The 144,179-nt window shown below is 44.8% G+C and overlaps 2 protein-coding genes and 1 long non-coding RNA gene across 5 annotated transcripts; all 3 read right to left on the bottom strand.

Annotated features, from left to right (window-relative positions):
- Window positions 1-26,242: 26,242 nt before the first annotated feature.
- On the bottom strand, window positions 26,243-50,390 carry LOC118640719. Its single transcript, XR_004961441.1, has 3 exons — window positions 50,285-50,390; window positions 27,914-28,200; window positions 26,243-26,470 (listed from the first exon to the last, which is right to left on the bottom strand). It is a non-coding gene; the product is annotated as an uncharacterized LOC118640719 (long non-coding RNA).
- Window positions 50,391-66,855: 16,465 nt separating this feature from the next.
- Window positions 66,856-75,084, bottom strand: SLC30A10 (solute carrier family 30 member 10). Of its 2 annotated transcripts, none has more exons than XM_036277559.1 (4): window positions 74,478-75,084; window positions 73,753-73,830; window positions 69,952-70,191; window positions 66,856-67,377 (listed from the first exon to the last, which is right to left on the bottom strand). In XM_036277559.1, the coding sequence occupies exons 1-4, from the start codon at window positions 75,082-75,084 to the stop codon at window positions 66,878-66,880; spliced, it is 1,425 nt and encodes a 474-aa protein (XP_036133452.1). In that variant the 3' UTR covers window positions 66,856-66,877. The 2 variants fall into 2 exon arrangements, with proteins under 2 accessions (XP_036133452.1, XP_036133453.1); XM_036277560.1 differs by having other exon boundaries at window positions 73,753-73,849; window positions 74,626-75,084.
- A 19,001-nt stretch (window positions 75,085-94,085) lies between these two features.
- EPRS1 (glutamyl-prolyl-tRNA synthetase 1) lies at window positions 94,086-142,274 on the bottom strand. 2 transcript variants are annotated; one of them, XM_036277503.1, is made up of 33 exons: window positions 142,129-142,274; window positions 140,161-140,245; window positions 138,812-138,911; window positions 137,815-137,971; window positions 136,302-136,441; window positions 134,981-135,075; window positions 130,734-130,860; window positions 129,836-130,028; window positions 127,983-128,154; window positions 126,324-126,557; window positions 125,583-125,667; window positions 125,093-125,152; window positions 124,788-124,808; window positions 119,314-119,424; window positions 117,113-117,249; window positions 115,199-115,406; window positions 114,470-114,582; window positions 112,632-112,749; window positions 111,275-111,634; window positions 109,076-109,309; window positions 107,830-108,092; window positions 107,016-107,067; window positions 106,044-106,253; window positions 105,585-105,657; window positions 103,916-103,995; window positions 103,593-103,694; window positions 102,808-102,963; window positions 102,206-102,403; window positions 101,613-101,786; window positions 100,887-101,047; window positions 98,804-98,882; window positions 94,528-94,592; window positions 94,086-94,429 (listed from the first exon to the last, which is right to left on the bottom strand). In XM_036277503.1, exons 1-33 carry the CDS (start codon window positions 142,172-142,174, stop codon window positions 94,279-94,281), a joined length of 4,560 nt encoding a protein of 1,519 aa, XP_036133396.1. In that variant the 5' UTR covers window positions 142,175-142,274; the 3' UTR covers window positions 94,086-94,278. The 2 variants fall into 2 exon arrangements, with proteins under 2 accessions (XP_036133396.1, XP_036133398.1); XM_036277505.1 differs by lacking the exon at window positions 124,788-124,808.
- Between the last annotated feature and the right edge of the window lie 1,905 nt (window positions 142,275-144,179).

Below are 144,179 nucleotides of genomic sequence, written 5' to 3'. Positions count from 1 at the left end.
TGAGAGAGAACATCGATTGGCTGCCCCCTGCATGCCCCACACTGAGAATTTGGCCGGCAACCTGGGCATGTGCCCTGACCGGGAATCAAACCGGCGACCTCTTGGTGCAGGGGTCAACGTTCAACCATTGAGCCACACCAGCTGGACTACAACAAAGTTCAAATCAGCAGTGACCAGTCCAATGACATTTAATTCCTATCTAGTACAAAATTGTTTCTCTTAAAAAAACCACAGTTCAGAAGCACATTTTCCCCAATCCTGAGATATAAGAGAATCTCCTTACTTGTGTGGTTGTTTTGCCCTGGTAAGAAGGATGCTGCGTGGTGTAGGATAATGTCCTCGAAAACGTCCTTACAATAAATATAGTAAGTTTGACACACTTCTGCCTATATTCTCTCTCAGTGTGGGCCGGAGACCTAACGTTATGGTGAAATTTAGTAACAGCGTCAACGCAAGAGGTCAAAACACATTCGAAAACACAACTTTCTGCTGGTGCGGCTGAACCCAAAGGCACAGTGAGGTGTGGGAAGCCTGCTTCTCCCTCGCAGGAAATCTTCAATCAAAACGGTGTCTCACCACTGGCTCCGGAAGACTAGAGAGAAAAGAATTCAGGTTTGTAACTTCTGGGGAGACCCATTCTGCGATCGTGATTCAGAAAACACCCATTTTCTTCAGCAGTCAACCAGGTAGGGCTAATGTCCTCCAAGAAACCAAGGAGTCACAGCCCTACCCCAACGTGGATGGACCCAACACCGAACGAGCGAACAAACACCCTGGCTGCGTCCCAGGAGTGGAGTAACTCGACCCGGAGACGAAGCCCACGCACCTGCCCCTCGGATGCACTCGAGTGCACACAAAGGCAGAATGGACACTAGTCCTCTCTCAAACCATCGGTGCAGGAAATTTAGACCTTGGGGAGAACCGCTGGAAACCAAAGGGGCAGTCAGATCGGTTCCCGGGGACTAGTGTGGGGGTGTCTGAGGAACAGCCTCTTGGGGCCCCGCAGAGGGAATCCGGTTACATCACAGGCGGGTGAAACCACATCAAAGCGGAGACATTGGCAGCCTGAATCCCACTAAGGTCTGAAACAAAACCCTACCTATGTCGCCAGGCCTGGGGCTGCGACCCAATCGACCGAATTCCTCCGTGGAGCCTGGTTCACGATCCAGGTGCCCGTCTCCCCCGACCCACTCGGCACGGGGCAGTACGTGTCTTTCTGGACGTTTTCATTTTCTGGAAAGCTACACGCCATGACGGAAAGGCATAAATGAAAGAGGTACTTTTATGGAGGGAAAAGGCCTAATTTTTTTAGTTTTTGGTTCTGCCACCTGCAAGGCTCGTGCCGGGGCAGGAGCTGTGGACGCTGCAATGCCAGAAGGGAGAGGCGAGAAGTGAGCGCCCTGGACACGCAGGACCGTGGCCGTCGGCCAGGCATCTCCCGGGTTATCTCAGACAGTGATTTCTGAAAAAGATTCACCCAGAACAGAGGCTCCCGTCTTAGACGGAGCTTGTGGGGAGACTGCTAAATTCCATTCCATCATCTCGCCTGGGAAGGGTCTAGAAATAAATATCAAGTCAAGATGAATTTATAACACACGGAAGTCCTACTGCGTATCTGCCCACTCTCCCTCCTACTTCATCACTCGCCCTTCACACTTTTGTCACCTCCGACTTAGGTCGGTCCTCCTTTCTGACACCTGTTAAAACCCCAATTCCGGCCCTGGCCGGTTTGGCTCAGTGGTTAGAGCGTCGGCCTGCGGTCCAGAGAGGCCCGGGTTCGGTTCCCGCTAAGGGCATGTACCTCGGTTGCAGTTTGTCCCCGGGGCCCTGGTTGGGTCGTGCAGGTGGCAGCCACTCGATGTGTCCCTTTCACGTCGGTGTTTCTCTCTCTCTCTCTGTTCCTCTCTCTCCCTCCCACTCTATCTGAACAAAAAGTGGAAAAATATCCTCAGGTGAGGATTAAAAAAATAAATAAAAATAAAACCCCAGTTCCGTGCCCAGCGCACCCCATAGGTTTGTAAAGCTCCTTCCTAAAGCCCCACCGTGATTGCAAGCCACCAGCCGGGTACCTTTGTGTCCTAGTCGCTGTGACTGCGCACTGACAGTCACACATCGCAAAATGAGGCTTTGAGTGGACCAGGGACCGCGTACAAGCTGAAAAGTCTCTATCCCCTGTTCCGTGAGCTCATGGCCACCTGCAGCTGTCCGAGCCCTCAAAGCGTCAGAGCTGACGCAACGTCATGGCCATGGAAACGTCAACCCCGGAGACGCTGCTCAGGTGTCTGCGGTGATGCTGGTGTCAACAAGCCTAGGCTGCCAGGCATGTCAGCGCATGGCACGTGAAATGAGGTGCTGTCTACAGTACTTGGTAATGGACAAATGACTCTGTTACTGGTGGTGCACTTACTATGCTACGCATTTTATTGTTATTGTAGAGTCACTCTTTCTACTTAGAAAAAATAGTTTGCTGTAACAGTCTGCTGTTACTCCAGCCTCACCCATTTCTCACATCTCTTTGTTGTTACTCCTCACCTGAGGATGTTTTTCCCGTTGATTTTTAGGGAGAGTGGAAGGCAGGGAGGGAGGTGGAGAGAGAGAGAGAGAGACATTGGCTGCCTCCCGCACACAACCTGACTGGGGCCAGGGGTCAAACCTGCAACCCAGGTATGTGCCCTTGAGCAGGAATCAAACCCACGACCCTTCAGTCTGCAGCTGGAGCTCTAACCACTGAGCACACTAGCCAAACACTGTACGGCATCTCCTGACCCCATCATCTCCCCGTGTGCTGGACTGAATGGCAGGCTGTTTGTAAGTCACACGTCTGCAGGCCTGCAGTGCAGGAGCACCAGGCTGTGCCGTGTAGCCTCGGGTGGAGTAGGTCAGGCCGTCCGGACTCCTGTGCCTGCTGTCATGTCCACAGGCTGATGCGGCCACCTAACCATGCATGTGTCAGAACATGTACTCGTCACTAAGGATGCGTGACTGTATTTGTTTGTGTGTTTTTTTCCTATTTCTAAGAAGTGATTTTCCGTAATACAGTGATACCTCGGTTCTCGACCGCCTCGGTTCTCGACCGCCTCGGTTCTCGACCGCCTCGGTTCTCCAACGCCTCGGTTCTCGACCGCCTCGGTTCTCGACCAAATCGGTATTCGACCAGGAGATTCGAGAAACTTTTGTCTTGGAATCCAAACAAATATTTGATACCTCGGTTCTCGAACTCCTCGGTTCTCGAGAAACTTTGTCATGGAATCCGAACAAATAATTTGATACCTCGGTTCTCGACCGCCTCGGTTCTCGACCAAATCGGTATTCGACCAGGAGATTCGAGAAACTTTTGTCTTGGAATCCGAACAAATAATTTGATACCTCGGTTCTCGAACGCCTCGGTTCTCGACCGCCTCGGTTCTCCACCGCCTCGGTTCTCGAACGCCTCGGTTCTCGAACGCCTCGGTTCTCGACCAAATCGGTTCTCGACCGCCTCGGTTCTCGACCAAATCGGTATTCGACCAGGAGATTCGAGAAACTTTTGTCTTGGAATCCGAACAAATAATTTGATACCTCGGTTCTCGACCGCCTCGGTTCTCGAACACCTCGGTTCTCGACCAAATCGGTTCTCGAACGCCTCGGTTCTCGAACACCTCGGTTCTCGACCGCCTCGGTTCTCGACCAAATCGGTATTCGACCAGGAGATTCGAGAAACTTTGTCTTGGAATCCGAACAAATAATTTGATACCTCGGTTCTCGAACGCCTCGGTTCTCGACCGCCTCGGTTCTCGACCAAATCGGTATTCGACCAGGCGATTCGAGAAACTTTTGTCTTGGAATCCGAACAAATATTTGGAACTCGAACTTCCGAGATGAGCCGAGTTGAGCCGAATGGCGTTCATTCGGCCCAGCGCGCCTTGCTCGCGTCATCAGTGTGAGTGCAGAGAGAGAGTCACGCTTTGTGGAGAGAGTCACGCTTTACACTGAATTTAACCCTTAGACATACTGTACACTTTATTTCTTGTTGAGACTTATGTTTTTCTACATATTATATACAAATTAGGCCAGTAAATAGGCATTTTCTGGGGCTTGGAACGAATTAATCCAGTTTCCATTATTTCCTATTGGGTTTCATTGCTTCGGTTCTCGAACAATTCGGTTCTCGACCATCCTCCTGGAACGAATTATGTTCGAGAACCGAGGTATCATGTTTCATTATATTTCAGGATTCACTCAGCACTGATTTAGCCAAACAACACAGTAGAAACCCAGTGAACAGCGGATGGTTGATTATATTTTCTAGATACACTGCAGACTCAGCTGGAATGGGACCTCAGACCTCTAAGGTTGGCCGGGGTGGGGTATGCCCAGAAAAATCCTCGCTCTGTCTGAAGCAGCAACAGGTTTACCGTGCTTTTTTGTCATTTTCCAGGGCCTCCGCTACAGATTTTCCTCGTCTCATTCTCAGAGACTCCAAATCACACATTTAAATGAGAAGAACAGCTGCTCGAAGAAAGGGCACGAGAAACCGCAATAAAGGACTTCCCGGCCGGTTTTCATCAACCCCTAAAAATCGGGAGCCATGGGCCAAGCTCAGCGCAAAGGGCACGTGCATGGCAGAATGGGGACAGTTTGAAGTCAGCGACGCCCACGCAGAGAGAGGAGGCTTTTCGAGGCAACGCCTGTGCCCCAGCGAGCCTGAGAGCAAAGCCCACACTGCCACTGGCTAGGGGACAGAGGACTTCGCCGCACAGGGTGACTGACCTGCAGAAGAGCGCAGCTGAGCGAGGAACCAGGCTCGAGTAGCAGCCCGAGCCAGCGCCAGCCTGGGGCACGGTCTCCAGCAGGCGCAGCTGGCCCTGAGCGCCCTTTCCTGCACCTGTCTCCCTCCTCCCAGCCACCCTCCAGGTGGGCCTCCGTGCAGGCTGCTCCGCCCAGGACGCGTCCCTCCACGGCTGCTTTTCTTAATCAGCACTCACCGCCTCTAACTTGCATTCCAAAGGCACCTGGTTTAAAGAGCAACCTGATGGCTTTTCCCGAAGCGGCCAGAGGCGACCTCTGAACACCGTTCGCTGTTCCCTTGACCCAGGAAACCCCACAAAGTCACGCCAATCAAGTCTCCACGTTCACTTTAAGGACACACCCAAAACTGCCCAGGCCGTCAAGGGTGTGCATGTTCCAAAAGCCACCAAGTATCCCGAGGACGGCACTTGACAGAAGCAACGTGTCCATTCTGTCTTACAACGGTGCCGTTGGTAGGTGTGCCCAGGCCAGACAGTGCGGCTGGACACAGGGTCGGTGGCCCGAAAAGAGGGATGAATTTTGCTGCACGTGCTTAAACATGCACAGAGCAATGCTGAATAGGAGGGTTCACAGGTAGGTCCTCTGGCCCCTGAGCCCATCCAGGCAAATAAAGCTCCAAGATGCGGTGGAGAATTTGCAGAGCTCGTGGGCGGATGAACCCACACACGCGTTCCCCCTGCCACGTGGAGAGGATCCTATTGAAAAACAGCAGATAGCCTGGCCAGTGTGGTTCAGTGGTTGAGCATCGACCCCTGCACCAAGAGGTCACTGATTCGATTCCCGGTCAGGGCACATGCCCAGGTTGTGGGCCCGATCCCCAGTGAGGGGCATGCAGGAGGCGGCCAGTCGATGTTCTCTCTCATCAATGTTTCTCTCTCCCTCTCCCTCTCTCTCTAAAATCAATAAAGGAAAAGAAAATTTTGTTAAAGAGCTCATTCCTCGCCACCCTTGTTCGTTCGACGGCAGAGGTGGCAGAGTCAGAAGGTGCTTTCGGGGTTGTCCTCGTGAGCTGCGTATGCCCTCGGCCGGCTGCCTCGCACCCGGGTTTCTTGCTCAGTGTCCGGCTCTGCAGAGCTAAGCAACCTCGGGTTTGCCATCCGACCAGACACAGAGATGACACCTCCCGTCTTCACCGCTGCCACGGTTGGTAAGGTCCAACCCCTACGAAACCCCCGCTCCATCTCGCCTGCAGCGGCTCCCTTCCCCCACTGAGCCGTGACACCCCGAAGTCTCTAGTCCAGTATTTCTGAGACATGAGTAATATGTGAACTCCTAAAAATAAACCTTCCAGTGTCCTGGTGTCGACACATAATTTTTATTTCGACCTAAACGCATACAAATCCTGATCAGATATGTACGAATATTGATCTATAACTGTACACTAACATACACTTTTAAATTTGAAATAGAAATCAAAGGTGTGACCCCTCATTAAAATCAGGCGCATTCATTTCACGATGTCATTTTACGGAGGAAATCAAGTCGGGAACGCGCTTTCGGTGCACATTCCTCCGTGGTCCTTCATCCTGAGCCCCCTTGACCCGGCCTTCTGGGCTGGCCTCTGGCCTCCACTGCGGCAGACCCGGACTTTCGTGACCGGCTGAAACTAGAGGCTCCCGGGTACACAGGAGGCCGTCCACCTGGCCAGTCCCGGGTCTCTCCCTCCCGCTGCTCCCTGGGGACCCTGGCCTGTCCCTGCTGAGCTGGGCGCCCCCTTCTGGCCTCTGAGTCCATCTTCCCCAGAAATCAAGGCTTCCCGCCTCCTACCCACAAGAGCCTCTGGCCGAGAAGGCTCCTCCACTGGCGATGGCAGCAGCCCACTCTCTCGCCCACAGGGTGGGAAACCCCATCGCAGGGTAAATGGTGCCCTCCCTGCTTCTGCAGAATGGCCGGGAATACCCGCGGCCGCCACGCAGCTCCAGCGCTGGCGGGTCCGCACCCACGGGGCCACCTGCACAGGCCTGGAAACCGCAGCTCCGGCCCCGGGTCCCCTCCGGCCTGCAGAGCCCTGAGCGCCCAAGGGCGTGTCATCCCCGAGGACTTCGGGACTCTGAAGAGGGGTCCGGCCCGAGAACTCACAGAACTGCAGCAGACACACTGCGTCTGTGACCTGCTACTTCTGCAGACTGGCGTCTTTGTGGCTCTCTCATCGATGTTTCTCTCTCTCTCTCTCTCCCTCTCACTCTAAAAACACCAACAAAGGAAAAAAATAAAGAGCGCATCTGCTTCGGTCAATTAACGGGGGTGGACTCACAATGAGCTCTGAACAGAAGTCAGAATGTCAGGAGGGCAGCACCAGACCTTGGGGGCTACAGGGCCAGCCACCCCACTCCTATCCCCTAACCTCCTCCCTCTCAGACACAGGAAGGTGCTGCTGGCGTGGGGTCCTGGGGCTCAGGCCACACAGGCTCGGCTGTGTCCTGGAAAACCTGCCACCCGCCCAGGACTGTCCAGGCACCTCCTCTAGGACGTGTCCTCACTGTGGGCAGCTCTGGGACTTGAACACAAACGAAGAAACAGGGAGGAACACAACCGCAGGGACAGCTGCCCTTCCTGGGCCTCCTCGGGGCCAAAGGCAGCCCTCACCTTCGACCAGCCGTCTCCTGCTCAACCCTGACAGCACCTGTTTGTTCCCCGTAGGGCGCTGGCATTAGGAAGTGCGGTGCCTCACCTGCTCTCCCGTCAGGTAAGTGAAGAGCTCAGGTCGGGACCACGATGCCTCCACCCCCTTCGCTCAGCTCAGCGGAGACGGCCTCGCTTCACCCTGCTCTGGCCCTTCCGAAGGTCACTGCAGGTCCGACCTCTCTACCATTCCCAGTTACGTGAAAAACAAGCCTTAGCTTTTCTCTGTTTCTTTAAAGATGTCTTTTTAATATTTACCACCAGCGGCTGTCTGAACCCCAGCGGGTGCCCAGTGAGGTACACCTTCCCGGTCCTTGGACATCACGCTAATATTTGCTGAGTTTGGTAAATAACCACGTGGCCGTCATACAGCCACGTTCACGGATAGTACTTGGAACCAAAACCTTATCTGCTCTGCAAACCCACGTCAGCAGGGACCCTAATACACAGGCCTACTGCAGACCCAATACGCTGCACAAATGGATAAATAAAGGGACAGGGAAGAAGAGAGGGAGAGAGACCCCGCCATTCCTTGGACGCCAGGTGTAGCTACCTTGAAAAGAGGGACACACACTTGGAAACAAATAATTAGCACACACGGTGAGTAGGACAATCGGAGAGGTAAGCGAACCAGGGGGTGAGAACCAGAATCAGGAAATCCGGAAGGCTTCCCGGAGGAGTGACGGTTGGCATTTCAGAGAGAGCGGCATTGGGCGTGGAGAAGAACCCAGAGAGGAACCCAGGGCAGGTGCTTTTCCGTGCTGTTGTATTAATTCCCACAGCAAGCCCGGGTGACGGGCCATAGCAGGCCCATTTTACACGAGAGAAACTAGACTCAGAGGGTTCATCGACTTGCCAGAGATCACAGCTTGTAAATCTTAAGCCCAGAAGTCCCCTGCTTTACTCTGGATGGTCAAGCTGGCCAGCCGGTCACTGAGTGCATGACACCTCTCTATTGTTCTTGCCGGTTGCCAGGTTTTGCAGAGGACTGGATGATTTGGCCACTTGGCGGACAAAGAGGTGTTTGTTTTCGGGCTGGTCTTCTTTTCATTCTGTGGACTCTACTGCCCTCCTCTGGTCACGTTGAGTTACGGCCACCTGGGCTTTCTTCCTACATCCCAGTGAACACTGATCTAGTCAGGAGCAGTCAGAGGAAGCATGGGTACATCCAGTTGTATTTATTTATTTTTGTTGTTGTTAATCCTCACCCGAGGATATTTTTCCATTGACTTTTTTAGAGACAGTGGAAGGGAGGGAGGAAAGGAGGGAGGGAGGGAGGGAAGGAGAGAGAGACACAGAGAGAGAGACATCGATTGGTTGCCTCCTGCAGTATCCCTACCAGCGCTTTGGAAACCTGCAACCCAGGCACATGCCCCTGATCAGAATCGAACCCATGACCCTTCCATTCACAGGCTGACGCTCTAACCACTGAGCAGACTGCCCAGGGCTCAAATTTATTTATATACAAAGAGATAGTGTATGTATGTTTAGGAAGCCCAGCTCAAGGGGAGTAGAATGTCAACGCAGATCATGCAAACTAAGGACAGAGGCACGGACAAAGGGTTGCCTGAGGCAAATCTTAAATCCAGGACCCCTTTGACTTGCCCATCTGGCTACAGTGTTGCTGGTAGGAATCATTCCTCTCCATCACAGCCTGTCCCTAGAAACAGGACATCTGCATGAACCCCACAGGCATGTGACAACCAGACCTCAGCTTTGGTCTCCAACAAGTATTTGAGAAATGACCTCAAACAGCCGCCACCTCTCACGTTGCCTTTCATTCTTCAGAATCCTTGCGAACTTCGCATGAGTGCGAGTGTGAAACGGACATCGCCCCACCCCAGCCGAGGAGAATGACATCCAGCTACAGAGAGCATTCGTTGTTCAAGACAAAAGACCCTTGACTGCCAAGGGGAATGGCCAACACCCCTGGCTCTCGGTGGAAGTGGTAGGAAACTGAAGCATTTCCGTTAGAGGCGAGGAATACATTTCAGAAGGGAGTGTGAGTGGCAATGTCGTATGTTGCCAAGAAAATCGAACTGACTCTCTGGAGAACTGCACTCTAGTTCCTGCTCTGCCATCAGTGAGCAGTGTGACCTTGGAAGGGTCATGCGACCTCCCTCTATCCCTTCATCTGCACAGAGAGTGTCCCACTAAACAATCTTTAACTGTCCATTTAACCCTAAATGTTTCTAAGGCTGAGGGCCTGCGATGCTGCCCTCTGGAGGCTGTCAAAGGGAGAGGCCGAGGTGGGGGAGGAGGAGTATTTTAAACTGTTTCATTGGTTTGGACACAGATGTACTTGCGACCAGGGGAATGACTCAAATGACCTTTACACGTGGCTTTTTCTTCCAAACTCTGGGGAATTGGGGATGCTTCTCAGAATAGGCTGTTTGCCTAATGAATAGAATCCTAGCATCTCGAGATTGTAAACCTGGATGGATTGTGGTTGGAACTCGGCCTCCAGCATTCCTGCTCCTTAACTACTTTTCACAGGCAATTCAAGCAGACTTTGGAGACCTGGTCATTAGAGAGGTTGTTCCCACTCAGAGCTAAAATCCACCTCACTGTGCTGATCACCACTGGTCCTAGTTTTTTCCTTGGGAGTCATAGAGAACAAAGGTAATTCCTCTTCTTATTTTTTTTTATTATTATTATTGTTTTTATCCTCACCTGAGGACATTTTTTCCATTTTTTGTTCAGATAGAGAGGGAGGGAGAGAGAGAGAGAGAAACATCGATGTGAAAGGGGCACATCGAGTGGCTGCCACCTGCATGACCCAACCAGGGCCGGGGACAAACTGCAACCGAGGTACATGCCCTTAGCGGGACCAAACCCGGGTCTCTCTGGACCGCAGGCCGACGCTCTAACCGCTGAGCCAAACCGGCCAGGGCTCCTCTTCTTCTTTATAACTATCCATGTATTTGAAGATATTTATCAGCCTGGCCGGTGTGGCTCAGTGGTTGAGCGTCGACCCCTGCACCAAGAGGTCGCCGGTTTGATTCCCGGTCAGGACACATGCCCAGGTTGTGGACCCGATCCCCAGTGGGGGTCATGCAGGAGGCAGCCAGTCGATGTTCTTGCTCATCGATGTTCCTAACCCTCTGTCCTTCTCCCTTTCTCTCTCTCGAACATCAATAAAGAAAAATTTTTTAAATAATAATAAATATAGGTATTTATCAGTTGCCTGTGGGTTTTCTCTTCTCGCATGCACAGTGCCTTCAACTAATCCCTGTTCCGCTCGGTTTGAGGTTCTTTCCCCATCTGGGGGGGGGGTCTGAATACGGGGTGGGGAGTTATTGAAGCTATTTAGCAAACAAACCACCACAGAAAGATTAAAAGTATTTTTTATATGCAAGGTCCCCCAAAAAATAACCTCCCAAACGACATTTTTCAGAAGTTGCTGAAGAAAAGGCCTCCACCAAAATGAGGAAGTAAATTAAGAGAAAAATAAGAGCTGGCATCCAGAAAACAGAGGGTCTATGACAAGGGGAAGTTCCCCCCAAAATGTTCTTGTAAGATCACATGATGACAGCTCAGAAGACAACCAGTTTACCTTGGAGCAGGTCCCTCTACAAGGCCCCTCAACAAGGTGAATCCGATAGAACACCTTGTGTATCCAGCATTCCGAAGGATTTGGACAAGTGGAGAAAACAGTTGGGGTTAAACTGACAATGTGTCCATAGAAAACCTAAGCAAACCAAAAATAATCAAACAATTTTATTTATTAAGTCTAGGAAAAGCAAAACATCGTGCAAGAAAGAAAAGGGAGCTTGATTGGACACCATTAGAGGACCAGTTACGCTTTCACATTTATTTTGTAACCCATGTATTGAGGAATTGGAATTTCAGATCAGTGGGAAACAAACAAAAAAAATGTTGTTAATCACTGTGTTCATTTGTGCTCTGTCAAATCTTCCTTCCCTGCTCGATAGTAAACCCTTTAACACCTGGGGCAGGTCCCATAACTTTCCAGTTCTTTGCAGTATTAAAACTCAGTCCCATCCTGTTAATAAGTCTGAGCTTATAGCTGATTCAAAATGTTCCCTCTCCCTCGGGGCAAATCAGACCTATGGCTTGAGGGACTTGGATTGGGCAGGAAGAGATGTTTTCGCCACACCATCTCCATTCTCTTCTTCCAGATTCTTTGGCAATGGGAACAGGGCAGGGAGTTGGGGTGGGGGATAGTATTGCCAGAGGACAAACATCTCCTTACTCAACTGGAGTCATTGGAATTCTTTCTTGGCCAACTTTGACTGGCCAGTGCATCTTGGCCAACCATGGCTGGCCAGTAAGACTTGGCCAACCTTGACTGGCCAGTACGTCTAGGCTTGTAGAGTGGGAGCCCAAAGCTGACCCTTTCATGAGTATGTTGACTGCAGGATGCCATGGGCACCCCTTACTAAATGGTTCACTGATGGGAACCAGTGGAAAATGCTACCCTAGCTCTGTTTTCTGCCCTCTCAACTCCCATCACTAATGGCCCATCCAAAGCCTTACTGATGGAGTCTCCTCATGCTGTGGACGGCCATTTGACATAGAGTATCAGCAACAGGGCTTAAGGCCAGCCACCTCCTGCAGGGTTCGCTCAGTCCAGCCTCTCGGGGCTGGTGCAGGCCACAGTTCTGTTTCTGCCTTTTTTCTGAGCCCCATGGTCCTCCTCCAATTCCCTCTCCTTTCTCGGGTTCTAGGGGAGATCAGCAAGTCTGATGCCTGGGGTATATGAGATAACAGTCTCCCTGCCTGGCAGCAGGCACACCCAAGCTTCACGAATGATAGTCTGAGAAATCCCTTCATTTGACGTAAGGGAAGGAAAAGCAACCCCCGTGCTCACCCTGGGGAGGATGGCAAGCCCCTCTTACCATGAACAATGCCAGCACTCCCCACCAGGCTAGCGACTCTAAAAATCTCTGGACTTCTTGCATAAACTACCACCATTACCCTTCCTACCTTTGCAACCTGGATTGATGTGGAGACAGGTGGTGGCCGGGATGGTCTAGCACCACCTAGTGGGCCCTGGAGGGAGGTGTCTGGCTCCCTCTGCCTCTTCTTCAAAACTAGGAGAGTTTGAGCCTCTTACTGTCCCCTGGGGTTGTAGTCACAATTCTGGGACAACATGTAATGACACCTGTTCCTCTATCCATCTCCCCGACTAAACTGTGCATTCACTATATAGAAAAGACATCCTTGGCATTTCCCCCCTTTAATTTATTGTCCAAAATTGTCAGTAGTAACCATTCTGCAAGCCATCTTTAGGTTAGGATATTTGAATTAAATTATGTTAAGGAAAAAGGATGATGTTTTGATTTAATTTTCCAACCTCTTTGCCTCTTTTTCTTTCTTTTTTTTTTTTTTCAATTTTTTGCATTAATCAGAAAGAAATGAGAAAGTGCTTTTATCATATTGGCGATCTTCATGCTATTCTCATGAAGCAACTTTTAGCATTTTATTACACAACTTCCTCTGGCCAAAGAATTAGGCTTCAGTAAACCTATTATATGATATCATCCCTCCCGAGTGCAATGTTTATTCCGTACGGAGCGACGACTCTGTGCCAGCCGTTGTACTAAGTGCTAGATCTGTTTTTCAACTATGGTCATGACCCATTGATGGGTTATAAAATTAACTTAGTGGCTCATGACCAGGATTTTTTAAAATATGAAATAGAATAGATATAAATGTCTAACCACTATGCTGTACGCCTGATATAAAATAATATTGAATGTCAACTATAACTGGAAAAAAAAATGCTTTACTAGAATAATCAAATAAAAATAAAAAAAAATGTATAAAGAAATAGAATAGAACAGAAAATATCAGAGTGTGTTACACAGAGTAAGGGTATTGTTTCATGAAATTCTTGTTAAAGTTATGGGTGTTTCTGCCTGTGTGTACATCTAGGGACACCAATTAGTAATGGGAAAAAATCTATTTCCCACCGCAGGTTATTGTAGAAAAAAATGAGAAACACTTTTGATTCATTGCCTCATCTAATCCTCATAATAGGGTGAATGCAGTTACTGTCCTCAGTTTGAAGATAAAAAACTAAGGCTAACTAGAGTTGAGCAACATACTCAGGTTCCAATAGCTAATCAATCATAGATTTGGGATTCCAATCTAGACCTATTGACTCCAGTCCATGCTCTTCACCACCCGCTCTCTCTCTTTCACTGGATTAACAAACAAATCAAGAGACTATGTTCAAAGCTGTGCCCACATCTTTCGATCCATGGCCTAACACGAAGGAAAGACACACATGTCCTAGACCAAGCCCCTGCTTGTGTAGCTCACCTCTGCTTTGCACCCTATCCAAACCATTCCAACGACTCACGTTTCGGATACAGGCTGGTCCCTCACACGCATTGAAAGCGACCATGCGGAAGCGACAGCGAACACAATGAATCGGTCGGCAGCAATACTAGTCCCCATCCCTGCAGGCGGCCGCTGATGTGGAGTCTCTGTCGAAGGTGTTTGGGGCTTCTCCATCAATCTTCACCTCATCCTCCCACGCACACTGATGCTCTCAAACCCCACGCACCCCCAACTCCCTCCTCCCCCGTCTGGGAAGGCAGCTGAGCAGCTGGGTGGCGAGCCACGTGGTCCTTCTCGTGGGCAGGCGCCTGGCGTGGTCAAGCTGTGCTCTCCCACTAACTCATCCACACACAGCGGGGGGATGCCGCATCCCACAGCCTGGACGGAATGTTCTTGAATTGTGCGCACCCGTAGAAACAGCATGGGGTTCACGCGTGTTCCTCTCCCCGTCCACTTCCTTCCCTGCCTGTCCCCCCGTTTGCTCTGTCTGACTTCTGAGGACACCAGGGAGAGATCAGACATGGAAAAGCCCTCAAGCCGCCCTTACATCTCGCTCAGAATTCTTCTCACCAGCATTGGACACCTCAGCAGGAACAAACATTTTAAAGAAACATCATTTAGCCCCGCCAGTGTGGCTCAGTGGTTGAGCATTGACCCCTGCACCAAGAGGTCATCGGTTCAATTCCCGGTCAGGGCACATGCCCAGGTTGTGGGCCTGGTCCCCAGTGGGGGGCGTGCAGGAGGCGGCCAATCGATGTTCTCTCTCCCTTCTTCCTCTCTCTTAAAACAATTAATAAAAAGGAAGAAAAAAAAAGTGATTTCTTTTTCCTGATACCATTATCTTAACTTTACTACTTTTTTTCCCTTGTTTATTTATTTATTTATTTACTTATTTACTCATTTATTTATTTATTTATTTTTGTGGAGGGAAATGGGGGACACACTGCAAGGAAACTTCAGAGAATTGTTCAAAATTATCCAAAGCCTCCACTGGCAAACGACGGGTTTTGTGTAGACACATCTGCAGCCCCGTGCTCTGTGGCAGGTTGAACGGCGTGTTGGCTTTTCGAGTGGCTTTGCAGATCGGACCCAGGCAGATCAAAACGATTCTGTAAGTGCGGGACTCCCTTCCCACTGCAACGGTAGTTCAGCCGTTTTGCAAGGATTTGAAAAAACAAAAAAACTCCCTGTGCATCCAGGGCTCGGATCAAGGTAGCCAGCCAGAGGCCCTCGCTCCTGCAACACTAACACCCTGTGACAATCCAGATACAGACAGACACGACGCATGGCACTCGGGTCTGTGCATGTGAGTGGGTAGAGTGTGTCTCTTTAAATTGAAGTGTGTTCAATAAGCCCCATTCCACCAATCCTTCCCATGGAGGAGTACTGGGAGGGGGGGGGAAGTGAGCCCCTTTATGTAAACTGAGGACTTATTTATTCACAGCCAGAGACAATGTAGCCAAGGAGCCTCACCAATGTCACGCCTGCCAGCCGGGACACCAGAATCCACCACCTCCCTGTCCCTGAAGAGCTCCAGAAACACGATGAATGAGCTCAGCATAAAAAAAAAAAAAAATGTGTTTTAACTCCTAAAATCATTCCAAGTTCTCACGGGCTCACCCCTGAGAAAAGTGAATCCGGTCCTTGTGCAAGAATACCCCCAACACCAGTGTGAGGAGATGCGATTCTTTCTGGACCTCAGAACTTTCTGTCGCAAAACCCAAGTGGCCTGTCATTCGGTCATTTTGACAGACACACATGAGATTATTTGGCCAAGTATCCGTCAATCAAATCTGAGGGTCAAGTGGATCCGTAAGTTCAAATAATAATCACGAGCCGGTTGGGAGAAAAGACACAGCCTTCTGGTAGAGCCAGAAGGATGGCAGGTTTCTCAGGTATGAGACAGAGACTAACGCTTGAGACACGAGACTAAGGGGACAGCTCAGGCAGCCAGACAGCCCAGAGCAGCCCACCTCCGGAAGGCAGTGGTTTCGGGCAGCTTTCCGGAGTCCGTGGGCCATGCATTTTCAGGGAGTTGCTATTCCCCAAAGGACCCTGTGTGCTCTGACCTCACCCCCGAGCTTCCTGGGCTACTTCAGTTGTTAAAAATACCCCCAAACTGTCCTAATCTCAGAAAAGACAGTGCAGTTGTAGCCAAAGCAAATCCGGCGCAGAGTCCGGGCCAACAATGCAACTAACTGGAAACCTTCAGCCCCCACGGTCTTCCTGAACTCCCTCCGGGACATGGGAATAACGCCCAGGGGCTCTGTGGGGACCATCCGACCTCTTTGTAGTGACATTATCTCAAACAAAGGGGGAAAACAACATGTGGATCCATCCAGGGTTCGTGCCCTGAAGTCTGCCTTCTTTTTTCTACCCTTGGACCACATGTGGGTGAAAACAAGTACACAGACTGTCTTAGAGACAGAATTCAAGTTCCAGCCTTACCCGTCACCTGTCATGACCACATGGCCATTGAATCTGCCAGGGGTCCATGTGACCCTCCCCTGACCTCGGCGACCTTGAAAGAGCACAGCGTTCCCACTGATCTGATAGTCGCTGTTGGAATAATTACTCCAAATAATCACTACAAATAAACTTTCTCTATCATAGTAGCTATTCCATTTCTGGCTTTAGTGTTATTCACCTTCTTCCAAATAAACATCATTTCCCAATGCCTGGAAAGTCCCAATCTTGTTCCAAATTTACATATTACTTTTCCATTATCTCAGGGCAGCAATAATAATAACAGTTATAACATCTTCTTTCTCCTAGAAGAATCCTGGCCACTTTTTGTACTTTTCTGGTTTGGAATTCTCTTATGGGTTTTTTTTTTCTTTCTTTCTTTCGTTCTTTTTCTTTCTTCTTCCTCCTCCTCTTTAGTGGAAAATGTTACTTCTAGCTGCTGGATTTAATTTACTTTAATTTAATTACGGCATTTTCCACACATGCCCACAGGCTCTTGGTAATAGTTGCATTTTTAATAAATCTAATATATAATAATGACTTTGTTTTTAATTTTCCACTGAGGGTTGGATCCTGAGTTGAACACAGAGCTCCAGACGGGGACGTCTGGTTCCCTCCACGTGCTTGGGTTTCAGGCAGCTGAGGGGCTGCTGGTTGGAAAATGGCTGAGCCTTTGCCTTCTATCCCCACACGCCCGAGTCTAATGCTCTCCGCCGTGTCCCATAGGCTGTGAAGTGACCGGTTGTTCCTGTCAAGACCATCAAGCTGTAGTGTGGGCACACCCCAGGCTGCACTGAGGAAGAATGAGGGTGTGTGGATGGTCCCTGGCCAGGACTGTGATACAAAGTGATTGTGTGGACAGTAACTCTGTGACGGTGGCCTTTACTGGGACCTGTTGCTGTCCACCTATAGCCACAAACCACTGGGCAAACCCGGAGTTGTAATTAAATATAGATCAGCCAAAAGATAAATCCTATGACCATTAATCTGTGGTCGCTTTCCAAAGACCATCCTATAACCATTACCAACGTTCATTGACTGACATCTTTAGCACTGTGTCCATGTTCGGTTAATCCGACTCAATGGCGAATTAACAAAGTGTGGGGTCCTCTTTTCCTTGTCTTTCTCCCTAACCCGAGGGCTCAGAACCACAACACACGCTCGGTAACATCTAAGGCTCCTTGCCTCGGGTGCTTACTGTGTGTCTGATACCATTCTACACATATGCCCTGTACTACTTGGTAGTCCTTTCTCATGCTGTTGTCCCCATCCTACAGATGAGGGAGAGGAGACCTACAGAGCTTGGACGAGTTCAAGTTCACCCCGCAGTGAACGGCAGAAGTGACCGGATGCGGAGCCCACGCTGGTGGTGAGCGCGGTACCTGCCGCCAAGCTGCAGCAACGCACTTGGAAAGTGCTCTGCTTTCTTAATAAACCGAGCATCCCCTTGAGGGTCCAGGGTAGCACATCGTGGCTCTCCTTGCCAGTAACTGAGCCCTGCCCCCAAGGAAGTGTCTACGGATTCCCAGCACCCATGGGAGAGAGGGCAAGCAGGACAAGCCAGAGGTTTGAAATGGAGCTAAAGTCCCGGTCATGGTCCTTCTCACTTGATCCCGGGCAGTGGGGGTGCTTGAGAAGCGTGGCCTAGGGGAACAGCTCCGCCATGGTGCCCTGGTGACCTTCCATGTGTCCACATAGGCCAGGCAGGCAAAGGCTTGAAACAGCCCATCTGAGCGTCTCAGGATCTTCCCCCAACAGGAGAGCTTGGGAGGCCTGGGAGGAGCTGCTACAAAGTCATTGTCCACTCCCCTCGCAGTCTGCCCTTTGAGGACATCATCAGACAGTTTTCTCATTGCCGCCCAGGTTCTGACAAGGGGTGGGGCTTTGGGGGCTGCCCCGGTTTGGGATGGGCTCCTCGGCTATGGGGACTCCCATAACATGTATCGCAGCGGTCCAGCCCCTTTGTGAGTGGTGCCCTTTCTGGCGCATTGGCTAAGGATGCCAGGGAGCTGAGCGCCTCTGGCTACTCTTCCTTTTGCTGTGTAAGTAATCAGTGGTCTGAATCTCTCTCTACCAGCCTAGTTAGTCAGGCCCTGGCCTTACATTGCGTCTTATGTGCATCTGACAAATTGTTCCATCAACACAGTTACCCACTCAATGAAATGAAAATCAGCCAAAGAGAATATTTAAATAAAACTGCCTCTACATATACACAATGGAGTACTATGCAGCTGTAAGAAAGAAAGATCTCTTATCCTTTGAGACGACATGGAGGGACCTGGAAAGTATTATCCTAAGTGAAACAAGCCAAACGGAGAAAGACAAGTATCATATGATCTCACTTATTTGTGGAATATAATGAACATAACAGTCTGAGGAATGGGGTAGTCCCAGAGACGTGGAAGTGAGGTACAGACTCACAATCCCCAGAAGAGGGGGTTGGGGGGTAGAGATAAACCACAGAACTTATATGCAGGTATGCATGAACAATGGACATGGACAACAAAGCAGGGGACTAAGTGGGAAGGGGGGGAGGGGGGTAACAGTGAGGGGAAAAGGAGAAACATCTGTAACAAAAATAAATTGATTAATTAAAAAATAAAATAAAAAATAAACTGCCTCATTTCAACTGACAATGGAAACTGATACCAAAATCTAGTATCTCACACACACACACACACACACACACACACACACACCCCTGTTAAAAAGCATTCCTAAGAGAAAGAAAAGTTACACTAAGTAAAAGGAGTTGCTTCTATCTGCCCTTTGTTAAGCAAGCTGGTGGTAATTTGGGAAAATAAATGCAAACACATTCAGTTTCGCAAAATTTAATATTTATTTTCTGTAAACAAACTCAGTGGAATTCTCTGCGGGCACATACTTCCACAGCGGATTTTAACATTGAGCATTAATTCTGAATTGTGGAATCCGTGTGTGAATCCAAACGCTAAGAGGTGTCTGAGGACGGATCCCACTTACTCACGAGGTCTCACGTGGGCCGTAACGAGAGAAAGAACACGGGGAACTCCCTGTTACATGGCAGGACTCAGGAGGGGACTGCTCCGTGTACAAACACGGAGACCGCCAATTCTTCCACAGTGACGTTCAAAGGATGTGCGAAAAGTGCCTAACACCGAAAGCACCGTGAACTTTTAAACTATACTATTTGAAACGACGTTAACGATTCAAAAGGCACTTCAGGAAAAAGTAAACGGGTAATTCAAAGTGATCTAATTACCATAGATTTTATTATAAAAAGTGGATGAGACCATCCCCATCCTAAAGACGCAGACGAACTTTTGGAGAGGAAGATTTTTATTCATCTCACTAGGAAACAAAGCAGCATTTTGTATCAAAGCCTCAGAGTTACCTCTGGCAAAACCCGTCCTTATACAGGCTGGGCAGAAGTCGGTCTACAGTTGTGAATACGCAAAACAGCGTTTATTCTTATATTACCATTTATTAATTACTAGATTGTTTTCCACACAAACAACTGTGAACCTACTCTTTCCCTACCCTCTCCATCAGATTGGCAGGGCCAGATCATGATTATATGACAAAAAAATGACAAATAACCACATTTCCACTTATTAATTTTTCAAGTGTCTTCCCATTTCACTAAATGGATCCACTGTTCCAAAGCCCAGGTATAATTAGCTTCCTGGACATCACATACAAAGGAAAGTTAAGTCACCCCTCCTGCCAAAAGTGTGTCTGCCACACCTAATCTCCCTGGTATACTCACACACACAGTTACTACAAAGTCATCAACCTTTCCAGTTGGACTCCTTCACTTTGTTTTATTAAGAATGATGTCATGCAGGACTCCTTAGTTTACTTTTTTTTTTCTTTTTTTTTCCATTTCTCTCCCCAAAGAGGCATCTAATCATAAAGATAGTCTTCAGACTATAGTCATTTGAAATCCATCCAGTAGGTTTCACATACCATAAGTGAAGCTTTTTTACCCCAAAGCCTCATAGAAAATTAGAAAGGAGAAAGCACACCAAAGGAAATATGTTAAAAAAATTAACCCAACTTTTGGGTGATGGGCGCACCATGCGGTGTGCAGATGATGTTCTGTTGAGTTGTACCCTTTAAACCCGGAGGGTTTTGTTAACCGATGTCACTCCAATAAAACAATAAAATAAAGCAAACCAAAGCAAAATAAGCGAGGGGCAGCAATGATGAAACTCTCATCTAAAAGCTGGCTCTAGGTCAAGGAATCTATCTTAGTGTCCCCTCTGCGGAGGGGGGACCCATTTGCTGTGTTCCTAGGCGCACATCAACAAGACCCCTCATTGTCACCACGGCCTCAGTCCCTGTCTCCTCCCTGGACCCTGAGCCACTTGAGGACAAGATCAGACTTCACTTCAAAAGTCCACCAAAAACTGCTAAGCACAAGTTTCATATGATCTCACTTATTTGTGGAATATAATGAACATAGCAGTCTGAGGAAGGGGGTAGTCCCAGAGACGCGGAAGTGGGGTACAGACTGACAATCCCCTAAATGGGGGGGTGGTGGGGAAGAGATAGACCACAGAACTTATATGCATGTATGCATGAACAGTGGACATGGACAACAAACTGGGGAAAGGGCAAGGAGGGAGGGGGAGGAGGGAATCAGTGGGGGGAAAAGGAGAAACATCTGTAACAAAAATTAATTAAAAAAAAAAAAAACTGCTAAGCACCTTCCGTATTCAAGAGCCTGGGATAAAATAGATGAGTAAGACATGCGTCCTGCCCTCGAAGGGCTTCCCATCTCATTTCAGCTGATGGAGAATGAGGAGGGGAGAAATGAACAGGTAACTCAATACCCAAGAGTCCAAGTGATAAGAGCATATCCAAGGTCATATGAGGACATAAGAGAATAGCCAAGCCCATCCGCCATGGCTCAATGGTTGAGCGTCGACCCACACACCAAGAGATCACCAATTTGATCCGTGGTCAGGGCACATGCCCAGGTTGTGGACCCGATCCGCAGTGGGGGGCATGCAGGAGGTGGCCAATGGATGTTCTCTCTCATCAACGTTTCTCTCGCTCGCTCGCTCTCTCCCTCTTTCTTCCTCTCTCCCTAAAATCAATAGAGAAAATAATTATTTTTTTAAAAAGGAGGATCACCAAGCAGGTGGGGGGAGTCTTCTTGCAGAAAGTGACAACTGTGTCTTGAAAGATGACAGGAAATTCGCATGTGATGGGTAGAGGGGAAGGGATGACAGAGGGGGCTTCAGGCAGCAGGCAGGGGCCCGAGTCTAATACCATGTTATGCGCCCAGACTGCCCGTCACTTGAGTCAAGTTCGAGGCTAAAATTAATGGGAAACAGGCCAAAGAGCTTCACCTTACATAAGCTGAAGTTCATGGGGAGTCACTGAAAGGCCAGGGGGTGATGTGGGGAGGTTTGTCTCTGCTCAGATAGAAAGGAGCAAGAATTGGGCAGGACGCTTGAAGAGATGCTACAGACGAAAACAGACCTGTGGAAAGTCCTGGAAAGTCATGCTTTTCTAGATATAGCATCAAATTCCCATTCTTTGTCCCAGTTCATTTAGCTCCATGAATTCTAAAATCTGCAAAACCGACCTCATTGGTCAGGCCTAACTGTGGCTCATGTGGCATTATCCCTACCACGTGCTGTATAATGTGAGCCTCCTGAAGGAGGCTAACCAGGAAGGAGGACCCTTTCTTGAGTTTAGATCTTGGCAGATCCTTTCTGTTGCTTCCTTTATGTAGTGGGGGAAAAAATTAATTACTTGCTAACTACAGCATCTCCCCTTTAAAACATAATGAAGAGTTAATCCAGGAAGTTCAATCTGGCCTACATTTATTTCATCACATTCTACTGTAATTGATTTAGGGAATAATTCTACTCAGTGGTGGAAATGAACAAACGTCCACAGGCCCAAACATTCAAACCTCATCAGCCAACAGGCAATTGGTTTGCAGTATGCAAATGTCTTCCCAGCCATCCCCACGGAAATCACGGTCCCTTCTCCGACTCGCATTAGCCCGTGGCAGCTCTAAACTGAAAATCAGAAGTTTCCCTTTACGGAAGGTCAGCCCTGGAAAATCGCTCCCTGCCCCACCAAACACACTCCCTTTTGGGATTTCCCAAGTTGAAGCTGATTTCCTGAACTTACCAAGTGCTTACTCTCATTACCGGTGTGCGTCCTCTAACGGAGGGAATTCTCCTTCCAAAGGCGGGACTATTCCCAACAAGATCCCACAGCTTCCCGGTGAGAAGCCCGCCAGGAAGCCTGCTGAGCATTTCAGTACCCTGGTGTGTGCCAGCTGTGGGGACCTCCACCCGCAGCACCCCTCCCTCAGCCAGATGTGTTTATTTCCGAGTGCGTCACAGGGACCAGCAGAGTGGCCTGCTGACTTCCTTCAAGCAAGAGGTCGCAGCCAGTTTTAAATAACTGTTGTCTATTCCTTCTCCCATTTATTGTAAGACATCGCCACAATTATCCCTTTCTGCTCACCCACCCAAGTCAAACAGATGAGGGGGGCAGGGGGGGCAGGCATGGTGGGAAGGACGCCTAACCAAAGCAATGTCTCTACCATGAGCAAATCAGTATCATGAGGACAACTATGACTGTCATCTCACTAGACCGGTGTGCAAAACACCATGCTTAGAACGTGAACGGAAACCTCGGAGAGTCACGATGATGTACCCAAGGTCACGTAACTAGAAAATAGCAGATTCTGGACAGTCTCGGGGCTGCAGGACTGGCACCCAGTGCCCTCCCCGGGATGCTACCTTCCTGAAGAAGAAGTGAGCACTGCCCGCTGAGATCTGACTTGGTACCAAGCTTGCATTACGAGATACGGCCCTCGGTAATCAGTGCTCGTAAAGTTATATAAACCCCAAATTTACTTTTAAAATCTCAGCCATTATACCTTCTGATACTCCTTTGTTACTGGCTAAAGAAAGCTTTTCTAAACTGAAATGTAACCCTTGTATAGCTTCTCCACAAAGCAGCCAGAGGCCTCTTTTTTTAAAAAAAAAAACTAAATTTTCCATCGTGTATGTTATAAGAACATCACTGTGGTCCTACATACCCGCAGCGCAATTATCAAAATCAAGAAACTTAACATTGACACGATACTATCGTCCAGGCCACAGTCCATACCCACGTCTCACTGATGGGCCCGTGGTGTCCTTGAAATGCTCTTTGCTGGTTCCCAGTGCAAGACTCAGTCCTAGATTCATATTGAAAATGCAATGACACTGCCCTGGCCGGTTTGGCTCAGAGGTCAGTGTCGGCCCGCGGACCAGAGAGACCCGGGTTCGGTTCCCGCTAAGGGCACGTACCTCAGTTGCAGTTTGTCCCTGGCTCTGGTTGAGGTCATGAGGGTGGCAGCCAGTCAATGTGTTTTTCTCTCTCTTCCCCCTTCTCTCCCTCCCGCTCTATTTGAAGATAAGTGCAAAAATGTCCTCAGGTGAGGATAAATAAATAAATGAAAATGCAATAACAACATGTTGTGTCTCTTTAGTCCCTCTGAATCTGAAACAGTCCTTAGCCCTTTTTTTGCATGTGTTTCTCAGCGATGCTATTTATGAGAAAGGTAAGCCAGTTTTTTCGGAGAAAGCCCCTCGATCGGGATATATCTGATATTTCTCCGTTATTTGATGCAGGTTATGCATTTGGGGGGCAGGAAAACCACAGACATGACGTGGTGTCCTTAGTGAATTCTTTCCAGAAGCCCATGTTACTGGTTTTTCCATTTTTGGTGATATTAATGTTGACCCCTTAGGGATGTCTGCCAAGTTTCTTCACCATAAATAAAGTTACTGTTTTCCCTTCCTATGGCCTTTGTAAGTCAATCCTTTGAGACGATCATGCCTTTCCTCATCAAACTTTAATCACTAGTTGTAACATTTGCTGCTGATTATTCATTCATTCACTTAGATCAATACAAATCATAAATATTAATTGAATTGACTGGTTTATAATCAAATTGTGATGCTCAAATTGGCCCAGATTTGGCTAAAGGGAGCCTCTTCAAGCTAGCTACTATTTTTTTTTTTTAATAATAAACTACTTTTGGAACGGTTTGAGTTGTACAGAAAAGCTGCAGTAGTGCATACAGCTCACAGCTACTCCTCACGGCTGCGTCACCATGCTACGTACCAGCAGTTTTAGGTTACTATGAACTGAACTCCAGACTTTATGAGGGATTTTTCCTCTAAGTCCCTTCCTGGATCCAGTTCCAGACACCCCATTGCAGTTGGTTGACATGTCATCTCTGTCCACTCTACTCTGTTCGTTTCTTCCATCTTTCCTTGTTTTTCATGACCTCAATAATTTTGAGGACTACTGGTCAGGCAGTCTTTAGAATGTATCCCCCTATGAGGTTATGGGATGTTTTAGTGATGATTAGACACGAGCTATGGGGGTTAGGGAAGACTACCACAGAGGTGAAACTTTGTATCATCACATATCATAACAGGGACATATCATAACAGGGAGTAGTATATGCCAGCAACATGATTTACCACTCGGGGTGTTAACTTTGATCGTTTGGGTTAAGGTAGTGATTTCTAGGTTTCTCCAATGCAAAATCACTATTTTCCCCTTTCTGCGTTCTAGTCATTGGAAATGAGTCACTATAGTCCAGCCCTCTAATTGTTGGGCACGAGGAGGGGGTGAGTGTGGGAAGATTAAGCACCACCTCCTGGAGGGTGGAATATCTGCATATACTATCTGGAATTCTTCTGTAAGAATAGTTTGTCTCTTCTCCATGTCTTTATTGTGTCATCTAGTTACTTATATCATGTATATTTATCCGATACTTTGTATCATGATTCAGTTTTACATTTATATGTGTGTATTTGCATTTGTCCCAGCTGTGACCACCAGGTGCTTTTTCAGCTTAGTGACGGAGTCCCTTGGACATGCTTCCATACACTTGTTTCTTGAGAACTTCCTAATTTCCTGCCTCTGCAAGAGTCTCCAGGCTCACCTTGTGTTCTCCTTGCTCTGTCCCTAGAATACGCTTATTATTTCTGATGTCTCCAAGGACCCCTGGTTCCCATTATTGGAGACAAGTATTTAGAAAACCAGATTGGGTGTGTGGTGAGCTCCTGGCGTGTCACTGCTTCTAGGCTAAGAGGCTCCCTTTCGTTTTTTATTTTTTAATGTGTTTTTATTGATTTTTTAGAGAAAAAGGAAGCGAGAGAGAGATAGAAACATCGATGTGAGAAAGAAACATAGATCAGCTGCCTCCTGCACGCCCCCTACTGGGGATCGCGTCTGAAGCCCAGGCATGTGCCTTGACCAGGAATCGAACTGGGACCTCTCAGTCCATGGGAGGACGCTCAACCCACTGAGCCACACTGGCTGGGCCTAGAGGCTTCCTTGTAAAACATAAGGAGACACAGGGCCAGTGGCGGGAGGTGAGATTTGACCAGTCGTCCAGTTTTTGTTCTACGGATCTCAGTAATGGGCAAAGCTCTGCTTTACATTCTGGCTCCTCTTGGGAAACAGAATAAACCCTGCAGACTAGTTAGTGAGAAGGGGAAATGGAGGCCGGTGACCCAGAGGATGTGAGAATTTGGGAGAATGTCAGACGGGGAAGGTGGCCATGCAAGGGCTGACCATTCGTCCCCGTTTGCTGAGGACAGACCTGATGGATGTCTGCTGTCCCTGAGTAATCATTCAACGCGCCCCTTTCACACTCAGAAGTATCTCCATCTGGACAATCAACGACCTTGAAGATCAAGACTGCGGTGGCTAAGCCACGGGTGAGGACTGCAGGGTGTTTTACTCTGTCAGGCAATGTAACCACTCCTCTGCCTCTCTTAGAAATCTCCACGGAGATTTAAACCACTTGGCAAGATTCCTTGGATTTCCAACGTGTTTCTGTTCAACTTTTCTCTGGCACCCGGCTGGGCTGCAGCCTCCAAGGAGGTGAAGAGTGTCCATCTGAACAGCCTACTGTCCCTCCGTCAGTTGACCCCAGGGGTTTGGCCAGGCTTACAAGCCCCAACGGCTCCCACCTAAGGCCTCTGCGGTGCTTTGATGCCAGACATGGAAAGGGGGAAAATACCTTTAACAATCTTCTCTCGCTTCCGCAATCCTCCTCCAGCCTGCCTCATGCCTTGGATTCACGCCTGTCCCTTCCGCCGCTGTCCGTCCTTCCAGCCTTCAGGAACCCATCGTGAAGAACGCGGGAATGAGTGTGAGCCCGACTCTGTTTTCTACCTTTCAGATCTTGAAACGTTGAACTGATGTTTGGTTTGGTTTTGTTTTTATCCTCACCCGAGGACATTTTTGCATTTATCTTCAGACAGAGCGGGAGGGAGAGAGGGAAGGAGAGAGAGAGAGAAACATCGATGTGAGAGAGACACATCGACCGGTCACCACCCACACGACCCCAACCGGGGCTGGGGACAAACTGCAACTGAGGTACGTGCCCTTAGCAGGCACCAAACCCAGGACTCTCTGGTCCCCAGGCCGACACTCCTAACCACTGAGCCAAACCAGCCAGGGCTTGAACTGATGTTTATACAGCAAAAAAAAAAAGTTTTTCCCTATTAGATAAAAATGCAGAGAAAATCGTACAGTGTCGTTTAAAAACTCCAGTGGTCCACCCAACAATTTAAAATTCCAGGATTTCCTAGCAACCGCCATGCAGTGAAAATACACAGTGCTAAATTTGGAACCGAGAGGAACACTCACTTTTAACTAGGTTGTATAAAGCAGTACTTGCTCCGGGAACTACGGTCCTCGAAAATTTAATCAACTGCCAAAGAACCATTACGGTGTGTGCAAGTTTAAGAGTTAAATGGTTTGAAATACTTGGACCAGAAGGGTCTCCTGGTTTCTTTCAAACTGGGTTGCCCCAGAAAGTTACCGAAGTGCAGGCAAGCCAGGTGACATTTTTATATTTCCAGGAGGCCCTCGTGCCAAGATTCAGCCCACAGAGGATGATCAAATCTTCATGAAAACTCCCCGAAGTAGAAACGGGGAGCAGGAAATAAGACGTTCTCACGTCACCAGTGTGTTTAGCACCGGGGCTCAAGTTGTAAGAGCTGCTCAGGTCTTAGTTCTGACCGAGTGTGTTATAAGCCGCAGCTCCCAGCGCCTGCCTGTCTCCTGCAGGAAGGGGGGGGGGGGGGGTCTGCCCAGAGGTCAGGAGGCAGGTGTGAAGATGCCTCCTGGGGTGGCCCCCTCAGCCTGGCGTCCTGGGGGACTGACAACGAGGCCCGAGACAAACCTGGGCCTGGCCTGAGGTTTCACAAGGGGCCCTCCTCTCCCACCTGCTTCCTCCGCCTCGGGGTCAAGCCCCGCCCTGGACTGGCCTTGCTATATTGGTCTGGTCCAGACACACCTGAGATGTTTCGAGCCTCCTGCTTCTGCTTCTGCAATCCACAGCAGGGAGTCCCAAGAGAGTTCCCTCCGCTCTCTGTTTGTTACTGATGCTGGTCACATGGTTGGGGCTTGGCCGAGATGAGGAACCAGTTGGGAGGCGAACCCTGGGTGCACAGCAGGATGCTTGTGCTGTTCTGACCCCTGAGTAACTTCTCATGTGGGTTGAGATGCGCTGCTGAGCCTCATGGGGATTCCTGTCTGCTCATCTCTAATGAGAGTTTGGAGTCGGGAAGTACAGTGTAATGGGAAGTACACGGAAACAGGGTCACAATGTCTGATTTTAGATGTTGACCCACATCATTGAACCTCCCTGTGACCCCATCTCCCTGCCTGTCAATGGAGGTGATGATACCTGTGCTGCAGGGCTGTTTGGAAGGTCGGAGGAGACAATGCGAGAGGCTTTAACCATGTGGAAGGGATGCTGAGCACCCAGCTGTAACCCGGTTGTTGCTGCACCCGGGGTCATCTACGCTCTCCCCGGTTCTCAAGTCCTGACTCCAAGGACTCTCACGATGAGAGAATAGTTACTATCCATAATCCTTCCGTGATTCTTCCATGGACTCCTTCCCCATTCTTCCTTGAAATGGGGGTCTTAGACGCCATGAACCGAAAGCCAGCACCAGCAGCCCCTTCTCCCTGCTTTAAAAAAAAAAAAAAGCTGATGGTTCCGATGTGCCCAGGGGGCAGGGAGACCGTTTAAGTCCTGAACTGTTCACCAGGGGTCAGACGTTCAAAGGCGACTTTTCTCCTGCTCCCGGCAGCATGACTTACAGTCGCCAGGATCTGGAGCAACCCAAGCGCCAGGCAATAGACAAGTGGCTAAAAAAGAAAGAAATCTTACCACCTGTGACAGCACAGACAGACCCAAAGGGTTTTATGCCAATTTTGCCAAGTGGAATAATTCAGACAGAGAAAGACGAATAACACAGGATTTCTCTTATATGTGGAGTCCAATGAACAAACTAGCAACAGACTCAAAGACACAGAGAACAGACCAGACTGACGGTTGCCAGAGGGGAGGTGGGTTGAGGGCACTGAGAGGTACCAGCTGGTGGCTGCAGAATAGTCGCGGGGACGTAAGTACAGCACAGGGACTATAGTCAGTGACACGGCCATAGCTATGTGCCATGCCAGGTGGGGACTTGAAATCTTGAGGGAACGCTTTGTAAAGCATGTGATGGTCTAGCCACTGTGCTGTGCACCAGAAACTAACACAAAATGATACTGAATGTCAAATGCAATCGAAACAAAATGTTTATTTCAAGAAGAGTGCCACAGAGCAAATACACACTCAGCTCTGCGGGTACTGGAAATGGAATCTGGATTTGGGGGGGGGGGTATTCTGCCTGTCATCCTTGAAAGCACTAAAATGTTTCAGATGCTTTCCATACTTGTCGAAGTAAAAGTCCCCAGACAGGGACCCTGCTTTTAAACTTTTGGGGGTGATAGATATGGTCACCTACTGATGGTTTCTCAGCTGTGGGCATTTGTCAAAACCTATCAAATTGTGCCCTTTGAACATGCGCTGGTTATTCTATGCCAACTCTCTCTCAGTAAAGGCGTGTTTGCAAAAGCACAGACAGTGTTCAACACCGTCCAGCTGCTGACAGGGGCGTGCTGGGCACGGGGCGGCAAATCTGCATCGATCAATTCTGTTCTCATGCTCATGTGCTTCTAACTTTATGATTTAATAAATTTCATTGCAAACTTTGTCATTTAAAATTGAGATTTTTTTTCTTCAATGTACATGTTTACTTTAACATGTTACTTGCCAGTTGCACAGACTTCTGAGAGGGAAGGAGACAGAGGGAAAGCCATTTTTGCTAACAGGGAGGCAGTCGAGGGGAGCTCTGTACCACCAGGTCCCATTCGGGGAGAGCCCAGCCCGACGGGGGGCTGCGGGGGGAGGCTCCGGACATCCACAGGCAGCCTGAAGAGCTGCTCCGAGGATGCTGACGGAGAAGCAGGGCTGGGAGCCCAGAGGCCTTGCTCCTACACAGATCCTCCCACTAACCATGAATTCGATTCCTCGGTGGGCCTGGGGTGGAGCCCGGGAATCTAATGGTGGCTCTTAAAGAGATGCTGATGTATAGCTGGGATGCTGTAAAAGCTGAGTTCCCAAAGTCTAAACTGTTGATGCTTAGCTTTATCTAGAATAAAAATCGCCCAGTAGATGGTGCTGCCATCTCTAAAACAGAAGCGAGAAACCCTCCGAGAAAGGGGTGACACCTTTGCTCTGCAGTGAGTTGGAAAACCTGGCTGAGGCCGGGCTGCGCGAGCCCCGACTGGTCAAAGCAGCTCTGGGTGTCCTGTTCAGTCGCTGTGAGGTCAGTCTGCGCCGTGAGCAGGGCAGAGGAAGGACAGAAAGCCGTTACTGGAAAAGTTCATTTGATGGGAAACTGAAGGATGAGTTGTAGGACAGTTGTAGGTCAAGAATGAAAAAGATGGAAGGGCCTTGGGCTTCCAGAGTCTACAAATATAAAACTAACAATGATTAGTATGATGAGTAACTGTGACTGTGCATGATGAAGGATCATGCCTCCAGTGTTAATACATGATAACGTATTGTTTGTTTATTGCTGTGATTATTATCCAGCACTGACTCTGTGCCAGGCTCACTTCTCAGCACTTTACGTAACTATTTACAGAAAGTAACTATTTAGTCCTCACAACACAGCTATGAAGGAGGAATCACTGCGCTCCCAGTTCACAGAGGGGCAAACTGAGGTTGAGGGACTTGCCCGGAGTCATCCAGCTGATATAAGTGATGGAGCCAACATGACTTGTCTGGCTCCACCGTCTGCTCTGACCACCTACACTAACCTGCTGTATGTTTTCTAGACTCAGTGGTTAGTAATGGTTATAAATGATAATAATAATAATAATAATAATAATAATAATAATAATACCATGGCACAAAGAGGGCCATCCTGAAAGAGGTGATGGGAAGAGGAAAGAAGAGAATGAGCCTGGTCTTACTCAGGCTGAATTTAAGATGAGGACAGTGAGACCTTTGGTCCACTCCTTCCACATCGGATTCCCTTCCACAACTTTTCTGAGTGGCCTTGGGAAAGTCTAGAATGGGAGGTAGAATCCCGTCCCCCAAAGATCCCTTCTCTTCCTCGTAAGCAAGTCCTTCCTTGTTGTCAGAAAGACAGGTGATGTCGATGCCCCCTCGCCCCTGGCTGCTCCCTGCTCCCCACGTGGTGATGCTCCATCTCTGCGCCCTCCCCCGCTGTTTCCACAGGCCACCCCCCGACTTCTCCTAGAAACAAGGACAACCGGAGATAGAGGTGCATGGTATTTATTTTTCATGCAAAAATACATTTTGCCATTGTTTGCTTGTATTTGCATATCATTGCAAAATATGCAAGTCCCTTTTTCCTGAAGGCCTGGAAATACGTATGAACATATTTAAAAATCATTTATATTCAGCTTTCCATGTAACAGGGATAAATAAATATTATGATTTACTAGGTACTCAGGGAACATAATTCGACTCAGAACTTTGAAATTCTTTGTAATGATTTTTTAATATATTGATTAAATGAATGAAGGATGTAGTTCTTTAAATAGTATAAATTGGGTTTAGAATGAATCTAAAGCAATGTGTATTTTTTTTTCCATGTTGGCAATTTTTGTAGAAAAATACATCTTCCGGAAAAAAAAGAAAGAAAGAAAGAAAACTACATCTTCTGTTTTCTATCCATTTGAAAATGCTAGATGTGAATTCTAACCTATGTAAGAGAGTCCCAAATGCAGGACAAGCGTGTGCTCTCCCTATACGTAAATAATGGAGACATCCGAGATAGATGGATGCTGAGGATTGAGTTCAGAGAAATCCCTCTTCTCCCCAGGACGCTGGTGAAGGAGGAGGAAATCGAGGTAATAGCTCAAGGTACATGATCTGTGGAAGTGGATCCCAGCTCCCCCTTTAATGTGACGAAACCCAACCACTGTGCCTTCTGCCACTTGTCTAGAATGTTCCCCACAAATCAACAATGCTTGCTCGACACAGACATACATATCTCTAACTAGCAAAATATAAACTAATTTCTTTCCCTTATTTCAGGGGAACAGGGATGTATTTGTTTGCTCAAAATGTTCACAATTCAACCAAGAAATGAACCTGGACATGCTATTCTAATTAAAGCTACCAAAGTAGCCAATATTTTTTTATTCTAGCATCAGAAAAAATAAATAAGACCACAGTTGACCCTTGAACAACACGTATTGTTCAAGGGCCAAGGACCTGCACGGGTCCACTGATATGCATATTTTTTCAATATATACTATAAATTTTTCTCTTCCCTATGGTTCTATTAATAACATTTTCTTTTCTCTAGCTTACTTTATTATAAGAATACAGTATGTGCCCTGGCTGGTTTGGCTCAGCAGTTAGAGCATCGGCCCTCGGATCAAAGAGTCATGGGTTCGATTCCGGTCAAGGGCACGTATATCAGTTGCAGTTCAGTCCCCGGTCCTGGTCAGGGTCGTGCGGGAGGCAGCCAATCAATGTGTCTCTCTCACATAGATGTTTCTCCCTCTCTCTCCCCCCCACACACACTCTATCTGAAGATATATGGAAAAATATCCTCGGGTGAGGATTATAAAAAGAAAAAAAAAGCAATACAGTATGTAATACATATACCATACAAAATATGTGTTAATCAGCTGTTTATGTTATTGGTAATAAGGCTTCCAATCAACAGTGGGCTGTTAGTAGTTAAGTTTTGGGGGAGTCAAAGTTATAAAAAGATTTTTCACTTGACAGGGGTTGGTACCCCTAGCTCCTCTTTGTTCAAGGGTCAACTGCATTCTTCTCTTTGTTTCTAGGCAACCTCACAAGCCACCCACCATAAACAGAAGGTGTCTGACATTGCCCCAAATTCCCTTCTGCTGGCCCACAGGGGTGCACGGAGGCCTTCAGGCACTGGCCAGCCCCCTCCAGACATGTGCCTCTAGGAGGGTAAAATCACCCAAGTGAGTGATCTCAAGATACAAGGGCTGGGTGTGCCGACCTCTTTCTATTGTCAACAAATACAACAGAAAGCTGGGTCACTTCAAATGATCCTCTGCCAAGGGGCTCAGCTACAACGTGGGCTTTTGTGTCGGAGGCTGAAAGTACTTGAGCGTCATCAAACAAAAGGAAGAACAAAAATCACCTCCCACTGGCCTGTCCCTTCTACCTGGGCGTCCCTGGTTGACTCCTCCCTCCCTGGAGCATTGCTCTCCGGGAACACCTTCAGCGGAGGAATGCGACAGGGAGATTCGCTCTCCTGGGTAATCCCAATTCAGCAGCTTTTATGGGGCTGTTATCAGGCTGGAGTCTCACACCTCAGGTCAACAAGTCTGTCTGTTATTACCCCCAGTATTTGCTTTGGCAAACCTTGGTTGCAAGGTTAAGTTAGTTACATATAATCAAAATGTAAGTTGCATACATATATGTATCAAGCAAAACTGACTTCATTCTTCACAGCTAAAGTTCATAACTGTTAGAACATCCAAAAGGCAGCACTTAGGGCTCAGATATCTTTATAAGGCCCGCACATGCCACCACCATGGCCAGGACTCAATCCACACGCACTGAGAGATGTCAGACACCTGGGGGGGGTGGGGGGGGAGTCCAGCTGCTGCCATTAAATGTGCAGGGAAGGGAGTCTTATCAGGCTTAACTTGTTCAAGACAAAGTTTCCTTTATGATCCCAGGTTCCCAGGCCAACTTGATCCATTGGCCACCTCGCCGCACATGACTCAAGTTCACCCGACGATGATGTTTTAAAATTCTCAGTATTGCCCTATTTCTCTTTTTCTCTTAATATTTAAAAATTTTAACATATTAATCACTGGGTTCCACCTTCATGGCGAATAACACAAAACCTAATAGTCCCAAACCATGTCATCTAGGTCCGGCCACAGTACCATTCTCTGGGTTAAATGAACTTAAACTGAGCTCATGTTGATTCCTCAGTAAGAAAACCTGACTATCGTCCAGCCGGTGTGGCTCAGTGGTTGAGTGTCGACACTGCACCAAGAGGTCGCCGGTTCGATTCCCGGTCAAGGCACATGCCCAGGTTGTGGGTCCGATCCCCAGTGGGGGGCATGTAGGAGGCGGTCAATCACTGTTCTCTCTCATAGATGTTTCCATCTCTCTCCTCCTCTCTCTCTCTAAAATCAATAAAGAAAGAAAAAAGAAAACCTAACTATCAAGAGGTCCATGATTCATCCCCTAATGCAAATACTACATTTTAAATATTGCTTCATTTTCCCATGGTATTTGTGTTTAAAATGGTGGCCAGTTTCCAAAGATAGGTCACAAGAGTCTGTTTAATTGAACATAAGCCAACAACAACAACAAGTGTATATGCAATTTTTTTGAAAAAGGTGCTGTTATTATGATGCAATCACTTAAATATATCGAGAAAGACAAATATAATGTGTAAATATTGTCTATGCATCCTAAATGTCAATGTTGAATAATAAAAAGTTTAATTATAGGAAAATAAGGCAAATGAGGGATTTTGTAGAAATACTTTTATGTCCTTTTGGATACTTGTAAGAGAGTACAAGATTAATAAGATTTCTTTAGTATGCATGTTAACTCTTTCCCATGGAAGGGTTAGCAAGACAAGCAATATCTATTACAGCTTAGTAACTAGTATAGCCTAACGCTTTTTATAAAGCTAACAAGAAGTTAATTCCTGACATAGGGTCAGATTACTTATTTTCTCTGATTTCTGTGGAAATAGAAAAGAAGACACAGGCATCACTGGGTCCTCAACGCTGCCAATCACAGTGCCCACCATGAGACTAGTTTATTATTTATAGCTAGACTCTTCCACATTGAGTTTGAAGCTCTTATTTATTGATTGATTGATTGATTGATTGATTTAATCCTCACCTGCGGACATTTTTTGACATTTTGTTCAGATAGAGTAGGAGGGAGAGAGAGAGAGAGGGAAACATCGATGTGAAAGGGACACATCGAGTGGCTGCCACCCACACGACCCAACCAGGCCTGGGGACAAACTGCAACTGAGATACGCGCCCTTAGCGGGAACCGAACCCGGGTCTCTCCAGACCGCAGGCCAATGCTCCAACCGCTGAGCCAAACCGGCCAGGGGAGTTTGAAGCTCTTAAATGAATGCATTAGACCCTGACCCTTGAGATTTTAATTCTCAGTAAACACCTGATGAAGATATTTCGGTCATACGAAAATGAAATGATGAGTAAATTAGGTGGAGATCCACTTTCAAGTGTAAAAGCAAAGATCTAAGTGAATTTAAACTCTAGACTGTCCTACCTCACCCTGCTTTCTTGCCCAGCAGTGTTATGCTTTCTGGGTTCCTTATTTGGTGAAAACCAGGAAACTTTGCTCTATGGAAGAAAAACAAACTCCCCCAAAGCACACTGCAGGTTACAGGTTCAACTCAAACAAGCACCCCCCTATGAATCCCAAGGGCGGCTGACCACGGCTACACGATTCTTCCTCGATAGCCCTCCCAGGACCGCAGGCCCCCGTTATCCAGTTTCGGCTTTCTGCGGTTTCACTTACTGGTGGTCAACCTCAGTCAGGAATTATTAAGTGAAAGATGCCAGAAACAACTGATAAGTTTTAAATTGTGCGCCATTCTGATGAAATCTCATGCCACCCTGCTCCATTCCATTGGGGACATGAATCAGCCATTTATCCAAGATCTCACATTGTATCTGTCCCCAGCCCGTTAGTCACTTAACAGCCATCTGAGTTGTCAGACCCAGTCATGGTATCGAAGTGCTTGTGATCGAGGAATCTTATTTTACCTAATAATGTCTCATGAAACTCACTCCATCTTACCATGTAGACACCGCATCATTTCACGTCATCACAAGAAAAACAAGAGGGATGAGTACATACAATATTTTGAGAGAGGAAGAGAGAGACCACAGTCACGTAACCTCTATTACAATATGTTGTTATAATCATTCTATTTCATCACTAGTTACTGTTGTTAATCTCTTGCTGTGCCTAATTCATAAAGTAAACTCTATCCTAGGTATATATATCAAAGAAAAACAGTATATGTTGGGTTTGGTACTATCTATGGTTTCAGGCATCGACTGGGGTCTTGGAACATGTCCCCCACAAATAAGGGGGACCACTGCACTGCATTTCAGAAGGCCCAGATATTAACCTTGGAAGGCTGAGAGGTGATCACATTCCAAGCATGGGCGTGTGAGTCCTGGCGCCCACTGGAAACTCTCATTTTTGCTCACTAGGAAGTTAATGTTAAACTCTATGCCCGCCCTGGCTGGTTTGGCTCAGCGGTTAGAACGTCGGCCCACAGACCAATGAGTCGCAGGTTCAATTCCGGTCAAGGGCACGTACCTCAGTGCAGTTCATCTCCGGCCCTGGTCGGGTAGTGTGGGAGGCAACCAGTCAATGGGGCGCTATCACATCAATGTTTCTCTCTCTCTCTCTCTCTCTCTCTCTCTCTCTCCCCCCTCCCTCCCACTCTATCTAATGATAAGTAGAAAAATATCCTCAGGTGAGGAATAAACCCTATGGCCTTAGGAGATATCTGCTGTAATCTGATTACGTCTCTTTTATTCTACAAAAAAAAACAGCCAACAGTTATGAATAGTCACCACTGAAAACGTTGCACACAAAGCGAAAGATCATCCCAGGTCTCAGATAACACTGCGGCAGTCCCTTAGTTTTATGAGAGCAGTGCAAATGTTATATAACTTGATGATTTTATGGTCCTTTGAACCCGAGGACCTCCTCCTCCCTTCTGACATGAACCCATTAAACCCTTCCAACATCACTGGATTGGTGGCGAGTATTCAGTTCGGTTCCCTTGCACTGTGTACCTCTGATAGACACGGTGAAACTGCTTATTCACTGGTGGTCACCGAGTTCAGCGGGAAGGTGACTGGGTGGCAACCTGGTGGTGTGACGTCTAGGACTCACGGAATGGTAGGCGCCAAAAAGAGACCACTCCTACTATGTGGCTCAGGGCTAGGGTGAGCCAGGCACTCGCCAGGGGGCAGAACTTAAGAGGGGGGGTCAAAGAACTTGCTAATCAAGATAATACACGGATGCGATGTTTTTAAAAACAAAAATTAATGCAAACAAAATCTACGATGAGCCAATTGTCGACATTTGAAATACAGACGGATTTGGACCCCGCCCTTTGACAGTTCGGCCTCAGACTCCTCACGCAAATCCGAGCCCTTCTGTGCCGACTCAGTGGTCCCAGAAATCCCGCACCTCGGGAACCCCTCTTTTTATACCATCGCCTGGGAACAGAATATCAAACCTCAGCAAATTATATTTGATGTTAATCGGTCTAGCTAATGCCGTTCAACAAACAGACTTGGGGAGGCTGGAAAGGAAACAGGAGATTGTGCTGGGTTTGGGGGGACAGCAATGTGAGGCAGGAAGATAAAGCCAGTTTTGGTTTCTTCCTCAAAGACTTATTTAATTGGTTGTATATACCAGCTCCTGGACGTCAGGGGGCGCTGCCAGCCAGAGAGGAAGGCTTAGAATTATTTTCTGTTTTTAACTCCCCAAAATGCACTGGGTTCTGCTGCCCTAAGGCAACAAGAACAGCATTTTTCTCAACAGATACATTCAGTTATTCAGTTTTGCAGCTGCTGGGAATTCATCTCACTCCAGGGATTTGTAAAAACTCATCCAATTCGTGAGAACCCATGAGAACTTGCTTCGGGCGGCAGAGTGTGAAATATGCAAAGCCAGAAAGAAAATTTTTAGTAATAATCACAACTATCACAGCCTGTCAGTTCCCTCCTCCATAGCAATCAGTTGCTAACAATATCATTTTAAAGATCAGTTGCCATATTTTACATGAATCTGAACTCCCTTAAAAGGTTAAAGATACTTATTTTCAGTGGGACATTTAATAGGTTCTTTTCTTAAGGAATGGTGGACAGTGTCTCAGATCACCAATGCAAACGAAAAAAATGAGCAACAAAAAAGAATGTAGTCAAATATCCTTGTACCTTCAGTGGGATCCCTACAAAAATAGTCTCTCTCCTCCTAACAAAAAGTGCTTGTTTATTTTATGTTTGTAACTAAATCCAGTACACGTTTATATGTTAAAATATCAAATAATCTCTTCATTGCCTTTGTGGGGATTTTTCTCTTTTTCAAAGTGTCTAGATGAAAGGACATGGTGTTCATTTATCTACCTTCTCTGTTTTCGTTTTTCCAGGTTCTACAAAAAATATGCAAATATATAAAGAACAGATAAAATATAGATCTTCTACCACTAAAGGCTAACTTTAAGTTTTGATGCTTACATGTTGGGGGGGGAGCTTTTTTCCTGAAAGAGAGAAAAATGGTTAAATCACCACTGGAAAGCTCATAGATTACCCTTAAAGTGAAGTGGGCCAAATCAGGTTGTGCTCAGGGATCTGACAGTGGCAGTAAACGGAGGAAGCCGGAGCCCAGCTGATCAGTTCTAATCTTACAAAACTAAACTTTTAGACACCACGTGATCTGTGCACACACAAGGCTCCGTGTCAGAAAGTCACAGAATAATACAGAGCAAACACAGGTACAACTCCAGAGGGCAAGAGGAATGAGTGATCAGTGTCTTCTGTAGTAAGAGAAATTAACTCACATGTCTATGTTTAATCTTTAGACAAGGAACTAGAGACAAACGTGCGCATGATATATGATACGCTTTTCTCAAAGTAAATTATGTGAAATGCAGAGGGTGTTTCTAATTGATAAAGATAAAAATAAGGTGGTTTTGTTTTGTTTTTTTACTTTATTGATTTGAGAGAGAAAGAAAGGGAGAGGGAGAGAGAGATAGAAACATCGATGAGAGAGAACATTGATTGGCCACCTCCTGCATGCCCCCCACTGGGGATTGGGCTCACAACCTGGGCACGTGCCCTCACCAGGAATTGAACCAGCGAACTCTTGGTGCAGGGTCCACACTCAACCACTGAGCCACACCAGCGAGATGAAAATAAGGTATTTAACAAAATATCAATAAAGGTAATACACTAAGAGGTAAACTTTTAAAAGCATAGGGTGTGGAGCCTCCAGAAAAAAATAATTTCTTAGAAAATGATTGAAGAGGCAGTGAGAGAAAACACTTTTAAAATTTAAGAAGACATTGGACAATTTTTAATGTTGATTATTAAATCACCTGTTCTGCTTTCTTTATTCTAGAAACTTAGCTGGTTTCATATTGCTACATACTAACTGTATCTGTATCAAAGAATTACTAAACTAATTGCTAATCAGTTATTTATCCAAATGTTTTCTTTCTTTGTACACTATGCATTGGCAAATATGAGTGAATGTTTGGGCACATTTGAGCTCTATATAGATACACATGAAACAGGCTAACCCTTTGAGAGTCCACCTTGGAAATCCTAACTGTACTTGGCTAAATCCCTTGACAACACTGTCAAGTAGAAAGCATGACCTTAACTCACATATAGGACTTGATCCAAACTAAGTTTCAAGTCCAGCAGTCCCTCTGTGGGGGATTTAATTAATGAGTAGACTTCAAAACTGTCTTCTAAATTGATCTTTTCCAGGAATTTCTCTCTGCATCTTGAACAGTTACAAGGTTCTAGTTCCATATATAAAACCAAAATCTTCTATTTACTAAAGGCTAGAGTTTGAAAAGTTAGCATTTGATATTAAAGAATCTTTGTTTTTCTGTTTACAATTTGAAAGCATTAGTACTTGTGAGTAGATAATATATGAATATATCATGTTATAAATATATTTTAATAAGTTACAAATAAACCTATGACCATATCAGAAAATGTATTTTCTTACAACACGATCAAGTAACTTTTCAGATTCTTTTCTCATGAAAATCAAAGGGAAAAGTATTCACGAAATACAAACATTGAATTATACTAGAACCTATAGGCTGATGAGTCATTCACAGTTGATAATATTGAGCTGTTTGATCATAATAATTAATCATTTCATTTCAACTAAGCCATTTTCAGAACAAAATCAAGTACAGCTCCATTATCCAACTCAAAAACATTAAATGAGAAAATGCAGAATGTGCTAAAAAGAAATGTTAAAAGTCACCATCCAATTTTTGTTCAGTATATAAATTCAAAACTTCAGGAATAAATAAAACCTAAATAAAGAATTACCCTGAAGAGGAAATAAAGATGTGTTAATACCTGTGTTTTACCAAGACTACTACCTGAATTGACTGTTCCTGAATTAAGGGAGAATTGATTTTAAGGATTAAATACTTTTAGCTTTTAATATCATGCTAAACTACTTCAGATGACATGAGATGGCTAATGGGAAATGATAAATTCCTGAGAGAAACAAGGTATCAAGAAGAAGACATTGCATTTCATATTCGTTTCTAATCCATTTTATACATATAGGAAAAGCACTGAACTCAAATCCATGTCATCTTTATGCTAGTTTGATATCAAGTTATCATGATACAGGATATAAAAATGATATCAAGAAAATCAAAACGTGGGCAAGTTAAATTCTATTTAAACTGTAATGGTCATAAGATTATAAATGTTTTTGATTGTACAAGAGAGTTAAATGACTGAATAAATTCATTGACGGTTTGGAAATCAAGGGAACATTTCATTTTAAAAACATTTCAAGTTTGAAACATTAGCGAATGCCATCTAATTAGCTACACATTGAAAACTGCCTTCTTAAAAAAAAAAAGAAAAGAAACGAAAATTGCCTTCTTAAAACCCTTCGCTTCCAGGCAACCCCAGATAAGCTAAAGGTTTTAAGAAGTATAATGGGATTATTGTCAGCCGGAAATTCAGAAGTAAAAAGCTTATTTACCTAATATAATGCTCCTAGAGCCATTACTACCAAAGCGATCTATTTTCCCTTAGCCGTTGATCAAAATGTGTAGGTAATGTTCTTGGCTACCTTGCAAATCAAAAGTAAATATCTAAATAGCAGTACATTCGTGTCAACTCTCTTACTGTGTAACTAGCAACCATATATAATAAATTTATTTTCTCTAATATAATGAAATGTCTGTCTAATGTATGATATTTGTTCTCTTGGGGTAATTTTTTTAATGGTAACTGCATCTTGACTCTGCTTTAGGGGTGAATTAAACTATGACACAAAATAAAACATTAAATATGTCCAGGAACTAGTTAAAGCTGATTGGAAATTGTCTGTATTCTGAGACATTAGATCTTAATGCCCAGGATTTCGGTCTCTCACATGGAAGCTTTTGTAGTTTTTTGGGGACAAAACTAACAAAGTTATTTCCTTTGCATATAATAATTCTTTATAGCCATATCTCTAGCTGATCATTGACAGAGAAAAAAATCAAATAATGTAGCCTAACCTATAATGTAGCGAAAAGTACACGGCCGTGAACTTTGTGCCCCTGTATGGGTTTGTTTGTTTTTTGGGGGGGTTGGGGGGTGAGGAGAGGCGACGGGTTTGGTTTTCTCTGTGTCTGACACCCATTTTTCATTTTACTTATTACATGTACCTTTCTGTGTGCATTTATAGTATATACTAGCTGCTCAAATGCAACCACAATAATGATCTCCCTGCATTTAACTTGTAGAAAGCTGAAAGTATTTCACTGACATTACCTCCTGAAGCCTTTCTACCCTCTTGAAAAAAAAAAAAAAGATAATAAGAAAGACTCTTTTTACGATGACAGAAGTGTTCTGGTTTCCTTGTTCAAAGCGTAACTCACAAGAGTTGGGGCTTCAGTGGATACTTGAGGCTGAACAGCATTGGATACATTGTATCATCTGGTGGGAGGCGGGTAGCCTCAAGGTCAAGAGTAGGTTCTGGAGCCAGACTACCTGGGTTCAGATCTCGGCTCTGTCACTTACTAGCTGGATACATTTAGTTAAGTTACTTCATTTCTCCACCGCTCTGTTGTCCTTTTCTGTCAAAGGGCAATGAATGATAGTAATAAGTATCTGCCTAATTGAATCATCGTGGGGAAAAATAAGTTTAAATTCTAAACAGCTTAAGACAGGCAGTGGCTGGCATGTGGAAAGTACTTAATACATGCTCACTATTGTTTTTAAATGATGATACGATTTTCATACATCTGGCTTTAATTTCATCAGTGATTTATTGATTTTATGCTCTCAATTTTTCGGATGCTGTGCATCACAGGTCTGTCTTGGTTATCACTCATCTTTAATAGCTCAGCACAGCACAAGGTAACAACTGGGACTCCAGCCTTCATTCCTACTTTTATCTTTCCTCTTTCCTTTGCAACTAATTCACTTGTTTAAGTTTTATTGTGGGAAAACTAGCCAGTTTTTTTTCCCCTTGTGCTTTTGCTTGTTATGTCTCTAGCAACTGAGTTGGCAATGAGACAGCTATTAATGTGTGAAAAGAACAAAGATGCTTGATCCTAACATTGTATTCGTAAATGTGGTTATTGTTAAGGAATGTAAATATTTTTCTGTTCCCTTATTTACATGTTATGAAAAATTCCAGGTCAGGATTTGTGGTTTTCAAGGCATGAGCTACCTGTCAGTAAATGATCAAAATGGGAAAGTATATTCCCCTGTCAATATTATACCCAAATCATGTTTATTTGAAAAGTATGACGTGGAAATGAAAGGTTCATTCATTAATTCATTCAAGAAAGACTTAGTAATGATCTATTATTTGCTAGAATAGACTAGACTTCAGAGCACGTCCAGAGAACTAGTGAAAATATATTAGAGTATCCAGAAGCAGTTTTGTGAAGCTTTGTAAACCTTTTATTTCTCACCAAGGAGCCCATCTAAAAGTCTATGAAAACAATGCTCAGTTTGTACTCAACTCTTACAAAGCTGCCACGGGCTATAATAACAGCTATGGCTCCTTGCTCTCAAAAGCTGGGCTCACACCCCTTGCTAATAAGTCAAGAACAGAAATGAATACATAAGGGAATAGTAAAAAGGTCCCTGGCCAGCCCTGGCCGGTGTTGCACAGTGGTTAGAGCATCAGCCTGCAGACCAGAGTTGCAAGTTCAATTCCAGTCAAGGGCTCGTATGCGAGGCGACCAATCAATGTTTCTCTCTCTCCCTTCCTCCCTCCCAATCTATCTGAAGATAAATGGAAAAATATCGTTGGGTGAGGATTTTAAAAACAACAATAGTAATAATAATAATAACAATAATAATAATACTAATAATAAAAGGTCCCTGGTCAACTTCACCCTGTCTGTATTATCCAGTCAGCCCTGTTTCTAATGTCGTCTGCCATCGCAGTGAAACAGAACAAGTCACTGCAGTCTGCCCATCTTCTCCCTGAAGGACATGCGCATGGAAAAGGGACGGATGTCTTACAGAAATCTGTGATCATACGAGACCGCACCGAGTGTGTCTAAGAATCAAGGTGGGGCCCCTCTCCACCTGGACGAAATGCAGCTGCCCTAGGAAGCATCCGACGGCTGGGGTCCTGCCTCCACGGGGCCGTCCCCCCACTGCTGGAGCTACGAACCCGCTCGGAGAGCCCCCCACACGCCGGGTTCTCGGCCAGAGGAGCGGGTCGTTTGACTCACGGACTAACTCCTCTCTGCAACCAGAAGTCTGGGTCGTGCTCAGGGGACCGAGCAGAGGAACGGAGACCCTTTCTTCCAGAAGAGAAAAAGGGATTCAAAATGTTTTTAAAAACTACACTACTGTTTCATACTTGAGCAAGAGTCAGACTGTAGGAGCAACGGTCTCTGAGGACGGCCGTCGCTGGTTGAAGGAATATTCGGTATAATAGTAAGTAAAGAGGTATCTGGTGTGGCGGTGCAAGGGCCCTATGGATGAGGAGGAAAAGGGGAGCCAACTCTGAGGGGTAACCAGTCATGGCTGCATGTTCTCCATGGGAAAGATCGTGTGTGTGTGTGTGTGTGTGTGTGTGTGTGTGTGTGTGATTTTTTTTTTTAAGGTTTCTTCCATTGAAAGTTCAAGTTAACAGTGATAAGCTCCGGGCAACTGATGGGAATTTCCTAAGATCTGAAGAACTTCGTTTCTTCTTTGCCTTTCCATTTGTCTCTAGCTGTTCCCTCACCAGCTACAAGTGGGTTATGAGCAATCCTGGGAACATCTATTTTTCACAACTGATCAGGGGACCACTGGTGTAAGATCATGTCAATCGTATATAAACTGAGCTTGATGAATGCTGATTTCTGGTTGGGAAAAGGCTTTCCAAGGAGGAAGCCAGCACTTAGATTAGAATCTGCTGGTGCTGCATATTGGATGTCCTGATAACCTCTGGGACTTCAGAAAAATCAAATATACGAGAGATAAGGATAGGAATTTCCAGCAAGACTATAGGAGGAGAACTTTAGCCTCTCGGTAGTCACAGCAAAACACTGAAACCCAATCACAAAATGCATAGATGTTTTTCTCCAAAACAGCTTCCTTTTATGAGATTATGAAACCAGAGTCCAATACAAGTTCAAACATCTAATAAAATATATAAAAGACACATCCTTCGGCTGACTTATCCCAGGCTAAATGTCACCTTGCTATAAAAATGACAAGGAAAGAGAAATTAAGGCACTCTGACTACTTGGAAAGCAAGTAGACAATATGTCTATTTTTAAAATGACGTTGCCTTGATTCTTAAAGATGAGTAGGTTTTAGCTTCTGCATGCCCAGGCTCTACCATTTAATATTTGTTGTTTTGGGGAAATTACCTATCTCTCTGGTATTTCATTTTCTCACCTAGAAGTAGGGGGAAAGGAGATAGGTAATAAGACTATCAATTTCATGTGATCATTGGGAGGCTTCAGGGACTTGGTACTATTTTTATGAAGTGTTGGAACAGTAACACTCAATACATCTTAGATATTATCACGTGCATTCAAAAGGAGCATGCCCACGCCCCATCTAAAACCAATTAAATCAGAATCTTTGAGAGTGATGGAGGCCCGGGCACACAAGCTCCCCACGTGATTCACATGTATAGCCAGCTTTTTGTCTTCAGCTCGGAGGAGGCTTGGGTACAACTTTCTTTGGTCGTCAGGAATCCAGGTTCATCAGACGCCAGCCGCCTCCACCGCTCCACCACCCAAGTTCAGCCCCAACGAGATCAAAGTCGGATGCCTGAGAAGTCGGTGCCCTGTCTGCCTTGGCCCCCAAGATCGGCCCCCTGGGCCTGTCTCCCGAAAAGGTTGGTGATGGGAAGCAACCGGTGATTGGAAGGGTCTGAGGATGACAATGAAACTGACCACTCAGAGCAGACAGGCCCAGGTCGAGGGAGTGCCTTCTGCCGCTGCCCCGATCCTCCAAGCCCTCCAAGACCCGCCACGAGACACCAAGAAGCAAAGAAACATTAAGCACAGTGGAAATAGCACTTTTGATGAGATTGGCAACATTGCCCGACAGGTGTGGCACCGATCTTTATCTGCAGAACCCTCTGGAACCATTAAAGAGATCCTGGGGCCTGCCCAGGCTGCGGGCTGCGATGCTGAAGGCCACCACCCTCATGACCTCAGAGACCACATCGGCAGCAGTGCAGGTAAGAGCTGCAAAGGTAAACGTCTCAAAGATTGTTTGACAACCAAAAAAATATGTATCCAAGGACTGAGGCGAAATGATCTGAGCAGACTGCATTCAAATGTAAGCCTTCGCCCTGGCCAGTCTGGCTCAGCAGTTAGAGCGTCAGCCCACAGGCTAAGGAGTCTCAGGTGCGAATCTGGTCAAGGGCACGTACCTCATTTGAGGTTTGGTCCCCCACCCCAGTCGGGCTCATGCGGGAGGCAACCAGTTGATGTGTCTCTCTCACATCGATGTTTCTCTCTCTCCCTTTCTCCCTCCCACTCTATCTGAAGAAAAATGGAAAAATATCCTCAGGTGAGGATTAAACAAAAACTTAAGCCTTCAATTGGAAGCTTATATATAGACTAGGACATCAGCAATCTCCTCTTAAGTCTAGAATTACTGGAAAGTCTTTTCTTTTTATGTGCTGGGGGGAGGATGCTTTTCTGTGGTTTGAAATTTCCCTATAATGAACATGCACTACCACATTAGTAAACATGTTATTAAATGCATTTTATACATGTATGTGCTGGATGCCAATACAACGTCCTTGCACTCAAGATTGTGCAACACAGATCAGGTGCACAAGGAGAAAACTGTAAAACAAGCAAGTGTTCTGAACGCCAGAATGAGACTGAAATGCGACACCCCAGGAAAAGGTGGCATTGTTTACTTGAATTTTCAATCAGAAGTTAAGGCTTCTCTTGTAGACACGAGGAACAAGATAGAGGATTCTGAAGGTGGAAACGGCACGGTCGGATCTGTTCCTGGTAAAGAGAAGTCTGGAAACTTCGTGCAGGATGAACGCAAAGGAGATACAAACACCGGGAGACCAGAGACACAGCTGACCCTTGAACAACGTGGGGGTTAGGGGCACTGACCCCATTGGAAAACATCTGCGAATACGCGGACCAGCGCAGTTCAAACTCATGCTGTTCAAGGGTCAACTGTCCCACGGTGGAGTGACCTCATGCTGTCCAGTGTTGCTACCTGTTCATTGTCACCCAGCCTATTCCTGGTCTCTCTCTGGCCAATTTTCTTAAATTCTGACACTTTCCATCATTTCCTAATCTCGCGACCATCCTGGTAAATTCCATCATGCGAGTGGGTCGCCCATTGGATAGCCAGGCTTTCACCCCTCGGTTCGGACGACCTTCCACGGCATCCACAGCAGCCCCCCACTCTGCGGGCCGCCCTTTCCACCAGCACCGTTCCACCTCCGCGATCTTAAACGTCAGGTTCCCACTCTTGGACATCCGTCGCTCATGCCCTGTTCACACCGGCCCTGCCCTTTCATGGCCCCTCTGGTCGTCCCTAAGGCGTCTGCACTTCCAAGTAGCTCGTGGCTTTGCCTTCCCATGGAATCACCCCCACTGTTGAGTGACGTGGACAACACCGTATGAGGACTCTCTCAATGTAACAAGTCCCTCACCTCTGTATTACCTTCTCTTCTTTCTGACCCCAAGATGGTTCTCCTCCTAAAACAGTGGATGCTCTTGTTCCTGCTTTATATGCCAGCAAAACTGAGATGAAGTCACTTGTTCAAGGTCACCCCCGTGAGTCCGCTGAGGGCTGGGACTGGGAGCCAGATCTGTCCACACCAGTCCTCAGCCAGAGATACAGAAAATAAAAGAAGCAGTAAAATAAAAGATGCTACTTTGCTGGTTCTGCTAAGATAAGGCAAACAACAGAAGTAAAGCGCCCTTAAGTTCTCATTGTGTGAGAACTTGTGTTATTGCAGTGCCAAGGTGAGTTGGAGGGGTCGCTTAACACATAGTTAAAAATAACGACGAACTTTAAAAATTGAAGGTACCCTACTTCTCCGTCCTGCCCTGTGCTCAGCACCTGACTGAAGTCACCACTTCCATAAAGGTCTCACTCATAGCCCTAAACTGTCCCCTCTGCCTTGAAAATGATGCTAACATTTGTATCACCCACTCAACAAGACATTCCCACTCTAGAACCTACGCACTCAGCAGACCCAGATCAATTGCCAACTGGGAAAGCCAAAATATTTTTAACAAATGAAAGACGTAAGAAGCTAAGTTCCCATTGTGGTCATGGAGGAGCCAAGGCTCAGTGTGATGAAAAGACTTCCCAGTGTCTCCCAAAGACATAGCACCAGGGCTGGGATTCAAACCCTGGGTGGAGGTGGCTGCCTAAGCTCTGTCCACTGTTCCTTTGCCTCTGATTGTCCACTCAGATAAGTTACCTGATCACAGACAACTTTTAAATCGTATGCATGGTGCCATCTACAGAACAGGGACTCGATAAACTTATTTATTTAGAAAAGAGTTGAGAGTGTGAAATCACTAGCTTAGTTCTACAGTAAATTGGCAGAATGGAGGAAAAGGGATCATTTGGACAAAGATTCCACGAAGTTATTTCCACCACTACTCTCTCCCTTGCTTCCTCAATAATCATAGAAGTTCATCTGAACTTTGCATTTATTCAGGGAATAGCTGAAACTGAAGCCTGGTTACTGGACGGAACAGTTAAATCAGGAGTTATGACTAATGCAATTTTCTAAAGTTTTTGCAATTCGTGAATGTTAGACCTTCTCACTACAATGGTTTGCTACACTGAATAATCTTATCTATCCATATAAGCAGACTCAGCAGAAAATTGTCTTAGCTTAGGACATGGCTCAGTCATTAAATCACACAGATCCTCTGGTGAAAGCTATGGATTCTACCTGCAGGAAGTTGACATGTGTACGTATGTGCAAAGCATGGCATATTATTTCAAAGACCCTCTGAAACTCATCCAAGGACACCTTAAGAAGCCCATGAGACTCCAGGTCAGAGTGTCTGCTCTGCTTTTGCTTTATGTGTTTGAAACACACACACACACACACACACACACACACACACCCCAAACTTAAAGCCCCATCAAAATTTTCTTTTGCATCTCATCTAACATTAGTGAGCGCACATAGTAGGTGCTTAAGAGCCTGGCCATCGATGGGAAACATAGTAAACTACTGTTCATATTTTGAATTACTCCTTGTTGTTGCCCCTAAAAATCACCCTGGCTTTCTCCCACATTAATGAGATTTCATTTTGTGTTTATAAAACAAAAAATAAACATGCACACTATCCCTCAGTAGCCATCCAGACTTACACTGGACAGCAGAATCTCCATCTCTGAATCCTGCATCATTTTGGAGTTAAGATTTAAGGAGATGAGAAAAGACACAGGAAAAGGGGGAAATGACCTGTGTCTGATGGGAAGGCAGAGGGAATAATAACACCTCGTATGTTAGGGCGCTTCCCAGTTTTCAAAACTCTCTCACGTGTATATGATCTTACATAACACCCACCTTACCCCGATGAGTCAGGCAGGGCAGCTATTATTCCCCCCACTTTACTGATAAGAAACTCAGGTCCAGAACCACTTCACGAATCGCCCAAGGTCAAGAGGCATAGACTTGAAGGCATAGACTTGAGTGTAGAGCTTTGGATTCAGATTCTGCTTTTCCCTACGTTGCAAAAGACGTCAAGGAGAATAAAGTCTTCCTTTAAAGGCATATCTAGTCACGATGGGAGGAGGAGAACTTATAAAATAACAGCCTTTTCAATCAAGGCGCATGAAATTTCATTTTCAGTTATTCTATCAGGGCATCGGGCTATTTGCAAAACGCTTAGCAAATCAAACCTTTTTCTCAAAATGCAATTGCCCTCACCTTAGTCAGAGCCGTTTAATCATTGGTGAAGAATAAAGCGGCCCTATCTCCACCAAATGCCACGGTAATCACTTGAGTAAATAGTCTGGAGCCATTTGTATTATTCCTCACGGGATAATGGGTTCAAAGTTGTAAAATCTGGAAATCTTTTACCACGAGGACACTGCTGTAGGCATTTCCCGTTTTGAACCTAAGCTGGCGCTATTTCACCTCGCAGGGCAGGGACCTCACTTTAGGATGAAGCGTTCCGGCAAACAAAGGAATTCCTAAGCTGCCCATACGCGATTCCCGGCACTGGAACAGCGCCCCCAGATGAGCTTCCTCCCCACTGCCCGCTGCCTTCTGCGCCGATGGGAATACAACCCTTTTTCTATCAGCTGCAGTGAAGGGCTGCAGTCTTCCTGGCTCTGGTTACCCTGTACTTGGTTCTCTTTGTGGGGAGCCCAGCATCAGTGAAATTCACCACGATGACTCTGTGCTGGCCACTGATGGGGAACAGGGGAGAGAGGCCTTTCCTTGAGGCGCCTGGCAATTGTAAATGGCAAAATGAGAAGCCAGAAACTGGAAGACATTCATGCGTATTTTTCAGACACCTACCACGCACTGACAGCCGTTACTCTTTCTAACCTAACGCACTAATTCTGATGTTTTATGAATTTAAAAAAATAAACAAGATTCACACACTGGAGAGGGAACTAATATGAGGTAAAATTCAGGTTCAGATGTGCATGTTACATTTTCTCCATCCTTTGAATAGAGGTTAGCAATGTGTCCAGAAATACACAATTGATCAATAACCAATCTGGGATCTGAGGTTCGTCTAATTCCAAAGCCCATGTGCTTTCCGAACTTCAGTCACTCAAAATGTATTCATTTAAAGATCTCATTAGGCCCTGGATGGTTTGGCTCAGCGGTTAGAGCGTCGGCCTGCGGTCCTGAGAGACCAGGGTTCGGTTCCCGCTAAGGGCACGTACCTCGGTTGCAGTTTGTCCCCGGCCCTGGTTGGGTTGTGCGGATGGCAGCCACTCGATGTGTCCCTTTCACATTGATGTTTCTCTCTCTGTTCCTCTCTCTCCCTCCCACTCTACCTGAACAAAAAATGGAAAAATGTCCTCGGATGAGGATAAAAAAAATAAAAAAATAAAAAAATAAAGATCTTATTAGTGCCTGGCCGGTGTGGCTCACTGGTTGAGCATCGACCCCTGCACCAAGAGGTCGCTGGTTTGATTCCCGGTCAGGGCACATGCCCAGGTTGTGGGTCCAATCCCCGGGGGGTGGAGGGGTGGACATGTAGGGGGAAGCCAGTTGATGTTCTCTCTCATCGATATTTCTAGCGCTCTCTCTCTCTCTCTCTCTCTCTTTCCTTTCCTCTCTCTCTAAAATCAATAAAGAAAAAATATTTTAAAAGAAAGAAAGAAATCAAGATCTTGTTAGTAGGTGTTCTGGGACTGGAAGCTCGAAGCATTCCTACTGCCCTCTTTGACTGCCCCATTCACAAGCACTACCTGCTCACGGACTGAGGTGAACTGTGGGTCGTACCTCTGGGGCTGCGCATTGTTTCAGCTCTGTCTTGTCTTCTCACGCACTGCGAAGTCACAGTTCCAAGAATCCACAGTCTTCTCCGTTGATTTCCAGACTGCAGGCTGTTCTATCTGAAGTTACGTCGCCGTGTTTGATACTGAGAGCAAAGATATTTGTGAAAGTCAACGAAAACCCTGTGTCAAGAGATTTCATGGCCTTATTAACACCTGGGGCTCAACCCTTTCAGCACAAAGCCTCATTTATCCGGAAACTCCCCTCTGGGCCAGTCCTGGGACATGCAGCCTAGACCCCCAGCAGCAGAGCTGGACGAGAAGACGAACCTGTCCGAGGGCCTGGAGCGGACGGGCTCGTTTATGCAATGAGTTTGGGGAAGAAAGATGTCAGTTGTTTTGAAAGAATTTACATCGGGTCTAGATACAGGGGTGGGAAAAATGAAGAGGGCACCCTTCTAGGGTGGGCGCCCCCTTGTCTGTGAGGAAGACACAGTTACCACCGTGAATGGTCGTGGGCTGGAGTCCGGAAAGTTCATGCACAAGTGAGATGCTGTGGCCTCTGGTGGTCGGCTGTTTTTTTTTAAAATAGCCACCTAGCCCTGGCCAGTTTGGTTCAGCGGTTAGAGCATCGGCCTGCGGTCCGGAGAGACCCGGGTTCGGTTCCCACTAAGGGCACGTGCCTCGGTTGCAGTTTGTCCCCGGCCCTGGTTGGTCGTGCGGGTGGCAGCCACTCGATGTGTCCCTTCACGTCAATGTTTTTCTCTCTCTCCCCCTTCCTCTCTCTCCCTCCCGCTCTATCTGTACAAAAAATGGAAAAAAATATCCTCGGGTGAGGATAAAAAATAAAATAATAAAATAAATAAGTAAATAAATAAATAAATAAATAAATAAATAAATAAATGAAATAGCCACCTAGAAGTTGATTCACAGTTCCGGGGAACATTCAGGAATGGGAGAAGTCTTTGGCGAGTTTGAGCCCGGAGCTGTGAACCGAGTACTTGAGGTGTTTCTTTCTCCCACTCATCGGCCCGCTGTGATTTAATTGAGGACACCTCGGAATTCTCCTCCTGTCGAGCTGGCTCTGTGGACATGGGAGCAGCCTTACGAAAATCTGTTTTTGTCTTTTCTTGCTGAATGGCTCTGGCATGTGCTCCATCCTATTCCACGTCTACCCTCTGGTTTCCTTCCTTTACTGATTCCCCTACACCTAGTGAGTGCAAAACTGCTTCCCCCATGATTGCCTTTCAGCCTTAAATGCTCAGTCTCCTCTACTCTCTTATGGATAACAGCAGCCTGGCGTGCGGACGTATTTCCAAAGCAGGACCCAGCTCTGAGAGATGCTTCTCGGTGATACACAAACGAACACGAAGAGATCAGCAGCTACCGACCTCGGTGCAGGAGCCCGATGATATCACGACCCGAATCCCTACAAGGCTGTTTTTCTGGTGGTGGGGATTGGGGGGGCAGGGAAGGAACATTTCTGTTTGGGGTCACAACATGGCCGCCTCTGCTCTGTGCACCAAGCTGTATTCAAGTGAACAAGACAGGAGGAAGGGAAGTAACTGTTTTTTTTCTCTTTTATTGTCCAAAACATGCCTTCCCAGGATGTGTCCTCCCCACCTCACTTAATTACTTGCCTTCTAGAGAAGGTTCCTATCTCCCCGATTCTGAAAACAACCTGTTCATTCATTTTGAGTGTTGTTTGTTTCCTTAAACAGATAATCGTCGTCCTGCAGGGCACTTTCGTCCCGAGCCAGAGGGGAAGCCTTGGGAGTCATTAGCAGCTGCCCCCCGGCTCTGGCACTCAGTGTCACCCAGGCTTCCTGAGACTCAGGGGTTCACAGCGCCTTGGGATTTGCCATGGAAATGCAGGAAGCTTTGGGTAACCCGTGCGAACCGAGCTCTGTTGAGCAAATATTACCCAAGCCAGCTCCCGAGATCCAGCTCTCCGTCACCTCTGCCCTCCTGGGCATTCATTGCACGGCCCCTGCCCTCGCTCGCTCCTGGGTCCTCTCAGCCACACCAGCGCGCATGCAATCTCAAGGCCAAGGTTAATTTCCCTCATTCGCTTTTTATCTTTCCTAAGAAGTCCTCACAAACAGCTCTAATTCTGCTCTGTCAACTGTTTCTTCTCTCCCTCTCCCCTTCCCCTCTCCCCCTCTCACTCCCTCTCCCTTCCCCTCCCCCTCCCCCTCCCCTCCCCCTCCCTCTCTCTCTCCCTCTCATCACTCCCACATTTCCATATTCTGCCCCCCTGGAGTTGACATGCACTTTGCATGCTCTAGAATTCAAATTCTCCCAGACCTTGAAAAGGCATACAGAAATAAACCTTCTTATGTTAGAATTCAAAAAATAAGAACTTGTACTTAAGGACAGATTAGTATATATCTAATGCAATTAGAGGTTCTCAAAAAGAAAAAAACACCACAGGAAAAAATAGGAGAAGGAGGAGGAGGGAGAGGAGGAGGGTTAGGGTTAGGGTTAGAGGAGGGGGAGGAGGAGGGAAGGGGGAGGAGGGAGAAGAGGAAAGGGAGGGGGAGAGGGGGGAGGGGAGGGGGGGAGGACCATGACGACTCTTCCGGAAGACATGACTTGTCGCCCGAATGAGATCACCATGAGGTGTGGCTCTTCTCTCAAGGAATAGCATGTTCAAAAAACATTAAGAAGTCCAGAGTTTTTGCTCTCCCAGCAGTTCCCAATGCAAGTCCTCTTTTATGACAAGGCAATTATGCATCCTAATGAACAACTGTTAGATAAGAGGGGTAATTAATAGACACCCCCGCATTTCAGCGTCAGGAGCCTGGGCTCCATTGGCGTCATTTGCTCTCATCTACTGAGCTTCACCCTCTGCCTCCCAGCAAATGTTTCCGGTTTCAGAAACCACTTTACTTCGTCCCAGTCACCTTTTCTCCTTCCACGTGAGGTCTTGAGCCCAGCGCGCTGAAGAGAATTCAGTTGCTACTACTGTAAGGAAGGGCGTGTTAGTGGAGACCCATGTGGTCAGGGCGCGTCCTATAGGTGGTCTTTGAAGAGACGGGCTTGGGTATGCTGGCTGGGATACGTCTTTAGAGGAGTGCTGATCTCCAACATAGTCAATCAACATGTTGTAATTACACATATATTGGATGCCCATCCCTGTGCTAGATGTAGTGAATTCCAAGGCAGGGAAAAGGGACAGGCACTGGAGTAGAAGAGACCGAGGTTCTAATCATGCCCCCACCACACCTGAGCTGAGTGAGTCATTTAAACATTCTGAGCTTCCCTCTGGCCAGTGTGTCTCAGTGGTTAGAGCATCGGCCCATGGACCAGTGAGTCACCGGTTCAATTCTAGCCAAGGGCACATACCTCAGTTGTGGTTTGTCCCCAGCCCTAGTCTGTGTTGTGCGGGAGGCAACCAGTCAATGTGTCCCTCCCACATTGATGTCTCTCTCTCTCTCTCTCTGTCCCCTCTTTCTCTCTTTCCCACTCTATCTGAAGATAAACAGAAAAATATCCTCCAGTGAGGATTAAAAAAATAAAAATCTTTAAATGTTCTGAGCTTTATTTTCCTCCTTACTAAAAGAGTGAACAGACTTTGCAGGAGTTTTATGAGTGTTACATGAAATCATATATATATATGTCAAGTACCTGACACACAGAGGTGCTGAGTCAATGTTATGAATAAGATGCAATTCATGTTATCAAGGAACATGCCATTTATTTGAAGAGAAGAGACATATAATCAAATATTAGGTGGTGTTGTAATAGCAATACGTACTACTGGAATTCAGAACTGAGCAAAACATTTGTGAAACAAATATCATTTTAAAATAAGTTTCTGATATTAAGTATCACACACTCATTATAGAAAACTGGGTGCAACAGGTATAAAGACTAAACATTCTATTGAGCACAAAAGAAAAAAACAGAGAAAAAACTCATGGACACAGACAACAGTGCAGTGACTACTTGGTGACCACGGCAGAGGGGGAAGGAGGGTGATGGAGATGGAAGAGGTTATATGGAGGATAAATGGTGATGGAAAAAAATAACAAAATAAAATAAAGGGAAAGAAAAAAGAGTAAACATTCTAATGACATTAATTCCAAATCTGTACACACAAAGTACCCATAAAGTGTTAGAACTTAAAGTCCATGTGATTTTCTAAAGGAAGTAAAATTCAACAGGAGAGTAGATATTTAAGCTGATAGAGCTATACAATGGAATACTATATAGCTATATGATAAAAACAGAGTAGATCTTTTTTTTAATTTTTTATCCTCACCCAAGGACATTTTTCCATTTTTTGTTCAGATAGAGTAGGAGGGAGAGAGAGAGAGAAACATCGACATGAAAGGGACACATCGAGTGGTTGCCATCCACACAACCCAACCAGGGCCGGGGACAAACCGCAACCGAGGTATGTGCCCTTAGTGGGAACCGAACCCGGGTCTCTCTGGGCCACAGGCCGACGCTCTAACTGCTGAGCCAAACCAGCCAGGGCATAGAGTAGATCTTTACGTCCCAACTTGGAAAGAGAGACAGACTATATTGTTAATTTTAAAAAGCAAACTTAGCCCTGGCCAGTTTGGCTCGGCAGTTAGAGCGTCGGCCGGCGGACCAATGAGTCTCAGGTTTGATCTGGTCAAGGGCATGTACCTCGGTTTCAGTTTGTCCCCGGCCCTGGTCAGGATTGTGTGGGAGGCAGGCAATCAATGTGTCTCTTTCACATGGATGTTTCTTTCTCTCTCTCTCTCTCTTTCTCTCTCTCCCCCCCCCCCCCCACTCTATCTGAAGATAAATAGAAAAATATCCTCAGGTGAGGATTAAAAAATAAATAAATAAAAATAAAAAAGCAAATTGAGCCCAGCGGGTGTGGCTCAGTGGTCAAGCGTCGACCCACGCACCAAGAGGTCGCTGGTTCGATTCCCGGTCAGGGCACATCCCAGGTTGTAGGCCAAATCGCCATTGGGGGGCCTGCAGGAAGTCACCAAGATGTTCTCTCTCATCGATGTTTCTCTTTCTCCTTTCCCCTCTCTCTAAAATCAATAAAGAAAAAAAATTTTTTTAAGCATATTGAAAAGCCATGGTTGCCAGACTGGGGGCGGGGGTGAAGGGATTAACTACAAGAACAAGTCGGCAGTTACAGAACAGTCACAGGATGTAAAGCACAACAGTCAACACAGTCAATACTATTGCAGTAACTGCGGAGCCAGGTGGGTTACTGCCTTCTGGGGGGATCACCACGTAAGGTGTATAAACATCCAACCACTGCGCTGTACACCTGAAACTAATAGAACACTGACTGTCAACTGTAATCGGCACTTTTTTAAAATTTAAAACTAAAAAACAAAGCAAGCTGAAGTCCCAAATGCATCATGTGAAAACGTTTTTCTAACTTTCCTCTGAGGTTCGGAATGATCTCAAACACCTTATACATACATGTCTGCACCGCTTGAACACCATTTAGTAATTTAAAGAACGTTCTGAGGAATGGGTGGCCCCACCCGCAAGACGACGGAAGTGAGCAGAGGTGAAGCGGGCTGTCCGCAAGTCCACCTACCCCGCGAGGCCTTCCACCGGCTTCTGGGCTGGAGGAGCAGGTGATGCAGGGCAGCGGGCTGAACCTCCGCTGCTCAGGCGCCTGGGGCAAAGCAGGGAGGAGGCCCCGCCCAGAAGGAGGCCCCGCCCCCGGAGAAGCCCCAGGTGGTGAAGATGCACCTGAGGACCTGACCATCCTGCCCAAGATGGTGGTCAGCCTGGTGGAATCAAGCCCGAGATGATCACCGCTACCTGGGCGAGTTCTCCATCACCTACCGGCTGGGGGAACACAGCTGCCGGCATCGGGACCACCCACTCCGCCTACGACATCCCCCTCAAAGAGCCAACAGAAGGCATAGACGTCCCCCCAAAAAAAAATCTTCTAAGAAAGACAAAAAGAACATATAGCCCTGGCCAGTGTGGCTCCATGGTCAGAGCACTGGCTCTCAGACCAAAGGGTCACAGGTTTGGTGCCCGGTCAATGGCACATGCCCTGGTTACAGGTTCGATTCCTGGCCCCAGTCAGGGCTCATGTGGGACGCAACAAATTGATGTCTCTCTCTGCCCCTCCCTCCCTTCCACTCTCTCTAAAAATCAATGGAAAAAATATTCTCGGGTGAGGATCAACTAAAAAAGAATCCCATTCCACTGCCCAGAATAAAAAATTGTTAAAAAGAACATATAAAGGAAGTCGAGGGAGAAGGAGGAACAGAAGACATCAGAGCCCCTAGGGTAACAAAGGACACTATCTTATCACATGAGCTATAGGGTTCAAAACATCTGTTTCAAATGTCACGTCCTGAGGCGAACGTGCGTGAGGGAACCTAACTCAGGGCTCTGTAAAGAGAAGATAGGCGCTTTGCTCCCCGAAACCCTGTGGACTCTTAGAAACCACAGATATCTGCTGAGACCCTTTGCACTGACCGTTAAACATGACTTGTAACCTGAACAGTGCAGGTTGTTTGAATGTTGTTGTCAAAGGACAAAGAAAATACCCGCTTGATATACTGCGAAGTGAGAGGTGAACCACCACCCTTCATTGTCTTCATTCATTTATTCATGTACTCAACATGCATTGATGATGATTGACAGAGACCTGGACACCTGGACACAAGCCATGTGACCTCCCAGCTATGACACACATGCGTTAACCAGACTCTCTCCAGTTCATATTATTTGACACCAGCAGAATGGTAACAGTGGTGGTGACAGCATCAGTGACATGAGAATATTTCCTGGGCATGATACAAAGGAACAAATAATCTTAAGCATCTGGCAGGTGTTCTAATCATGGCATTTAAAGGTTTTTTCTTTTGTTGTTGTTTTTTACTATTTCCATGATGGAAGGAAATAAAACGAGGCAAAATAGGAGCGTGCATTTGATTTATGTTCTAAAATGAGACAGTCATGGAAGCAGGTATTTACAGAGGGACTCCACAAAATCAGCTGGCTTTTTTTTTTTTTTGGTATCTGCTCCTAGCGGGAACCAACCTGGGACTCTCTGGTCCGCAGGTCAACACTCCAACCGCTAAGACAAACCAGCCAGGGCTCAGCTGGCATTTTAAAACACTGACTCTTTGCCAGGAACATGCATGATCTCATTGAATTGTCACAGCAGCCCAGAAAATAGAGATTGTTCCTCCCGTAGAAAGTGTGGAGGATAGTGACATTCCATGTAACTTGCCCAGAGCCTCACTGCTGCTATGTGACCTTTTAACCAGGATGTAAATGCTCAGAACCTGCTTCATTCAAAGTATATTAAGTATCAAGCTATAAGAAAGAGACAGGCAGGCCCCCTGACATCTGGAAACTGACATCCCTCGGACTTGGGGTTTCTAGGACGGCCTGACACTCAGAGCTAGGCTGGGGTGTTCTCCTGTGGAACACAAGTTCTCAAAACACCAGACCCAGACAAGAGGCCACTCTGTCCTCTGGTCCAAACACAGACCAAAAGAAGAACACCATGCAAACCACAAAAATACCAGCCACCCCCTTGTCCTCGATAAATAACATGGGTGACCCCTTCCTCTTGACCAGTTCAAGCTTGAGCCTTGCTTCATTCACCCCACTTTATAGATGGGGCTTATTTAAGACACCCAGTCCCACAGAGATGAGGGCGGGAGGGGGCCATGAAGTGGGTGGAAGGGCTCAAAAGGTGCACACTGCCAGTGACAAAATAAGTGAGTCACGGGGTGTAATGCACAGCGTGCTGACTAAGGTGAATAATACAGAGTTGCCTATTCGCAAGCTGCTAAGAGAGGAGATCTTAAAAGTTCTCATCACAAGAAAAAAAAAAATCTGTGACTCTAAAGGGTAACAAATGTTAACTGGATGTATTGTGGCCATCCTTTCGCAACATATACAAGTACTGAATCACTAGATTGTTCACCTGAAACTGATGTAACATTATATGTCAATTATACCTCAATAAAAACAAAGTACTCGGTCATGGACTCAATACCCCTAGCTGGCAGCATCCAATCTAGGAAGAGCCCCACCTTCCTGGATTATTCCTCCGACCTGCCTAATTCACCTAACACAAGCCCAGATGCTATAATAGGTTCTTGTGGACACTGTCATGATGAGACGCATGGTTCTCCATGGTCCAAAGTCTCTTCTTTGCATTAAGCATTAAACCCCACTCGTTCAACCAGAGGTGGGTCCCTGGTGGTCTTTGATGGGAGGGACAGTGACAGAAATAGAGGTTCACCCAGATTCAGGTGACACCCTCACTGCCTCTGACCAGGACCCTGGGCCCAGTCATCCTCAAGCAATAATAGTCCCGTTGAAGGTGCCGCCTGAGGGGAGAAGCAAGGTCCTTCTGAACTGAACACTTCAGCATCGGCCCAGTTTTCTTTTCTGAGGAGTTTGGCACCTTGAGACAGCAATGAATCTGGTTGAAATCTTGCTCATTGAAATTGGCATCTCCAGGAATTTCCAACACTCCTCAAGCAGGTAGTGAACCCAGCCGTGTGCACAGTGCTCCCTCGGGCCAGCTCCGTCAGGCCTCACGCCATCTCAGGAAGCAGAGGCCCAGCCACCTCCCTACTCGCTGCCAAGGTGCTTCCTGAGACCAAGCTGCTCACCGCGGTGGAGCAGGGACTGGACACTAGGAAGACACCTGAACCCGAACACAAACTTCCAGCTGCACTGCGTAGTATATGAAAATGTTGACAGTAAACTTGCTCTACAAAGCACTTTTCTTTTGTTGATTTTAGAGAGAGAGGAAGGGAGAGGGACAGAGAGAGAGAACCATTGATGAGAGAGAACATCGACTGGCTGCCTCCTGCATGCCCCCCACTGGGGATCGGGCCCACAACCTGGGCATGTGCCCTCACCGGGAATCGAACTGGTGACCTCTTGGTGCAGGGTCAATGCTCAGCCACTGAGCCACACCAGCCAGACTGTAAAGCACTTTTCTACAACCGAGGTTAGGTCACGTTACGGGCCATGTAGCGTCTCCCCACTTACGAAGCAGTGCAAGTGTTAACACTGGAAAGCAAACATTGTAGAGCCAGCCTCGGGCATCACTCCTCCCAAAAACGCCCTGTGAGTTTTTTCTGAGTGTCTTTGAACATCAGACCCCGGCCTCACGCTCGCGGCACTCCGGCGTGGCCTTCCTTAGGTCCCCAGGGTGCGGAGGCAGATAGGGACACTGGTTATTATCTCCCCCACTGCAGGCCTGTATCAGCACAGGACACTCTGAGCGTGTCCCCCTCCCCGCCCCCCTTCCCTGAGCCAATGTGGGCACAATGTCACCAGCCCTGTGGTTACAAATCCCACACAAATTTATACCTTGCATCTCTGATTCTAGAAAACATTTTGGCTCAGGATTGGCGCTCATGATCGCTGCACAGCCGCATCTGTGGCCACGAGTTGAAGGGAAGAGACGAAGGAGAGTCCACCATCCTTGTCGCCCACAAAAAAGATGAGCGAGATCGTGGCTCTGCTTCCACAAATGATGTGTCATTTTCAGGGTGCACTCCTAAGTCAAAACGCCAGGCCTGGAAGGGTGTCAACCAGCCATCACAGGCAAGGGACATGCTAACATAGAAAAGGGAAGAATCGGGTGGGGAGGGGTGGGGGGAAGAAACCAGAAAGGAAATAACTTGGCGAGTGTCATTCAAAACTCAGAAAAGTGAAAACGTCTTTTTAGCAAAAAAGGAACAGGCTACTGGATGATATTCACTCCCCAGCTTATACAAAACGAGGTTTGTAGTCCTCACAGAAACCATCCCTACACCGTCTGGTGTCCTCACTTCTGCAGGTATCTCTGTGCTCTTCTTATCTGCAGAAGAAGATAAGGCTGGGGGGGGGGGGACTGGGAGGGGGAAGGAGCTCCAGTGACAGGCTGAGTTTGTCCCTCCCTCTGGGGCAGAGGGGTGACAAGAAGTTTGAAGGTGGCCTGGAGGCAGGTGTGAGGTGATAAAGCTGAACCCAAGAGTCAGGGACAGGAATAGAAAAAACATAGCTGTCATCAAGAGTCCTTTGAAGGGAACATTAACTGAGCGTAATGACTACGTCAGTCATAGGATCAGAATAAAGGCAGCAGGGTTTGAGCTGGTTTGGGGGGATCAACATGACCCAATAACCCACATAACCCAGTGGAAAAGCATCACTGAAAGCTGATTTTAGAGCTGGGATTAACTCCCGGTGAATTTGAAGTGTCTGCACACCCCCGAGGACAATGCACACTGGGTCCCTAGCAACAGATGTTGGAGCTCAGGATCCCAGACAGGACGGGAGCTGAGAAGGCAGATGCTGTAAACAGTGAGCAGAACAACACAGAGCTTGGGAAGGAGTCTGAATAGAATTGGTGCCCGGAAATGTTCTATTCCCGGCATTGCCCCAAAGTGCATCCCTACCTCCCTCCTACAAAAGCTTTAGGGCCAACGGTCTAAAGGATGAACCCTAAACTCACAAGCTGGGTTGTCCTTTCCCTCGTCCGCCCTCCACTGCACTGGTCCAAGGCCAGTGTCAACGCCGAGCGTCCTTGACGGTTCACCCTTTCCTCTTCGCTTTCCCGCTTGTCGATCGTACCTCTATTTAATATTATTTTACTTTCAATGGTGTTTCATTGACAAAACGGAATTACGGAGCTGAGAGGAGGCAGGAGAAGCACAGGGAGAATAGAGAGCCCGATTTCAAGTGTAAGATCATAAAACTCACTGACATTTAACTCTGCTTTCATGTGTTTATTCCCCAGGAGTCTCACAGCGAGCTCATCAGGAAGCTAACACGGGCTTTCATCACTAGCCCCATTTGTAGATAAGAAAACTATAGCACAGCGAAGTTGAATGATTTGTCCAAAGCCTGTAACGCGTAATGTCAAGAGTTGAAGAGCATTCATTCATTCGGTCATGTGCTCATTCATCATTCAGTAAACATTTATTGAGCTACTACTACGTGCCAGGTCCTGTGGCATTATCCCAAGCGCTGTGATAGGGGCTGATGAACACCATGGTAGATTAGGCAAAGCCTTACTCTAGTGGAGAAACAGGAAATACGCAAATACATGTAGAATGGAGTGTTACAATGTGACAGTGCTATGGAGGAACATTAGGCAGGGAAGGAGACAGAGAAAGGCAAGGTTTTTTTTTAGATGGAGTAGTCAGAGATTCTGCGCAGCCTTGAGCTCAGTCTTCTGCTCCATACTACACACACCCATTGCTGAAGGAACTGAGGTCATGAAATGTCATATAGCCCCCTCCTTTAGCAGGTGCTGACCGGGGTTTAGAATGTGCATATCTGAGCCCCAGAACCATTCCAGGACGAGATCCTCCTGCTCCCTGACAATCCCAGGCTATGGGGTATCTCTCCTTGAACTCCCACAAAGTTGGCGCCTTACTTAGCTTCACATGTAGACTATCAACTCATTAGAGGCAAGAACATCTTGTACACTTGGCTTATGGTTCCTATTTGCTGACCAATCGCTTGATTGATAAACTAAAAGCTGTGGAAGGAACTAGAAGACGGTTCTCTTTACTCAATATTCATAAAGATGACATTCAGCTCATTGGAGAGATGTCCAAATCGATAGGGTGTCTCTTTCAATAAGCCCAGCCTCTCTACCGTTCCCTAAATCCCGGGATCTCCCCTCCCATCAAACTTTATTGGGTAACCCAGGGCCAGACGGTCCCACTAGGAAACCAGGTCAGTCCAGGTTACGGTAAGTAAAGCCACTGGGTCGAGTGGTGACATTTCTGCCAAGAGGGGCCTTGTGGCTGCAGGTGGTGGAGAGTGGCGGAAGGGGTGTGACAAGAACAGCCAAACAGAGACAGAGAATGAGCCCCCACGTATTAAAACCGACCTGAAGGGTTACTGAGTAATAAATTGACTTGAGCCATCTATTGAATTTCCACAAACGTCTCAGCCATGTGTGTACTTTTCAAAATGTTTATTGACAGCACCATTGAACATCTTTCCCTGTTAAAGTTATGCTTGTGTTCAGATATTACGGGGAGACTTCACGAACAATTAGCACTGAGTTATTTCCACTTTATATCTTAGAGTTTTAATAATTCCCCCCAAATGTGACAATTGCATTTTGGCAAAAATCACCTGTGAGGACAGAAGGAAGACTTTAAGCAACAAAACTCCACAATACTGTAAGGTAACGTCAGACCTCCCGGAAGGGGTCACTGTCCCCTGGAAATCACCGTCCTTGCTGGATTATCCTCATTAGAACCCAAAGCAGGTTCCGAGTCTCCGCCCTGACCTTGTACCAGAAGGAGACAGCTGGTCCATCTAGCCACATTCGAGAAAGTTCCATGTAAACAAAAGGTCCAGAATAAAACACCTGAAAAGAGAAACTCCAGAGAAGGCTACATCGGCATTAGCTAAACTCCGATTCATAAGAACATGTAGATTCCATGAGGCAAGTTCCATGTGAGCAGCGGATCTCCTGATTCCATAATTTCATTCCTACTTCGTTCCTGGGGCTACTCACGTGCAAATATACTCAGAAGCATAACTGGGTGACAATGTGTCAGGTACAGGATGGCCACGGAACGGGCGATCAGTCAGTGATCAGTACTCGGTCTAAATCCGGAACACAAATCAGGCTGTCGTTCCTTCTGTTCTTCACAGGGGTCTTTCTTTCCGCCTTCAATCGCAAAAGTGTGGAGAGACCTTTAAAAGGAGGATCATTTCAAAGCAGAAAATGCATTTTGTCCTCTTGGGGGAGGGAGGGAATGGATATGATTTGGCAAAGTGTTAAGTTGGCAATAAAAGATAAATACTTTTCGTTGACATCTGAATTTGTCGCTGCTTGTCAGGGACCAATAACAAGAAAACACCATTAATTTTAAAATTGGTGGAGAATTAGGCACCTTACCCCTAAGGATCGATTGGTCTGATATCATCCAGTTCCACTTTGCAGCGGGTTCATTATGCTGAGAACATTCACCAGTTGAAGAGAGCATCACAGAACTGCGGGGGCAAATGCTTTTTTCTCATTTCATTCAGCGGTATAAGGTCCGATCTATATCATCGATTTATAAGGGAGTTTTTTACAAACCATATTTTTTTCTTTAAATATCAAAAGTTCTTACCTAGAAAGGACATGATTATAAGTTTTATAAATTATAATGTTGAGCCCTGGTCGGTTTGGCTCAGCAGTTAAAGCATCAAACTGCGGTCCGGAGAGACCCGGGTTCGGTTTCCACTAAGGGCATGTACCTCGGTTGCAGTTTGTCCCCAGCCCTCGTTGGGTCATGCGGGTGACAGCCACTCGATGTGTCCCTTTCACATCAATGTCTCTCTCTCTCTCTCTTCCTCCCACTCTATCTGAACAAAAAATGGAAAAATGTCCTCGGGTGAGGATAAATTAAAAAATGATAATGTTGATCAATAGTTTGATCTTATCTTTTAAAATGTTTTTTAAAAAAAGCGAATGCCGCAGAATTAATTATATCAAAAGGGTTATTGGGCTTTAGTGGGTCTTTCGTCAAGAATGTCCTTCAAGCAGTTCAGAACTAGGGACATTTTACCCCTGCCCCTCCCCTGGGGGTGGGGGGGACGTGTTGCAATACCCGGAGACATTCAAGGTTGTCACAACTTGGGGGTTGCTATTGGCATCTCATGGGTGCTGGCCAGGGATGCTGCTAAGACCCTACAGTGCACGAGACAGCTGCCCACCACAAGGAATTGTCCCGTCTAAAGCGTCAGTAAGGCCGCGATGAGACAGCATGGCAAAGCTCTTATCACCTCCCGGGGCAGCTGCCGTGTCAGCCCACAACCTACTCAGCCAGCGTCACGTCCAAGGCACCCGTTCCTGCTGAAGCTCCTCGTGGACCCCACCAGAGGTCAGTTCACTGGGGGCCAAAAAGTAACCAAATACCGAGACTATTTTGAATGCTTCTGCAAACAATGTTTCCCTGTTTTATTGATATTTTATCAAACAATTAGAGGAATAATACATGTTTTCCATCCACAATGGAGCCTGGTTGCCCTATGGATATTCATAATGGCCAATGATCATGGAAAAAATAAATAAATAACCTCTGTTTTCGAAGACAAATGCAAAGTTAGAACATAAAAATGGATATAGTCCTTCCTGCAGCGGTGCTGAAATACGTGGAAAGGACTCTTTTGGGGAAAAGGGGACAGAGGAGCCATGCTCAGTGCCACCGGGGTCCTCCAGGATGGCACGCAGGCCGACGGGATGTCCCGGTGGTGCCTGGCACCTTTTAACAACTATATTCAGTTCTAAAAAAAAAAAAAAGAGAAAAGACAAAATTTTCTGGAGTTAACCTAAGCATATAGGATCACTACACTGAGTGACAGTATTTTTTTTTAATCTCAGAGAAAAACAGAGTTGTTTATAAATCCACTGTTGATCAGCAGCTATTGCTGCAAAGCAGGGCCAACTCAAGGGGAGAGAGAGGTAACGTGCAGGACAACCGAAGGGCTAGGGACACGCGGGCGACAGTGCCCACAGCAGGCATCTCAGGGCCAGAGATGGCAAGGGAAGCCAAAAACACTGCACCTGCTCAGCTGGTTGGGATGTTAGTAAATGCACGCAGTCAACATGTCTTAAAACGGTACTATTTCCCATGGGCTCTGCTCCGCCACTTGATACGTTCCTACGAGTCCATCCAGATACTTTTCTGAGGTTGGATTTCGTTACATCGGAAGGACGTGCCTGTCCCTTCCCAGAAAAGCACTGTAGATGTCAACCACTATACGTTCCTGTAGCCAGTGGCACACAAATGATAAATGATCATTGTTCCCTTTTAATAAAAGCACAGTAACATGAAAGCAAATCAGACCTCCACATTCAGAAGTAAGAGACAAGTTTCTTCTTTGGCCCCAGAGGGCACTTCAAGCAACCTTTTTCTAGGAGAATTTGGTCCGCACATCACCGTGATGAGTTTCATAAAGAGTGCCCTGTTTTGTGTGAGTAAATGCCATACTTTTAATATTAAAAATAAAATGGTGGTGTATATTCCCCCCCCCCCTCATTTTTTAGCAATAAGCATATATAGCCTAGTCCAATAAATTCACAGGGACAAAACATATAATAGGTGTTTTTCTATTTACCTCGCTCACGGCCAATTTAAACTCAGATAATAGATTTTTCAAGGAATAAAAATCTTCTTATCCCACGGATGACAGTAGTTTACTTATTTTAGCCTTAGAATTTAAGACTAAGACACATTTTTTTAACGGTGTTTGTTCTGGGAAATGTGAACACTTCTTCTGGTACCAACCCAGCAATTCGGATGAAAACTGTGCAGGACCCAATGCTGAGGGTCCAAGAGGGGACCGTTTCCAGTCTACTTGTCAACCCATCAAAGAAGATTCCAGTTCTCTTGTGAGGTACCTGCCATTCTCTCAAACCTGTTTTGAGACTGTTCTGATTAAAGTCTTGCTGCCTGAACTATTTGCTAAATGCTTCTCCACTATAATAGGGATCAGTTATGGTTATGGATCCGAATCAGATTCTAACACATGCATTTGAATTGGGGAACATGGGTCAGAGATATAAACATGTAAGCTCCTCAAAATACATTAAAGTCAGCAACGACAGTCCTTCTCATTCCCCCTTGGACATGTACTTTTCCATTAAGTTACTAGTTGGCAACTGTAATAAATATTTTAAATATGTCTAAATAAATTTGGGGGCAGGAATGAGTACTCAATGTCATATACTCTTGTATCCCAGAAATGCTCATTTTCTCCTGGTAAATGCAATGTAGATTAATGTGATCCTATAAAAAAATTAAAAAAAAAAAAAGACTCAAAGGAAATTTGGACATATAAGTAAGTCATTATTAAGCAATAAATGAAAACAGTCCCAATGGATTGACTCGAAGACAGTATATAAGTGTTATACGTAAGGAAGTAGAAATATGCCTATATTTCCAAGTGAAAAAGAAACATGTTTTGTCTCTTTAAACATTTGAAACACCCAGTTCACAGCAGAAGGCGTTTATCCGATTTCCACTTCACAAAATGAAATGGGCCAAAAGCATTTTCTTCCTACCCTCCCCCCCATGAACTCTACTTCCTCTAGGTGTTTCGAGAGCGTTCTCTACCTTAATAGGTATCCATTTGACATTTATTCAAAAATAAGTCAAAGAAAAAACTGCTGCAGTGACAAGACTATTTTTCCTGTTATAATCTTCCGTGGAATGAGGGAAAAAATAGCCGTGATGGTTCTTCAATGTCTGCACTGTACTTGGCAATGAGCTCACCTGAGAGTCAGCTAGCAGTTCTGATCAGTGTACAACAAAAACTAGCTCCCGTCCCGTGTCCACAGTCACTGAGTCCCAGCCTCCAATGTCCCTGATGTATATACACAAGTGCAGTTTGCTTCCGAAAACAGCTGAGCAAACTGGAGCTTGAAGAGCAGCAAGAGACGCCCAGGATCATGCACCAGGTTATCTTATCAGTCCCATAAAAATTAACAGACGCGGTCGATTACCATCCCAAAGAGCCACCCCCTCGCTGACCACAGAGAGTGTACGCCATGGGTTTGGTCAGTGCCCCCAGCCCACGAAGCTCTTTCCACAAGCCAAGCTGGTGGGTCCAAAGTGCCTCGTCCGTATAGTCTGCTGATGCGGGTACCGGATTAGAAATGTGTACTGTTGACATAACACTGGTCCTCCTGAGTTCTGGTAAAAGCTTGTCCACGGTCACTCACACAGCCATCCGAGGATACTTCAATAGCCACTTCCGAGACTTCTGGTCTACCGAGGCCCTCGCTGCGGTCTACGTCGAGAGGGGGACCGCCGTTGTGCTCAGCGCAGCCGTTGACGTGGGCCAGGGGCAGTGCCCGGGGAGGACAGCACAGGTACCTGGCACAGCCCTTGGAGATGCAAGGGGAGCTGCAGAGTGACAGCATGTCTTTCTGCTCCAGGGAATCCTGCGAGTCCACGCTCTCGAACTGCATGGTCACATTGTGGATTCCCGCCTTGTGGAAGATTTCTCGAATTTTTCTACTGGCGTCCTGATATCCCCTGTCCTTCGGATACTTGATGTGCAGGGTGGCAATGATCTTCCCAGTTATCAGTTCCCAGACATGCACTTCATGAACACTGCTGATGTCCGGCACGGCAGAAAGCTTACTCACTAGAACAGGGAACAGCAAGCGACAGCCCGGTGAGAGCGAGGATTAAACCACAGAACTACTTTGGGGTCGGGGGGTATGGTCCCTTTAAGCATTCTCACCAAAATGATGTATTGACTAAGAATAGCAGGAAGAAAAATAGCCTCACCTATAGGAGTGCATGTCCCCATCATCTCTCTCCTCTCTGAATTCCTCTACCAAACATGGTCAGCTCATAAAAGGCAATTCAAGAAGCCCTGGCCGGTCTGGCTCAGCAATTAGAGCATTTGCCTGCAGTCCCGAGTGACCCGGGTTCAGTTCCCGCTGAGGGCATGTGCCTTGGTTGCAGTTTGTCCCCAGCCCTGGTTGGGTCGTGTGGGTGGCAGCCACTCGATGTGTCCCTTTCACGTTGTTGTTTCTCTCTCTCTCTCCCTCTCTCTCCCTCCCACTCCCTCCCACTCTATCTGAACAAAAAAAATTGAAAAAATGTCCTCCAATGAGGATAAAAAAAAAGGCAATTCAAGAAAATAAGTTTAACAACAACAAATGCCCAGGGTAGCTGAGTTTACAAAGGAATGGGGGGCCAGTGGGAAAATAAAATGGGAAAAGGGAAGGATATGGACCTACAGCCTCTCCCAGCAATTCTTATATCATGGATTAAATCTAGGGGAAATACCCAAATATTTGTGTACACGAATGGTTTGAAATGCTCTTTGTATAAATGAAAAAATGGAGACAGGAGGACACAGTTCAAACAATTATATAATAGAATATGATATACCCATGAAAAGTTAAGTTGCATAATTAAAGATATGAAAAAAAAGAAGATAGCTAAACTGTATGTGTGGCATGATCTTTTTTTTTTTTCCCCTTTTTTAAAAAAATAAGACATCAGTGTATATACACCAAAACATTTTTAGGCAGGTAAAGGCTTGTTTTATTGAATGATTGATGCAAAAATATTAAGAGTGGTCATTTCTGGGTGGTCATGTTAGAAGAGACTTCTCTTTTCTTATTTAGGCTCTTCTATCGTTTCCATACTATGTTAAATTAGTATGTAGAGAGATGGTCTTGAACAGCCCTTGTGGCCAGAGACCCTGTCGCCAGCTAGGGTCTGAATCCCTGGTTAGTCACTTCCTACCTGTGTGACTTTGGTCAATGTACCTATCCCCTCTGTGTCTCAGTTTCCTTACCTATAAATGAAGAATGATAAAAATAGTATTTCACAGGATTATTTTAAGGATTGAAATGAGTTGATTTAAGTAAAGCACTTAGAATACCTGGTATATAATAAGTCTCATAAAAGTGTGCTATTGTGATTACTATTTTTAAATACCTGTTTTTAAATATATATCCATAGATAGCTAGAGATAGATAGATAGATAGATAGATAGATAGACAGACAGATAGATGATAAATAAATACTTGCTCCTCCGTGTCTCCTCCCACTCTGCCTATAGCAATGGACTAAGAGTAGGTTCAGGAAATACAGGCTGATTATTTCAATACCTAATTGCCTCTCAGAGACAGTAAACTAACCAATGCTGCCAAAGAAGAGGCAAAGAAAAGCAAAAAGAACATCCGGGAGAAAGAGCACAGGAAGAACCACAGCTGATGGCCGTACTGGACCGATGGTACCAATGCTGCTTCTGAACAGAGGGCTGTGGAGGTAACGACCTTCACAGTACGGTCACCCTGTACATCACAGGGGAATGTGTAGCCATGGCAACACAGTGTGTTGACATCCATTTAAATGGCAATACAGTGTGTTAGCATCTGTTTAAATGGCCACACACTGTAAATCTAATTTCAGGTATTTGTCATCAAATAAGTTCTTCCAACTCCCAGTCGCATGTCCTCATAGTGGACCAGGGCTCGATTCCATGTTCACGGTTCAAAGGTAGATGAAAACAATTGCAAATCTGCATGAAAATGTGTTTCTACAGAAACACGGTCTCCATTTAGAAACACCAGAAATAAAGTGGCACATTCAGTTTCTCACCAACGTCTGGCTAGTTCCCACGCAGAAATTCCACAAAGTCTCTCAATTTTTTACCTTCAGAGGCACTTAACTAAAGTGAGAGTTTGACCTTCTATTCGAGCAAAGCCCCCCCCCAAACACATTTCATTATGGAATGAGGTCGTGAATGACCTGAATTTTAAACACTGTCCTTTGTACAGCTATAAGAGACATGGTGATTTGCATGCCCATAATAATCAACTAACTAGAAAGCAGGACCTAGAACACAAGTGAGCCATGGTTTCAGAATAAGGAGAATAAAAATCGAGTTCCGGGCACAGTGGCCTTATTTGAGTGAAAATAAATCCTCGACATGAAGGTAGGTAGCCCAGGAATAGCTGTTGCCTGAGCACCACAGTCTCAAAACACGTGCGGGTGGGTCAAAGGATCATGGATTGCGAAGGACCTCTGGCTGTTGGAGCTGAGATTCATCTCGCTAAGCTACAAAGCATACAACGGATGTCTCCCCTGCCTGCTGATGGGAAGTATTTCAGGGTACTGCTCTGCAATAATGCTGGCCCTTGGCTTGAAGAACAGGAAGACAGCAGTAGTTTTAGATCAGACTCTTCTGACTTACTCAGCTCTTCCATGTTGACCCCTTTGGGGACCATCTGCAACAGAATGATAGCGGTCTCCTTGATGAGCGGGAAGGCAGATGACAAAATGATGATGACCATGATGATGGTCAAGCTGGGGTCAATGTAGCACTGCCAGTTACACAGGTCGTCTTCATCCAGGGGCTGCACATAGAATATGATGGCAGTGATCACCACCACCACTGACCCCAGGGCGTCTCCCATCACATGCAAAAGCACACCTGCCGGGAAGAAAGCAAGACCACTATGCACAGATCCAATTTGGGGAGCCACGTGACCCTCTGTGACTCAGGGTCCCAAGACTGAAGACCTTTCGCTTTTTGTTTTCTTTGTGGGGAGACAGCAGGGTGGATTCAAAAAAATTTTAAATGGTAACTTATGCAGAAAACAGAACCCCAGGCCCCTGAGAAGTAGAGGGAGGACTGGCCTGGGACAATTCTGACCTGCGGACCCCCGGGGGAAGAGGGACTGGGCCGGTTCACCACGTCATATCAATGCCACCCGCCACCCATCAGAGGGCATCAAGCCAGGAAACAGAAGTTGAGTGAATGATTTCTTTTTCTTTCAGACTGTACTTTCATCGTTTTAAACATGTTTAAGAGGAGCGGGAACTAAGATGTATCTCTCATTCTTTGTCTCCCCTCTACCCGGATCTGTTTCCCCTTCCCCTGCATGCCCTTCCTCCTCCTCACTTAGCACATGGTCAGGGGAACCACATCTGGTTTAAGAAGTCCTCAGGAACAGGGATAGCAGTACAGTTCCCACTGCAGAAAAAGCCATTTGTCACAATGAAATAAAACTAGAATTCTATGGATAATAAAAATCTTTAATGAAGGGGCCGGTTTCTAGAGGCTTCCATCGTTATAGCAAAGAGGAACCGGTCATTCACTTGTTTGTTGCACACCGACCAAACTGGGACTTAATGGATTAGGTGAAAACCTTATCAGAAGGATGATACAATATGAACAGTTATTATTTTTTACAGAAAGCAACATTAGAACCTTGCTATTCAAAGTATGGTTTGCAGACCAGCCTGGACTCTTGGGAGAAATGCAGAATCTAAAGCCCCACCCTTGACCTACTGAAACCAATCCTGCATTTTATTTTATTTTATTTTTCTCCAATTTTTAGTCATTTATTTTTGTTATAGATGTTTCTCCTTTCCCCCCCCAGACTCCCTCCTCCCCATCCCATCCCCCCCAGCATTGTTGTCTATGTCCATTGGTTATGCATATATGCATATAAGTTCTTTGGTTCATCTCATCCATCCCCCCCACCTCCCTACTCTGTGGTTTGTTGGTTTGAACCATACTCCTTTCTGTGTCTCTGGGTCTATTTCGTTCATCAGCCCACCTTGTTCATTGTATTCCACAAATAAGTGAGATCATGTGGTATTTGTCTTTCTCTGATTAAAAAAAAAAAAAGCTGTGGTACATATATACAATGGAGTACTATGCAGCTGCAAAAAAGAAAGATCTCTTATTTTTTGAGACAACATGGAGGGACCTCGAGAGTATTATGCTAACCAATCCTGCATTTTAAAAAGATCCCTGAGCCCTGGCCGGTTTGGCTCAGCGGTTAGAGCATCCGCCTGTGGTCCGGAGAGACCAGGGTTCGGTTCCCGCTAAGGGCATGTACCTCGGTTGCAGCTTGTCCCTGGCCCTGGTTGGTCGTGCGGGTGGCAGCCACTCGATGTGTCCCATCACATCGATGTTTCCCTCTCTCTCTCTCTTCCTCTCTCTCCCTCCCACTCTATCTGTGCAAAAAATGGAAAAACGTCCTCAGGTGAGGATAAAAAAATTAAATAAAATAAAAATAAATAAAAAAATAAAAAGATCCCTGAGTGATTGACATGCACGTAAGTTTCCAAAGCACAGCATTGGTGGTTCAGTGGTAGAATTCTCACCTGCCAAAGCATTGCTCTCCATGGGTGGGGAACGTCAGGCTTTTGGGCCCTGTAAGACCCTAGAAATCAATACCAGCTCACATCACACACCTGAATTCAGTTAAAAAAAAACTGCTTAGAGCACTGGTTCTCAACCTGTGGGTCTCGACCCTTTGGGGGTCAAACAACCCTTTCACAGGGGCCGCCTAAGACATAACAGTAGCAAAATTACAGTTATGAAGTAGCAATGAAAATAATTTTATGGTTGGGGGTCACCACAACATGAGGAACTGTATTAAAGGGTCACGGCATTAGGAAGGTTGAGAACCACTGGCTTAGAGCATCATTTCACCAAATTATTGAGGCTGAATATGGCCCTATTGCCATGTGCTTTCTGGCCTCTCATGTAAGATGAAGAGGGATGGTCATTGTCATCTGGGGACCACAGTCCCCATGCAGGATCTGGAAGTAAGTGCATCAGTAACCTTCAGGGTGAGGATTATTCCCAGCTCCCGAGAAGAGCAGATCATCACACATACAAAACAAAAATCAGGTCACTAGGTCATACATCATTTCAAATCCCCATTGGTTAATGCTATGGGTATAAGACGACATCATTATTCAGAAATGTCTATATATTCTGTTCTACTCTAACAATGTCCCCTTCGTCAACTTCATAATTCCTATACTTAATAAAATAAAAACTAAATAATTAAATATATATATAAAACAAATCCCCCTGGTGCTGTTAGATTTCTAAAATAGATTCATTTACAATGTTTAGGAGCTCATGTGTTGCTGTTATTTTCTGATTTCCCCTATAGGTGCCATCTGGGTATCGCTTTGTAAAACAGATGCGAGACCCTCAAAAATAACGCTGTTTCCTGGATTATTAGTTTTTCTTTTTCTTTTTCTTTTTTTTTTCTTTTTTTGTTCAGGTAGAGTGGGAGGGAGAGAGAGGAACAGAGAGAGAGGGAGAAACATCGATGTGAAAGGAACACATCGAGTGGCTGCCACCCGCACGACCGACCAGGGCCGGGGACAAACTGCAACCGAGGTACGCGCCCTTAGCGGGAACCGAACCCGGGTCTCTCTGGACCACAGGCCGACGCTCTAACCACTGAGCCAAACCGGCCAGGGCTATTAATTTTTCTTGATATCATTTTCCATCTAAGCCCACTACAGTCTTCCCCAAACCATCTGAAATAAAGGGTGGCCAGGTCTTTGTTGAAATTCTCACCATCAAGTGTGGGGATTGACCCAAAGCAAAGCAAAGTCAGTGCCTGAAACGTCGGGAAAGAGAAAGATGTCGGGTGCAGTGTGGGTGCCTGGGGAGAAAGGCACCTTTGAACTCCCGGGGCCGGCCCGTGTCCAGTGCTGTAACTTAGAGCCCTCGGTGGGAGGGATGCGAGGGATGTGCCTTCTCAGAACCCCCTCTTTGGGCCTGGAAGTGGCAACTCAAGGGAGCCAACAGACCCATCCAGCAGATTTTTGGCAGAAATAACTGAGGCGAGGAGGGTCAGGCAGCAATGCCATCCTGCACAGCTGCCCACCTGCTCACGTCCCTCCTTTATCTAAGTGGTATTCAATTAACCTAGGCTGCATTTCAGGTTAGTGATACCCACGGATGGGCCAACTCAAGTGACATGAGAACAGGCCACTGATCTGTGAGGCTCTGGAGCAGGGTGTGTCTGATGAACAAGGGTCAGTCATTCGCAATGAGCGTCTCCCTCAGAATCAATCCAGTGATGAGGCAAGAGACAGGGTCATAGTCTATGCCTGTAACCTGCCTACTTTCTAACACACCTGATGCAAAGGTAAACAGAAAGCGAAGAGGACAGCCCAATCCGCATGCACTGCTGAAAAGGATTTCCAGTCGACCCCAAGTCAAGCCTACCTCTGATATTCAGGGCTTCCGATTTCTTCTCCTTTTTCATCATCTCTTCCGGCTCATGCGGCGTGTTCAAGAAATCACCTGCATTCAAAGAAGAAACCTTGTGTTGTGTATAAGTTCTACAAACAAAAAGAACCAATGGTCTCAAAAAGAGGTTTGTTATTTCAAATTCCTCCTAGCTTTTCAGTCCCCTCACCTGTACACACACACACACACACACACACGTGCACACACGTGCACAGAGCCAGGACTAGTCCGTGCTGGCCTTGAAATAAGCCTTGTGATACACCTTTGGACTTCATGCACACTTCATTACAATTATAACAAAAAGAGACAAGTGGGGGGGGGGACCCATCTCTACCCCCAAACCCGTCACTCCCAGGGGAACAGAAGGATGGGCAAAGGGGGAGGGGAGAAAAGCAGAGAGCATCGGAAGAAGGGGGGAGGGGAGGAGCGCAGAGTGGCATCTCTTGCCCAATAACTGATTTCCAAAGAAATCAATACTCCCGTACAGAAAGAATAGGGGGAGGGAACACACGCAAAGCAGCCTGAGGATCCAGGAGAGAGAAATCGAGGGGAACGTGCTGAGTTAGCAGAAGAGGGTCAAAGGGGGACTGCAGAGGAGCCGGATTTGTTGAAGCAAAGAGGAAAGGAGGGCGTGGGACAAGGGGAGAGGGCTCCGAGCGGGGGGAGGGGCGGGCAGTCCAGAGGATGCACCCGAAAGGCACCTGCTACGTTGGCGAACACGGTCGCCCCCTTTTCCGAGGTCTTTCCCAGCGAGGCCACGCGCAGGGTCACGGCCGAGTCGGCGCCAGGGCCCGTGCGGGGGGCGCCCTGCGGTCCCCCGAGCGCGCCGCCGGTGCCGCCCTGGGCCACCTGCTGCGGGCGGCGGCGGCGGCGGCGGCAGCAGGCGAGCCAGGCGCGGTAGTCCTGGAAGATGAGCAGCCCCACCACGTTGACCGCCAGCCCCAGGGCGCCCACGATGAGCACCAGCGCGGGGTCGTCCACGCGCTCGGGCCGGGCCAGGCGCAGCACGGCCTCCACGAAGATGGTGAAGCAGAGCGCGGCGAGGAACACGGCGTTGCACAGCGCGCCCACCGCCTCGGCGCGCCCGTAGCCGTAGCTGGCCCGCCAGCCGCCCGGGGCGCGGCGCGCCACGTAGCCCGTGACCAGGCCCACGCACAGCGAGATCAGGTCGGACAGCATGTTGAAGGAGTCGGACAGGAGCGCGATCGAGTTGCCCAGGTAGCCCGACACCAGCTCGGCCACGAAGAAGACGACCGTGAGCACCAGCATGAAGAGCAGGCGACACGTCTTGCCGGAGTAGCGGCCCATGTTCCCGCAGCGCGCGAGGCGGCGCCCGGCCCAGCCCCGCGACAGGTGGCGCCCCCAACTCCGCCGGCCCGGCACCGCCTCCTGGCCTCCCCGGCTGCGCTGGGCCCTTTATAAGGCGGAGGCAGGGCGCCCAGTCCCCGCACGGCCAGAGTCTAAAGGAGAGGGCGGCGCGCCTATCTGCAGAGACCTTAGCCACCTCCCGCACGGCCGCTTCCCCTCCCTCGGGCCCAGGCCTCCCTTGGCAGGCGGCCAAGAGCCACTGTCTGTCCCTCTAGGACGGAACTGGGGACGACAGGGAGTTGCTGAGAAGAGGGGGCGTGTCTGATGTCACCTCTCACAGACCCCACCACCCCCAAGCCGAGGTGGGATCCTCCCGACCACTCACGGGCTTCTCCAGTCCCTTCCATCACCAAAGCGCTAACTGTTGACCCCTAGTGATAAGGGCTGGGCTGCTGTGGGTGTGATCGCTGCAGCGGACGTGGACACCTTGGCCTACGTGCCCAGACGCCGCTTGCTTTCTCGATTCATTACCGGGCAAGCCTGGATGCACGAACCTGGCCACCCCTGCCCTCCAGGGCGCTTCCTGCTTTGTGCCCGGTGAAGTTTGAGCTGATTCCTCAAATGAGCGCTCCCCCTCCAGGACCACCCATGGTATAGTCACTGTGTCCTCTCTGCTTGTTCACAGCCCTTATACAAGGCAGGTTATCAGCTCCCGCAGTCCCTCTTGGCAGTGTGATCCCTGCCCAGGTGAACTACAGACAGCCCCGGAGGACAGCAATGACCCCACTTTCGTAAGCGTGGTACTGCCGCCCAGTACCCAGAAATGCAGTCCTCTGTGGGAGGCACAAATCCCCTGGCCACCAAAGAAGCCAGGGCAGGGCTGGTCTGTGTACTTGTATCATTCTCCATCGGAGGGAATGTTCTGCTCGCCCCCATGTGTCTCTCATAGCATGACCTGATGCTCACAGGTCAATCACCTGACCTCCATGAAGGTTTATCCCAAATAGAGTCTTTCGTGTTGACAAAAGGGTCTGTTCCAAGTAAAAGTTAGTGTAAAGAGAGCCCTTTCCAGAGCTGCCAGAGAGACCAGGAAGGGGCCTCTGGAGAAGGGTGTTTGCTCTTGGTCAGCAGGGAGTGGGGCGAGGGCGTCCTTGCAGACCCAAATTTCCTTACTGGTTTGGTTTTGTATAAACTTGTCTCATTCCACAAAGGATCTGAAGGTGAAGTCTGGTGATTTCTATTCTCTCTCCCCCATCCCCAGACCCTGAACTTGAACCATTCCTGAAAAAATGCATTGATTTTTTTGGCTTGGAAATGACAAAAATGTCTCACTCGAAGAAAGTACAGAATCATTAGCAGAACGTTCTGGTTCTAGCCCCGTTCGCTGCCTCTGCCTTGGAAAGCACGGACCTGTCGTTTAATGCTCTATCTGCTAAACCAGACTTGATTTGAGGGCTCCGCTTCTTACACTCAGGGAGCCTGTTAGGCATCCCCTCCTCCCCACCTCCAGGAAAACACCCCGCACAGAGACCGTGAGGAAATTGATCATGTTGGGCATTTCTAAAAATCAGCATTCAAATGATCAATAATTTAAAGGGAGTCAGGAGATGAAGGTTTTGAAGATGTGCGTCCTGGCCCAAGATTTTAAGAGTATAAGCCAGTTGTCACCGCCATTAAAAGGGGGTGAATATCTAAGCACAGAGATTACAGTAGAGAACCACACAGACAAAAATCCCTGCCCTGGTGGATCTTACATTCCCAAGAGGGTGAGGCAGATATGAAACAAACAAGAAAGTGTGAACCCTGCCTAAGAAGACATCTACTAAGATGGGCTCCTGCAGGGTAACTGGGCTCAAATTAAAATTGAAAAGCAAGCAAACAAAAACGATCTCCCCAAAACAGAGCCTAGCAGCCACGTGTACACGTGGGGCCTCTCAGCAAACGGCGAGGAGAAGCCTGTGCTGACCCACCTGCCCCTCATGAGCTGCCTGCCTGCAGTGGGCTTCAGATCAGAGCCAGCCCTACAAGGGAGTTCCTGTCACCCTAGTTCAAACAGCAGGACTGAGGTTCCCCATCCAACCGCATTTCCACAGCTTTGACTAATCAGAGGCGTTCTAATCTGACCAATCTGGACATTGCCTTTTGGACCAATCAGACTGCAGAATCTGGAGTCCTCATTTGCATGAGGATGGACCCATCAGGGACCAGGAGCGGGGGTATTTGTTCCTATAAGCCAGCTCCCCTCTGGCGCTGGGCACAGGGTCTCTCTCCACCAAAGACTAACGACTGCGACTCCTGGGCTGAGCTAAAACACCCAAGGTGTCTCCTGGGAGCAGAGCAGAGCAGACTGGCACCGGCCAGAGCAGACCAGTGTGATACAAAGCAGACTGGCAAGGAGCAGACCAGAGCTGTGTAGCCAAAGAGGGGCCTGGCCCCAGGGCCACCACACAGCTGTGCTGTGTCACAATTGAGCTAGACAGTTTTCTTCACTGCCAAAATAAATAAATAAAAGGGAAGAAATAATAGGATTCAATGGGTTAATAGGTGTAAGGCAGCGGTTCTCAACCTGTGGGTCACCTGAGGCATAACAGTAGCAAAATTACACGTATGAAGTTGCAACAAAAATAATTTTATGTTTGGGGGTCACCACAACATAAGGAACTGCATTAAAGGGTCGCGGCATTAGGAAAGTTGAGAACCACTGAAAAGTGATTATGACAACGCCTGGCACATAGGAGGCACTCAATAAATGTTAACCAACAGGGAGAAAGTGAAGATGCAGGGTGAGGAGGAAGAGACTGGGCAGGAGGAAGAACGGGTAGTGGTCCAGAGGCCCCCACACCATCGTAAGCGTGCTAGTGTTAGTATTATTACAGCACAAGTGTACGAGAATCACCCTGGAATCACAGAAGGCACACTAATATACAAGTCAAGCCAGGCACCGCCCCTGTCCCCTTGTCTGCCTTATGCTGTCTTCAAAACCGCTGAAACATGCAATATGACAGCCAGCAAAACAGCCCACTGAGAGAGGAAGGCCTCTGGGGCACGACCGGACTTCGGGGCTGCGGCATTCCCTGCTGGTTGCACGTCCCCGTCATTCACGACTGAAACAAAAACCTGAGGTCAGCAGAAATGTATCTGGGCAGATAACAAGAATTATGTCATTGCCCCAGCAGGGCAGTGGGGGGAACCAGCTAGCCCGTGGTTGGGGGACCACAGGAGGGAGCTGAGTCTGCAGCACCCACCCAGGGCCTCTCCTGACTTTAGGAATGGCCAACAAAATGCACTTAAGAAAAATGTTTTCACTAGCTAACTCTGATTCTATATATAAGATATAAAGTTACATAGAAATATGTATCTATTTTTATTTCTATTTTATAGAACTATATATAAATATTTATATGTAAGTGTATATAGACCATAATATAAATATGTGTGTAAAACTATGATTCGGTGAATTTATATAATATGTATATTTGCGACACTTTGTAACACGGAGGTTCTTCTTTACACTTTGTAATACATATATTTGCAACACTGTAACTCAGAGGTTCCCAAAAGGACGCATTTTGTCCCTCAAACCTTTCTAGAATACATTAACTTGAAGAACTTAACTTAGGTGACTACTCTTTTTCCTGATAGAGGCAAGACATGGGAAGAAGAAAAGCGAAGACCACTTTGAACGGGCTGTCGACGGGCAGAAATACTCAGTGGCGCTGGGAGCCACAGCCCACTTAGAAGGAGCAGCTCTCGGAGCTGTGCCCTTCGACCTGCTGGGTGGCACCTCCGCGATTTCTCCCAAGTGCCACTTGCTCTTCCGGCAAAGTGGTCCGTCTGCTCCTGGCACCAGTCCAGGGAGTGGTAAGAACGCCAGCCTCACCATAACATCTAATAACACAGCTTGTTTATTAAGACCCACCTCTGGATCATTTTAATTCTGCACTCACTTGAGGAAAGCTCAAGAGGCAGAGTAGCATAGCGGTTAGTACGTTATGAGCTTTGGAGTCAGACAGACTTGGAACCAAATCGTAGCTCTGCTGTTCACCTGCTCTGTGATGGGAGTTCCTTACACCTTCTCTCTCCCCATCTGTGGACAAAGGATAACAACAGGTTGTACCACAGTGAGAAAACTATGTAAACTGCTCAGTGTAGTACTAGGCTCATAAGAAAGGCTCAATCAGTGTAGAAAAAAAAAATAACCACCACTTTGATGTTTAAATCTAAGTTTTGGAAGAGGGAAATATTTCTCTTCACCAAAGGATTTACATAGGGTTGCTTTTAGAGCAAAATAAACATTTAAGAATCTGTCCTGTTTGGGTTTAGAATGAATCGCCCCAAAATGTGCCTCTGTGGTGTGGGTTGTTCTGAGCTAAAGGCAGCAGAGACCCTTCTGCCCCCCTTTAATTATCTGGAAGAATTTGATTTAGGGATCTTGCTCATAATAAGAGATTATCAAAGATCATCTCTTTTTTTAACCTATCTATAGTGTTGAACAAACTTCTAATTACTGAATATCTGCTCTCCTTATAGTCCTGCAATGACCTTCCTCCCCTCTGAAGCCCCAAGGTGGTCATTAGTTCAGAAGGTCATATGCACCTCATTTTCCCTTTCTGCCTTTGAACCTCCCCTGCATGTGGGGGTCTCCAACTCTCTCGTGTGTAGAGTTCTCATATATATGTAACTCAATTTGGTCATTTTCTCTTGCTGATCTGTCTCATGTCAATTTGATTACTAGCCCAGTAATCGATCAGCAAGTATCTCCACACAGCCCTGCAAAGTTTGCAACTTAATTTAAGGAATAGTGAAGCTTTCATAGACATAAGACGTTTTTGAGTGCCCGTAACTAGAAGGGAAGTGTTGTAGTCTAAATGCTTGTGTCCCCCCCCAATTCCATATGTTGAAATCCTAACCCCCACAGATGATGGTATTGGGAGGTGGGACCTTTGGAGGGTGATTAGTTCATGAGCGTGGAGTCATCATGAGTGGGATTTGCGCTGTTATGAAAGGGACCCCTCAGAGTTCTCCACACCCCTTCCACTAGGTGAGGACACAGTGAGAAGGCTCTGGCGATGAGCCCAGAAAAGAGCCCTCACCCGACCACACTGGCACCCTGATCTCGGACTCCCCGCCTTCAGAATGTGAGAAATAAATTCTGTTGTTTATAAGCCATCAGTATGTGGTATTTTGTTATATCAACCCAAATGGACTAAGGTAGGAAGTATAGTTGGAATTCTAATACTTCAACATACACAAACTATAGGAGCCCAAGTTACCAGCTGCTGAGTCATGGTGTAAAAGGATGACGATGACTTTTACATAGAGTTGCTGGATTTGGGCTGTTGGATGGGTCTGACAGTACTGACCGATGTCATGGTGTTTGGCATTTGGCATGCATGCTTCTTACTGTCCCCAGGTCACAGCGCACGCCCAGAAACCCAGTCATGGGGAACCCCTTGTGAGGTTTGGAGAGGGTGGGCAGAGGACATGAGAAAAGCACAGGAAAGGGGATGTGGCTAGAAGGAGGAAGGGGGGAAGGGTTTGAGGCAGAATTGCTAATTCAAGAAACATTTATCATCCAAAATTCCTCACCACTTGCTGATAGGGTTTGACGTGGGAATCCTGATGGAGAACAGGGCAGGGAAAAAACCAGCCTTGGACCATTTCCAATTCAAATGGAAGCAAAAAGCACTGTGAGGTACAAGAAATGGGGGAACCCCCTCTTGATGCTGATCCTAAACCTAGCAGTCGTTTTAGCTATAAGTGAAGTCCTATATCATTTAGTAATTTACAGAAAGCTTTTCCATGTTCTTCATTGTATCAGAAACAATCTCACACGAAGCAGATTTCTTCACCGCTGGATTCACCTTCATGTTTAAACTACGTAAAAGTGAAAAAGGCCATTTGCCCAAGAATTTGTGGGAATACTGGGGGGGTTGAAATAAAACCTATAATACCTTTACCTTTATCAGCCAATGCACTGGTCAGCTAAATATTCAGGGTTATGTAATGGAGAGATGGAGGTTTTGGAGGCTCTCGGGGCTGGGATCTAATCCAGGCTCTGTCGGTTCCGAGTAACTGGGCAAGTCACTTAATTAAGTTCCCTGAGGTCTGTGCTCTTACCTAGAACCGGGGTAGAGATCCCCCTCCCATGCAGGGGTTGGGTCAAAGGGGACAGCATGTGGAAGGCCTTGCAGGATGTCTTTTTTTTTAAGCAGTGAGAACTCCTGGTCTGAGCCCAGTAAAATTGTTAGTTCCTCAAAAAAAAGAAAAAGCAGTGAGAAATCAGACCTCTCAATACATTCTGACCAGGGTCTGACATATGGAATAAACTCAGTGAACGAACATTAGATTAATATAAACATGCATGAAGGGATCAAAAGGTTGAAATGTTTTTTTTTAATATTCCCAGGGATGTAAAGTACGGCATAGGGAACATAGTCAATAATAGTGTAAAAGCTGTATGGTGCCAGATGGGTACTGGAGATATCGAGAGGAATACTTTGGAATGCATATGATTGTCTGACCACTTGATGACGATCTTAAGTAAATAAGTAGATAGTGGCCTCGTTCCTTAACTTCTGGCTCTCATTATTCACAGAACTATGGCTGACTCTGTACCACGGGGGAATCCTCTTCGGAGGTATTTAGAGTGACTTATTTTATTTAATTTTTATCTTTTTAATACATTTTTATGGATATTTTTTAGAGAGAGAGGAACATCCATGTGAGATACATCCATCAGCTGCTTCCTTCACGCCCCCTACTGGGGATCGAGCCTGCAACCTGAGCATGCGCCCTGACCAGGAATCAAATGGGGCCCCATTATATCTTAGCACTGCATGTTGCTGTGAAGAAATCTGAATCCAGCCTGGGATTTGTTCCCTTGTAGGTGGCAGGTGTTTTCTGCCTGGATGCCTATGGGATTCTTTCTTTACCCTTGATATTCAGGAACTTTTCCAGAATGTATGCATTGATTGTTACATTTCAATGATCCCTTTTGATTTGCAGGTTTATATCGTCCTTTAATTCAGAATAAATTCTTGTACCATATCCTTGAATATTGTTTTCTGCTACATTTGTCTGATCTCTACCTTGAGCAACACCTATCCATTTCTATTAGCTTCCTTCCAATCGCGTTCAAATCCTTGGTCCATTCCTGAAGCCTGTCTTCCACATCATCAGTTATTTTCTATTGTGTTTATTCTGTGTCTTATTGCATCCAGTGTGGGTTTCAATTTCTGTAATATTTTCTTTTCCATTTTCCCCCCCTAAGTTCTGACAGTTCATATTCATGGTTTCATCTGAAAATTTCTTCTGTTATCCGGGATAATTATTACTTTGCCATGTATTTTTCATCTGCCTTTTTCCTGGTTCTTTTTTTTTTTTACTTTTTCTCAGTAGCATCTCTAAGTAGTTCCATGTTGGACCTTCACTATTCATTGAGCATCTTTTGTGTTGTTTTGTTAATCTTCACCCGCAGATATTTTTTCCATTGATTTTTTAGAAGGAATGGAAGGGAGGGAGGGAAGGAGAGAAAGAGAAGGAGAGAAACAACTTTGTAACAACTTTGTGAGAGTCACATCAATTGGTTGCCTCCCACACATGCCCCAACTGGATGGAGTCTGTAACCCAGGTATGTGCCCTTGATTGGGAACTGAACCTTCAACCCTTCAGTGTGCAGAACGATGTTCTAACCATTGAGCAACACTGACCAGGGCCATTGAGCCTTTTTGAGTGGGGCACTTAGAGCCATATCTGCTAATTGGGTGGGCAGGGGTGGGGGCGGGATCCAAGGCACAGGTGTCTGGTGATTCCAAATTGAACATGCCGTTTCCTCGTCCCATCAGGACAAACAGGTCACCCAGCAGATGGCTCACGCTACAGCCTCCCAGCTCAGGTTTGTGGGTGTGTTAGGGGGACCCTCCATCTCCCACGCTTCACATTTCTACAAGGCACCTCCACAGCAGTACTGCTCCTGGCTCTTTCTGCCACGTGCCCGACTTTCGCCAGGGGCAGCAGAACTGCTCCCATTAGTGAGCATGGGAGAGGGCAGGGCGCCCTCAGCCAAACTCCTCTGGGCTTGTTTTCAGATTTGCCTTCCCAGAGACCTGACATCCTGGTCTGTGTGTATCTGAGGGCATCTGAGGGGGCAGCTCTGTCCTGGGCAGGGTGGTCTAGGACTGAGTGGGTTTAATTCTGGGGTAACTGTTGAAAAGCTCTTTGCTGCTACACATCTAAGCCATAGCCTTCAGCCTCCATAATAAAGTTGATATTTTATGTTTAACCAAAATCTATATCTTACCTATCAATTGCTCCTAAATTCTGGAGAGTAAGAAAGAAATACAGGGTGGGGCAAAACAGGGTTTAAGTCGTGAGCATATAAAACACAGAGGTTATTCTTGTGTTGCTATTTATTAATTATTATTTCCCAAATGACTATAGAGCTACTTTTGCCCCACCCTGTCTTACTAATGAGTCCCTAAAGCTCTACATACTGGTGAGTTGGCAGGAAGCTTGAGAAGGATAAAGGCAAGAAGCTAGAGGCCAAAGTCACACATGGAGAGTGAGCTTCCGGCAGGACCAGGCACGAGCTGCTGGCCTTAGGCTCCAGTAAGTGTGAGCCGGGCAGGTCGAGGAGGTGGTCCTGTCCTGCCTTCAGTAAGTGTGAGCCGGGCAGGTCAAGGAGGTGGTCCTGTGCTGCCTTCAGTAAGTGTGGGCCGGGCAGGTCAAGGAGGTGGTCCTGTGCTGCCTTCAGTAAGTGTGGGCCGGGCAGGTCAAGGAGGTGGTCCTGTGCTGCCTTCAGAGGGTGGGGGGTGTTATAGAGGGAGAGCTGTTTGACTAGGCCTTCGTGAGTGTGAGTTTTAAGACTGGGTTTTACGATAAGCTCCAAAGAAAAGAAAATAAGGAGAGGGAAAGTAGTTCACAGTCAGAAACAGCAGACTGAGCCAGAAGAAGAGAGTAGACAAATGCAAGAAGAAAGAAGAGACAGATGGATGGATGGAAGGAAGGAAGGAAGGAAGGAAGGAAGGAAGGAAGGAAGGAAGGAAGGAAGAGAGAGGGAGGGAGGGAGAGAGGTAAGAAGAGAGAGAGAGAAAGAAAAAAAAGAAAGAAAGAAAGAGAAAGAAAGGAGGGAGGGAGGGAGGGAAGGAGGGAGGGAGGGAGAGAGAAGTAGGGAAGGAAGACAGAAGAAGGAAGGAAGGAAAGAGAGGGAAGGAGAGGGGGGAGGGAAGGAAACCCTACCCACCTAAATATTCCTAAAGAGAAGATTACATTAGATTAGATTAGATTAGATTAGGGGCTGGCATACAGACCATTATCAGGGACAGAAAGGCAAGATGTCGAACAGCTGACTGAAGTCTGGAACGCACCCACCACCACCATAGGCAACCAGATCCAGGGAGCTATAGTGTCATCTCCTTGCCCGGCCGGTGTGGCTCAGTGGGTTGAGCCTCATCCCATGGACTAAGAGGTCCCGGTTCGATTCCAGGTCAGGAAACAGAGTGAGGACTCCAGGACAGGCGCAGAGAGAATGCGACACACCGAAGGGGTCCAGGAAAGAATACGATAGTTGAACTATTGGTTTAGCTGGAAAATGCCTTTCAAGTGAGACAGTCCAACCCAGAGAGGTGACAGTTGACCAGATGTGTTTGGACAGCAGCTGCTGTTGGAAGCCCCATAAAACACTGACTTCATTTCTCTCACTGTGGTAAGAAAACAAAAATTGACGTTAGGGAACAAATGTCTGACCCAGAAAACAATGACCACGTCCAAGGGAAAAAGTCCAACAGAAACACAAGCCTTCCATGTGATAGAGAAGGAAAGAAACATTAAGAACACGATTAAACCATTAAACGTTAACAACTCAACCAAGTCTTCCTGTCAGAACACCAAGGACGCAAATCACTAGCAGCATCTCCCAGGCTTCCGATGAAAAGGGCGGCCCGCTGCTCAAGGCCCACGCGTGAGCTGTGGAGAGTCAGTGTCTGCAGTGTCCGCAGTGTCCGCAGGACAAGCTTCCAACATTCCCCACAGCCTCAGCTCAGAAACCTGCGGGGCTGACCCTCAGGCTGACGTAGGACCAGAGTGACGGAGAAGCCTCCTTGGGAGGCGGGACTCAGGCCTAACCAGCTCAGGGTTAGGAAGAATCGGGAGCTGAGAAGGTCATGGCAGTTTCTAAACCCTGCAGAGGCCGGGAGGACTGCGAAAGTCACTCCCCTGGTGAAGGACGGGCCGTGTTGACCAGAAACAGAGAGAGAAAGCGGGCATGGTTTGGGATCAAAACAAAAATAATTTAAATGAAATGGAAGGAAAGGCATTATGGAAAGATAATTAATTAATTTAAAAGAATAAGCAGAGCATCCTCCCATGGACTGAGAGGTCCTGGTTCGATTCCCGGTCAGGGCACATGCCTGGGTTTCGGGCTCAATCCCCAGTAGGGGGCGTGCAGGAGGCACCCAATCGATGTTTCTCACGTCGGTGTTTCTCTCTCTCTCTTTCTCCTTTCCTCTCTCTCTAAAAAAATCAATAAAGACATTTAAAAATAAACAAATAAGCAGATATTTCAGATGTAAACTTGCCACTTATATATTAGATAAAGGGAAGGCCCGGTCTACCCTATACAGAGCTGCACACACACTTTTGTGTGAAAATAAAGGCCAACGTACAGCAAGGTGTCTGTCTGTGGGAGCACAGGTCAAGGGCAGAGAGGCCCATCAGTGGCATTTTACAGAAAACCCAAGCCTGAAAAATTATCAAAAATAACATACGAACATCAAAGAGAATGGGGACGTCAAGGAAAATCACACGAAGTCAACAAGGAGGAGAAAAACATATAAACAGAGCAGATTGAGCCCTGAGCCCAGAGGAAGAAAAGCGCAGGGCCGCATAGTTCCCAGGATCTGAATTCCAGCAATGCTGTTCCCCGCCTTCCCGTCCCCCAACACACACAGAGCCATCCAAAATCTGGACTTTAAATCTACTTTGTTTGTTTTTTTCTTTCATGCTTGCAATTTTTGCTTTTTTCATTTCACCTCCAAACACCTGCTTCATCATCATGTTTCATGTCAGGGGTGAACCACACTGGCTAGATATTGATCCGAGGTTCCCAGGCTCCCTCATTCAGCTGAACCTTCCAGACATTCTTTCCTCCCAGGTGTTCTTAAAAATTTCTGGCTCAGCCCAGCCGATGTGGCTCAGTGGTTGAGCGTCGACCCTGCACCAAGTCAGGGCACGTGCCCAGGTTGTGGGCCCGATCCCCAGTGGGGGGCATGCAGGAGACGGCCAGTCGATGTTCTCTCTCATCGATATTTCTAGCTCTCTCTCCCTCTCTAAAAATCAGTAAAAGAAAAAAAAAATTTTCTGGCTCGTCTGTTTGATTCTCCAGAGAATTCACTCCGTGGGTCCCAGCGATGTTTAAAGTCAACGGTCTATACAGTCTGTGTTGGTAATCTTTCATTTAAAGTTGGTGGTCTTATTTTTTACTTTTCTAGGACCTCAAACATAAAATATAATGGCTGTCATTCATTCCTACACCAGATAGACAAAGCAGGACAAGTAAAAGATGCACAGAAGCAGGGGAGACTGAGGCTTGCTAAGTCCAAAACTGTCTCTGGCCACCGACTTCCCAGAAGTGATTGCCTGATTCTCATCACTGCACCAGGAGGTATCACACTGCTCCGGGGGCACTGCAGATGCTTCAGCTAGGGTTCCAGGCACCCAGGAGCCCTTATCCAGCCTCTAGGGTGAGTCTTTTGAACTCAACAATCATTTTTCCCTACTATTTTAAACCTCCTGGTATAAATCAACATGTATGGATTCATTACATTTCTTCTTGGAACAGAAGATAATTGAAATTGGGTTAATGTCAGTTTTTGAGATCCATCTAACCCAAATATTTACTCTTTACCGTAAACTTATTTAGGTGATGGGAAGAATATCAAAAAGTATGTTCTAGTAAAAGTGATAAATACATAACTCGAGACAAATGCTAAGAATTATTTGGAGGGTTTAAGCTCTCTAAAATTTCTAATAGGAAAATTCAGCCAAACTGAAAGGTGCCAAAATAATAATGTTAACATGTGTGTAGTACTTACTGAACTTCGTTATTTAAAGTTGAATACTATATAGCATCAAACACTGCAAAAGAAGATAGATGCTTTGGAATTAAGACACTGGACACCCATATGGTCAGGGTGAACTATTTGTCTTTGGCCTCTTGTTTTTTATTTTTTATCCTCAGATACAGTGGGGAGGGGGGAGAGAGAGAGAGAAAAACATCGACGTGAAAGGGACACATCGAGTGGTTGTCTCCCGCATGACCCAACCAGGGCCGGGGACAAACTGCAACCGAGGTACGTGCCCTTAGTGGGAACCGAACCCGGGTCTCTCTGCTGAACCAAACAGGCCAGGGCCGGCCTCTTGTTTTCATCTTAGCATGGATACAGACGAGAGCCGAACTAAGACCTATCTAATAATAACCACATTTATAAAAACAGAACTATAGTTGTCTACCTATTTTCCTGTTGGCTAACGGGTCAGACTCTCTGCCTAAATTGCTTGTGTTATGTGCAAGAAATATGTCAAGAGTGAAAACAAAACCAGAACTGAAAACATAAAGGTTGAGTTTAGTAATGGTGACCCTTCCACTGTCTATCCAAATCACTTGTTTGACATCAGCTTGCTTACTTTCAGTTTATAGTTAGCAACAACAAAATATATAAAAACAGTGAATTTATGATGTGGAACCTCAAGCAGTAATTCTTACGAAGACTACTGTAAACAAGGCATATGGTCTCACGTTAAAAAGAGGAGGCCCTGAGTCCTCAGTCTGAATAAAGATATAGACTCATTTCTTGTTTGTTCCCTTTCACACTTAACATATACTATAGGTGCTCTCAAAACACAGATTCTACCAACGGGAAAATTTAGACAGAGTCAGGATAAAGGCCTGGGACCCAGCTGACAATTCACAGTCGAGACAAAGACAGAAGGAATACAATAAAAAATGCAAACACAGACGCAGGCGAGTTAATAATGTCCCTGCTAGCGAGAGACAACGGATCATCATCAAATAAGGAAAATCTGGAAATTTCTCGAAATCCAGATAAGCCATCAGAACCCCACCAGACTGGATTATCGTATAACGCAAGGCTTGAGTTGTGATTTTTCAAAAAACAATAGTTATTCTTTACCAAGTGCCTATTAAGTGCTAAACACTTGGGATCTCGCTTAGTCCTACGACCCCCAAACGACAGGTGGGCGCACAGACCAGTAATGAAACGACTCCTGCCCTGCGGTAGAGCTGAGATCTGAACCTGGTCTGTTCACACCATAGGACTTCTTTAAAAAGCACCAGAAATGTCTCTTCTGCCAGAGCTTTGCATATATTTTAAAAAGAATTTCTCTTATGGCAATAACAAACATGGTCCCATCCAATAATTCATCTTGTGGATTGTTTTAGATTTATTGTTCTCTTCCAAGATTTAAAATTCTACCTTTTGACAGGTGATCCAGTAAGTTCGGTACCCACTCTTAAGCCCCCCAAAGATTCTCATATACATAGTTTTTCCTTTTTCTCAAAAAGGACAGATATTTACAATAAATACACACAAATATTTCATCCAAAGAAGAACTGTTTACTGGGTCATCTTCTTTTCCCTCTCCATTTTATTTAACATTCCTTGAATATATTCCTAAAAGTTTACCATCCTGGCCAATCTCCATCAATATGTTGCTCGACATGAGCTGCTATAGAATCCAGTATTGTTAAACATGTTTTATGGGGACACTACAGTATTATTTTTAGATTCAAACAGAGCCAGGCCATGTCTGGGGGAAGCAAGGTAATTAAAGGAGACTGCTCAGTGCCCCGTCCACTTTCCTTCAACTTGCCCTCGGCGACTCCGGCGAACCTCTCCTTCTTCTCTACCTGACACTGTTCACCCCCCGTGACCAGAGGTGAAAGACGACCCTCAAAGGGAAGTGGCCTGCTGCCACCCAGCTCGCAAGGGACTTCTGACTGGAGGCGACTCTTTGGCAAAGTCACAGGGGCAGGAGGCCGACCAAATGAATCGGGCCCCTCCTGGTGGCTCATGGGAGGAGGCCCCGGGGACGACACCCCCCAGGGGTCCGACCACACTGCCTGCGCCACCTGCGGCGCCCTTTACCTGTGCCGGAGTCCCGCTGGGGCCCGGGGGCTGAGCAGTAGCAACAGTCCAGGATGACATAGTTGAGCACGTTGAAGAACAGCCCGATAATCCCAGCACAGAGAACCAGCAGCGGCGCCTCTGTCTTCTGGGGATCAATGTACCTTTTGATGGCTTCCACCAGGATGCTGAACATCAGGGCCACGGCGAAAACGGAGTTGCCAAAGGCGCCCAAGACGTCCGCCCGCAGGAAGCCGAACGTGCTCATCCTGTGCCGCGAGATACTGCTGGCCCGCAGGCCAAACAAGCCGACGATCATGGAGAGGAGCTGGGAAAGCACGGCAAAAGCATCGGAGGCCAAGGACAGGGAGTTGCCGATCTGGGCGATCACCAGCTCCATCACGAACAGAAGGGTGCTCACCACGCACATGAAGACTAGGCGGAAGCTCCTCCCGGAGTATCGCCCCATGGCGAGCGCGGCGCCCGGGCAGTTCCTCTCCCTCTCCGGGAAGGCTGAGCTCCCGAGGGAGCAGCTACAGATTTCGTGATTACAACTCCTGGAAAACTGTCCCCTTCAGCCTTTCAGTGTTTGTCAGATTTGGAAATGACCTTTTATAGGCTGCTATAAAGCCATAAAGCGGTTTAAAGGGCAATTAAATGGGAGATGTCATGTGAGCAGGGACTGGAAACGGAAGGCACAGGCTTCAGACATGGAGTGTAGGGATTTCTTCTGTGTGTTTCATACAGAAGCAGAGTCTCTGTGTCTTTGATTCATGCAGTGGCTCACCTGTGGCTTCCGCACCCCCAGCTTCCACTCACACAGTGACTGGTGAGACAAGTCACTTGACAGAGGCCACCGTATCCTGCCTCCCTGGTGTGTAAAGTTTTGAGTGCTGTCCCCTGCGTGGAACAAGGATTCTAGATCAGAGCTACAGTACGTGAAAGCCAAAGATGAAGCAAGGGTGAGTGTCTGGCCCACTAATCTAAATTAAGAAGCACCGTCCTCCTTCCAAACATTCTCTCAAATAAGACAAAAAAAAAAAAAATCCTCATGCTTAGAAAAGATAAAACACCTTTCAACTGAAGGAGCTAAAGACAACTCCAGTCAGTTCCAGGAAGGAAGCCAAATTACAATGCCTTAACTGATATAAGGAAATATTTTTGATTTTAATCTTATCATCTGTCACTTATAATCCTTAAAGGTCTACTAGCTCCTGAATATATAAAACAATAGCGTCCTCTATTGTTTTGAGTAGCCTGCCTACAGTCAATCCTTTAAAGAAATACAGACTGAGCCCTGGCCAGTTTGGCTCAGCGGTTAGAGCGTCGGCTTGCGGTCCGGAGAGACCCGGGTTCGGTTCCCGCTAGGGGCACGTACTTCGGTTGCAGTTTGTCCCTGGCCCTGGTTGGTCGTGCGGGTGGCAGCCACTCGATGTGTCCCTTCACGTCGATGTTTCTCTCTCTCTCTCTCTTCCTCTCTCTCCCTCCCACTCTATCTGTACAAAAAATGGAAAAATGTCCTCGGGTGAGGATTAAAAAGAAAGAAATACAGACTGAAATGACTATAGCCAATCTTTTCTGAATTTAAACTCTGTGATGGTTAATTGTATGTGTCAACTTCACTAGGCCACCAGGTACCCAGACATTGTTCGGAGGGTTTTCTGTGAGGGTGTTTGGATGAGATGAACATTTGAGTCGGTACAATGAATAAAGCAGATTGTCCTCCAGTGTGGGTGGGCCTCATCCAATCAGTTGAAGGACTGAAGAGACCCTCCTGATTCTTCCTACTGACTGCCCTCAAGCTGGGACATGGCTTTTCCCTGCATTCAGTCCTGAACTGAAATGCCAGCTCTCACTGGGTTTTGAGCCTGGGGGCCTTCAGACGGAAACTAGTCCACAGGCTCTCCTAAGACTCCTGCTTGCTGACGCACCCTGCACATCCTGGGACTTCTCAGCCTCCACTTCTATAGAAAATCTCTATTTATACACACATCCTATTGGTGCTGTTTATCTGGAAAAGTCTCACACACTATGACTAAATTCTCACAACTTAGATGTGGCCCTAATAATTTCTGTAGCATCTCATAAATCATCTCCAATTCAGTTAAGAGTTAAACAGACTTCTAATACAACCAGATTGTGTATCACATTGCACTAGGGCTATCTCATTCATCCATTTATGCAACAAGCATTTACTGACTTCCTGCATGTCAGACACAGCTCTAGGCTCCGGGGAAGAAAGCACTGAGTAACAAACTGAAACCCCTGCCTTTCTGAGCTACATCCCAGTGGGGGGAGACAACTGAAATAAGTCATAAAATGCATTGAATGTCAGATGGTAATGACTAATGGAGACCAATGAAGCAGAGGATGAAGTGTTGGCATAGGGCTGGAGTCGTAACTATAAATAAAGTGATCAGGGAAGAATTTATTGAGATGTTCCTTGAGTCAAGACCTGAAGGAATTAAGAAACTCATTTATTCAACAGGTATTTTTTTTTTTTTTATCCTCATCCGAAGATATTTTTCCATTTTTTGTACAGATAGAGTGGGAGGGAGAGAGAGAGAGAGCGAGAGAAACATCAACGTGAAGGGACACATCGAGTGGCTGCCACCCGCACGACCAACCAGGGCCGGGGACAAACTGCAACCGAAGTACGTGCCCTTAGCGGGAACCAAACCCGGGTCTCTCCGGACCGCAGGCCAACGCTCTAACCGCTGAGCCAAACCGGCCAGGGCTCAATAGGTATTTCTTAATCACAAAATTTGGTTTGGGTGACACACTTAAAATATATTTTGAAATATCCCTATCACATGAGACTTAAAATCTTTTTATATCATTTCAGTGCTACTGATGTTCCATTCTTAAACCTTCCAGTCAAGTTGAATATGTTGGCTTAACATGACCTACTGAGCCGTAAGAACTGTCTGTTATTTTAAGTCAGATGGTGTAACAGAAAAGCGGTGATCTCGTTTTCCAGGTATCACCTCGAGTGCAGGACAGCTCTCAGCGTGCTGCTGTTGGGAGGGACGCCCTCACGTCTCAGAGACGTTCCATCCGCTCGTCCGCATCTAAAACATGACTGCTTGAGGGAAAGAGCCTCGAGAAGGAAAATCATGTTTGGTTTACTCACTCCCGTGGGCTCTGGCATTCAAATTTATGAAATAAAGGGCTAGTCTTTTCTAGACATGGTGAAAGTGACAAATGAAGGGTCAAAGATGTGTTTAAAGATAACAGAGCAGCCCTGGCTGGTTTGACTCAGGGGTTAGAGCGTCGGCCTGCGGTCCTGAGAGACCCGGGTTCGGTTCCCGCTAAGGGCACGTACCTTGGTTGCAGTTTGTCCCCGGCCTTGGTTGGTCGTGCAGGTGGCAGCCACTCGATGTGTCCCTTTCACATCGATATTTCTCTCTCTCTCTCTCTCTGTTCCTCTCTCTCTCTCCCACTCTACCTGAACAAAAAATGGAAAACTGTCCTCAGGTGAGGATAAAAAAAAAAAAAAAAGGTAACAGGGCAGAGGTAGCTGCCTCCCCACACTTTTGGTGCTACTGACAACCCCTGAACACCACAGTATATGATAGATGACTAATATTAATAAGTAGTCAGATATAGGTAGGGTGATATGACCAGACTCTCTGGTCAAAATGCCTCCTCTTCACTTGTTCTATAGACAATTTCCTGCTGCTGCTGTCAAGACTCAAAGCCTCTCCACTAGAGAAGGAGACGACAGGAAGAATCAGGAGGGTCTGTGCAGTCCTTCCACCCACACCAGGGAGGGACATCTGCTTTACTCGGTCTACCAAGTCATCAATAGGTTTTATGATTTATTTGTTAATGATGTCTCACCCTACAAGAATTTGCTGTTATTGTCCAATTCTAGGACATATACCTTGACCTATCTGTTTTCTTTCTGCAGCCATGAACACTAGGCACACATTCACTTCTATGACTGTCAGTCATGTATGTAGTAAATAGCAAGTAAAATAGTGATAATTTCTCAAAGGACAGTGTTTGGACTCAGGTTTATACATCCTCTTGAAAAGCACTTTTTTTGGTTTGTTTTAATATTTTTCTTTATTGATTTTAAAGAGAGAGGAAGGGAGAGGGAGAGAGAGAGAAACATCGATGAGAGAGAACATTGACTAGCCTCCTCCTGCATGACCCCCACTGGGGATCGGGCCCACAACCTGGGCACGTGCCCTGACTGGGAATCAAACTGGCAACCTCTTGGTGCAGGGTTGATGTTCAACCACTGAGCCACATTGGCCGGGCTACCACTTTTAAGATGTCTGAAGTTTTGATATTTTAGTTGAACCTCAATTTAAGCGAAAAGAATATCACATGTAGATCTGGGGGAAAGATTTCCCCCGTCACATAACTACTTACGGTGGACTTCCTGTAAATAACTAGACCCTTTAAAGCCGCCAACCTCCAGCTGTTCTGCAAGCAGTTCTACTCATCGGAGCTTCAGGGAATTCCTAAGAAGAGGAGTTATTTTCAGTTATTTTTTCTTTTTTTAATCTTCACCCGAGGATATTTTTCTGTTTATCTTCAGATAGAGAGGGAGGGGGAAGAGAGAGGTGGAGAGAGAGAGACAAAGAGAAACATCAATGTGAGAGAGACACATCGACCGGCTGCCTGCTGCACAACCCCAATCAGGGCTGGGGACAAACTGCAACCTTGGTACATGCCCTGGACCGGAATCGAACCCGTGACTCATTGGTCCACGGGCCGACGCTCTAACCACTGAGCCAAACCGACCAGGGTCATTTTCAGTTATTTTCATCTCTTCATAGGAATTTCCTTGTAGCACATAATTCTGGTATTTTAGAAACAAATAAAGACATAAACAGTAATAACTCATGATATTTATTACTGGGGTTGTTTACAGAAAAGCTTGTTACTTTAGACATAAGAATAGGTGTTCATCTCATGTGACCTCCTTTTCAAAATTTTACTTTAAAAAATCATAAAACTGTCTATATCTGGGGAGATATTATTATCAATTTTTTTAAAAAGTGCGGAGGGTCGGGGCTCGGGGTGGGGTGTAGGCTCAGTAACTGCGGCCGAACAAGGTGTAGTGCTTGGCAGGGTTCTTGCCGCAGACACAGCTGGCCCCCGGCGGCAGCTGGCACAGTGGCTGGAAGGGGATGCAGAGGCTTTTGGCTCCCATGGACGGAGCCCCAGGTTCCAGGTCTTGATCCCTGGAACCAAAAACAAGGAGAATTCCATTCATTCAAGCTGAGCATCCCTCCTCTTTCTCACGGCCGTTACCCACGTCTCACCTGTTCGTGCTACTCACCTGGCGGTGGTCTTCTTGATCCAGTCCTCACAGTCAATTTCCCCACAGAAGGGGATCTGAACAATCTAGTAAGAAAAGGAACAACACTTAGCGTTTATAACCCCTTCTAAGCCATAAAAAGAACATCTGAGTTCTCTATTAAACTTACAAGCATACAGGACAGGTGGGTCTTCCAGCCCTTTCGGGCCATGATACCCTTGCAAACCTGTCAGGAACTTTGCTCAGAAATGCAAGAGAGCCCTGGCTGGTTCTGCTCAGTGGTTAGAGCGTCGGCCCGTGGAACAATGAGTCGCGGGGTGGATTCTGGTCAAGGGCACGTACCTCAATTGTGATTCATCCCTGGCCCTGGTTGGGGTCGTGCAGGAGGCAGCCACTCGATGTGTCCCTTTCATGTCCATGTTTCTCTCTCTCTCTCCCTCCCACTCTATCTGAACAAAAATGGAAAAATGTCCTTGGGTGAGGATAAAAAAAAAAAAAAAAGAAATGCAAGATACGAAAGAATATGTTTCCACTAACATAGTGCTTGAGAAAAGGAACACAGGGTGAAGAGACCTGGGTCCAGACAGGCAGTTGTACCTGCCTCATTTCACACCTGGACCACTCACTGCCTGTTCTACTTAAATGGTTATCAGAAGGTAGAGGGAAGATGACAAATAGTGACCTGATTCTTAAAGTGGTGTTTACAATAACGGTTTAACAATCAGGTAAGGTCAACCTCACTTTATGCCACACTGTTGTAACATATCATAGGTAAGTGAGTCATTTTTTAAAGTCCACGGGTATTTGAAAGTCAAAACTCACTTTGTAGTGGAAAAAGGCACCTCTCAAAATTTTTTCATAAACTGCACAGAACAATGAGCAGAACCCAGAGAACGGGGCCCCTGCTGGAAGCTGTTAGAGCACTGTCTCAGGATCAAGGCTGCAGATTTGATCCCCCATCAGGGCCCATATGAGAAGCAACCAATGAATGCACACATAAGTGGAACCACAAATCAATGTTTCTCTTTCTCTCCCTCCCTCCAAAAAATCAATTTAAAAAAAGTGAGAACTGAGATTTTACCTTAATTTTGAAATTCACTGCCTATTTCAAAATTATTAGCCCTGAGTTTTCTTTCTTAAAATGTGGATGTTGCACTAGACAAGAATAAAGATCTCTCCGCTGTGAATCCTAAATTTTTCATAGCATGTCTGCTTCAAAATGAGGTTTGTCTTCACTAACATTTATGCACCAGTCCTATGAAGAATTCCTGCAATCCATGCTAGCAGCAGGGAGAGCAAAGTACTGGTCATCCCCATCCAGGAAATGCGAGTGTAAAAGCAGCTACAAAGTTTTCCAGCTTCCTCCTCAACTTCTGATCCACCATTTGCAGCCACACACCCAATGCTCAAATCGAATCCATCCTGCAAACTCTCTTGCACTTGGGACTTGGTTAAAACATGTTCCAAAAGGCTTGTCCAAGAATGAAGTGAAACAAGGATGAAGAAACTATAAAAAGCTGGGTAAACCGTCAGGTGAACATCACTGCGGGTGAGGGAGTTTGCTATCTGCCTCTCCTACGTTCATCCCGCGAAATGTATCAGCCTGATTCCCAAACTTATTTACTAAACTGTTATTTTGATAATCAGCCTTATGATAATAAAGAGGTGATTAATTTCTAGGCAAATCTTGGGGGGGGGGTAAAGGGAAGGTGGATGAGTTGGTAGTAATAAATATTTTGAAAAAATCTAATATAGGAATAGTGCAATGCAAACTGAAGCAAAGACACACCTGGATGTAAGAGCCGAAATCACACAAAGTGACTTGCCTGTACTGGAACTTGGTAAATCATTACCATTTATGCAATCGAAAAGCATTAAAAAATGAACATTCATTTTAAACAAAGTATTGTTTAAAATTCATTACAAAAGACAGAATGGGGAGAAATCTTTACTGTCACTATTTAAGCAATAATAAAAATATTAAGACTTAATTACAAAGAATGTCTTTGGGTAATAAATTTAAATTTGGTTTCCTAGGACATTTTACTTTTATTAATTCACAACACAGCTATATTTTTTTTATAACTTTAACAAATTTTACAGTAAATAGTCTTATTTTCTTTTTCTCATAAGAAAAATTACTAAGCCTTGAGAAGATATTTCTAAAATAATTTTCAAATTTAAAATAGCATGTGAATAAATTCAATTTAAGTTGTTATTAAATGTACCTGGACTCAGAAATGATAATTTTGTAAAACACGTTTTAATTCTTTCTAGCTTCAAAGTAAAGTATAGATGATGAAACCTAAAATTTCTATTAATGTATATAAGTCATTAATATGAAAGAACATTATATATTTTTAGACTATTCAGCCATGAAAAGGTTCTTAACTTTTATTTCTTATAATTCCTATGTTTTAAAATATACAATCTTTGGCAAAACACAGTATCTTGCATTCTGTAGCAGAAAATGTTAATGACAAAAAAATTAACAATAGTTAAAATTATGGTGATCAACAGATTAATAATGCATGCCACAGTAAAAAAAATATATTATATATCAATAACATTTATTTTTCATTTAACTAAGACCATCCCTTTGGAAAATGCACTAAAATCAAATCCTACACATAAATTTATTTTTCCATTAACACCAACAGAGAAAGCAGACAGTCAAACTTTCACCTACATCCACATTCCACAGATGCCTTCCACCCCCCCCCCCCAGGTAAATACAGTTTTATCTACAGTCACTTCAAAGGCTGCTTCACGGTCAGTCAACACATCTCGGCAGAGCAACATAGGGGAGAGGAGAGATGGAACTGACCACCGAATTCAAGAAACGACGTTTGCTTTGGTCTCCCTGCTGTTTGGACATACAACTAAAAATACATATTCTGCTTTAGAATAGGGTTGAAATCTATGATTCCACTAATGTCTGCTGAGATTCATTTCTTTGACAGCAATGGATTAACCAGCATTTACTCTATTGATTTATTAACTCTTATGCAATGTCTTCATACACTGTACTGCAATAGTGACTACCGTATTTCTATTATACAGAAAACTTTAAAATTCAATAATTAATGGAGCAAAAATGAAATAACGTAAGTTAGAGAGAAAGGACAAACGCCCGTGGCAGCACACGGCCACGTGCTCCAGCGTTCTCCCAGAAGCAGGCCGTTCGAGTCCGATGACAAAGTGCGGAAACCAGAAGGGGAGGATTACAAAGGCAATAATACTCCGAGAACGAGACTGCCCAACACAGAAGGTTGATGGATCTGAAGGGTATTTTGAGATGATCTACTTTGTACTCATTTTACAAGTTAGTAAGCTGAGCCAGAGAGATGAACCTTTTCCCAGCTCATTCAATAAGAAACATATTGAGAGGTATTGATCACATCCAATTAAAACTTTGCCTTAATACTCTCAGCACGAATCAGAGAGAGACAGCGAGCGAGCGAGCGAGCGAGAAAGAGCACTGAACCGAGTCAGAAGAGAGACCTGAATCCCAGTGCGAGGTCTGCTTCTGCACAGCCCGGGGTAATTCATTTAGCCTCCGGCTATGATCTCCTTTAGAATGTGGGCACATGGGACTAGTTGTATAATTAAACATGCACACCAGAATACTCAAGTTTATATAAGTGATTCATTCCAATAATTAATACTTCTGCAAATGAAGACGTCTTCTTTATAAAAATTAAAAGTCTGGCTAGGAATATGTGAGTACCCACATCACATAAAGTTGATAAAATCTTCAAGGGACATTTACTACCTCATTAGAAAACCCATGTCCTTTTAAGTTTTCTAAAAAGCAGGCTTAGACATGAGTAATGCTTCCCCTTATCACTCAGAAAGTTCAATCAATTAACATCTGGGTAAATATATGGCCAGAGAGTTGAAGGAAACGGACCCCTTCTAACTTTTAGAAATTTGCACATGGCATTTCTAAAGTTAGAACAAGGCTTGTGTTAGGAACTTACATCAAGTGGAAAAACGAAATGAAGACTTTCGATAACGAAAACATTGAGGGTCAGAGTGAATGCTGTTTAGCCAGCATATCAAATGCGAGGAAAAGTTCTTACGTAATCAGTTCACAGTGCCTTCAACCAGAAATGATAGGCTGTCGTAAAGCCTTGGGACAGCCAGGGGAAAGAGTGTGCAGTGCTGAGTGACATGTAATCTTTTTGTGTGACTGGCTTGAAAAAGAGATTAATATCATGCTTAAGTTCAGTGAGTCTTTAAATACCACTTACTGAAATGTTTTTATATTCAGAACTTTTTAAAAGTCTCTTACCTTTCCAGAGTCTAGCATCTCCTGAAAGTCTTCCAGGGAATTAGCCACCACCATATGGGTCTTAAGGTCTTCAGAAGCCCTATAGAAAATAATTAGAAGAGAATACATAGTTTGTCTTATTATGATGATGTTATTTGAAATAAGCAGAGTTTCATGAAAAACCAATAACCTACAAGTGAGAACTCAATTTGAACCTCAACTCTGTCACTAGCAGTGATATCCAGTAAACCTCAGTTAACTCATCATTATATTACTGTGAACATTAAATGAATGAGAAGTTTGCCAAGCACACAACAGGCAATAATTACTTTTTTAATTGCTGTGCAATCTCTGTTGACCAACATTCGATTCCTGGCTACACCAACTATCGATGAGAGTGTGGGTTATTTTTTAAACCTTTCTGTCTTATTTTTCTACATTTCTAAAAAACTGGAAAAATACTCAAGTCAGTCTAACTACCATATAGGATTGGTGTGAGAATCAAACACAGAGGCATGAAAATGTTTTGAGAAGGAAAAACTCATAAATACCCATGATTCAAGCAATTTTCACCCACTATGTAATTCTTTTAGAAATGGACATCAGTACCATCCTCTCACCATTCAAAGCCATGCAGTACACGAGGATCACTCATAGGTGGTAACAAAGCAGAAAAGGCATATTTCTCTTTTCTGGATCTCAGGGCTAAGACCACAGGAACTCCATGCCAGCAACTGCTAGCTGTCCACCAAATCTGCTTCCCCTTCTGACTTTTTGGTAGGGAACTGGGCCATGTGATGAAGTTTTAGCCAATAAGATCCAGAGAACAAAATATGCTACTTCCCAAGCTTGCCTTAAGGTGGGACAAAAAAATGTACCTTTATGCAACTTACATTAACAAATTTACTGAATAAAGATGTCAACAAAATAAATTACTTTTAATCACTAATGCATCGGTTTTCCAACCAGGGAGGTGCATTTGAGTCAGAGAGAGAGCATCTTTACACCACAGATGACCAGAACCTATCCTAAAGCTAAGAGGTCAGAATCTCCAGGTGGAGGTTCAGGTCTGTTTCTGTTCCCCAAGCTCCCGGTGGCTCTGGAGAGCATCCTTGGAGAAGAACCAGGGCACTGAAGGACTATTTGAAGCCATCAATAAGGACAGGTGGCTTTCTAATCTTTCATCTGACAGTATCACCTGTTGAGTTCACATGAACTTCAAACGCATTATTCACTTGCAGGCCAAATCAATCCTTGAAGTAGCTCAAGAGACTATGATCACTCCCACGTTAGGGCAAGCTGAGAGAAGCGAAATCACTGGCCTTGCCCGAAAACACCTGAGCAAGCCCCAAAGCCAAGGCTAAAATTAGTTCGCGCCTTAAATGCCAGATTTATTGAGGCCTGACGTCAATCAAGCACAAAGTGTTAGAAGGCAGATGAATGAACGAGAGGCAGACACTCCCCACACCGAGCCTCCGCCCCCAGGGGCAGCGGGCCCTCCTCTTTCTCAGGAGGGCAGGGAAGAAAAGAAGGTGCTGCGCACAGACCAACCTTCTAGTGCCTCTGCCTGGAGGTCTGTGATTCTAGAAGACCCCTCTCCACAAGGCAGAGCAGCCTTGAGCCCTCCCCTCACCCCAAATCCCAGTAGGAACTTCTTAGCCTTGGCCACACATCATAATCACTTGGGGAGCTTTTAATACTAAGTGCCAGGCCCACTCTAGACCAATTACAATGCCATCTCTGGGGAGGGGTCCAGGCACTTGCAGTTTTTAAAGCTTCCCAGGTGCTGCTAATATGTATCCAGCAGGTGAGAATCAATGCCTTAATTCCTCAACTTTATGTCATGAAAGCCCGGATCTAAAAGTAGCCCATCTTAGTCCATGGGACAGACAGTACACTGCCGCAAACCCAGCAGGGAGCAGAAAGCACTTAGGAAGAATCTTTACTACAAGTCAAAACACAAAGAGAAAGGAGCACTAAGAACCACGGGAGTTCAGAGGAAAAGACGATTTTTAGTTGGGACAAAGAATTCCTCAGTAGAGATCTCAAAGGTCAGCAGGGTTTGAAGGCGAGAGACATGAGCCACGGGTTCTAAGGAACTAACTTGCTGAAGAGGTTAGCGTGGATGTCTTCCAAAAGAGCTCGAAGTTTAGTCTCAGCCTCGTGTTCAGCAACTGTCAGCTTTTCCCCAGTATCCCGTCGGACAGCTACAAACTGAGAGCTCTTCATATCACGTGGCCCAACTTCCAGTCGAATCGGAACTCCCTAGGAAACAGAAAGGCAGTTAAGACGACGCATGCATGTCCCCACTGAACACACAGTGGGCAAACACAGGCTTACAGTGGTGAGTACGCACACCACAGAGTTTATTCTGGTGTTATTATTATTTACTGTATTGCTTATTTGTATTACAACTATAATCCTACCTTTGCCCACCCATATATAGACTTAATTTAATGGCTTTATTGACAATAAATCATAAAAACCCCAAAACAAAGGCATACACAAACAGTAAGAAGAAGCAGGTAATATTACTGAACTACTACAAAAACCTACTCTGATAAGACATAAACCTAAGAAAATATACTGCCTGAGGTTTACTAATCATAAACAAGGGCTTCAAGATCATTTTTTATTCTAACATAATATAAATGAGCTTCCTCAAAAACGATTTCAAATTTAGCAAATGTGCTCAACACTTAGTTTCAGTGAAGAACTCATAACTATCAAAACAGAGAAAAGTAATGAGAAAGACTTGCATCTTATAAAAATATACATAAAGAAAATCTACATCCAAACTGGGAGTAAAAGATGCAACGGAAGAATTTACCTTGAGTTCCCAGTGATTGAATTTCCAACCTGGAGAATAGTTATCTCGCAAATCAGCTCGAACGCGGATATTAACACTGAGCAATCGCCTTCGATAATCATTGCATTTTGCAACCAGAGCATCTCTGTCTTCTTCAGAAAGTGCATTTGTAATGCCACAAGGAATGACCACCACCTGGAACCCAGCACAGCATACATTCAAGCAGAGAAACAGCATAGAGAAAGTGCTTATAAATCCTAACCCAAATCCACTTGGTGTGATTTCTAACTTTACACAGAGTACCACTTAGCTGCACACTGCTTGTCTATGTTAAATGCATTTCCATTTGACCTATTGTACTTCATTTAACCCGTTACAAATCATTTCAAAAAATTATTTCTAAAAAGTTTTATATCAAGTAGCTAATAACTGAAAGAGTAAAAAACAAAGAACACAAGTGATATACACAGTTACACAACCAAGGTCTCCACTGTACCCTATGTTGCTTCTGTATCGGCGAAATTTACTTGAATGATATTCAGAAAGTCACCTTCTCAGATTTCCGCTAGTAAATATATTTTACAAAAGGAGTGATAACAGAAATACTTTCTTACCTGAACACAGGCTACACGAGGAGGTAACACTAAGCCCATGTTGTCCCCATGAACCATGGTCATGACACCAATTGTCCGAGTGGTCAGGCCCCAGGAGTTCTGATAGGCAAACTGCTTTTCTCCTGGCGTCTTTGGATCTTCAAAAATGATTTCAAACATTTTGGAAAAATTCTGCCCTAAATGATGTGATGTTGCTCCCTGAAATAGAGAAATATGAGCTTTAATTTTAATCATCTATGATGCCTTCAAAAATGAGTGACACTAGACCTATTTTATCTTCCTTGGTTTTTTACATTAAATACATTTTGAACGCATAACCGGTCCCCCGGAGACGAGGTCGGTAGGAAGGTGCACAGAAGTCAAGGCTGTGGGCAGCCCCTCTCCAAGGAATCTCGTTGGCCACAGAGGTTGAAAAGGATTCCACGCCTTGGTAATGCAGGACCCAAGCCCTGACTTAACTGACCTTGGCGACTCAGAGAAATGGGGCATTCATGCTTGAGATTAGAGTGTGGTCTATAAAGCACGCGAACTACTGACTTCTTAAAAGTCTTCTCCTCTGAGGACAGAAGGAATTTGATGGCTCGAGGCGTGGGCGGCGGTACCTGGATAGCCCTGCCGCTGGCAGATATGAAGGCCTCCACTGTGGTCGTGTAGTCTCCTCCTGCAAACTTCTCCTTCTCAGTTTTTCTTCCTTTTACAACAGGAATTGCCAGGAGTTCTTCATACACCTGAGCATATAAGTCAAGTATCTGCAAGACCTGCAACAACATTTTAAATGCAATGTATGATATATTTATTTATTACAGATCTGTAAACTATTGTGGTGAGAAAAGCCCTTCAAACTATAAAAACCATTTTTTTTAACAGAAAGGTTAAAGCAGCCGGCATGAGTTTATTAAGGAAGACATTCCAATAAAGTAGTGTGCAAAGAAGTTGAAGAAATTTTTAAAACCTATTAAATTCAGAATGTAAGAGAAAATTAATGCTTTTGAAACCTATACAATAACCAAGTGAAAATCTCCTGAAGAATAATTAATCTCACCCATGAAATTATAATTTCTGCTACACCCTGAAGTCCAAAAATACTTCCATGTGAAAATTTAAAACAGCATTTTCTAATAAAATTTCAATAAGTAGTTTCTTCAAGTGCACATTTGAATTCATTACTTTTTTTCTCTAAACATTAAGGTGACACAATTTTAAGTAACAAAATAATCTATACCAATACATTCTTTTAACGTTACTTTGAGATCAGATCAAATTTCAGCTTAGAGTTGTTGATAACCTACGGACGGCACTGCATTCCTCAAGGCTGGGAAAAGAATACAACGCACAGCGTGGACGGTGACAGAAAGGACAGAACGGTGAGGACGACCTCTCCTCATACCTCCTCTGCTGCTTCTTCAAAGGTGGCAAATGCACTGTGCCCCTCCTGCCACAGGAACTCGCGCGTGCGCAGGAACGGCTGCGGGTGCTTGAACTCCCAGCGCTGGAGAGGCGGGAAGACAATTTGACCATTAGAGCTTTATAGTTTTAGTAACAGTTTTATGTGTAAGTAGCCAGAAATCATAACTGTGATCCAAAGTACTTCAAAAATGCTCCCATACTCTTGACCCTTTGAATAAATATACAAGGAAAACCAAAATGTGCCTTTTGTGAAATGATGAGTCCGCGGAATAATGGAAAGACAGAGAAGGGGTGTGCACCTACCACCACGTTGCACCACTGGTTGAGCCTGATGGGCAGGTCCCTGTGTGACTGCACCCACTTCGCGTAGGAAGGATACATCACTGAAAGGTGCAAGAACAAGCGGGTTAGACACTGCGGGTTCACTGCTCCCTGAAGGCTGCTAAGAGTAAGAGCTAAGCTGCAACATAATGAATGGGATTAGAATGTGTGTTTGTGTAAATGTGTTTCCAATGTTTGTAACGGTCAGTGAATGGTAATGATATGCATTTCATACAGTGGATTAGTCAAGGAAATAAATCTATCTAAACCTGACCATGTTCTGTATTCTTAGCAATGAGATTTCATTTAACATTTAATTTCTTTTCTGCTGTTTTATTTTTTTAAATACTAAATGAAAATATAGTATATACCATGTTCTATGTTAAGTTCTTTGCATTCATTATCCTGTTCAATTTCACATTCAACTCACAAAGTAGCTATCACAACCTCAGTATTAAAGATGTGAAAACTGAGGTTAGAGATGTTGGAGAAAGTGCTGAATCCAGCACAGCTATGGGTTAGAACTAGAATTTAGGTTAAATCTGTCTGTCTGACGTATCTACCAGAATACAAAAGCTCTAGGCATAAACTGCTAATTTTTTTTTTAATCCTCACCTGAGGATATTTTTCCATTTATCTTCAAATAGAGTGGGAGGGAGAGAGAGGGATAGGGGGAGAGAGACATCGATGTGAGAGAGATGCAACAATTGGTTGCCTCCCACACGACCTTGACCAGGGCCAGGGACTGAACCACAACTGAGGTACATGCCCTTGACCGGAATCGAACCTGAAACTCTTTAGTCTGCAGGCTGATACTCTAACCACTGAGCAACTGGCCAGGGCAATGAATTGCTAAGTTAAGAAGATGGAAGTCTGATCATGGCCATGACAACCGATGACGAGTACCAGAGAACACAACTATTCCAGCTGGTATATGAAGGAAAGTGGTATCACAATCTCAATAATGCACCGATACAATGTTATACAAGAGTATGACCGGAAGTGTCAAAGAGCGAATAATCCTTAACTAAAGGTGGATAACCACTTCGGAAACACTGACAGGCCCAAAGGCTCAAACGCTGCACGGGACACTGCCACTCACTGTACGGTATTTTAGGAACGTCACGTAACCTTTCAAAGACGTTTTGACCTGCCAAATGGACATAACAACAGCTGCCTCGTCCTTCCTCACTGCACTGCTGTAAGGACGATGCAAGAAGCAAATAAGACCACTTAGTAACCTACACAAACCCTATGTGACTATAAACAATATTAAAATAAGAACAAAATTTATAAATATGATATAAAACATTAGTGTTGGCAATTTTATAACTAATTCAAAGAATAAAAATCAGTCCAAGAATAAATTCCTTGAAAAGTCCTGGAAAATTATAGCACAAAAACAAAATGATGAAACTGTTAAAAAAAACACACAAAATCTTTACCGTACTGCTAAAGAGTTCTGTAATGAGTGCGGCACAGAGAATGAAATTCCACACTCCTGCAGACTGCATTCACCGTGGCACGTGCACTCATTAAACTTGACCTACTGTCAACAAGGGTTACAAACAGCGCCACTGAAGCCGGGACCCCACCCCAGAAGCTGTTTCATGCTTCCACGTGCCTTCTCCTGCTCCAAGCCCCTCCTCACCTGTTTCACTAGTGGGACGCACAGCAATGGGTTCTGCCAGCTCTGTCTTGCCAGATCTTGTCACCCAAGCAACCTAGTAAGAGAAACCATTTTCCATACATTTCTAGGCAGCACTTAGAGAAGCTGCACAAATGCTGGCACTTTGCAAATTCAAAGTTTGCTCGATCAATGAAGGCGAGTTAAGATAATTACTGGTGTTCACTGTGAGAAAAGGTCGATACTTACTGTCCTCATGAATATCGACAGGAAAGTAGAAGCCACTTAATTACTTAATGCAACAAACACAAATCATAACTTACCCTGAAGGTAGAAATATTTTTTAAATGGCTTTCAATTCTTGAAAATTTCTCTACATCAGCTATTGTAATTTTCCTTTTAAATTACTATTCAAGTGTGAATGGAAAATGCCCTTTATAGTTTAGGTGGCAAAAAGTGCAAAAACAAATCAAGCCAGCTCACCTCGGGGGCGAAGTCGGCGATGTGCGTCTTCTCCCTCTCCAGGGCGCCCTGAGACACGAACATGGGGAAGTAGCAGTTTTCCACACCAAGCTTCTTGATCTCAGCGTCGAAAAATTCCTTGATGGACTCCCAAATAGAGAACGCCCAGGGACGGAGGATGTAGCAGCCACTCACATCGTAATATTCAATCATTTCTGACTTTGTGATGACCTTTTGAAAAGAAAAATATAGTCTTTAAGGCCTAAACTGAACCAAAACTAAGAGTACAGGTGCCAGGAGCGTGATAACCAAGCTTCCAACCTGGAGGCTTCTGTCGCTGGTACGTCCTCTGCACGCGCGTGCAAATGGACCTTCCTATGCTCAGAAACACCGGGACCGTAAGCTCCTCGGAAACCTGGATTCTGATCTTGCTTCTGCTGCTACTATCTTTGGACTAACCCCTTTATGTCCCCATAAAAAGTAAAATAAAAATCAAGTAATGACTATCTCACTGGGCTACTTCTTGACTCAACACTTTATGGGAACATGCTTTGGAAACTGTGACATGCTAAATGACTATACTGTGTATTATTATTATTATTGTTATCATTTTATCCTCACCTGAGGACATTTTTCCATTATTTGTTCAGATAGAGTGGGAGGGAGGGAGAGAGAGAGGAGGAGGAGAGAGAGAGAGAGAAAAAGAGAGAGAGAGAGATCGATCGACGTGAAAGGGACACATCGAGTGGCTGCCACCCATACAACCCAACCAGGGTTGGAGACAAACTGCAAATGAGGTACATGCCCTCAGCAGGAACCGAACCTGGGTCTCTCTGGACTGCAGGCCAATGCTCTAACCGCTGAGCCAAACCGGCCAGGGCTATATTGTGTATTATTAAAGGCATTTTACATTATTACTTTGTGTCTGGACTTCAGAACCAAAAAGTCACCTCTGAGAAATTTAAGATAAAAATCAACTGAATGCATACTCACTTGAGAATACCAATCTGCAAAATTTTCTTCTTTTTTTGCCTCAAGACCCAACCTGCAGATATGTCAAGTAAAACATAAATTTCTTAGTTTAGCTATTGCTTCTAGGTTGAATGAAAATAAACCTCTAAAGTTCAAAATAGATTCGTTTTTTCCTTAACACGAGTTATTTCTATATTTGTACCTCTTCTAAGATCATTCCCAAGAGAATGTTTTAAACCTAGAAAACAGTTCAGTCGTCTGTGGAAAGGTGGTGAGAGACCACCCACCCGCTAGGGAAGCCAAGCCTGGCAAGAGCTGTGACTGCAGCGCAGACATCCCCTTCACCCGGCCGCTGTAAGGTCATGTATTTGTACATTACTTGTTCACACGTCAACATGAGAAACATCGATCAGCTGCCTCCTGTACGTGCTCTGACTGGGGATCGAACCCTCAACCTAGGTATGTGCCCTAGGGAGGAACTGAGCCCACCACCTAGGTATGCGCCCCAACCAGAAATCAAACCCGCCACCTTGTGGTGTACAGGATGGCACTCCAACCACTGAGCCCCCAGACAGGGCCGCCTTCTCCCCGTAAGAGCTGATGCATCAAACACCTGCACTGCCGGGGGCGCTCCCGAGCTCCGTTACCTGGTCTGAGCCCCCAGCCAGGGCCGCCTTCTCCCCGTTAAGAGCTGATGCATCAAACACCTGCACTGCCGGGGGCGCTCCCGAGCTCCGTTACCTGGTCTGAGCCCCCAGCCAGGGCCGCCTTCTCCCCGTTAAGAGCTGATGCATCAAACACCCGCACTGCCGGGGGCGCTCCCGAGCTCCGTTACCTGGTCTGCTTCCGCGGCCCCTGCCCTTCTCCTCCTCCGCTGGGGGGCAGCCCACTGCCTTGGTTTTTGGACGGTTCTTTCTTTGAGCCATCATCTTGTTTTTGAGGCTTATTCTGCTTTTCAGATTTATTTTCTTTTTCTTTCTTTTTCTTGTCTTTGTCCTGGGCCCCGGCGGCAGACACGGGCTTGTACTCGGCGCCCGTCAGAGACTTGTACTGCGCCTTCAGCTGAAGGAGGCCCTGCACAGCTGCCTCCACCTGACCCTTTGGGGAGCAAAGAAGGAGGAGATGGAGTTCAGCCCAAAGCCCTGCCTACACACCAACACCCAGAGCTCATCGGCAGATCTGGAAACACAACGAAAGGCAGGGGTATGTGGTGGGGTGGAGAATGTCATGTATACCAACTTCTGAAGATAAATCAAAGAATATGGTAAACAGGGGCAGGATTGTGCAAAAGAGTGACTAAAAGAAGGCACTGGAACGGCAGTGTCCAAAAAGCAGTCATTAGCCGCATGTAGCTATTTACACTTAAATTAATCTAAAATCAATAATAAAAGTTAAAAATTCAGTTCCTCAGTCACAATGGCCGCATTTCGGGTACTCAGTAGCCCCATGTGACTGTCCCAGACAGGACTGTCCCCGAGCATTTCTATGAGAAAGCACTAGTACAGAAGATGTATTCTACGGCAATGTAAGTGGACAGCATTAAGTTACACAAGTGGGACATTTCACAATGATCTTTATTACTGGTTAAATTTCAAAATCTGTCATGGTTTACTGTTTTCCACTCAAATGAATCTGGACCCAAAAGTCCTACTTTAATATAAAGATAATACAATTAGCACAAACTGCACCATGGTTCAAAATAAAACTTGCAGACTGAAGAGCTGTAGGAGAATGAGCCAGACAAGGAGCATGGACTGTATCAGGGCCTTCAATGAGCCAGGCACCGCTGGGGTCCAGGTCCCTGTTCTCAAGGACCTTACAGACCAGCGAGAAACAACCAGCAAGAAACAGACAACTTAATTAAAATATGGTGTAGTTAAGTATCATGTCGTATGAGAATGTCCAGGCAACTCTGGCTGAGAAAGGAAGGACCGATGAAGGCTCCTCCAGAAGGCAAGCTGAGGAGCTAAAGGCTGAAATGTTGGGGAGACATTAGCCAGACTTCGCGGGCACAGTGCTCCAGGCAAAGAAAACAGCAGCTCACGGTAAACACAAAACCACAAACAAGACACCACACTAACCTTGGAAGCTTTTTCAGCTTTAAGTTTTCGAACAACTTCTCCCTGAGAAGCTACTTTGTCAAAAAGTACTTTGGCTTCTGGGGTTTCTGGACCACAAGGCTCAGAGCTTCTGGCTGAAGTCGAATCTGAGCTTTGGGACAGTGGGGGCTGGCCAGGGGCATACTCCTTCCCGGTCTCCTCTTTGTACTGAGCTTTCAGAGAGAGCAAGCGCTCCACAGCTTCACTGACTTCAGCCTGTGTTAAGAGAGAAATGTTTAATACTTTCTGAAAATGTCATTATCAAAACTGTTAATTTCTACCAAAGAATTCCTGTAAATAACCATCATGAAGAAACCCAAGTGCAAAGGAATTAAACCATCAGCCTAAAACAATAGATCGAAGTTAATGATAAGTTAAAAACATACATCATACTATAATCCTATATATGTTATCAAAATAAACAAACACACATACTCATTTAATACTGTAACTTTCCATCTTACTTATGTAAACAGACAAATAAATAACGGAACATCTAAGCAAACTGGCAGAGTCCAAGCCCTGGTTCTGTAAGTACAGGAGTCAGAATTTATAAAATCGGAGCACAGATCACCTCAATGGCTTTGCATATACAAACCTTAATTTCGAAACAGATGGTAAATATAACACCGAAAAAACAGTCTGAGCCCAACTGAAGAACAGCTACATTGTTCTTTCAAACAATTACAATGAAATGAGAAGGTATGTTGAGGTTTTGGACACTCACCTACATCTATCACCCTCTGACCCTCTGATACTTCCATGTAATCCTCATGAAAAAGAACGAAACAGCCCCACTGTGACCCAGCAGAGAAGGGGAGGCACGCGGGCCAAGGACTAGGCCAGACGCCCCCCCGAGCAGCACTGTCTAACCCTAACCGAGAGACCAGAGACGCCCGTGACCCAGCAGAGAAGGGGAGGCACGCGGGCCAAGGACCCGGCCAGATGCTCCCCGAGCAGCAGCGCTGTCTAACCCTAACCGAGAGACCAGAGACGCCTGTGACCCAGCAGAGAAGGGGAGGCAGGCGGGCCAAGGACTCGGCCAGACGCCCCCCCCCACCCCCGAGCAGCGCTGTCTAACCCTAACCGAGAGACCAGAGACGCCAGGCTTCACAAGGCAGAGGGGAAAGTGCCTGCAAATCTTCATGTCCAGGTTCCTGCCCCATCACAGCAGTGCCCCGGGGAGCTGAGAGCGACCAGGCAGGAGCCCCGAAACGATACAGGGCCAAGGAGTGCGAGAAGCACTGGTCTACCTTCCAGAAGGGCATCAAGGAAACGGCCACCACCCTCCTTGTGCAGGACGTCATGGGACGTGCTCTTGGTCTGCCGCAGCAGGCACCACGGAGGGAGAGCAGGCAAGAGGAGGAATCACACACAGAGAAGAGGGTGGGCTGCCTGATTTATACTCCTGACCTATCTCTTGTTTATAAGGTCTTTAGAATTAAGAGCATTTTCTCAGCAAAATCTGATCCTAAGAAAAAGGAGACAGTTAATCAGATATACAAGAATCAAGAAAAGCAGAAACTGCCGTCAGTTAGAAGAAAGAAAAAGAGGAAAAGGTTAAGGGGCTTTCATGCAACATTTCTACAAAAAGAAGCCTATTTGAAAGAGGTTCCATTTTACACTAAGTATTCCCACGAGTTTAAAGCCAGATGGCACACCTTTCACACAGAGAAAACAACAACGAAAATAACCTTTGGCAAGATTACAACTTGAAATATTATAAAGGAGAAAATTAAGATGGGCAAACCACTTCATTACTGAATGAGACATTCTAACAACACAGGAAAAAGAGTAAAATTCTAAAACTAGGCATGTCTGAACACAGAGAGGTTTGGTGAAGCTCTGGGCTTGACTTCATGCACACTGCCTCCCTCCTGGCCACTTAGCCCACAAACATTTCTCCGAGCAACTTAGACAGCCAGTTACACGACACAGGAGGAAGTCAGAATGCGTGTTTCTTCCCCAGCTCCTTCCCCCTGCCACTAGAGGGCGAACTACCTGTCGTTACTATTGCCAGAGCTTGGCACATGGCAGGTATAAGTAAGTGCTGACCATTATGTCAAAATGTACCAGCAGACAGTCCGCAAACAACATGTCCTAGAAGAAGGCAAGTCTACGCTAGCGGCTGGAATTCACAAGCTTCCCTACAATGTTGTCTTGGCTCCTCCCAGCACTGACCTTAGGGGCTTTTTCAGCTTTCAGCTTACGAACCACCTCGCCCTGTGCAGCGACCTCATCGTACAGAGATTTACTTTCCAGGGTACTTGCTGAGGATTTAGAAGAAACATTCTGTCCCACGATAGCAGGAGGGTTTCCAGGTTTATATTCCTGGCCCGTTGTCTCCTTATATTCAGCCTTCAAAGCCAAAAGCTGTTTGACAGCTGCATCTATGTCTTCCTTTGCTGCTTTCTTGGTTTTTAATTCACGAACCATGTCCCCTTGGGCAGCCACTCTATTGTAAAGAACCAGGGGGTCCTTTGGTGCAGCACAAGGATTAGCCACAGGCGGCGCTGGTCTTTCCTTAGTAGGAGTAGTTGTCTACGGAGGGAGAAAACCAAAAGTAAAATAATTAGTTCATATTAACTGTCTTCCCACAAAATTAAATTGAACTGATTGCTTTATGTTTCAAGTTAAAACAAAATTTTAAAATTAGATTAGAGGCCACAGCTTTTAATCTGTGTAAATTAAAAGCTTGAGTCATGAATCCCCACTGTAAATAGTTTCAAACTCCTATCTCCTAATAAACTTACATGCTTCTGCCATCCCTCGCTCAGGTTATTTACCATTTATATACCAAATTAACCAAAACAAAACTACAAGTTCCTGTCTTACCAATCAATCCTACTTCCTGAATCCATGCCCTACACTATATCCTCAACGCTCTCGTCCTCTGGCCACTTACAACACCTAATCCTATAAACAACCCACCCTCCAAACTTTTCCACTGACGCCAAATCTTCACTGACTGCCCAACTGCCAACATCTACGGATCCAGCTATGCAGCAGGTGCTCCAGGTGCCCTGGGAAAGGCAGACACCTGTCAAACACCACATGCACTACAAGCTCAAGGTGGTTCAGCTGTAACATTGGAACGTGCTACATTCCTCTCAACAACGCCTTAACTTTGCGAAGCCGGATTTTCACAACTGCTGTATTAAAAATTAAATACCACGGAAAATTACTGTGAAACAGGAAATGGTAGTGTCCAATTTGAGTCCAAGGTTGAAGAAAGAAATAAAATTCTTTCAATTTGTATACCATTTTAAAAAGCTCAGTGGTTGAGTTCGACCCATGCACCAAGAGGTTGCCGGTTCGATTCCTGGTCAGGGCACATGCCCAAGTTGTGGGCCTGATCCCCAGTGGGGGCGTGCAGGAGGTGGCTAATCGATGTACTCTCTCATCCATGTTTCTATCTCTCTCTCCCTCTCCCTTCCTCTCTCTCTAAAATCAATAAAGAAGAAAAATAAATAAATGGTAAGTGGTTCAAACAAAAAGATCAATGATCAGAGACATATTGGTAAAAGTCAACCTTTACCTCATTTTTTATTGCTTCCACTTTGGTCTTCTCCTTTGACCCGGATGTTGGCATTTCCTTTGTGTGCCCGTCAGGAATGTAGATTAAAACACAGGGCGCTTCTCTGCAACTATGTGGGCTAAAGAGAACACGCGGGGCCACAAAAGTTTATTTGAACCAAATTACGTGAACAACAATTAAACTGAATTCCGAAATTAATTCAGTGGCACAGTCCATTCTCTTATTATTCAAATCAGAGGTTCTTCTGAGTAGTTTAAAAACAGAACTACATTAATAAAAACTGACCGTGCTAATTATAAACTTCCCGTTTATGAACTTTCATAGGTGCGAACACACTAGTAACCCCAGGTCAAAAGTACGTCTACTGCCCCTGGCACCAGAAAGACCATTAGTGGATGCTGACAGTCTCACTCTTAATTCAAAAGGTAATTCATCTAGCCCTGACCGGTTAGGGCATCCGCAGGGTCTCAGGTTCAATTCCTGGTCAAGAGCACGTACCTGGGTTGCAGGTTTGATCCCCCTGTCCTTGTCGGGGCTCATGCAAGGAGGCAACCAATTGATGTATCTCTCTCTCACTGATGTTTCTCTCTCTCCATTCCTTTAAAATCAATAAAATAAAAAATTCACCCTTGGAAAGCACACAGTTCAATGATTATATAAAGTATGCAACCATCACCACTATCTAATTTTAGAATATTTCTATCACCCCAAAGAGCAACTTTGACCTTTTATCTACCACTCCCAGTCCCCCCTTCTTCTAGACACTGGCAACCATTAGCCTACTGTTTCCAGGGATTTGTTTATTCTGGACACTTCATATAAATATGTGCTCTGTTTTGACTAGCATATGTTTACAAGGTTCATGCATGCTATAGCATAAATCAGTACTTCATTCTTTTCTATGGCTGAGTAATATTCCCTTGTATGGACGGACCACATTTTGTTCATCCAACAGCTGATGAACACTTTGGCTGTTTGCACCTTCTGGCTATTATGAACAAGGCTGTTATGAGACTTTGGGTATAAGTTTTTGTGTGAACACGTCATTATTTTTCTTTCTTTCTTTCTTTTTTAATCCTCACTCAAGGACATTTTTCCATTTTTTGTTCAGATAGAGCGGGAGGGAGAGAAAGGAAGAGAGAGAGAGAGAAACATCGATATGCAAAAGGGACACATCAAGTGGCTGCCACCCACACGACCAACCAGGGCCAGGACAATCTGCAACCGAGGTACGTGCCCTTAGCGGGAACCGAACCCGGGTCTCCAACCGCAGGCCGATGCTCCAACCGCTGAGCCAAACCGGCCAGGGCAACACATCATTATTTTTCTTAAGTATGTACTTAAGAGTAGTATTGCTGTGTAAAATAGTAACTACGGTTGAAACTTTTTAAAGAACTGTCACTGTGTTTTGCAAAGTGACTGCATCATTTTACACTTCCACCAGGAATGTGTGAAGGGTCCAACTTCCCCACACCCTCCACGTTACTGTCTTTCTGAGTACAGAATCCTGGTGGGTCGTGAGTGTGACCTCGATTTGCATCTCCCTAAATAACGAATGATGCCGAGCAGCTTTTCATTGCGGATGGACCATCTGAATATCTGCTCTTGGACTATGTGAAGATGAATTATAAGATGGTTTCGTTTCAGAAATGAATTTGTTAATATTATACTGTTTCAAAGATATCGCTAAAGTCTGAAATATGAACTACAGAAGAACAAATCAAATGGAAGAGAGAACGGTCAGGTACATTATTTCAGTGGACATTCAATTTTTAAAATATGATTTCCTATAAGAACTTGAAGTATTTTCATTTGGTTGTTCAGTTCCATTTATTTACCTAATAGGTTCATAAGGCTGATCACATATGAAGAATCCTCTTCTCTGGAGTTGTATAATGTCTCCTTTCTTCAAATCCTTCAGGCAAGGATCCCCCAGCATTAGTTCTTCATGCTGTAAAGACGATAAACAATGAAAAGACACTTTCTCAAAGTCAGAGAACTAAAAACAATTCTAAAATGCAACAGTTTTCCCGGCAGCTGAAATATTCCTATTTTGAACAGTTATGTTAAAAACTTTACTACTTAAGCACATACACATACAATAAAATAGAGAAGTATTAAAACAAATAACAATTACATTTATTGTAAATTTTAAAGTTAACATTTACAAACTGACTGGCTTCAGAAAACCTTCAGGCTAATTTGTCGTGTGTCTCTGTGATGGAAGTTTCCCACGGTAACCATGGACCACGATGCACGATGCACGAAGCACGAAGCACACCAGACTGAAGAGGCATGCCAGCATCAGGGCCATACCGCCAGGATTGCTGGCTTTGAATTCCAGCTACATCATTTACTGTCTGTCCTCAGGCAAGTTACTTAACCTCTTTGTGCCTCACTTTTTATCATTTGTAAAATGAGAATGTAGTGCTTTCACATCTTTTAAATAAAATCCACCAATCTTTTCCATTTTATTTGAGAAATCAAATACTTAAAGCTAATTTTTAAAATTCTAAGGAAAAGCTGACCTAACAGGGAAAGAGGAAGCACAGTTTCTTGTAGGCTACCTTGCTGTCCCTGTTGACATACTGTTTGAAGTCTTCGTCTTTTCCCAGCACTGGCTTGGTGATCAAGTGCTCGTACGTGACGCAGATGGCTGGGATGGGGAGGGCACGAGCAGTCTCTGCGAGCCAAGTGATTTTAGTGGTTTTCTTGTAGTCTTTGTTCTCTAAATTCAATTTTCCATCAAGAGATACAATTTTTCCCTCTGCGTTTCTAGGTGTAAGATCAAAAGGTGTGTTAAAAACATAAACCCTAACTGCCATGACACTATCTGTAACAAATGGAATAGAAATTTTCGTAAAAATTTCAAACCAAACATTTGTTTGAGGTTTTTTTTTTTGGTACGTGCCCCTAGTGGGAACTGAACCCAGGACTCTCTGGTCTGCAGGCCGATGCTCCAACCGCTGAACCAAACTTGCCAGAGAAGTTTGAGTTTTTAATATGTGCCAGGCATATACTGGTTAAGAGATTAATAAAATAGAATCCCTGCTTTCAAGATACTAATAATCCCCAGACAACAGACCACATAGCTCTGATGAAGAGCATGAACTTATGTACAAACTTTAAAGTCAGCCACACAAAGCATTAAAACAATCTGAAATAATATATTTTAAAACATTTAACAATTATGTAAAGTCATATGCAATGACTGAACAATTAAGATGCCAGCGTTTACATAAATTAATCTTAGTTACATTTCTGTAATCTTAAAATGTAATTACAGCCCTGGCCGGTTTGCTCAGCGGTTAGAGCATTGGCCTGTGGACCAGGGAGTCACAGGTTCGATTCCAGCAAAGGGCACGTACCTCAGCTGCAGTCTGGTCCCAGCCTAGCTGGGGTCACGTGGGTGGCAACCAACTGATGTGTTTTCTCACATCGATGTTTCTCTCTCTCTCTCTCCTTCACCCCCATTCAATCTGAAGATAAATGTAAAAATATCCTCAGGTGAGGATTAAAAAAAAAAAGTTAAATGTAAGTATAGCACACGGTAATCACTGGAAAGTTCATATACATCACTAAACAATTAATTTTAAAGCAAATTTTAGGATAAAGAACATGTTACACATGTAAGCTCTAGCTAAAGAATCCTTCCACCAGGCAACTGTAAAATGAGAAGGAGATGATAAAAAGGGACCCTAAAGCCTGGCAGGTGGGCTTAGTGAGTGAGCATCGATCCTGCTCCAAGAGGTCGTTGGTTTAATTCCCAGTCAGGGCACATGCCCAGGGTGTGAGCCAAACCCCCAGTGGGGGGTCTGGAGGAGGCAGCCAATTCATGTTCTCTATCATCAATGTTTCTCTCTCTTACCCTCTCCCTTCCTCTCTTTCTCTAAAATCAATAAAAACACACATTAAAAACAACAACAACAACAAAAAAAAACGGGATCCTAAAGTAAAAGAACTATTTTTATTATCTAGATGAAGTAATTCTCGGCATCACATATGTGCAAAAGCTATCCTGATACCCTATTAGTAAACTGGAGCATATATGGAAAAACATTAGCATCAAGAATTTGCAGTATTTATGCCTGGGCAGATTAGTCAGCCATATGAATATATCTGAACCAAGTAATTTTTTTTTTTTAATAATTTTTTTTTTTTTAATCCTCAACCGAGGACATTTTTCCATTTTTTGTACAGACAGAGTGGGAGGGAGAGAGAGGAAGAGAGAGAGAGGGAAACATCGATGTGAAAGGGACACATCGAGTGGCTGCCACCCGCACGACCAACCAGGGCCGGGGACAAACTGCAACCGAGGTACATGCCCTTAGCGGGAACCGAACCCGGGTCTCTCCGGACCGCAGGCGGACGCTCTAACCGCTGAGCCAAACCGGCCAGGGCCCAAGTAATTTTTAATAAGTGAATAAACATAAAATACTTTTACCCTATTATTTACTTGAAATCAAACAGAAAATTCTTACTTGTGTATTTTAGTAATGTTGATGTTGCCCCAGTTTATAAACGTCACCATCTCCCCCTCTGAGAAGGTCTCTGCATCGGCACCTTCAATGAAAACTCGGGAACTGTACCACACGGGCTTCGTGCCCACGTCAGGATTCTGAGTGATAAAAAGGAGAGTGTTGGTTAAAACGACAATGTACTGAACCCAGTGTGGGAATTTATATCTTCTTCCATTTTCTTCTGTAACCAACCGAAGTTGTCTGTGTTAGCTGGAATTCCCAGCCCTGTGACACTGGGTCAGTCAACTGACCAATCACGCTAATGAAGTCAGATGAGGTGGCCTGCCCAGCCGAGATCACTTCCAGAGTAAACCATTCTGCTTTCAGAGCTATGACAGTGTTCTGTGCCGCTCAGTGTCCCTCCAACCAGAATCTGCTTTGCTATCCTCAGAATCTCATTCCGAAGCTGGGGCTGCAGATTACAGGACAACAGAGGTCACACCTTCGCACAAAACTGTGGACATTTCGTGTTTTGGAAGACAAATTTTAAAGTTAGAACTACATATGTATAAATTTTCTGCCTTTTCAGTATGTATCACAGGAAGAAGATAAAGAGACCTGGGGAATGAAAAGAATACTATACTTCTTAAATTGCAGGGTTTTGAGAGGATTCAAAAGAAAAACATGTACGAAGATCCTCTGAAATGAATGTCAGACAGAATGTGTTTAATTGTTCAGTGGGACCAATGCATTTATATTACGCTGCACTCAGAAGAGAACACTGGCAGGCTGAACAGAGAACACTCCCATCAGGGAAATGGTCAAGCTGAGTGACCCACTCGTCATTTAAAGTGCCTTCCTCAGCGATCCGTTCTTGCTCAATAACGAGCAGCGACTTCATTTATGCTATCCGACTACAACGGTCATTTGAACAAATAGGCATCCTTAAGAGGTTTATTCTCCCCGTTTACATTTTAAAATGTTCAGTAAACTTCACATTTAAGCTAACTGTAGTAGGTGATATATCAGATACCACTGTTCACCTAGTTGAACAATCAGCCAAATAAAGGCAAAGGCAAATCAAACACACACTCTCTCCCCCCCATATCTTTTTATGATTTCCCTAAAAATAAATCTTTAAAATTACAAACTAGCTAATATACACAGAAGGGCAATCACATAAGGCTACAACCTAGAATATTGACACTTCTGCATGGTGCACATCATCTTATGTATCAATGAGTCTAGGAACACAACACAGTGATGAGTACGGTTATTAGTCCATCAGTCTGTTAGTGTACAACTGAGTCTTTGAACATAACCTTCATTATATAATGAAGATATTTACAGACAACTCACAAAGGATAAAAAGGATCTGCCTTTGCTTCAAGACAACAACCGTGGCTTGACTAAGAGGAACTCCTTGCTCCTCGTGTGTACGACTTACATTCTGATTTTAGGCAGATACCATTTTCACTGCACTGATACTTTCTAAAACAGAGCAAAGGGCAATGTGATAAACTCAGGATACAAGCTGTGACCTAATATGACTCGGTCCAATGTTCTGGCTTAAAGACAAAGGTAAGAAGCAGTGAACACCCTAGTTAATAGAGGTGCAGCTAAGTTGTCACACAAAGATAAGAGTGTGAACTGTAACCGTCATCTTTCAGACGGGCTCCAGGAAGGGATGCATTCTTATTGTTTCTTATCCTCATCCGAGGACATTTTTTCCATTTTTTGTTCAGATAGAGTAGGAGGGAGAAAAACAGAGAGAAACATCGACGTGAAAGGGACACATCGAGTGGTTGTCACCCGCACAACCCAACCAAGGCTGGGGACAAACTGCAACCAAGGTACATGCCCTTAGCGGGAACCGAACCCAGTTCTCTCTGGACCGCAGGCCAACGCTCTAACTGCTGAGCCAAACAGGCCAGGGTGAGATGCATTCTTACTACATGCTGATACGCTCTCTCTCTCTCCAGGATAAAAAACCAGGCTCCAATTGAGTGTAACAGTTCCATGTGATGCGCTATAGACCCTACTAGGATAAATTTCTCCAGTAAGAAATCCACAAATACATTACTCCAATTTGTATCATATCCTCACAAATAGTATTGGATAGAAATGATCCCCAAATCACACTATGGCCACCAAGGCACATTCTCTCTTATTTGTCATCCTGCCCCTTCTATTAGAACAACACTGTGAGTCTGCAGGGTGACCTTTGGGTGTTTGGCCACTTCTTTCATCTCCTCCTGAGCTTCAGGGATGTGCACCGGGATCACCTCTTTCTTCAGTAATGCGACATAGCGTGGTGCCACTGGGTCAATAACCTGCAACAAACGTGCCCACAGGTCAGACATTCATACTCTTTTACATTTCACAAATAAATTAAATGATAGCACAGGAATACCAACTGGCTTTCTTTGTTACTGCATTTACCATTTTTTAAAATTCATCTACTAACTCCTCTCCAGCATTTTGACGGTCAAGTAGAAAAGAGAGAAACAATCGCAAATGAAGACGACAGGAAGGACGGAGAGCGCCCTCCAAGAGGAGACTGACAGGTGACAGGAAACCAGCTGGTTAAAGCACACTGTTAGAATATCTTGAAATAATTTTCAGCCCTGGGATTAGAAGGTAAGGAAAAATTACCCTGTGGGTTATATATGAATCCTCCAGGTAAATATGCTAGTCAATGTTGTATTGTTGGAAAACTCCGTTTTGAAGGAATATAGATATTATGTGTTTTAGTGTAATGTCCTATAATCAGTTTTAGGTAACACATCGCCATCAAAAGCAGAACAGCATTAAATCACTATAATAAGGCAATTCTGTAGACTGAAAATAAAAACAAAATAATTCTACTTGTCTGTATGCTGCACATGCAGAGACCACTGTCTTCCCAGTCCTAGCAAGGGCCTGGCACATACAGGTAATCCCCCAATACCTGCAGGTGACCTGAACGACTTGTCCCGCTCCTATGCTCTGACCTACTCAACCTCCAAAACAGCAGTCGCGTGGCCTTCTGGAGCTGATGTGTTTTGCTCACTTCACTGCTCAATTTAAAATCATTCATGATGACCAATCACAACAGCAGTGTTTAAACACTAAAAGAAACATATGGAGGGAAAATCTAGGAAGAAGCAAATGTATCTAAGTAAAGTAAGAGAAGTTATTTTTCCCCATTAGAAGGATGCAGGAAATAGCAGTATAGCTAATAAAACTCGGCTGCGTTTGCTTTGTTTTTTACTCGTGGGATTTGTTTTGATATTTTGTGGTCGGGTTTTTCGTTCGTTTTTGTTTTTTGCTTGCTTTGAGTGTTTTTCAACTTCTGAGAAAAATGATGTTTTGGAACTTCTGAATAAACTCAGAGAAGAAGCCGTCCTCAGAGGGGCACTCGCAGAAGTACGAGAAGCTGGGCACCTTCCCCTGCCTTCTACCTGCTTCTCCGTCAAGCCAGCACGAGGTCAGCACCAGCCCCTCTGGGATGGCTGTTTCACCCTTGCCTTCCTTGAGACTTAAAGGCCATTCTTCCTACTTAAGGGTTTTCTGAGGACGCTCAGAGATTCAACTTGTCACCACCGGCTTGGTGTTTAAGCCAGTGAGAAACAACTGTTTTACAGAAGCTGAAACCAGACAACCCAGCCCGAGAACCTACCGGCGCTCACTGCAGCTGTTTCCCTGACTGACAGAGAGCAGAAGACTGTTTCTCGCACTAACTAACTAAAATAACCACTTAGTTATCTTGGCTAGCACAGATTTTCAGGCGACTTAAGCCGAAAGGACTATGATTCTAATGACCTTGCATGTGGAAATCTATTTTTAACAAGCATTCCACAGGATGGTGAGGATCAGACAAGTTTGGGAAACCTTGGATTAATAGATTTAAAATGGCCTGGCTGGTGTGGCTCAGTAGCTGAGTATCAATCCATGCAGCACCAAGAGGTCACCGGTTCGATTCCCAGTCAGGACACATGCCCAGGTTATGGGTCAATCCCCAGTGAGAGACATGCTGGAGGTAGCCAGTCAATGTTCTCTCTCTCGTCGATTTTTCTATCTCTCTCTCCCTCTCCCTCTCCCTTCCTCTCTAAAAATCAATGAAGAAAAAAAAGATTTAAAACTTTTTCAGCCCTAAAATTGTACAGTTCTAAAAATCTCTGCATCAGTTTTCCATTTACTCCAAAAAGCCTATGGATTTCAAGGAGTTGCCCTGACAGACACCAAGCAGAGGGGACAGGACAGGCATGTGACTGAAGAGGCCCATTACCACACTTCCCCCACGACAGCTACACTTTTATTCACTGAGGTTTCCTCACCAATATTTCACTTAAAGAGAGACTTTTCTTATTTGAGGGGCAGGGGAAGAAGTCTCTACATACTTTATTTATTAGTTGGAGGCAGATGCAAGGGGGTTGGGATGAAACTTGGGGAAACATTGTTATATCATCATACTACTAAAATACAAACAAAAATTTTAAATGAAAGCAGTAAAGAAAGGTTGAGGAAGGCAAATAATAGCCCTTGAAATGAACACCTTAAAGTGGTGACTCTTCAGCCTTGATGGGAAGTTGAAATCTTACACACAAAACCAAGAAGAGAACTTGTGAGGCAGACACAGAGTAAGCATTAGAATGTCCCCTAGCAGTATCAAGATTTAAAATGAAACTGTGTAGCTATATTCCATTTATTAAGAGGCAGAAAAATTACATTCTAGTTTCCTGAGAAGATTTGAAGTCAGGCTAAGAAAACAAGGACCAGTCTTTCCAGGGGGACACTGCAAGTGTGACCCACCCCCACCTCACTGTGCCCTCCCCCATTTCCCTTCTCTCCCGCAGCGGGTACAACACTGAGACCAGACCAGCGCGCCCGGAGTTAATGCCCTTGGCTTTCGCAGAAAAGGCCTTGGAAAGGCCGAGTTACTGAGCGCGGGAGGGGAGAGCATCGGCAGAGGGATGTCTCAGCTCCGCCCTCGGTGCTTCTGCACCACACCAGGTGCTCAACTCGGTCCACTGACGCTTCACTTACATCTGTTTGCAGAGCTCGGAGGGGAAGACAGAGCAAGCTACGGATTACAAAGCAGTAGTGAGAGCATGTGACACGGACCCCAAAGAGATCTGTCCCTCAGAGGTCACAGGGACGTGGAAAGGAAAGGAATGTAGGAAGACCTCGTGAAGGCCAGCAGTGGGGACAAAGAGGTACGTGAGCAGAATGACTTCTTTTTTACTACCATTCAAAGTGTTAAATCCTGTTATGCTTTTTAAATCTTATTTTTCAATTACAGTTAACATTCAGTATTATTTTATAGAGTTCCAGGTGTGCAGCATAGTGACTGACACTTACATCCTTGACAAAGTGGCCCCGGTAAGTCTGGCACCCACCTGGCACCACACAGTCACCACAGCATTACTGCCTACCTTCCCTGCGCTGTGCTTTACACCCCCAAACTGTGCTCTATTTTTAAGATGGTGCTTAATGATAAAAAGATCCCCCCAACTTCGGGATAAACAAAACAGATGGGAAAATACTCACCTACCTGCACACCCTCCCACACCTCCACAAAATAGACATGAAGGCTTTGTTTTGTTTAAAGGCACAAATCCACAAGTATTAGAACAGAAGAGATAACCTCAAAATTCTGGAAGCTAAAGAACAACATATGGAAGCATCCCCTTTGCTCCATACAGCCAGGCAATTGCCTCTTCCCTACTTTAACAAAAGAAAGGAAGTTTCGTCTGTGAAAAAGGGTGTCTAGAACGCGGCAGACACAGGAACAGCTGATGGAGGGTACTCGGTGACTGTCTGATACGACATGTGATGGCCCTCGGCAGTCTTCCGTTTGGCCCCAAAGCCCTGGCAGCCAGGACTTCACACTTCCCACTCCACACTAAACATGAGCAGATAACCAGTGCTAACTGGACATCTGAAAAATGCCTTCAAGATCAAAGAAAAACGAAAATAAACAACCTGGAGGAAAGAAGTGCTATAAGTAAAAAAATACTATTAACAAATATTATAACCATGAAATAGGAAGAGGAAGTTATTTTGTAAAATCAGAGAACAAAAGCGAAATCTTGGAACTCTGAGCCCATGATGAACAACTCAAGGGTAGCTGAGCAGCTCTACCAGAAAGTGGAGCCAAATGAAGAGGGAGCAAACAAAACAAGACGACCAGTCCAGGAGGCCCAACATTTGCTCAAGAGAAGTTCCAGAGAGAAGGAAGAAAACTTAGCAGAGGGAAAAAAAACCCTAAGAAAGAATTTGAGGAAATTTCCCAGAACTGCAGGAATGAGCTTATAGATCGGAAGCCACACGTTCTTCCGACAGGCATGGGTGAAAACAGACCCAGACTGCAGCACATCACCATAAAATTTCAAAGTGAAAATACAGGCCACAGACAACGTCTCAAAAATCTTCATCCCAGGCCCCCTTCTCAGGGAGCTGCCGGAGGGTACAGTACAGCAGGGCAAGAGGTAACAGAAAGAGAAGGAAGATGCCCAAACCAGACGACCCACCACGGACGAGAAGGGGACTTGCGGGAGCTGAGGAAGACTGAGCTGGAAGGCAGTCCGCCCAGATCAGGTCCCAGCAGCAGCACAGAGGGCTGTGGCAGAGACGTCTCCCAGGCGAACATTGGTAGGAAAGTTGGAAAATGTGTGCAGAGTTTGAGACAGAATTAAAAACTAAACAAATGGCGGTGGGGGAGAGACAATCAACTACAAGAAAACCAGCAAGTTATGAGAAAAAGTAAAAGACATCATATTCCACGGTGGGAAGTCAACTGATGATGTCTAGAAGTGAAAAATCAAGGAGTAGCAACACATGTCATTTAGAGAAATAGGCAATAAATACCAAAAGAATGATCTGAAAGTGATTTATTTAGGGAGAGAAAATGGAAGCAAAGAAGAAAGAGGAATATGCAGAACTATTTGACTACAGTGAAACGTCTGTCATATATTCGAACTAAGTATACATCTGTAACTTTATTAAACCTTAAACCTTTAAAATTTGGATTAATAAAAGGTACACCAGTGTCACCACTGTAAATTCTACTTTGTATTTATTATTAGTAACTGCAGCAACAAAAAGAACCAATTAATCATTCCTTTATGTATTGAAAAACTGAACACAAAAGACTAAATAAAATAAATTCAAGACACATGCGAGACAAGCAACTACTTCTCGAGGCAAAGCATCAGCAAATCAAGCAGCAACACGGAAGTTTACAGAACACAATCACAGACAGCACCGCTTAAAACACAGCACTTGACAGATTTGCCTTATTATAGTGTCCAAGCATCTGCTTCCAATTAGTAATATTAACAACATCAATATGCAGTATTCCTCATTTGATGTTCATTTCAGAAACATTTTAAAAAGCAAAATTCAGTAAAGACACAGGGATTACAGTTAATGAACTTTCGATACAGCTCAATGGCATCTGTAACTTTAAAACTCTGTGCTCTCAGTACACCAGGGAACAGCAGAACAGGGTTAGCCAATCTTCCCTTTGCCACTGAGAAAACCAGAGGACGTTTTTCAAAACTAGGAATAGTGCATTTTCAGTGGGTTTGTAGAAGCACGTCTTTTCTATAAATGTGATTGTGTTTCAAAGCTGTAAAACAGCTCAGGTTATAAAATGTAATGTGCTAGAAGCTATGTGCTAAGTAAAGCAAATAAAAGCATTAAGTAATACCTTCTTACAGAGAGCTCGCAGCTTGAAAGCAGAAAAATGAAATGCAGTGTTCATAAAAGATTTAAGGAAAAAACTGCCACAATTCCCCATAACTCCAAGTTTGCTTGTTTAAGTCATTGTTACTTGTTTGGTATAGTTAATAGGCTTAATGCTCTTTATACAGTTTAAAAAAGGAAAACATTCCATTTTCCTGAAAGTGCACAATGATAAGATTCTTTACAAAATTTTCTCTACCATAAGCACACAAATGAATTCTATATGTAGGAGTTAGACATGAGAAGAGAATGAAGAGTCAAAACAAGTACCTTTTTGTTAAATGCCCAAATTTTATCCCATTCCATATTCACAACTGAACGTGAGGAGCCCTAGAAAAACAATAATAAAATGACTTAAAGAATAAGAAGTATTAATTAGAATATTTTCTTTAACTTAAGCTATGCATGTTAGAAAAAATAAGTCCAATAATTGCTTGCAAGTTTATTTCTGTTGGAATATAAACTTATTATGTACAAGCTAATTCAGTACCTTCAACAGGTGAAAGTCAAGAGATATAAACTGCACTGGGTTAAAATACTGCAGCTGTCTTTGTCCAACCCTAGCTCAGGAGTTTAGGACATTCTCAGTTCTCCATTACTATGAACAATGCTAAACATACTCTTTTTAAAAAACACTCTGCCCTTGCATTATAAGAAACAAACAAGGAATAGGAAGAACAGAAATAATAATGACTAAAGGGATATTAAGAGACACTTGAAAATTCAAGCAGAGAATCTGGGGAAAAAACCCGTCACTCACCTGAGCAGCAATAAACTGTTTCAGCCCTTCAACTGTCATCCCTCTTCTCAGCACACCACGAACCGTAGGAAATCGTGGGTCATCCCTGGGAAATGGGGACATTTTTAAGTACCAAGGAGATTTTTTAAATGTGTAGACGCAGAGAGTACAAACTACATTAACAGATATTATCTTCAGCTGGTTAAGTACTTGGACCAAGAGCTGACTGTAATGACTGGGTAGACCCGCCCCCAGAGCCCAAGTTCGTGGGAGAGGAAAGCTGCTCACTGTCCACTATTGCTCACTAAAATAAATGCATTACCAGAAACAGTACAAGCGCGTTTGAGAAAAGACACAGGACGACATCTTCAAATACGGAAAATCCAGGCATTAAACATTAGCTGCCTTTTTATTTAACAAGCGAGTCTCTAGTCTACATATGATCATGAGACCAGATCTATGAAGGACCAGAGACTCACAAGTACTGTACTTTTCTATTAAACACTGAGATCTGCAGGGGATGTGCCTCATGTGTTTTTCATCCCCATGCACCATGGCACACAATGTACTCTATGTTCACAGCACTGAAACAAAGGGGAAGGGCGACCGGATACACCGGAACAAATAGACGAGGACCAGAAACCCCACAGGCCTAGCACTCCACCTCCTCCCATCCATCCCCCACATCCCTCAGAGCAATTCAGAAGTCACTGAGACACCACGCCCTTACTTCCTCTCCATTCCAGGGAGCAGTAAACATACCATCCATCCACTAGTCCTTCGTTTACGAACCACGTGAGTTTTCTTTTGGACAGCACTGTGTTGTTGAGATTTAGCCGACTATATTCCCAAATATATGGTTTTCTTATGCCTAAAGCTTCAATAATCCAATAAAACTGCTCGTCTCGGTCATGGTATTCTGTTGTTCGCAGAGCATGTGTGACCCCTTCAATGCTGTCCACTATGGGGCAGGCAAAATCGTATGTTGGATAAACACTAGGAAAAAGGAATATTTAAAAAAAATCAACATGAAGCATTTTAGCCTTCCCATTATACACGGTAATACTAATTTAAAATACTATGCTTTACAAGGTACAAATTTCTTAAAAACTAACATGTTTTATGACTCAATAATAAAAGTATATCAAAATATTACGAGACTTTGAGAACAATGAATCAGTTACCAATTTTCAAAAAAGCAAATTTACAATTTAATAGACAATTGGGTATTGGTACAGCCAACTCTACAACCATATTTCTGTAATGACCAATGTACATCATGATAGGAAGGAAGATACATAATAAATTTTAGGGAATTTAGTTTATTAATATCTTAATCCTACATTCAAGTAAATAGAATTACTCTTGTAATTAACTGCATTCAAGAACAAACAAGAGAAAAAATTATGAGGCAAATTAAAAATTCATTTAAGATGGAATACTCCCACCCTGGACAGTTTTGCTCAGTGGTTAGAGCCTCAGCCCGACGATGGAAGGGTCATGGGTTCGATTACCAATCAAGGGCACGTACTTGGGTTGCAAATTCAATCCCCAGTCAGGGTTGTGTGGGTGGCAACCAACTGATGAGTCTCTCTCACATTGCTGTTTCTCCCCCCCCCCACACTCTATCTTAAAAAGAAAATCAATGAAAAAATATCCTGTGAGGATTAATCAAAAAACAAAAACCACAATGGAATACTCCTAAAAAAAATTTCTGCCTTAAAAAAAAAAAAGAACTGAACACAACACGTAAGCAGTTTTAGTTTGAATTTTAAATAATATATTACTGCATTATGACTTCTAATTTTTAAGATACAACTTCTTGAAGATGCTACATTAGGCTCTGCAATTATTTGACACTGAAAATGTGCACTTTCCACATGTATCTGAAGCATTTGCTTAGTGAGACAAGGAGCAATTGCCCTGTTAGAAATGAAGGACATATACACACATGTCCACACACAGAGCCGTCTGTCTCTAGACACACACATCAGCACCCCCTGGTTTAAAGTCTCATTAGCTAACCAGGTCATCACTATATTCATTAACCTCTTCAGAGGTTATGTCAGTGCGTGTATGTAGCAGGCTTCTGCAGAGTATAAGAAAACACTTTCTATGGTTGCTTTATGAAGTAAATTAATGAATGAGGAACCATTTAAAGAAAAAAAAATCTATTAACCTGAAAAACCACACAGAAAACTAATGGAAACTAGAAAACACACATGATACTTTCTTTCATTGTTCCTCTTTCTGCAAATTTTCAATTCTATCACATTTATGAATTAATTTATACCTAGCAGAATTAAAGTTAAATAGGGTCAAGAATCTTGGACTATTCTGCATCTATTCCAAGTTCACAGGGAACGTCAGAGCAGAGCGTGGCAGGCTACCGAGCGAGCACAAGGAAAGAGAAAACCTTACTTGTACTGATTTCCAGTTCTTGGGTGAGGCTGGATTTTGCTGCGGTACAGTGTCGGGTCCCTCAGGCACCCATTGTTACTGCTCATGTCAATTTTTGCTCGCAAACAACAGGACTGACCATACGGGCTCCCTCTTTTCATTTCTTCCCACATTTGCAGATTCTTCTCAACAGCTGAAAAATGATAGCTATATTAATTTATCCAATGTATTATTAATCAGGTTGAATTCAAATTCTTTTAATAGTTAATAAAGATACAATTTGATATAAATGTTCATATTCTGGTTTTATATTATCAGCACACTCCACTAGTTTAAAAAAACTATAATACTTCCAATATCTGGTACCAAGAGTAAATACATTGTTTTTATGCAGAAGTCTCACAAAACACTTGGGAAATGCCCTCTGTCAGTATGTTTTAAAAGAAGTGAAGTCAGTACATTCTATGTGTAGTGTTGATGAAGGCCAAGAAGAGGAGGCCTGAAGGTTTCTCTCATCCTGTTTCCCATTTTTTTTAAATTATTTTTTTAATTTATTTTTTATTGTTGACAGTATTACAGATGTCCCCTTTTCCCCCACTGACCCCTCCTTCCCGCTCCCACCCCCTCCCGCCTTCTCCAGCCTAATGTCTGTGTCGATTGGTTGTGCATATATGCATATAAGTTCTTTGGTTCATCTCTTCCCTCCCCTTCCACCCCCCATCCCTCTGAGGTTCGTCAGTCTGTTCCCTACTTCCATGATGCGGGATCTATTTTGGTTGACTGCTTATTTTGTTCATTACATTCCACAAATAAGTGAGATCACGTGTTTCCCATTTTCCATCATGGCCTAATGGGCCGGGCCCCCTCAAATGCAACACTGTTCCTTTGCTGCCTCGTGCCCAGGGAACAAACCAGTCCTGCCTGGCCCAAGGGGCCCATAGGCGACGGTGCTGCAGCCGTGTCTGTCTGGAGAACACGGCTCAGGCTCAGAGCGTGAGCCCAGGGCTCCCTCAGTGCCCCTCTTGTCATTCTAGTGGGAAGCAGGACACTCTTGTATCCAAGAAAATGAGAGATGATAGAAAACAGGTAGCGATGAGTTTAGTCTCAGAAAAAGAATGCTCTATCCCATGTGACAATGGTCCTACCTATGTTAGAACAGTGAAAATATGCCCCATGCGGATAAAAAAGACCTGTAAAACAATGATTCTCTGTGGAAACTACTGAGAGACGATGGACACATGACTTGCTCCTAAAGGATTAAGTTAGGTCTAAAAGTCCAGTTGGTAACTGAGAAATGGAGAAAGAAAAAAAAAGACCCCTGTAACTATTTGAATTTACTCTACTTCCCAAATGTGACACTCAAGATTTAACTATAATAGTGTGGAAGTTCTGACAACATACTTAATAGAATAAAAATGGCCCAACTCTGAAGCTTGTGGACAAGTGATGAATATGATGCGATTTTGTCAAGTGATATTTCAGAGACAGAGGGTAATGTTTACCCACATGCTGAAAGAAAGATTTAGGTATGAATAATATTAACACCCAACATTTTGCAAAAACCAAGTATTTAAACTGAGGGAAATACAGACATGCCGCAGGAGGAATCCTTCAGTGGAACAAACGCACTGCCCAGCGCTGCACTGACAGGTGAGATGCTCAGCACACACACCCCTCACGTGCAGCTGGGATGCTAACAAAGCAATAAGGCAAAGAGGACAGGGACAGAGAAGATTTCTGAAAGATGAACTAATGCATGAATCATATTGCCAAATGTGTTTCAAACCAGCATCTTTCACAGAAATCATGTTCTACTAAAGACACAAAGCACGAGACCAACATCAATTAAAATATAAAACACTAATATGCCTTACAGTTTTTTCTGTGTTTGGATTCTATCCTCTGCTCACGTTCGGCTTTCATCTGCTCGGCAGGAGTATCATCCACATAAGCCTTGCCTTCCTGAATTAGCTTCTCTGCGTATTTCATTATAGTTTCAAAATGATCCGAGGTATAAGTGAACTGGTCTGGTTTGATCTGCAACATTGCAACATCTTCCAGGATGACCTGCAAATAAGAACCCAAAAACACCATCGGTTTATTTTTCGTATCTCCTCGTATATTTTCATTCCTTGATAATGAGTTTTGGGCAAATGTGATACTACACCATCAGTCTTACTTAGGCTGAAAATAGTGGTGAAAGTTGCATATTAGACCAGAAAAGAAAAAGAGAGAGATTCATTATGCTGGCTTCCAAATTTTCAGCTGAGAAAGCTGATCTCATGATGGAGTGCTCCCTTTATCCGGACAAGCTGGCTATTATGGGCCGTTCTGACAATTACTCGCCCTCTCTTTGAATATACTGCAGTGCTTCTGAAGATGATATAAGAGGCTAGAAAACCTTCACGTTTCCCAATACCTCGTCGGTGTTTGTTTCAGCCATAGACTTAAAATTATATGACAAAAGGAAACCTGCCTCTGGTTACCAATTCATTTAGAAAGTGGTACTTAGAGAAAAATGAAGCACTTAGTAAATTCTATAACTCAGGAAGAAAAAAAAAAAACTGAAGTTTTTCATACGGACTCCCAGTATTTCTTGGCTTAGGTCTCAGACACAATATACAGACGAAGGAAAAGAGCATCTATGAAAACAAACTTAATTTACTGTCATGAATTAAGTTTCTATTTAATTCACATACCAAGAAGGTATTGGCCACCATCTCATTTGAAATAACTTTTCTGACAAAGGGTTATCACTACACCTTTAATTACCTTCTCAAAATCTTCCTTTTCTTTTTCAGGATTTGTGTCATCGAATCTCATGATCAGTTTCCCTTTAAAGTTAACCTGGTAGTGTTGGTTGAGAAGAGCAGCTTTGGCATGCCCGATGTGTAAGTAACTAAAACACAAAAACATTTCACAAAGAAACTCATTAACATGTCTTCACTAGAGACTTACACTTAGCCTTTCGGGGGAGACGAGAACTAAACAAAGCTCCTTCTAGTTGGTACTCCGTCTTTTCTTTTCGAACACAAAGTACTGTGATAGAAAATGTGACCCTGATAGGAAGAAAAGAAGACTACCACGTTTATAAATAATCTTTAAAAAATGTCATATGTAAAATCTTGACAAAGAGACGAGTTATTCACAAACATGACAACCTTTTTTTATGGAGGAATCCATGGTTGTTTAGTTAGAGGAAAGCTACTTCCAAAACTGTCTCAGTGCTACACGTGGAGCATCTTCAGGAGGACCTGATGCTCTGGGAACAGGCCCATGATGCACCTGGAGAGAAGCACCTCCGGGCCTGCCCACAGCGCTGGCGGCTGAATGAAAGAGCACTCGAGATCAGGAGGCCACAGAACAGCTACTTCCACTTTCTCTGAAGCCTCAGTAAGAGGATTGATTCTGAAGGATCTCGAAGGTCTCATCCAGCACCAAGGTCTCACTCCATGAATCACAATCTATGAAAACACTACTCTGTTCCTGTGGGCAGCTGATAATATAAGGAATAAAATGAACCAGAGGCAGTGTTGACAATACTACACACATCAACATCCTCCTCTATCAATGCAGTGGGTGAGAAGAAATACCCTACCCTCCTGCCGCTGAAAATACAGCTTACCCAGCAGCAAATGAGGGGCATGAAGCACAGAAGCTTGATCAGCTCACTGTTATTGATTTCAACTGATAATGGTAACTGCAGCAACACCATTCTAGACAGTCACCTAGTGTCACACACCTCCGATCTCAGTTGATATCAACAAGGGAGGAAAAAATAGACCACCTTGTATGTCTTTATAACCTTCTTAAAATAAATCCTTTTTGTTTTTAGAAATTCATACAGCATTCTAGATCAAGGATTCCACTTTAAGAAGAGTTTATATGCTCAGGTTAAGCAGACAAGTGTGATGCAATACATTTAGGGTAATTAAAAACTTTCTGCAAAGAATAAAGGGTTGTAAGTGGTATCCCAGATGAGATTCTAGAACATAAAAAAGAATGTTAGAAAAAAAAACTAATAAAATCCAAAAAAAAGATATGTTTAGATGATAATAACAACAATATATCAATATTGGTTCATTAGTTGTAACAAAAGTACCGTAGTAATATGAGATGTTAACATGAGGAAAAAACTGGGCGCAGGGTATGTGGAACTCTTTGTACTATTTTGCAGCATTCCTATAAATTTAGAACTATTCTAAAATGAAAAGTTTAGTGAAAATAAAATAGAGAACTGAGTTTCAAGAAAGGTACAGAAATACTGTGTGTAGTTTTCACTGAAAGAGCTACACCCATTACATGTCACTCCCATTATTAAGGGGAAAAAGACTAATAATCACCATATGCTACCTGACAGATAATGTGCTAGGCTTAATCTGGGAGAGGTGATAATATAAAACCATTATCTTACATTTAAAGATATTATTTCTGAATCTGAAATAATGTGTGCAGTTCTAACTATTCAAACCTCAAGAAAACAGACAAGACTATAGAACAGTCACGCCTAAGATAACTCAGATAATCAGCTCAAGAAAAAGCCTACGTTGGAATATAAAGAAAGAAAGATGCATGCTGCGTGAGCTAGCACTGATGCTGGATTGGCTTCTGTCACATGGAACAGACTCAGGCATATAAGAGATATGGACTCCAGCCCTGGCCGGTTTGGCTCAGCGGTTAGAGCGTTAGCCTGCGGTCCGGAGAGACCCGGGTTCAGTTCCCGCTAAGGGCATGTAACTTGGTTGCAGTTTGTCCCCGGCCCTGGTTGGGTCGTGCGGGTGGCAACCACTCGACGTGTCCCTTTCACGTCGATGTTTCTCTCTCTCTCTCTCCCTCCCACTCTATCTGAACAAACAATGGAAAAATGTCCTCGGGTGAGGATTAAAAAAAAAAAAATTTAAAAAAAAAAAAAAGGAGATATGGACTCCAGAGCCAGACGGTGCAGGTCTGAGTTGGCATGTTACTAAAACGTGTTATGAATCAGCTTCAAAAACCATCTGTAAAATGGAAATAATAGCAGTGCCTTTCTCAAAGGGCTATTAGGATTAAATAAGTTACTATAGCCCGGCCGGTGTGGTTCAGTGGATTGAGTGTCGTCCCGTGGACTGAGAGGTCTCGGTTCAATTCCTGGTTCTCATGCCCAGGTTGCAGGTTCAATCCCCAGTAGGGGCTGCAGGAAGCCCCCAATCGATGTTTCTCTCTCACATCAATGTTTCTATCTCTCTCTCCCTTCCTCTATAAAAAGTCAATAAAAACATATTTAAAAAAATAAACAGGTTACTATATGTGAAGTGCTGGGTAGTGTGTGCACAGAACACGTATATATACATGTTAGCTAAGAAGAAGAATAAAAGGCAAGAATCAAGCCTTCTGGCCTTTCATGCAAGAAAAAAAAATACTTAAGAGATAATTAAAGAATTCTTTAGCAGTATAAAGAAATATCAAAAATATGAAAAACCTGAACATTGATTTATATTCCAAATCCCAAAACTGTATTCAGCCAAAAGCATGGTCTCTGAAACTGATATAATTTAGCACAAATGAGGAACTTGCTATTCCAAGAAGTGACAGAAAATATAAAACAATTCAAAAAGGACAAATGTTCAAATGGCATCATTATAAACAACTACTGCTAGGAAAGTGGCTTTTATCAAACCACTGAAGTCACTATTCAACAGACAGCCATGACTTCTCACACCAAGTACACAGGAGCAGAACACTGGGCAGCAGGGACCCAGGACCTCTGTGGGATGCAACCAGGTAAGACAGGTATAATTGATGACTAATTCCACTCAGTCGACTACCAATCAATCACTTAAATGATTTAGTCTGTGAATCTCCCAGAAACATTATTTCTTTCACCTCCTTTATTTCACCACCTACATCAGCAAGCTTAGAAAAGCAGAGAGAAAATGGGGAATTCTAAAACTGGCTTTGCTGTTAAGGACGCCTGTGAAATAGTTTGCGAACTACTAAGGAAAGCTAAAATAAAACTGTCTGCCACCTTCTACTGTCTACACATTCCATTCTCCACAGATGGGGAAGAATTTAGCTACATAATATAAAACTTGAAATTAAATAAAATTTGGGAAAAAATCATCTCATTTAAAAAGTGTGGTACAATACCACCCTAACGGCTAAGTTCCTCTGCCTAACTGCGGAGTAAGAGACATTGTATTGCATTAGTATCATTGGAAGAGCTCTATTACAAAGCTTGTCTCGTAGGCTTCAAAGAGGCTCAGTCTTGGGGGTGCTGGGCAAAGTGTGAAGCAATTAAACTCCTATTATTTTCTACGGGTGCCAAGAGTGAAAAGGATGGGGAAACCTGCTAAAAATTTTCAGGACTGCCCTTCCTTTATTTGGAAAAAAAATAACTGAAAATAATTCTACCATAACTTCTGCCGGTAATGGCACACATGTAAATCCTTATTAAATGAAATCCTAGCCCTGGCCGGTTTGGCTCAGCGGTTAGAGCATCCCCCTGCGGTCCAGAGAGACCCGGGTTCAGTTCCCACTAGGGGCACGAACCTCGGTTACAGTTTGTCCCCGGCCCTGGTTGGGTCGTGCAGGTGGCAGCCACTCGATGTGTCCCTTTCACATCGATGTTTCTCTCTCTCTCTCTCTCTCTCTCTTCCTCTCTCTCCCTCCCGCTCAATCTGAACAAAAATGGAAAAATGTCCTCGGGTGAGGATAAAAAAAAAAAATGAAAGCCTAAAAAATCTCAAAATGTAAATAAAGCTTCAGCCTTTCTATTTATGGATATTTTTCTATTATAATTAAAATTCTATCTGGGGTAAAGGACAAATGTTGTCTCTCCCACTGAGTTAATAAACTAAAACTATACATTTAAAACATTAACTGTCAATAATTAAAATAGGATTAAGATATTTAAAATTTTAACTCCCACAATTAAAATCTTATTTTATTCTACATTACCTATTAACATCAAAAATATTTTATAACTCCCTACAGGTTTTCCACTACATGCATTCAATTCTATTTTCAGTTTTATTTCTCACCCGCTGGCCTCCGGAGGAAACCTGACAGTGACCTTTCCCATCTCAGCACCTGGAAGCTCCACAAATTTCCCAACATCTTGCTTTTTCTGAGATGCCTGAAAATAAACAACAACGAAATAACATTTACATGGTTAAATGTTTAAGACTATATATATATATTTTTTTCTTTATTGATTTTAGAGAGAAACATCGATGAGAGAGAACATGATCAACCTCCTCCAGCATGCCCCCCACTGGGGGTTTGGCTCACAACCTGGGCATGTGCCCTGACCGGGAATCAAACTGGCGACCTCTTGGTGCATGGGTCGGTGCTGAACCACTGAGCCACATCGGCTGGGCTGTTTAAGAATATATTAATCCAGCCCTGGCCGGTTTGGCTCAGCGGTTGGAGCGTCGGCCTGCGGTACAGAGAGACCGGGTTCGGTTCCCGCTAAGGGCACGTACCTCGGTTGCAGTTTGTCCCCGGCCCTGGTTGGTCGTGCGGGTGGCAGCCACTCGATGTGTCCCTTCACGTCGATGTTTCTCTCTCTCTCTCTTCCTCTCTCTCCCTCCCACTCTATCTGAACAAAAAATGGAAAAATATCCTCGGGTGAGGATAAAAAAAAAAAAAAAAAAAAAGAATATATTAATCCAACTAATACTCCCACAGAATTGACAAAAAGGCTCTGCAGAAGCCCAACACTCAATGGTCAGTGGTTCAAAAAATCAAAGAGCCCTGGCCGGTTTGGTTCAGCGGTTAGAGCGTCAGCCCGCAGACCAAAGAGTCACAGGTTTGATTCCGGTCAAGGGCATGTACCTCGGTTTTGGTTTGGTCCCTGGCCTTGGTCAGGGTCATGCGGGAGGCAACCAGTCAATATGTCTCTCTCGCATTGATGTTTCTCTCTCTTTCTCTCTCTGTCTCCTTCTCCCTCTTTCCCTCCCACCCTCCCTCCCATTCTATCGGAAGATAAATGGAAGAATATCCTCGGGTGAGGATTTAAAATACACTCACACACACACACACACACCAAAGAATAGGAGATTTCAGAGCACAAAAAGATGGTATACCTAAAAATAACAAGACCTTAGTTATTTGGAGTTTGAATTTCCTGAGGGATATGTGATCACTAGACAATCATCATCTTTTAGACATACAATTATGTAGATTACAGCTTTATGTAGCTAACCAGATGCAAAGGCAAGCCAAGACTTACAATGGCATAGTCATCCAAGAAGATCCTTTCATACTCATGAAAAGAAAATAAACTAACTAGGAAGAATTTTCTTTTCTGATCTGGGGTCTCAGACAAAGATGTTGGCATTAAGAAATGAGAAAGCTTACCACTTTAGCTTTGGCCGTTGAAACATTCCACTTGGCACCTACTGACTGGAAGGCCTGCTGGGCTTCGAGAAAGCCGAACCAGCGCTTCACGTGAACCGGAGCTTTGTTCTGCTGCAGCTGCTCCTGCCACGCCGCACTTTCTATGAGCAAACATAATTTTTAAACCATTCAATAGATCTGCAACTTCAAAAACAAAGTTTCAGTGTGGTTAATTTAAGTCAAGGAGATGGCTTAAAGTTGTGCTTCTATAATGAGTGAAATCTGGGTATACGCTGAAATGTTTTCCAAAACTTTAATATACTTTACAGAATCACAGAAGTTAATTAAAAATATTTTTTCATCCCGGACGGTGTGGCTCAGTGGTTGAGCGTTGACCTGTATACCAAGAGGTCGCCAGTTCGATTCCCGGTCAGGACACATGCCCAGGTTGTGGGCCAAAACCCCAGGGGGTGGGGGGGGGGATGCAGGAGGTGGCCAATTGATGTTCTCTCGTTGATGTTTCTCTCGCTCTCTCTCTTCCTCGCCCCCTCTAAAATCAATAAAGAAAAATTTTTTTTTCAGTTCAGTTCACTGAAATGAATACTAAATTCTGCCTAACACCCACTGCAAGGCTATTGCTACATTTCATAATTAAGAAAAAGATATAAAGAGATCAATTAGAGAACAAAATAAAAGTTAAGCTCAAGAGGTCGCTCATTTCTTCAGATGTAATATCATAAACAGGTACTGAAGGAAATTTACTTAATTTTAACATCATAAAGCTATATCCTTAAGATATTATCTTTCTTTCATGAACATTAAGTCAAAAATCTATATAGACAAAAATGTCAAGACAAACCTATACATGAAAAGCTCTAATGAGAAAAGGCATTCCATTTATGTTGGTTATCATTATAACAATTTAATTTAATTTGGAGAAATGTTTAAGTCACAAAAAAGTATAGAAAATATTTTTGAAATCCCACATGACTCCGATTTAAAGAATAAAAAAACATGGCATATTTCCTTCTGGTTTGTTTTTATAAAACGTAAATTAAGAAAATTCAGATCCCCTTTGTACTGCTCCACAATCCTACACCCTTACCTATTGGAAACTAGTCACAGAAGATGAAAAAGTGACCTCCCACAGGGACACCTGCAGCTCACCCCCCTCACTCACAGCCCTACTGAGCAACAGTGCTTGGAGTAAGTAATGGCTGAGACAGGACAAGTCTAACATGAATGGGATGAGGGCTTCTTTAGCAGGAACAAGGCCAACTCCAAAGGCAAGAGGGGATGTGAGGAGTGAGAGAGAGAGATGACTTCCAGGGACAGCAGAGGACATGGAACTCCTGTGACTGGGTAGGAATAAAACAGCTGCGGTGGTCATTTCTTTGTAAGAAAGTCCTAAGTGACTGTCAATAAACAGATAGATAAATGGATAGTTCATTCAGATACACAAAAGCATTTGTACTTCTTATCGACCAAAACATTAAACAATTAAAACAGAACATTCTTCAAGAATTACGGATACCTTTCAGGGTGGCCCAAACACATAAATCTGCTAAGCTCAAGGAGTTTCCAACTAAGTATGTTCTCAGAGACAAGCAATGACTGAGCTCATTGATGGCAGAAGTAAACGAATTACATGAAGACAATTTTGTAGCACTAAACTCCAACCAGTGATCAATCTGTGAACACAGAAGAGAAAAGAAATGCAACCCAGAATTTAGATTTAAATGAAAACAAACAACCTCAGTTAGAACCCTGCCTTTCTTATAACACTGATAGAATTTATCATGATGTGGATTTAATTCTAATTGCCTAGATTCTAAATTGGCATGTATATAACACTTGTTGTTTTTCTATACTTGCTTGCTTTTTTTTTAGGGGCATTATGGGGCAATTTCAGTGAAGAAAAAGAAAAAGATACGAGAACTGGCAGCTGGAAAGAACAACCAACCTGACTGAACCCAACAGATGGTGCCTAGATAAAGCAGATTCATCTACTTGCAACATTTAAAAGTAAACAACTGGAAACTAGTCTTTGTATTCTGGATTTTATAAGAATTAGAAAAGTTAGAGCTAAATACAAACAGAAAAAAAAAAGCCATCTGAAGTGCAACATTGCTGTAATTAACAAGGTATATACTTAGAAAGGAAAATGGGGTCCAACCTATGTGTGTGACCCTGGGCAAACTTCTTAACCTTAACTTTTTCAGGCCTGTTGCCTCATTTGTAAAGTAAAGGAATTGCGTAAGGTGATCAAAATGGTCCCATCCAGTTACGAAATTCTAGGAAGAGGAAGACAGCACTCAATAACCCAACAGGACAGCTAGTATGGGATTAAAAGTTCAAAGTTAAAAAGGAGCTAAGAGGTGTTTTTTTTTTAAATAAAAAAAGAATGAGAATTCCTTAACTTGGTCTACAACTAACACTCTGCTAATATCCTTAAATCAAATAACAGTACATAAGCCAACGATAAAGTGATGTTCTCAAAGAGCAGAAGCATAAATCAAAACAAATCACACCTCGGTATGTTCCATCAGGTTGGAGCCATAGAGCCCAGCTGTAGTTGCGACTCTGGCCAAGTAGCGAAGTATGGAATTTATGTCCGTGAAAACCACATTTCTAGAATATAAGCATAAGACAAAATATTACTGTGGCTCCAGCTTAACAGTATGAGACTTATGAAAAAATGTAAAAATAAAAATCTTCTATTTACCATGTATTTTCTACTACAGCCCCCCCAAAAAAGTAATTTGTTTTTTGTTTGTCGAATTCCAATTTGTTCTGCAATGTTCAGCTAAATCCAACACTTGACTTCAGAGTAGATTATCTATATGATGTATCATCCTTCTAATTATTAGTTTCTACACGTCTATTCAGTGGTGAAAATAAGAAAATATAATTGGACTATTGAGAATAACTGGTTTAAAATTGCCCTGGCCGGTTTGGCTCAGTAGTTAGAGCGTCAGCCCGCGGTCCAGAGACCCGGGTTTGGTTCATGCTAGGGCATGTATCTCGGTTGCAGTTTGTCTCCGGCCCTGGATGGGGTAGTGTGGGTGGCAGCCAGTCAATATATCTCTCTCACATTGATGTTTCTCTCTCTCTCTTCCTCCCTCTCTCCCTCCTGCTCTATCTGAAGATAAATGCAAGAATGTCCTCAGGTGAGGATAAAAATTAATTAACTAATTAATTAATTAAAGCAACAAAGCCAAGGACATACTGTCACGGAGAAGCTAGTTGGATCAACTTCCAGGTAAAGATAGAAGATCAAACCCCAACAAAACTGTTTTTTAAAGATTATTTTTAAAGACCCAAAACCATCCTGGCCAGTGTGGCTCAGTGGTTGAGCATCGACCCATGCACCAAGAGGTCACTAGTTCCATTCCCGGTCAGGGCACATGCCCAGGTTGTGGGCCAATACATACTGTGAGGTATACAGGATCGATGCTCTCTCTCATCAATGTTTCTATCTCTTTCTCTCTCTCCCTTCCTCTCTCTTAAAATCAATAAATAAACTTATTTAATAAATAAAATAAAGACCCAAAGCATAAAAAAAAGAGGTAAGAGATAATAATAAAATAATTCTTATCAAATTTATTTCCTATTACTACTAACTTTAAATACTTCCAATTTTCCACAAGAATAAATTATAATGGCATTTAAAATCCTTACATATACATCTTTCTGTACATTTCAAGTTTCTTTTAAACATTACAAATATAAGTCTCTGAACATAGTTCTTTTAGAATAGAGAAAAGCATACTTCTTTTTAGGGACTCTACCAATTAGCAAGTAAAACAAACATACAACATTTAATCCTGAATATTTTTTAAATGTTCAGTACTGAAAACAAAGATATAAAAACACTTACTCAGACACACGAAGAATATTCTCTTTCCCTTCTTCAACAGAAATGCTGACATTGTCTTTCACATGTTCTACTGCCAGCAAAGGGCCTAAAATAATAAGACGAAAAGAATTCTCTTTATAAATACTAAAGTATTTAAAACTTGAATCATAAAGCAATAAGGATGACTTAGCAAACCAATATTACATCTTGCAAAGGGTAAGCATTTTACCCAGGAGTCTGTACACAAAAAGGAGCAGAGTCTTCTGATTTTAGAAAAACAACAAATCAGAAACAAGTCGTTGGCATAGTCCAACTGCTTTTGAAGATGCTTGGCTTCCAGTTAGGGACTCTGAAATTAATATTTTCCTCCCTCAGGAGACAAGAAAAAATCAGAATAGTGCCTTGTATAAAAGCTATTGTTAATAACAGTATTTGAGTGATTGCTATGTGGTAGGTACTGTGCTAAATGTTTTACAGTCTTTAAAATGTTTAATCTTTGTAGTAACCTTAAGAGGTAGACACCTTTATCTCCATTTTACAGGAGAGGAAACTGAGGCTTGGAGGGATTCTAGCCCAAAGTCTTTGACTAAATATGTGGCAGTTGGTATCTGAATGCAGGCCTAAGGCAGTCCAGAATTCAAAATCTAAAACACGGTGTCTTCTGGTTCTCAAGATATAGTAAAGTTTACTACATAGAATCTTTTGTCCCTTAATTCCAGCAACGAACCCTATGTGGAAGATACCATTCCTCTGTTCTTAAGGAAATTGTGGGAGAAGCCAGGTAAGGGACTTGCCATGGTCCCACCACTAGAAAGTGGCAGCCAGGATAGGACTCAGGTTTCCAGGAACCAATGACTTTATTCTTAAACAAACTCATAGATAGAGAAAACTTTTCAGTTGGTTACCAGATGGAAAGGGGGTTTGGGGAACCAGTAAAAAAGGTGAAGGAATTAAGAAGTACAAATTGGTTGTTAGACTGACAAACCTCAAGAGAAGGGGGGAGTGGGGGAGGGAAGAGATAAACCCAAGAACTTGTATGCATGTGTGCAGGGCCAATGGACAGACAACAGTGTGGGGAAGGCAGGGGGGGGGGGTCAGGAGCGGGTTGGTGGGAGAAAAAAGAGAGCCATCTGTAATACATTCAACAATAAAGGTAAGTTTAAAAGAAAAAAGATCTGGGCTTCTTGAACATTAGAAAAGTGCCCCGCTGTCTATACTATACATGCACATTAACAACTGTGAAATCAATAAACCAAATTACTTCGTGTAACTTTCCCAAAGTAATAACAAGGCAGAAATTCTAAGCTATCTCCCCACGATGCCCTTGGCCACACTGGAAATGCAATTCCGAACTGAACTCCGGGTGTATCAGGAAGATGACAGCTCCCATCTTTCCCTGCCATTTACTACACCTACCGGGGGAGAAGGAAAGCAACCCCATTCGTCTGCAGTGTGATTGGACGTTCCAGTAATTACCCTGCCACCTTCAATTAAAAATAAATGCGACCTCAGCTGAAATGTTAAAGGCTGCTACGGTCGTCTGCCTTGGTCCCTTTGAACCCAAAGAAAAGTCAAGTCAAGACAAATGGATTAAAGATCTTTTCTGAAAGGATGGACAGGAGAGGTGATAAATAGGCGGGGGGTGGGGCGGGGGTAGATTCTAAAAGAGAAGGGAATATAATGGGATTTTAAGTTTTAAAAACCATTTCAGAGAGGGAGAGGGGAGCTGGCTGGAAGTCATCCCGCTGAGAGCTCGGGTCCGAAGCGCAGCCGAGCGTCGCCCACTCGGTCTTCAGCCGCAGATTCACCGGCCGGGGCACAGGAGGCGAGGGGCACAGGAGGCGAGGGGCACGGAGCCTACTCCGAGTACCGTCCGGGGCGGGGAGAGGGAGGCCTGATCCCCGTGACCCTGTTCGCCGCGGCGACCTTCCCGCCGCGCACCCTCCCCGGCTGATGCAACCCGCAGCGGCCGCGGCCTCGGCCCCTTACCCAGAGGAAGGTCAGCCGAATTCACCGTCAGACAGAGCGTCGCCATCCCCACGGGTCCGCGGAGCCACCTGTCAGTGCGCCTGCCCGGCCGCGCGAACCACTCCGGAGGCGCCGAAAGCGAGGAGCTGCAACGTGTGCGCGTGCCTGACGCTGTCGCAGCCTCCGCCGCGCCCCTGCGCCGTGGCCGCCGGTCCTCGCGCGCGCCGCTTACGTCATCGCCCCGCGCCGCCTGCGCGCGTCGCCCCGCCCCGCCCTGCCCCGCCCTGCCTGGGCTGGGAGACCTGCCGGACCTGCTTCATTCCTGCGGGACAGGCGCTGGGGCGGAGGATGCTCACGACACTTCCTAAAGCGAGGCACGCAGGGGACAAGACCAGATTCACGCAAAGCTCGGAGAAAATACGCAAATTGTGTTGTTTATTGTCGGCGAGCGCCATGTGTACGTAAACGCAGAACACGTGCTGGAAGCACACCCCTGGCCCACAGCCATGGTGGCGCTGGGAATGCAGGAAATTCCCGTGTTTCCTCTATTTTATTCCAAAGGAGAAGGGATTTTCAAGAGTTCTTTTCGTACTTGAAAATAATAGTTAAGCCCTGGCCGGTTTGGCTCAGCGGTTAGAGCGTCGGCCTGCGGTCCAGAGAGACCCCGGTTCGGTTCCTGCTAAGGGCACGTACCTTGCTTGCAGTTTGTCCCTGGCCGGGGTCGTGTGGGTGGCAGCCACTCGATGTGTCCCTTTCACGTCGATGTTTCTCTCTCTCTCCACCCCCCCTCTATCAGAACAAAAATGGGAAAATGTCCCCCGGTGAGAATAAAAAGAAAATAATAGTTTAAAGAAAGGATGTGTTGGACTGGGTGAAATAGGTGAAGGAGTTAAAGAGCACAGATTGGTAGTTACAAATCCTTCATGGGGATGTAAAGTACAGCATAGGGAATACAGTCAGTAATATTGTAATAATTATATATGGTGCCAGTTGGGTACTGGAAATATCAGGGGGAACACTTTGTAAAGTATATGATTGTCTAACCACTATGCTGTATGCCTGAAACTAACACAAAATAATTTTGAATGTAATCTGTAATTTGAAAAATTTCTTAAGTGAAACATTTTTAAAGAAAGGATTTAGTAATAAAAGCCCCTGCCCCAATTTGTCTTGGCATTGTTTGCCTGGACGGCCAGAGCGTGCCTTTCAGAGGGTCATCTGATTCCTGCTCTTACATCCGCAGTGAGGTGTGTGCTGGTAGTCAAGCTCAAGGGGCCAAGGATTGATTGCAAAAATCATCTTAGCCTCATCATTACCCTCAGTTTCTCTTAACCTCCAAAAACCATCCCTGTTTTTGCTAGAGAGCACCTCATAAATAGGGAACTTAATGCAGCTACAGAGGGGTTATCGTTATCTGTCCCAACCCACCAGCAGAGAAGCTACCTCTTTATAGCTGTCCTCCAGAGTAGATAAAGCAACTACATCAGAACAAGATTTCTTCCACTACCCCTACCTTCCTATCAGAATCTCTAAGGATGGGATCCATAATCTCATGAAGTTCTCCAGGTGATTCTGGGCCAAACTCTGCCTTTCTACCTCCCTTTGTTTGTGATTGATTTGTCTTCTGCACACTCTGCTTATTCTTAAGATTCATGTTTGCTGAAAAACCTTATTTATCTTAGACATCATACTGAGCGTCTTCTACCATATAATGCACTAGGGATACAGAGAATCTGGGAATTACTTATTTAACAAATGAATAACCAAATAACCTGTCTTAAAACACTTGAAGGTGATGAGGAACTTAATACTGCCCTCTGTTTCTAAATCCTCTTACTATGCACCTAAGTCTGCTTTTCTGTACCTCTGTCCACTTTCCTCTGATGCTATACAGAACAGGTCTGCGCCTCCACCTGACACTCTCCTGTATCAAAGGCTGTCATTAGCTGCCCATTCCTTTGCTCCTTAGGCCAGGTGTCTCTTGTCCTTTTAACAATCCAAATGATAGTTTTAATCTCTTCCAGTTTCTCTTTTCCAAGTACACTTCTGTAGGTCAATGTGCCTTTTTTTTT

The sequence above is a fragment of the Molossus molossus genome, unplaced genomic scaffold (assembly GCF_014108415.1).
Source record: "Molossus molossus isolate mMolMol1 unplaced genomic scaffold, mMolMol1.p scaffold_m16_p_23, whole genome shotgun sequence".
Lineage (NCBI taxonomy): Eukaryota > Metazoa > Chordata > Mammalia > Chiroptera > Molossidae > Molossus > Molossus molossus.
The sequence above is the reverse complement of the archived record's forward strand: the minus strand, read 5'-3'. Positions and strand labels throughout refer to the sequence as shown.

What these genes read in the sequence shown, in the direction of transcription:
- SLC30A10 (XM_036277559.1), bottom strand. Translation starts at nt 75,084, where the DNA reads ATGGGCCGCTACTCCGGCAAGACGTGTCGCCTGCTCTTCATGCTGGTG. An exon ending in GGAAGCCCTGAATATCAGAG is followed by an intron (nt 70,192 to 73,752) that starts GTAGGCTTGACT and finishes TCTTCCCGGCAG; the next exon opens with GTGTGCTTTTGCATGTGATG. An exon ending in GGTCAACATGGAAGAGCTGA is followed by an intron (nt 67,378 to 69,951) that starts GTAAGTCAGAAG and finishes TCCCTGTTCTAG; the next exon opens with TGAGTAAGCTTTCTGCCGTG.
- EPRS1 (XM_036277503.1), bottom strand. Translation starts at nt 142,174, where the DNA reads ATGGCGACGCTCTGTCTGACGGTGAATTCGGCTGACCTTCCTCTGG. An exon ending in AAGCTGAAAAAGCTTCCAAG is followed by an intron (nt 108,093 to 109,075) that starts GTTAGTGTGGTG and finishes TGCTCCCCAAAG; the next exon opens with GGTCAGGTGGAGGCAGCTGT. An exon ending in GGGCCGCGGAAGCAGACCAG is followed by an intron (nt 107,068 to 107,829) that starts GTAACGGAGCTC and finishes ACATATCTGCAG; the next exon opens with GTTGGGTCTTGAGGCAAAAA.